This window comes from Nicotiana tabacum, chromosome 8, assembly GCF_000715075.1.
Source record: "Nicotiana tabacum cultivar K326 chromosome 8, ASM71507v2, whole genome shotgun sequence".
NCBI lineage: Eukaryota > Viridiplantae > Streptophyta > Magnoliopsida > Solanales > Solanaceae > Nicotiana > Nicotiana tabacum.
The window spans coordinates 205,702,317-205,846,495 of NC_134087.1; the positions used below are offsets into that span (position 1 = coordinate 205,702,317).

At 37.7% G+C, this 144,179-nt stretch overlaps 4 protein-coding genes and 2 pseudogenes across 5 annotated transcripts; 4 read left to right on the plus strand and 2 right to left on the minus strand.

Moving 5' to 3' along the window:
* Nucleotides 1-1,491: 1,491 nt before the first annotated feature.
* On the minus strand, nt 1,492-40,646 carry LOC107831312 (putative late blight resistance protein homolog R1B-16; annotated as a pseudogene).
* A 1,267-nt stretch (nt 40,647-41,913) lies between these two features.
* LOC142163511 (uncharacterized) lies at nt 41,914-44,062 on the plus strand. Its single transcript, XM_075220806.1, has 4 exons — nt 41,914-42,079; nt 42,442-42,646; nt 42,826-43,376; nt 43,584-44,062. The coding sequence occupies exons 1-4, from the start codon at nt 41,914-41,916 to the stop codon at nt 44,060-44,062; spliced, it is 1,401 nt and encodes a 466-aa protein (XP_075076907.1).
* Nucleotides 44,063-44,067: 5 nt separating this feature from the next.
* LOC142163512 (uncharacterized) lies at nt 44,068-45,582 on the plus strand. The gene is made up of 3 exons (XM_075220807.1): nt 44,068-44,193; nt 44,396-44,671; nt 45,550-45,582. Exons 1-3 carry the CDS (start codon nt 44,068-44,070, stop codon nt 45,580-45,582), a joined length of 435 nt encoding a protein of 144 aa, XP_075076908.1.
* A 7,767-nt stretch (nt 45,583-53,349) lies between these two features.
* On the plus strand, nt 53,350-58,867 carry LOC107822458 (putative late blight resistance protein homolog R1B-12; annotated as a pseudogene).
* A 1,056-nt stretch (nt 58,868-59,923) lies between these two features.
* Nucleotides 59,924-63,832, plus strand: LOC107822460 (putative late blight resistance protein homolog R1A-3). Its single transcript, XM_016649009.2, has 2 exons — nt 59,924-62,804; nt 63,216-63,832. Exons 1-2 carry the CDS (start codon nt 60,058-60,060, stop codon nt 63,241-63,243), a joined length of 2,775 nt encoding a protein of 924 aa, XP_016504495.2. The 5' UTR covers nt 59,924-60,057; the 3' UTR covers nt 63,244-63,832.
* A 2,260-nt stretch (nt 63,833-66,092) lies between these two features.
* On the minus strand, nt 66,093-116,809 carry LOC107822457 (nuclear pore complex protein NUP205). Of its 2 annotated transcripts, none has more exons than XM_075220077.1 (45): nt 116,451-116,809; nt 115,388-115,483; nt 114,151-114,225; nt 111,037-111,141; nt 110,844-110,954; nt 110,283-110,442; nt 108,999-109,084; nt 108,268-108,390; nt 107,961-108,191; nt 104,522-104,611; nt 104,116-104,277; nt 85,676-85,792; nt 85,367-85,573; nt 84,266-84,367; nt 84,024-84,155; nt 83,507-83,637; nt 83,289-83,408; nt 83,020-83,143; nt 82,624-82,821; nt 80,609-80,727; nt 80,110-80,260; nt 78,083-78,195; nt 77,918-77,999; nt 77,650-77,736; nt 77,474-77,551; nt 77,145-77,348; nt 75,581-75,673; nt 75,389-75,502; nt 75,074-75,244; nt 74,912-74,967; nt 74,760-74,832; nt 74,470-74,660; nt 74,250-74,376; nt 74,049-74,126; nt 72,646-72,807; nt 71,033-71,173; nt 70,822-70,959; nt 68,971-69,114; nt 68,683-68,805; nt 68,463-68,558; nt 68,173-68,310; nt 67,955-68,055; nt 67,040-67,159; nt 66,862-66,961; nt 66,093-66,398 (listed from the first exon to the last, which is right to left on the minus strand). In XM_075220077.1, the coding sequence occupies exons 1-45, from the start codon at nt 116,589-116,591 to the stop codon at nt 66,315-66,317; spliced, it is 5,595 nt and encodes a 1,864-aa protein (XP_075076178.1). In that variant the 5' UTR covers nt 116,592-116,809; the 3' UTR covers nt 66,093-66,314. The 2 variants fall into 2 exon arrangements, with proteins under 2 accessions (XP_075076178.1, XP_075076177.1); XM_075220076.1 differs by having other exon boundaries at nt 71,033-71,203.
* Between the last annotated feature and the right edge of the window lie 27,370 nt (nt 116,810-144,179).

Genomic DNA, 144,179 nt, shown 5'->3' on the forward strand with positions numbered 1-144,179 from the left:
TATGCCTTTGATATTATATAAACCTTCATATTTATGTAATACCTTCTATATTATATACTATATAATATATTTTTACCTATGTATTTTATTTATAAATAAAATAACTTAATATTATTTTATTTATTATTTTTATAATATATTCATATATTTAACGTAAATGTTCAAGATATATTAGTAGTGTTATTAAATATGTTAGTAACTTTAATATATATTAGTAGAGAAATAAATCAGCAAGTATATTTTCGTGAAAAAATTCGTAGCTAAACAAACAAAGAAAATGAGGAAAAAATCATAAGTTAATCTGAAGAAAAATCCCTAGGTAACTCCACATGCGAATTTAGCTGGGGATTTACCTGGGCAATTGATTATTTGGAAAATTACACTACTAGAAATTCGGGAAAAACTATCCAAAAAAAAACGAACAAAGTTGGTCGGTAATGGACAATAACCGTCCAAAATGTGACCATTAACGTGTGGTCGGTATTTTGAAGGTCGGAAGGGCATACCGATCAAAGTTGGTCGGAAATTACCGACCAACTTTGGTCGGTCAATTAAATTCAAAAAAAAAGAATTGCTGAAAAAAAGTTGTTTTATAACGCTACTAATATATCTTGAAAATTAAAGTTAAGAAAAATTAAATAAATAATAAATAAAGTAATATTAAGTTATTTTATTTATAAATAAAATACATAGGTAAAAATATATTATATATTATACAATATAAAAGGTATTACATAAATATGAAGGTTTATATAATATCAAGGTCATAATAGACTTTTCAAGCAAAAAAAAGACTTTTGTAATATCTAGAGCAAAGTAAAATGATTTTTGTTTAATAAAAGAAAGAAAAGTGACTTTTGTGTAATGAACACAAAGCTAAATGATTTTTACGTAACAAAAAAAGAAAAGTGACTTTTGAGTAACAAATCCAAAAGTTCAATGATCACATATAAAATTAACTCTATCTTCACGAGTAGTTCTTAATCTTTAAAGCACAAAAGAGATATTATTGATGGCCAAATTTAGGAAGTATAATCGTGATTAATTTAAAATTTATTAATCTTGAGAAAGATCAAAGCAACTGTACCAATGACATTTTCATTTGATATTTCAATTCCTCAAGCTGATCAATATGTTTCTTTCTTCTTTTTCATCGTCTTCCTCTTCCTCTGTAGGCTTGAGCTTGAACTCGAGCGATTGCTATATAAGGAACTTTTTAATCCAAAATTTCAATATCTCGAGCTGACTTGAGTAACAAAAATAATGAAGGATGTTACCCTCACTTCATTACCACATACTTGCAACTTCTTTAGATCGCAAAGCAGTCTAAAAGATATAAGAATTACATATTTGTCTTGATTTTCTTATCATATTTAATTTTCCTATCTCTTGAAAGACATGACAACATATTTACCATAATTGGGTTTTTCGTCTTTTAGAAGGAATTAAACCACGTTAAATATTTGTGTTTCTTTTGATATATTTCTCTTTTATTGTCTCATTTATGATCTTTAGGATTTGTTGAAGCTTCCGCTTGACACCTAATTATTTCGAATCCTAATTGAAAAAATTTCATAACCGAACTTTTCACTATCAAAAAGAGTGATAATAATAAATGGATCACTCGTGACCTAAAAAACCATGGATATTCAATTTGTGCATTTCAAGATTGGGAAAATTTATCAAGCACGTCACGTGACATGTAAGCTAACTAGTGATTGGTTAATGAGGTTTCTATCTTAATTTGGACAGAAAACAAAATTGATCTCTACAACGATTTCTATATATGGTAATTTAAATGGAGTAATGGTTAAAAGTAAATGAATGATATAAGAATTAACTTTAAGGAAGAAGATGTCTTACTACATAGATCTCAAGGGAGGAACTACCATAGTTGTCTAGCATGTCCTGTTGAATTTGCTTGGCAGAATTCCCAACAGATTCTACACACAGGAATACATCAATTGTTGCGGAAGGCAAATATATATAGTGTGAATAAGTCACAACTACTATACCAAAAATTATGACAGTCACCAAATAATAAATAAGACAATAAAACAACAATAAAGGGAACACCAGAATTTACGAGGTTCGGCTAATTTTGCCTACTCCTCGGACACAACCAATATTTTATTTCACTTCAAAAATACAAGTGAAATAATACTAAAGAGAGAAGATACAAATGCCTTAAACAGATGAGAAGGCAAATGAGAGGTGTGTTTAAATCCTAAACATTAAGCCTTCTTTTATAGGGGAAAAATCCCCCCAACCCTTCTTTTCCCACCGATGTGGGACAAAAGGTTTTGCCAAATTCAACAAATCTCCACATCTTCAATTTTCTCTCAATAACAAATTTTGATTGTGTCTTCATCTTCAATCTTCAGTTTTCAACAATGTTTATCAAATCCAAACAATGTTGAAACTTGACCGCAGTCACCACCTTTGTCAGCATATCAGCAAGATTCTCCGTAGTATGAATTTTCTTCACTGTGACTCCACCTTCTTCTATGATTTCTCGTACCAAATGATACCCAACATCAATGTGTTTCGTCCTTGCATGATAAACTTGGTTCTTCGCTAATTGAATAGCACTTTGACTATCACAAAAAATTGTGATACCTTTTTGTTCAACACCAAGCTCCTTTAGCAATCCTTGAAGCCAAATTGCCTCTTTCACGGCCTCTGTAATAGCCATGTACTCTGCCTCTGTTGTAGACAAAGCAACTGTTGACTGCAAAGTAGACTTCCAACTAACTGGTGCCTTTGCAAAAGTAAACACATAACCAGTAGTTGATCTTCGTTTGTCCAGATCACCCGCAAAATCTGAGTCACAATATCCAACTATAGACTGATTGTCTTCCTGCTCAAAAACTAACCCAACATCTACAGTATTATGAATATACCGTAGAATCCACTTCACAGCTTGCCAATGCTCCTTCCCTGGATTGTGCATATATCTGCTAATAACTCCAACAACTTGTGAAATGTCAGGCCTTGTGCAAACCATTGCATACATCAAGCTACCAACAACATTTGCGTATGGTACCTTTGACATATACTCTCGTTCAGCTTCATCCATTGGCGACATAATAGTACTTAGCTTAAAATGGGAAGCAAGTGGAGTACTAATTGGCTTAGTCTTGTCATCTATGCCAAAACGTTGAAGTACTCTCTTCAAATATTCCTTTTGAGATAAACAGAGTTTCTTTGAACGTCTATCTCTAATTATCTCCATGCCAAAAAATTTCTTTGCCTCACCCAAATCCTTCATCTCGAACTCCTTCTTCAGTTGAATCTTCAATTTATCAATTTCTTCCGAATTCTTGGAAGCTATCAACATATCATCAACATGTAGGAGAAGATATACAAAGGAACCATCTTTAAGCTTGTGCAAATACACACAATGATCGTATTTGCTTCTCTTGTACCCTTGCCGCAACATAAACTCGTCAAATCGCTTGTACCATTGTCTAGAAGATTGTTTCAATCCGTACAACGATTTTTCAAGTTTGCACACCATATTTTCTTTTCCAGCAACTTTGAATCCTTCTGGCTGAGTCATGTAGATTTCCTCCTCCAAGTTTCCATGTAAAAACGCAGTTTTTACATCCATCTGAACTAGTTCCAAATCCAATTGTGCTACCAAAGCCAACATAATTCTAATGGAGGAATGTTTTACAACTGGAGAAAATACTTCATTGTAATCAATTCCCTCCTTTTGAGAATATCCTTTGGCCACCAATCTTGCTTTGTAGCGAACATCTAATTGGTTAGGAAATCTTTCTTTTTTTGCAAATACCCATTTGCACCCAATTGCTTTCTTTCCCTTCGGGAGATTGGCCAATCTCCATGTATGATTCTGATGAAGGGACTGTATTTCATCATCCATGGCAATCCTCCACTTATCTTCTTCTGAACTTTGGACAGCGTCTTTATAAGTGGTAGGAACTTCATCAGCTACAATTGAGGTTGCACAAGCAACCGTCTCTATGAGACGAACAGGTTTCGTTGTTGTTCTTTTTGGCCTGCTGGTTGCTATTGATTCAAGTTGTTGTTGAGGTTCCTGAGTTGGAATCTCCTCTACTGGCTCTCCTTCCAGAGGGTAATCTTCATTTGTTTCCTCCTCTGCTTCTTGTGTAGGAAAAATAAATTTTCCCTCAAACTCCACCTGCTTAGAAGCACCTTTATTTTGTTTGGTATCTTCTGTTACCTTATTTACCATAGCAGATTCATCAAAGGTAACATCCCTGCTGAATATTACTTTCTTTGTCATAGGACACCATAAGCGATATCCTTTGACTCCAGAAGTAATTCCCATAAAAATAGCCTTCTTTGCCCTTGGATCCAATTTTGACTCTGTCATATGATAATATGCAGTTGAGCCAAACACGTGCAAAGAGTCATAATCTACAGCAGGCTTTCCATACCATTTTTCAAATGGTGTCTTGCCATCAATAGCAGCAGATGGTAAGCGATTAATGAGGTGACATGCATATGTAACTGCCTCAGCCCAAAATTCTTTGCCCAAGCCAGCATTGGACAACATACACCGTACCTTCTCCAGCAAGGTTTGGTTCATACGTTCTGCCACTCCATTCTGTTATGGTGTATGTCTAACAGTGAAGTGTCGGACGATGCCATCATTTTCACAGACCTTATTGAAATGATCATTTTTGTATTCACCTCCATTGTCTGTGCGAATACACTTGATCCTCTTGCCTGTTTGATTCTCCACCATCGTCTTTCATTTGAGAAAAATTCCCAACACTTCATCTTTGCTCTTCATTGTATACACCCATACTCTTCGGGAAAAATCATCAACAAAGGTTACAAAATAGTGCTTCCCACTCAATGAAGGTGTTTTGGAAGGACCCCAAACATCAGAGTGTACATAATCCAAAATGCCTTTAGTATTATGGATCGTTGTACCAAATTTAACCCTTGTTTGTTTCCCTTTAACACAATGCTCACAAAACTCCAAGTTGCAAGCCTTGACTCCTTTTAACAATCCTTGATCTGATAGAGTTTTCAAGGATTTTCCTCCAGCATGTCCCAAGCGCATGTGCCATAGCTTGGTTGTTTCTGCCTCTTTGTCGTCACTGGATGTCACTGTCACTGTCCCAATAACTGTACTGCCACGATAGCGGTACATATTATTATTCTTCCGATTAGCCTTCATTACCACTAGTGCACCGGAGCATACTCTCATCACTCCATTTTCTGCAATGATTTTGAACCCTTTTGATTCAAGGGCTCCCACAGAGATGAGATTCTTCTTCAAATCTGGTACATATCGAACATCTGTTAATGTTCTGATCATTCCATCGTGGTTCCTTAATCGTATTGAACCAATCTCATATGAGGTAAGAGGGATGTTATCCGCTGTGTGAATAATTTCATATTCTCCTTCTTGAAAATCCACGAACCAGTCCCTGTTGGGACACATATGATAGCTACAAGTCGAGTCCATCAACCATATGTCTGATGATGTTGATGACTCTGTTGTAACTAATGAGAAGTCTGAATCATCACAATCAGCTACATTTGAATCCATAATGGCCTTTCCATTATTATATTTGGCCTTATTCTTCAACTTCGGACAGTCTTTCTTCCAGTGCCCTTTTTCTCGACAAAAGGCATATTCATCTTTGCTGGGTCTGGATCTTGACTTGGATCTTCCCTTCTTTGTCCTCGTTTGATTTTGAGGACGACCCCTCACAAATAGTACTTCTCCTTCTCCGCCCTTCTGTTTTTCTCGCTTTCTTTGTTCATAGCTGTACAAAGTCGAACAAACTTCTCTGAGAGAAACTTCGTCATTTCCATGGAGTAGAGTAGTTTCAAGGTGCTCGTACTCATCAGGAAGTGATGCCAACAACATCAAGGACAAGTCACCATCATCATAAGTTGTATCCATATTTTGCAAATCTGTGACCAACTTATTGAAATTGGTGATATGTTCATTCATCGTGGTACCAGGAACATAGGTGAAGTGAAACAGTCTCTTCTTCATGTACAATCTATTTTGACTGTTTTTCTTCAAAAATTTATCCTCCAGTGCTTTCCATAATTTACTTGCAGAAGTTTCCTTTGTGTATGGATATTTCTGATCTCTAGCAAGGTAGGATCGAATGGTACCGCAAGCAACACGGTTGATAATTCTCCAATCTTCTTCTCCAATAACATCTGGTTTCTTTTCTTCAATGGCCAGATCTAGCCCTTGTTGAAAAAGGACATCTAGAACCTCGCCTTGCCACATCCCAAAATGTCCGGACCCGTCAATATTTCTACCGCAAATTTTGCATTTGACACAATTCTTGTCATAAGCGAAGATGTCAATGATGACGTGTTGTTGACACTTGATGTAGATTCTTCTTGTTTATTGTCTCCCATATTTGACACAAATATTATTTAATATCTGACGACACAAATCAAGATTATTTCCTTTCTGATGTAGAAGATCAGACCAAGCTGCAACCACAGAGCATACTCAGACAGAACCTTGAATCAGTTACCAAGATAAATCTTTTCTGATGTGGAAGATCAGACTATGCTGCAACCACAAAGCATACTTAGACAGTACCTTGGCTCTGATACCAATTGTTGCGGAAGCCAAATGTATATAGTGTGAATAAGTCACAACTACTATACCAAAAATTATGACAGCCACCAAATAATAAATAAGACAATAAAACAACAATAAAGGGAACACCAGAATTTACGAGGTTCGGCTAATTTTGCCTACTCCTCGGACACAACCAATATTTTATTTCACTTCAAAAATACAAGTGAAATAATACTAAAGAGAGAAGATACAAATGCCTTAAACATATGAGAAGGCAAATGAGAGGTGTGTTTAAATCCTAAACATTAAGCCTTCTTTTATAGGGGGAAAATCCCCCCAACCCTTCTTTTCCCACCGATGCGGGACAAAAGGTTTTGCCAAATTCAACAACCAATATGAGCAAGTGTGGTTATATCTGCAAAATCTTGAGGGATTGAATCCAAATAACGACAACTTTCAATAACTAGTCGTTCAAGGCAGGGAAAGTGATGACAACTAGCTCTCCAGTACTGAAAACCACTGCTACTAGGTACAAGAACTTCAAGCGAGGAAAACCGTGGTCCGCTACTTCCCATTCTTTGTCTTTACACGCATGATTTATTAGTTTAAGAACCTCGATTTTGGGCAATTTACCAACAATGCTCAAATCCTTCCACCACAAATAAGTCCTATAAAGAGTTAACGTCTTCAGATTTTGTGGAAAAGCATCTGGAGGAGGTAGGAGCAAAGGTGGAACAACATTTGGAGTAGGTGGAACAACATGTGTAGGAGTTGGACCTCGCATTTTCAGAAACCTCAGAGGATCTTGTGGAGCAGCACCTGAAGGTGTAATGCTTTCTAGAAAGCAAGCTTGATAATTTAGTGGAGACATATAAAATTCCAATTCCTCGAGTTGATCTAACAAGCAAAAATCATAGAGGTCCTTGCGACTACGAAAGTCTTCTTCAACACCCCATATTTCCAACTTCTTTAAATTGGGAAATAGTTTGAAGAAAGATACAGTACAATACCAAGGATTCCAACGTAAGAGACGTTTCAAAATTTTCAGAACCAAACTGTTCTCTGTAAGCTCATGATAATGCAAGTAATTCCAGACCAAAGAGAGGTGCCTCGGTTGTGGCATAGTCAAAATTTTCGATCGTAATATCAGAGGATGTTGTGGGCCCTCGATATATGCCTCATCAAGAATAAAAGTTTCCAAATAACATAGTCTAGATATGGAAGGAGGAATGTCTATTGATGAGGGAGTCACTTTTGCTAGATAATCTTGCACGGTAGGAGAAAGACTCAAATCTAGGTATCTCAAGTGAATTAAATCAAGTATCCCACTGGGAAAAACAGTAAAGTTCATAAAAGCAAGATGTAGTACTCTTACTAGCTTGAAAGGCAACAACTCTTACATGAACCCTGACTTCCTCTTGAAAAAGAAATAGAACGAGCCTCATTATTAGGACACGATCTAGCCAATTTTTCCCCAATAATACGGTAGCTCAATTGGGTACTGGTCCGACCTCGACTATTTGGGGAAAAATGAATGGATAGTGCACATGAATTTTGATCATTCTTTTCTCCAATAAAATTCATAATATTCATATTTCGAGCTTCCTTCAAGCAGAGTTCACGGATAACATCATGTTTTCTACAATAATTTGTCTCTCCAAAAAATGTCCCATAGTGGATGGAAATTAAACTTCTATCTATTAAATCTTGTAGACATTTTTCTGCCACTTCTTCGATGCTTTTTGTCTCTTCTACCTTCAAAAATCCCTCCGCTGCCCAAAATTCCAAGAGTTGATCGACACGAATATCTGCATCCTCCGAGAAAATTCCAAAATATAGAAAACATGATTTTAGGTGATGTGGCAAGTGATGGTAACTCAAAGCAAGCACTCTCGCATTGGACGTCAACATCAGTGCTTACCATTGAACTTACTTTCTTGGAAACACTTTGCCACTCATCCAATGCTTTACCAATTTTGGAAAGAAGTCCCGCAATCACAGTAATTGCTAGAGCTAATCCTCCGCATTTTAATGCAATTTCTTTTCCAATTTTTTCAAATTTAGGAGAGAGACAATCTTTCTCAAAGACCTTGTTGTGCAGTAAATCCCAACTTTCATTAAAATCTAAAAGGCACATTTGACAAGGAGGATTACCTGAGCTAGCATATTTATCTACTTCCACATTCCGAGTGGTCAAGAGTATTCGGCTTCCATTAGTGTAGTTCGGGAAACATAACTTTATATCATCCCAAGCTTTTGTAGTCCATATGTCATCAATGAGGATCAAGTATCTCCTGCATTTTAGAAGCTTTTACAGTTGGTCTGCTAGTTGGCCATCATCTTGCTCGAAATATTCATTAGTCCTTCCACTTATACAAGAAAGAAGTCCTAGTGGTACATTTCTCGTGCAATACTCTTGTGAAATACTCCCTTCGGTTCAAAATAAGTGATTTTTTGGCCTTCTTATTGTGGTCCAAAATAAGTAATTTTTCCAGATTTCAAAAATGAATTAATTATTTTTTTTCCTACATTATCCTTGGAGTAAATAGCGTTGGAATATGTGTTAGGAGTGTTTATGGGAGATAGTAAAGGTTAATATAGTCAATTTCATTGTTAATTAATGTTAAAAGGTGAATTTCTTAATCTGCGTGAAAACATCCAAAAAATCACTTATTTTGGACCGGAGGGAGTAGTAACTTTTGCACGAATATCAAAGCGAGACATAATGAATGGATCAGTGTAAAGCTTGTTAGCTAAACTTGTCTTGCCGATGCCACCCATCCCTACAATCGAGACAACTTCTAGTTCACTTGATCCTCTTGCAACTCGATCTTGCATCATCTCGAACTCAATTTCATGGCCGATCATAATATTCTCGGGCTCTACAGCAGTGGCTGGCGGAGGTAGAGTGTTGGGACCGGGTTCGGCTGAACCCAGTAACTTTGATTCGAATCATGTATTTTGTCTTAAAAATCATTAAATATATATAAATGATTAATTTAGAACCCAGTAACTTTTAACGATTAGAATCCTGACCCCATAAGCTCGAAATCCTGACTTCACCTCTGCTCTACAGCACGTTCAGGTATACTGGCTAAAGAAAACTTTTGTGCTTTCAAACCTTTGATGTTAGTGTACCAGTCCCGTATTGCCATCCACTGCTTCTTGATGGAATCAATGCGTTCTACCGCTTGTTCCAAGCAACAACAGAGTTTCCAGAAAGCGTTGCTCCGTAAAGTTTATGTTTTTAAACAAAGAACTGCTATTGATCTCGAGTCAACCTTGTATTGGGAAAAAACTGAACTTATATTAAAAATGATGTGGCATGACACGTGGATTAGTTGAATGGTCAAAGAACAGCAATTGACTAAGAGGCACGGTGAAAATAGCCACGGGAAGAAGAATTTAAATAAGCACGAGACGACGTATAGATACGAGTCTCGTACCAATTTAAATTATTTGCAGCCAATGGATTAGAAGGCATTGAAAGCAAGGATCAGATGACAGAAAGGAGCCCAAATTCATTATTAAATGTCTGATACATTATAAAGTTGGTATTTAATAGGAATGATTGTGTAACGGCCTATTTAATGTCATTTATTGCTCATGATTATATCATTAAAGCTGAGGCTTTATTCCTTTACCTAGAATGATCTATAAAAGGAAGAAGGATCATCATTTGTAAGGATACGGAATACTATTGAGAATTCATTGAAATACTTATCTATTTACCTTCTGCCATTGTTCTCAAAAGTATTTTATTTTTGTCTTCTGATTATCAGTAACCCGAATTTCTCTTTTAGCTTTGACCAAGGACTCATATTTTTGGTTAAACAAATTGGTTCCGTTACCGGGAATCTGATAATCTTTCCTTTTAAACTATATCTTATCTATTATCGTCACCATGTCAAACAATAACGCCGACAACAATAGTAACAACACATTGGGAAGCCATGAAAATCAAATACATCAAAATCAAGATACCGTGGTTCCCTCTCCTTTAAATTCACCACGTCAATCTCGTGAAGGCACTTCTGTTACTGAATCATGTGCTGATCAACAAGAGCAATCTGAACATTTTGAAGGAGTTACAACTGAAGCTTTGCAAAAGCTAATCGATGCACAAGTCGGCAAAGCTCTTCAGGCACTTGTTAGTCGATTGCCTGCTGCGCCACCTACGCCGACTCCTAATAATAATACATTGGAGAACCCCCGTTCTGGTCTTGATAATTCTGGAAACGGAGCAACCCCCAGTGAACCACAAGAAGGGGGACCAGGTAATTTAAATAATTCATATTTGCAAAATTTAGTACTAACCTTGCAGAAACAGCTGAAGGAACAAAATGAGCGAATAGAGCAAATCCCTGGAGTTCCACCTATAATAAAAGGAGTACGTGACTGCATTTACAACTGGCGTGAAAGGCAACGACTTGACCAAACAAGAAATTGAATCAGTATTGGTCAAGAAATTTGGAGAAACACTCACCAAGGGTGCATTAACCTGGTATTCTCTTTTATCTGAAAATTCTATTAATTCTTTTGCTGAGCTTGCAGATTCTTTTATTAAAGCACATTCGGGAGCACAAAAAGTTGAGAAAAGGATGGAAGATATTTTCAAAATCAAACAAGGGGATTCGGAGTTGCTTAGAAACTTCGTTGATAGGTTCCAACGTGAAAGAATGACTCTACCTCGTGTGCCTGACAATTGGGCTGCTATAGCTTTTGCAAGTAATTTAAATGACAAAAGTTCTGAAGCCACGAGATGACTCAAAGAAAGTCTTCGAGAATTTCCTGCAACTGCATGGAATGATGTTTACAACAGGTATAGCACGAAGCTGCGAATCGAAGAAGATACCGTACCTAAGCTCCATCGTGAAGAAAGGGGCGGTACCCGAAGGTCAGATTCCGAAAAAAGACCAACAAGTGCCTGAAGAGCTTTGCCGACTTGTGCATCGATTAGCTTTTGCAAAGCTTCAGTTGTAACTCCTTCAAAATGTTCAGATTGCTCTTAATAATAATACATTGGAGAACCCCCGTTCTGGTCTTGATAATTCTGGAAACGGAGCAACCCCCAGTGAACCACAAGAAGGGGGACCAGGTAATTTAAATAATTCATATTTGCAAAATTTAGTACTAACCTTGCAGAAACAGCTGAAGGAACAAAATGAGCGAATAGAGCAAATCCCTGGAGTTCCACCTATAATAAAAGGAGTACGTGACTGCATTTACAACTGGCGTGAAAAGGCAACGACTTGACCAAACAAGAAATTGAATCAGTATTGGTCAAGAAATTTGGAGAAACACTCACCAAGGGTGCATTAACCTGGTATTCTCTTTTATCTGAAAATTCTATTAATTCTTTTGCTGAGCTTGCAGATTCTTTTATTAAAGCACATTCGGGAGCACAAAAAGTTGAGAAAAGGATGGAAGATATTTTCAAAATCAAACAAGGGGATTCAGAGTTGCTTAGAAACTTCGTTGATAGGTTCCAACGTGAAAGAATGACTCTACCTCGTGTGCCTGACAATTGGGCTGCTATAGCTTTTGCAAGTAATTTAAATGACAAAAGTTCTGAAGCCACGAGATGACTCAAAGAAAGTCTTCGAGAATTTCCTGCAACCGCATGGAATGATGTTTACAACAGGTATAGCACGAAGCTGCGAATCGAAGAAGATATCGTACCTAAGCCCCATCATGAAGAAAGGGGCGGTACCCGAAGGTCAGATTCCGAAAAAAGATCAGGTAAAAATAGGTACGATCCATATATGGGACCCGCAGGAAAGGACCCACGGTCGAAGCAAGATAACCAGCAATACAATCAAAAGTCAAGGAACCGGGATTCTGGCTCTTCTTCAAAGTTCAGGAATGATCGGAATAGACAAGATTCACGTGATGATGACAAGAGTTTAAAGGCACGATTCGGTGGATATAATTTTAACGTCTCTACCTCCGAGCTCGTAGCTGTTTTAAGAAGCATGGGAGATAAGGTACGGTGGCCGAAAGAAATGCGGTCAAATCCAAGTAGACGCAATCCGGATCATTGGTGCGAATTTCACAATGATCACGGGCACAAAACTTCAGAATGCAGATTCCTGCAAAGTGAAGTAGATCATTTATTGAAACAAGGATACCTCACTGAATTATTTAGTGAGAAAGGAAAACAAGCTTATATGAAAAACAGACAAGAACCACCACAACCTCCTTCACCCAAGAGGACAGTGAATGTCATAAGCGGGGGAGAAGATATTCATGGCATAACTTACACAGCTTCCAACAAGGTTTCTAAGGTAACGATTACACACGGGAAACGGGTGCGGCAGGTCCTTGACAATGAAAGCATTTCGTTCGATGACGCAGATAACGAAGGAGTGACAACTCCACATAATGATGCACTGGTAATATCTTTACTTGTATATGATACTAATGTAAAGCGAGTTTTGATTGATCCAGGAAGTTCTGTAAATATTATATTACTAAGGGTACTGCGGGAAATGCAAGCTGAAGACAAAATGTTACCTAAGGCGCACACCTTGTCAGGTTTCGACAACTCAAGTGTAGTAACAAAAGGTGAGGTAATACTAACAACTTTTGCTATGGGTGTTGTGAAGGAAACTAAATTTCAGGTAGTTGATATGGAAATGGCCTACAATATGATCATGGGAAGGCCATGGATACACGATATGGATGTTGTCCCATCAACCCTACATCAAGTTATCAAATTCCCATCACCATGGGGAATTTGTCAAATTCGTGGGGATCAGCAGATAGCCAGAAATGTCAACGCTGTAACAAGTACGAGCGCCGTAAATAAAGCAAAATAGCAATTACAGGAAACAGTTGAAAGTAAAAAAGATCAAACTTCAACTGAACAAGAGAAAACAGATTTGGACTCAAGGCCTAACACAATTCAAGAACCTGAAGAGAACGAAAGCATCAAAACGATGATTGAAGAGCTTGATGCAGTGACGCTATTTGATCAACAGCCTGAACGGAAGGTTTATATCGGGGCTAATTTAGACACGAACATGCGAGGTATGATAATCGAATTTTTAAAAGCTAACTTAGATTGCTTTGCTTGGTCCCACGCTGATATGACAGGGATACCTCCAAATGTGATGACTCACAAACTCAACGAGGACCCTTCTTTCACACCAGTAAAGCAAAAGAAACGGAAACAAGGTGCTTTCAAGAACCAGGTGATTCAGGATGAAGTCCAAAAATTATTAAAAATCGGATCAATCCGTGAGGTAAAATATCCAACTTGGTTAGCTAATACGGTGGTTGTACCCAAGAAAAATGGTAAGTGGCGTGTTTGTGTAGATTACACTGATTTAAATAAAGCATGTCCAAAAGATTCCTTTCCCTTACCACATATAGATCAACTAATTGATGCGACCGCAGGTCATGAACTTTTAAGTTTTTTAGATGCATACTCAGGATATAATCAAATCAAAATGGATCCTGGTGATGAAGAAAAAACTTCTTTCATCACAGACAGGGGGACTTATTGTTATAAAGTAATGCCCTTTGGTCTCAAAAATGTTGGGGCAACCTATCAAAGGTTGGTCACCAAAATGTTCCAAGAACATTTAGGGAAAACAATGGAGGTATATATAGACGATATGCTCGTCAAAACCCAGCAATCTCATGATCATATTTCTCATCTATCTATTACTTTTGAAATTTTGCGAAAATTTAATATGAAACTCAACCCAGAAAAATGTGCATTTGGAGTTGCATCAGGTAAGTTTTTGGGTTTCCTTGTTTCTAACCGTGGTATTGAAGTGAATCCTTCTCAGATCAAAGCAATAGAAGAAATCTTGGATATCCTTACTAATAAAAAGGAAGTACAACGATTAACGGGAAGAATTGCTGCTTTGGGGAGATTTATTTCCAAATCCTTGTAAGCACGTGATTTTTGACCCTCCTCGAGAGTTTTCACATTTTTAGCGTGAATATGTGAAATTGGGTCTAATATAGCCATTTTAACTATTTTACTTTATTTCGTTGCAAAAAGAAAAATCACAAAAATATATATATAAATTTTAGTTTATGTATTTCTCATAAACTTGAAAAATACAAAATTGTACTTTATTTTGGTACTTTATATAAATTCGAAAATTACAAAAAAATAATTCTATTAATGTTTTGTAGTCGTTTTAATTTTGGAAAAATACAAAAAATATTACTTTATATTTTGTCTTTATTAAAAAACGAAAATTACAAAAAAAATAGTTTTATTAATATTTTATAGTCATTTTAACTTTGAAAAATACAAAAATATTACTTCATATTTTATCTTAATATTTTTAAAAAAAAACGAAAATTACAAAAAATAGTTTTATTAATATTTTGTAGCTATTTTAAATCTTGAAAAATATTTAAAAAAAGATATAGTGTTGTTTAAATATTAGTCTTATTTTTGTAGTTATTTTTGCTTACATAGGATTAGTCGAACAACGTTGTGATCTTAATCGGGTCCGGGCAAAAGAATAATATTCGGGTTCGAGCTACCCGATTTTAGGCCTAATTTCGGACCTAACCCATAATAAACCGAGTCCAGGACACATGGGGAACCCCACCACGCGTGGGGGACACAAACCTTGAACCCCACCACGCGTGGGGCTCATTTTTCTGGGCATTGTGTATCAAATACACGGACAAGGCCAAAGCATGGGGGGACTTTTGGAAAAAGGAAGAAAAAGGAGATTTTTTGAAAAAAAACGGGATACTACTGTGGATCATCTTCTTCAAGAGAAGAAGAACAGGAAAGACCCGGGCTCACGTCAAAAAACCCACGATCCTCTCACCAGCAAACACCACCACCAAACCATCCCGTCTCCTCTCAAACTCCGTCGCAACCATTCCTTACGTCCCGTCCAGCTAACCCCTCTCCGTCTCACCACCTCCTTCAACAACCAAACAGGCCCGTCGACACTGTCCAAGGACGACGACCAACAGTCCTACCCCCCGGACTGCCCCATCAGCACCGTCCGAACACCACCACAAATGACGCCCATCTCCTCCGAATGTTCACCATCATCGTTACCATCTCCGAACATCCCCACCTCCGTGAAACCACCATAGTTGCTCCTTCCTCAAGCCAAACGACCCCCCACACCTCAGCTGCTATCTAGCAGCATCTATTGCTGCATCCAGCAAACGAAAACCACCCCCAACCCTAACCCAAAACCACCACGAAAACCACCAGTCTGTCACCTTCCCCATCACCCTCCTATCGTGAAATCCCCATCCCCCCACGTCGGACCCCAGCTCCTCGACCTCACGTCCAATGACCATCCGAACTACTAGCCCACGACGACTTCTTCTCCTTCGTCGTAACAAAGGAAAAAACAGTCCGGCGATCCTCCAGTAAATCCGACCATCGCTGCTTTCCGTTCAGCCCCCTCACGTCCAAATGACCACCTAGAAAAACCAGTCGCAGTCATGACTCATTTTGGTCCGTTCGTGTTCGAGTTTCTGGCGCGAGCTATTCAGTCCGAGCTCTGACGACCTTCTCTATGGTTTCCCGTTCGAGGTTATCCGTCGAAGTCGATGTTGAGGTTTGGTCCATGGCTCTATGCGTTTCTGTTTATTCAGGTTAGTAAACCTCGATGTATTAGATAAAGAAACTTTACATTAAATGTTCGAAGATGCAATATAGAAATTGGTATGATAATTTTCTGCTTATGTTTCACCGTATGCATTTTAGTTCATTTTTGTGTTATGTTATTATTGTTTACTTGATGTCATTTGATTTAGTTGTATTAGTAGTCCTAAGACACAGTTTGACGTTGATTCGTTCGTCCCTTCATTGTCTCAGTTTATTTGGACAAAATTAGTATTAGTACCTGTTGTTACTACGCCCGAAACACTCATTTGCTTAACTTCTTTTATTAAATCTTGACAAGTTATGAGATTGTAGTTGTAAAGAAGCCGTAAGGTTTAGTATTGTTAAAGGCGTAAAAATGGCATCCTTTTAAAATATAAAATAAAAATAAATAATAAAATAAAAAAAACGGGACAAGCTTCACAAAAAATAAAAAATGTACAGATTGCGGAACCCTCACAAAAATATATGCATTAAATACTTAGATTCCGGGACGGGCCGTTTAGCAAATTTCACGGCCCTACCCAAAATAATAATGCGCTAGTTGCTTTAGGCGCGCCTTCAATAATGTTATCTCCCTAAACTCAGGTGCACATTTATGTGACCCAAATCCAAATCTCAACAGGATCGAAATACGCCTCTAATCACGGGCACATTGATTGTGGCGTGGCCAGAGATGCATTTCCATGACGTTGCAAATTCCTTTTAAAAAATAAGAATGAGATGAGCCTCGCCGAATAAAAATACAAATTGCGGGGCCCTCAGTAAATACTTGTTTTAAATTACTTAGAATTTAGGAGGGCCGCTTAGCGAATTTTGTGGCTTTCCCAAAATAATAGCGCGATAGTCTCTTTAGGCGCGTGTTTAATAATTTACTTTCTTAAACATGGGTGTGCATTTCATGCGACCCAAATCCCAATCCCAAAACATCAAATAAAATGTGTTCCGGATTATGGGTGCATTTCATGTGACGCAGTCCAAAGACGTGTTTTAAATAATGTTCATATTCTTTTAAAATAATAATTATAAAAGCGGTAAAAAGTTAAATTTTGCACATAAGTTCACACGTGTATAAAATCAGATAATCAAGCCGAATATAACAGTTGAGCGACCGTGCTAGAACCACGGAACTCGGGAATGCCTAACACCTTCTCCCGGGTTAACAGAATTCCTTATCCGGATTTCTGGTACGCAGACTGTAACATGGAGTCATTCTTTTCCTCGATTCGGGATTAAAATTGGTGACTTGGGACACCCTAAATCTCCCAAGTGGCGACTCTGAAATAAATAAATAAATCCCATTTCGATTGTCCTTTAATTGGAAAAAACTCCCTTGCACCCCCTCGGGTGCGGAAAAAGGAGGTGTGACAGCTCTGGCATGGTTTAGGGTGTAGGACTGGTTGGTTTGGACAGTGGTCGACGAGCAATGGTCGACGGAGTGATGGACAGTGGTTCAGGTGTTGTGGGGGTAGGGTGCGACTGGAGAAGGATGAAAAAAAAAAGATATAGTGTTGTTTAAATATTAGTCTTATTTTTGTAGTTATTTTTGCTTACATAGGATTAGTCGAACAACGTTGTGATCTTAATCGGGTCCGGGCAAAAGAATAATATTCGGGTTCGAGCTACCCGGTTTTAGGCCTAATTTCGGACCTAGCCAATAATAAACCGAGTCCAGGACACATGGGGAACTCCACCATGCGTGGGGGACACAAACCTTGAACCTCACCACGCGTGGGGCTCATTTTTCTGGGCATTGTGTATCAAATACACAGACAAGGCCAAAGCATGGGGGGACTTTTGGAAAAAGGAAGAAAAAGGAGATTTTTTGAAAAAAAAAACGGGATATTACTGTGGATCATCTTCTTCAAGAGAAGAAGAACAGGAAAGACCCGGGCTCACGTCAAAAAACCCACGATCCTCTCACCAGCAAACACCACCACCAAACCATCCCGTCTCCTCTCAAACTCCGTCGCAACCATTCCTTACGTCCCGTCCAGCTAACCCCTCTCCGTCTCACCACCTCCTTCAACAACCAAACAGGCCCGTCGACACTGTCCAAAGATGACGACCAACAGTCCTACCCCCCGGACTGCCCCATCAGCACCATCCGAACACCACCACAAACGACGCCCATCTCCTCCGAATGTTCACCATCATCGTTACCATCTCCGAACATCCCCACCTCCATGAAACCACCATAGTTGCTCCTTCCTCAAGCCAAACGACCCCCCACACCTCAGCTGCTATCTAGCAGCATCTATTGCTGCATCCAGCAAACGAAAACCACCCCCAACCCTAACCCAAAACCACCACGAAAACCACCAGTTCGTCACCTTCCCCATCACCCTCCTATCGTGAAATCCCCATCCCCCCACGTCGGACCCCAGCTCCTCGACCTCACGTCCAGTGACCATCCGAACTACCAGCCCACGACGACTTCTTCTCCTTCGTCGTAACAAAGGAAAAAACAGTCCGGCGATCCTCCAGTAAATCCGACCATCGCTGCTTTCCGTTCAGCCCCCTCACGTCCAAATGACCACCTGGAAAAACCAGTCGCAGTCATGACTTATTTTGGTCCGTTCGTGTTCGAGTTTCTGGCGTGAGCTATTCAGTCCGAGCTCTGACGACCTTCTCTATTGTTTCCTGTTCGAGGTTATCCGTCGAAGTCGATGTTGAGGTTTGGTCCATGGCTCTATACGTTTCTGTTTATTCAGGTTAGTAAACCTCGATGTATTAGATAAAGAAACTTTACATTAAATGTTCGAAGATGCAATATAGAAATTGGTATGATAATTTTCTGCTTATGTTTCACCGTATGCATTTTAGTTCATTTTTGTGTTATGTTATTATTGTTTACTTGATGTCATTTGATTTAGTTGTATTAGTAGTCCTAAGACACAGTTTGACGTTGATTCGTTCGTCCCTTCATTGTCTCAGTTTATTTGGACAAAATTAGTATTAGTACCTGTTGTTACTACGCCCGAAACACTCATTCGCTTAACTTCTTTTATTAAATCTTGACAAGTTATGAGATTGTAGTTGTAAAGAAGCCGTAAGGTTTAGTATTGTTAAAGGCGTAAAAATGGCATCCTTTTAAAATATAAAATAAAAATAAATAATAAAATAAAAAAAACGGGACAAGCTTCACCAAAAATAAAAAATGTACAGATTGCGGAACTCTCACAAAAATATATGCATTAAATACTTAGATTCCGGGACGGGCCGTTTAGCAAATTTCACGGCCCTACCCAAAATAATAATGCGCTAGTTGCTTTAGGCGCGCCTTCAATAATGTTATCTCCCTAAACTCGGGTGCACATTTATGTGACCCAAATCCAAATCTCAACGGGATCGAAATACGCCTCTAATCACGCTCACATTGATTGTGGCGTGGCCCGAGATGCATTTCCATGACGTTGGAAATTCCTTTTAAAAAATAAGAATGAGATGAGCCTCGCCGAATAAAAATACAAATTGCGGGTCCCTCAGTAAATACTTGTTTTAAATTACTTAGAATTCATGAGGGCCGCTTAGCGAATTTTGTGGCTTTCCCAAAATAATAGCGCGATAGTCTCTTTAGGCGCGTGTTTGATAATTTACTTTTTAAACATGGGTGTGCATTTCATGCGACCCAAATCCCAATCCCAAAACATCAAATAAAATGTGTTCCGGATTATGGGTGCATTTCATGTGATGCAGTCCAAAGACGTGTTTTAAATGATGTTCACATTCTTTTAAAATAATAATTATAAAAGCGGTAAAAAGTTAAATTTTTCACATAAGTTCACACGTGTATAAAATCAGATAATCAAGCCGAATATAACAGTTGAGCGACCGTGCTAGAACCACGGAACTCGGGAATGCCTAACACCTTCTCCCGGGTTAACAGAATTCCTTATCCGGATTTCTGGTACGCAGACTGTAACATGGAGTCATTCTTTTCCTCGATTCGGGATTAAAATTGGTGACTTGGGACACCCTAAATCTCCCAAGTGGCGACTCTGAAATAAATAAATAAATCCCCTTTCGATTGTCCTTTAATTGGAAAAAACTCCCTTGCACCCCCTCGGGTGCGGAAAAATGAGGTGTGACAGCTCTGGCGACTCTGCTGGGGATTAGACCCAGAACCACTGGTTCAGGGTTAAGAATTCGAGCTTAAAATAATTGTTATTATTTGGCTTTATCTATTATCTGATTTTTACATGTTTGAGCCTAATGTGTTAAATGCTGCTTTTACCGTTTTGATATTATTTGAACTGTATATAAACTGTGCCGAAACCCATATCCTTTCTGAGTCTTCTAAATCATGAAGAAGGGTGTACTTTGTACGACTTCTTTTCTGTATAGTGTCAAATCCCAATTTAGAACGAGGTTCGGATAAGTTGCTAAGCCGGTGAAGCTTCTGTATTCCCGGTACGCTGCCCCCCTCGGCTCGAGCTGTCCGCTCGGGTAAGCCAGGTCTAGAACAAACACCCAGGTTCTGAACCTAGTATAACAAAGCCACATGTCGGATCCCTAGTAGGAACGTTTATTTGCATCATGTGCATTTGACTTAGGGGACTCAACACAGGGGTTGGGTCCGTCTAGGACAAGCAACCTGAAAATAATAGACCAGCTTTTGGCATCCTATGTGCTACATGTTGTATTTAGTCAAGGGCGAATGGGTCATTTGGTCATTTTCAGCATGGTGTTATTTTAATCAAAGCATGGGGAACATTTGTGGAATCCAAGGAGCCGTGGAATTCCCTATGTCCCCCACGCTTCATTTTTGGGAAAAGCACCTAGGGAACATTTGTGGAATCCAAGAAGTCTTGGAATTCCCTATGTCCCCCACGCTTCATTTTTGGGAAAAGCACCTAGGGAACATTTGTGGAATCCAAGAAGTCTTGGAATTCCCTATGTCCCCCACGCTTCATTTTTGGGAAAAGTACATGGGGAACATTTGCGGAATCCAAGAAGTCTTGAAATTCCCTATGTCCCCCATGCCACATTTTTGAAAACATAAAAAAATATAAAAATAAAATATATATGTATATATATAAAAAAAAACATTGAAAATTCGAAAAAAAAGATTGTGTATGTTTTCATCATCATCCACAAATTAGAAAATAGTGGAAAAGAGGAGAAAATAACAGTGTAGAGATATAACTACTTATTGTTAGAAAAAAACAAATGTCCAAGTAGTGTCGAAACTCTGCCGAAATTTGGAGGATATAAAATAAAAATAAAAATATGTCTTATTTGTTTGTTTTATTAAAGCAAAGGAAAAGTAGAAAAAATAATCATTGTTTTGCCATAAAAGTTTGTCTTGCCATAAAAATGAAAAAAAGAGTCTTGTTTTTAAAATATGTGTTATTTATTTGTTTATGAAAATGACAAAATTAAAATAATCCAAAAATATTTTCTCCATTATTGACTTCTAAGTCTTTCTAATTGTTTTTTTAAAAAATAATAATATAATATATATAAAAAAAACAAATCCGAAAATATTTTGATTCTTTTTTCAAAATTGAAAAGAAAATTCAAAATTCAAAAAAAAAAATTTTGAGAAGCATTTCTTTTATTAAAAGTAAAATTCCGAAAAAATATTTTCTTCTTCTTCTTTAGAATAAAAAAAAAAAAGCAAATTCAAATTCAAAAATATATCTTAGAAGTGTTTCTTTTAAAAAGAAAATCAATCAAAAAAAATGCTTCCTTTCTTCTTTTAAAGTAGTTCTTTTACCCGAACTACGCGGGTTTGATTCTCACCGGATGTGAGATACGTAGGCAACCCTCATCGGGTCCAACCCCCATTTTGCTAAAAAAGCCAAAAATAAATAAATAACAAAAAATATATGTCAAATTTTAATTTTGGTGATGCTGTTTTGTCATAAATAGCCGAATATTCCCGAGAGGGACGCCGGAAGGCTGACTTTGCATAAACAACCACCTTTGGGTCATTTTTTAAGACTTGGTCCAGTTGACCCCCACAGCCTAAAAATCTTCGTCCCCGAGACGTTGAAAGGCCATGTTTTCAATATTGACTTTTCTAATTTGAAAAACGATAAAAAAGAGTTATAAATAAGTCAGGTGATGTTGTTTGTCATAAATAGCCGAATGTTCCCGAAAGGAACGCCGGAAGGCTGACTTTGCATAAACAGCCACCTTTTGGGTCATGTTTAGGAGTTTGGTCCAGTTGATCCGCATAGCCTTAAAAAATCTTCGTCCCCGAGGCACTGAAGGGCCGTGTTTGCAACACCGGGTTTTTATTATAATTTGAAAAAAAAACAAAGAGTCGGCGGTCAGGTGAATACCGTTTGAATTTTGTCATAATAAGCCGAGCCAGCTTCGGCCGCGTCTTAAACCGTTCTTGCCGAAATAGCCTCAGAGTATCTTTCAGTTGTCGAAAGGTTGTTTTCGTAAAAGAACGGACAAGTTTGTAAAGTGTCATAAAATAACCCTCCCCAGCCTCAAAATTCATGTGAAATTTGGAAGGGGCCACATTAGCAAAAATAACCATTTGGTTGCATTTGTCGAACAGAGAAAGGGAGCTAGCCTTTTGTTTTTGAGTTTATAAATCTTTAATTAGAATATGTGGTTTGTTTGATTTTTTCAGTTTATTTGAATATGTAAATTGAAAAAATGATTAGTATTGTTTATCTTTTATTGGTCCGAACTACGCAAGGTCTGATTCATGCGGGGTCATGATACGTAGGCAATCTCCATAAGATTCGACCACACACAAAAAATGATGAAAAAGAGAAAAAAAAGAAAAAGAAAAATAAAGGTAAAATAAATAAATAAATAAATGAATAAATAAATAAATATATATTGATAATAAAAAAATAATTAAATATATATATATATTGATAATAATAAGGACCGACTGAGTCCATTCTAACATATTTGGTTTTGAATTGTGAAGAAAGTTGAGGTGGTTGGTTTGTGCCTCAAAGAAAAATGACAACTAACGTCGAAGCTGTTACAAGTGCTCCAGAGACTCAGAGTGGGAAGGTTCCTCGTCATGAGTCACAATTTGCGACACAACAAGAGCAGTACCACTCTCCTGAGTATCACTCGTACTCGTTTGATCTTGCTGCAAAAACTGAGAAGCCTGCCCGAAAGATGGTACAGGAAGAGATGACCCAAAGAGTGAAAAGCTTAGAACAATGGTTGGAAAACATACAAGGGTTAGCAGGCCAAAAGAGTGTTGCCTTCAAAGATCTATGTATGTTCCCCGATGTCCACTTGCCGCCTGGTTTCAAGACCCCCAAATTTGAAAAGTACGATGGACATGGAGATCCCATAGCCCACCTGAAAAGGTATTGCAATCAACTGAGAGGGGCAGGAAGAAATGAAAAATTGTTGATGGCTTATTTTGTGGAAAGCCTTACGGGAGTAGCCTCCGAATGGTTTATGGATCAAGACACGTCTCGCTGGTATGTCTGGGATGACATGGCACAGGCCTTTGTCAGACAGTTCCAATACAACATCGACATTCCCCCAGACCGCATGTCCCTTTCAAACCTGAAGAAGAAACCAAGTGAAAGTTTCAGGGAATATGCCATAAAATGGAGAGAGCAAGCAGCTCGAGTTAAGCCACCCATGGATGACCACGAGCTAATTACTGTCTTCCTTCAAGCGCAAGAGCCAGATTACTTTCAAAACATGGTGTCCGCAGTTGGCAAAACCTTCTCGGAAGCAATCAAAATTGGAGAAATGGTAGAGAATGGTCTTAAGACAGGCAAAATTATAAGTCAAGCTGTTCTTAAAGCCGCAACTCAGGCTATCCGGGTTGAGTCAGATAATCTTAGCGACACAAATGAGGAGATTGAAGAAATCATGATGACATCAGGGTCTAGAAGAGGTCCCAGGAGAACATCTCGAAGGTATGAGCAGCCTCCTCAGGTTTTCTATGCTCCCCTGAGCAGTATTATCCACCTCAGGACGCTCAATACTCTGTCGCTCCACCTCAGTATGTTGTCCAGCCACCAAAACACCCCAGGAGGCGAGCACGAGCATCACAAAATCTCCAGAAGTCTCCACAAAATTTTCAGATGCCCTATAACCCACATCCAAGCCAGTGGTATAAAGGGGAGCAAAGGTTGAAAGATAATTTTACACCAATAGGAGAGTCCTATGAAAGCTTATTTGAGAAGTTAAAGAATCATGACATGATTGCACCTATTCCTCCAAATCGTGTGGACCCACGTGCAAGAAGCTTTGACCCTTCTAAAAGGTGTGAATACCATTCCAATGCCCAGGGGCACAATGTTGAAAGCTGTCGGGATTTGAAAAGAGAAATAGAAAGAATGATCCAAGAAGGGCGGATTGTGATCAATAACAGTGACATGGAGCACTCGAACCCTATCGAGAACTTGTTGACGGAGGGTGATGATGTTGAAGCGGGTAATGGTCTTGGCAGTATTGATGCAAAGCTCAGTGGCTAAGATGCCAGGTTTTGATAAAGTGGGAGGACGCTTCGTTCCTTGGTCAGCAAGAGAGAAGCTTGTAGTGGCTTATTTTGTGGTCATTTCTGTTGTTCGGATTGTTAGGGTTATAATTCGGATTTTGTCCTGTGTCAAACTTTCTTATCTTTCCATTTTTTTATAGTGGTTGTTTAAATTTTGTCCAGTTTGTTTCAGGATTTTGTTCTGGTTTATTTTGTTTGTTTTGTTATTCAAACCATTTCACCGGTCTAACGCAAAATCCGGTCTTATATTATATCCAGTCATCTTTTGTTTAGTCCTTTTATCATTTTGTTCAGTGCCGATTCTAGTGACATGACATGCGCACACACTTTGGGCCTAGTCTTTAAAGTTAATCATAAAACCCTGGAAAGGCGATCAGACCATTTAAAGAAAATAAGGACGGTTTGAGATTATTCAGAGCTCGAGTCATGTGGAACTGGGGCAAGTTAAGCACAAAGAAAACCGTTAAAAGCAAGATTCGCCAAATTGGCATGAGGGTCGGTCATGATAATGAGAGTGTCGCCCAACGGTGTTTAGAAATGACAAAGGAAAAATAAAATGTTTAACATAATTGTCAAGTCCAGCACCATCAGAAGAGACTACAAATTTAAAGTGTGTTGTTTGCACTTGGCATGTTTTGAAGACTGGAATGACGAAGGCATTTTGTTCTGCTACCTAAACACTTTATCCTTCGTTAACCCCTTTTGAGCCTTATTGTTTTTCTTTCGTATCCCTCGTTCGGAATAAGTAAAAACGACTAGAAAACACAAGCGTGGCAGGTAAACAAAAGAAAAAAAAAGTAAAAAACAACAAAACGAAAAAAAAGGGAAAAGAGAAAAGAAAAGAGAAATGATAACAGAAAATGAAAAAAAAACAAAAGAAAGTCAAATGAAAAGAGGAATTGGGAACTACGTTTGACCTGATTCCTCAAAGAGGATACGTAGGCGCTTCACGGCTCGGTCATAGTTTTGAAAAATGAAAAAAAAAACAATTAAGATATCCCCAAGCAAGAAACTGGGGCAGAGGTTGCGGTCGTTGTAAATAAATCTAATTCCGAAGGTTGTAACTAATAACCCAAAACTAATGCATTTTTTTGAGCGTTTAATACCCTTTTTTTCTAGCCCTATCCAAAAACCCACATTACGGTCCTAAGAAAGACCTTCTGATCAGTTTTCAAAAAATGCCAAGTCAGACAAATGAAGAGTCTTACCGGCGAACATAACATTCTGTTCCACAGCAGAAAGGACTCTAATCTCCAACATAAAGAGTCATATCAGCAACACTCCAAATCCCCAGCTGGAGAGAGATATAAAACGAGAGAGTCTTATTGGTGAAAACCTTCACAGGCACCATAAGGCGATGAAAGCTGAGAGAAAACCCCAAAAATGAGAGAGACTTGATAGTGAAAACCCTTCGGGCACTACAAGTCGAATAAGATTGAGAATCAGAGGGGGAATCGCCAATTAAAGATCTTAAAAGATGATTGACGGCAGAGGATAGGCCACATACGCATGTCATGGCCATTAGAGTCGGTATCTGCGTTTGATAGATTTTTATTTATAGTTTCTTTTGCAAAAGAGTCATTCGTTTCCTTTGTCTTTTATTTTGTTTCTTTTATCTTTCTCCTTTCATAGAAAAATTCCCAAATAGAGTCTGTCGGGCCAGAACAAGTATGAAATGACTTCAAATATGCCATCAGCTTTTCAAGATGAGATCTGACTAGTACATCCAAATGGTATAGTAAGCAAGGAACAAGCGCGAGGCCAGTGTCAATAAAGATATCCCCAACAAAAGGGAATTGACAAAAGGATTGACGAGCGTCAAGAGGGATATCCTTGCCAAAACCAAGGTTATAAACCTCAAAGACAAGGCCCGTGAACAAAGCAAGGAGAGCAGTGAGCATGATTCGGCGAAATCCATACTAGACTAAAAGGTCGGGGAAATGCCAGTTTCCAAGCTATGCCACAAAAGAAGAGGGATATCCCCAGCAGGAAGGGATTATCCCCAGCACATAATATCATCCCCAACAAGTCGTGGAGCACAGCGCAATGAAGGAGAAAGGGAAAGCAATCCCAATAGGAGTATCACAGCCAACCACCATGTTTTAAACTAACAAATTTTGTTTGATTTGAAACAGGTAAAGGAAATGGCATTGATGCAGAAACGCACACCACAAGGGATATTATCAAACTGGGGCAGAAAATTTTCCTTCCATTTAGAAAATTTTCTGGAAGTCAGGTACCCCCAGCTGATAACATTTTACCCCCCAACAGGTAAGTAAATCAAGGGAGGTAGTCTTTGAAGGAAGAAGCTATGCAAAAACAAAACAAAAAAGGAATAAAAAAAAGAATAATAAAAAGAAAAACAAAAAGAATAAAAAGATAAAAAAAAACAAAAGAAAAAGAAAAAGAAAGTCATCCCCGTCTAAATAATCCCCAACAGTTTCGAGGGAAGACAACACAGGTAAGTAAATAATTCAAAAAAAAAAGAGAAAGCGAAGGTTTCATTAATGGGAGACGCACTTCCTAGTTTGAAATCGTTAGAGTTCTACCCATAGGAGATGCATTTCCTCTTAAGTTCGTTTTAGTTGCACCCATAGGAAATGCATTTCCTTCTAAGTTTTAGTTTTACCCATAGGAGATGCATTTCCTCCTAAGATTGTTTTAGTTTCGCCTCATAGGAGATGCATTTCCTCCTAAGTTTACTTTCACCCATAGGAGATGCATTTCCTCCTAAGTTTAGTTTTTACCCATAGGAGATGCATTTCCTCCTTAGTTTACTTTCACCCATAGGAGATGCCTTTCCTCCTAAGTTTATTTTACCCATAGGAGACGCATTTCCTCCTAAGTTTAAGTTTTAGTTTCACCCGTAGGAGATGCATTTCCTCCTAAGTGGTTGTTAAAGATAAAAAAAAACAAGACCTAGTCTGATGAACCTTCTCCTAGGATCAAAATCTTAGTCTGACGAATTTTTCTCCTAAGATAGAGACCTAGTCTGATGAACCTTCTCCTAGGATCAAAATCTTAGTCTGACGAATTTTTCTCCTAAGATAGAGACCTAGTCTGACGAACCTTCTCCTAGGATCAAAATCTTAGTCTGATGAATCTTTCTCCTAAGATAACCAAAAAACAAAAATGACCTAGTCTGATGAACCTTCTCCTAGGATCAAAATCTTAGTCTGACGAATTTTTCTCCTAAGATAGAGACCTAGTCTGACGAACCTTCTCCTAGGATCAAAATCTTAGTCTGATGAATCTTTCTCCTAAGATAACCAAAAAACAAAAAATGACCTAGTCTGATGAACCTTCTCCTAGGATCAAAATCTTAGTCTGACGAATTTTTCTCCTAAGATAGAGACCTAGTCTGACGAACCTTCTCCTAGGATCAAAATCTTAGTCTGATGAATCTTTCTCCTAAGATAACCAAAAAACAAAAATGACCTAGTCTGATGAACCTTCTCCTAGGATCAAAATCTTAGTCCGATGAATTTTTCTCCTAAGATAGAGACCTAGTCTGACGAACCTTCTCCTAGGATCAAAATCTTAGTCTGATGAATCTTTCTCCTAAGATACCAAAAAAAAAGGAAAAGAACAAAAGAAAAAAAGAAAAACGTTTGAAAAAAAAGGAGTCATTTTCCTAAACCCAGGCGCCCACCTGAATAACGAGAGGAATACATTTCAGTATTTGCATTTCATGCTCCAGGCGCCCACCTATATAACGACAGGAATACATTTCAGTCTTTTTCATTTCAAGTATTGAAATTGGGAGCCCGCCCATAGAACAGAGGAATACATTTCAGCCTTTACATTTCAAGCATTTCAGTTTTAGGTCGCCCACCAGTATAATGCGGGAATACATTTAAGTTCTAGGTCGCCCACCAATAAAATGCGGGAATACATTTAAGTTCTAGGTCGCCCACCAATAAAATGCGGGAATACATTTAAGTTCTAGGTCGCCCACCAGTAAAATGCGGGAATACATTTAAGTTCTAGGTCGCCCACCAGTAAAATGCGGGAATACATTTAAGTTCTAGGTCGCCCACCAGTAAAATGCGGGAATACTTTTAAGTTCTAGGTCACCCACCAGTATAATGCGGGAATACATTTGAGTTCTAGGTCGCCCACCAGTATAATGCGGGAATACTTTTAAGTTCTAGGTCGCCCACCAGTATAATGCGGGAATACTTTTAAGTTCTAGGTCGCCCACCAGTATAATGCGGGAATACTTTTAAGTTCTAGGTCGCCCACCAGTATAATGCGGGAATACTTTTAAGTTCTAGGTCGCCCACCAGTAAAATGCGGGAATACATTTAAGTTCTAGGTCGCCCACCAGTATAATGCGGGAATACTTTTAAGTTCTAGGTCGCCCACCAGCATAATGAGGGAATACATTTTGTCTGTTCATTCCATATTCTAGGTCGCCCACCAGTATAAATGCAGGCATGTCATTACCAATAGGAGATGCACTTCCTAGTTTAGGTCATTCCGATTCGACCATAGGAGACACACTTCCTAGTTTGAGTCATTGAGGTTTTATTTTAGCAGACGCATTTGCTAGCATCATTGCATCAGTAGTGTAAATTTTGCTAACGACTCACAAATCTTTCCAGCACAAACTGGGTTAGGAGATTTTGTTTGTTTTATTTGTTTTGTTTGTTTTGGTTGTCAGGGACCCGCCTGTGAATGGAGGTTGTCGTATGTCGAAAGAAAGAAATCAGGCGTCCACCTGGAGAACAAGGACAAAGAAAGAAAGAAATCAGGCGTCCACCTGGAGAACAAGGACAAAGAAAAGAAGTAATCAGGCGTCCACCTGGAGAACAAGGACATAGAAAGAAAAATAGAAATCAGGCGTCCACCTGGAGAACAAGGACAAAGAAAAGAAGTAATCAGGCGTCCACCTGGAGAATAAGGACAAAGGAAGGAAGAAGTCAGGCGTCCACCTGGAGAACAAGGATAAAAGAAATAGAAATCAGGCACCCACCTGGAGAATAAGGGAATACAATTGAAGTATTGAAGTCAAAAGCCCGCTCATATGAGAAAGGAGCACACTTAGAATCAATAAAGCAGAGGAATACAACAGGGATCCCCAGCAAGAAGCAATAAAAATCCCCAGCACCGGGAAGCAGAAGGCTACAGCAAAAATCCCCAGCATTCACTAAAGGCTGGTCACAAAAAAAAAAACTAGAAAAAAAAGAGAGAAAAAAAATGAATCCAAAGTATGGAAGTGGAGAACAAATGTGGTCTGCTCAAGAACTAGCGCCTACAACTAGCAAGTATCAAGGTTCAAATCCAAAGTCTGTATGAAGCACCATTCAAGACTCAAGACCAAGTTTCAGAAGACTTAAAGATAGGAATCCTTGTAACTAGTAGCTGATAGGCTTAGTTAGTCTTTTTCAGTTTTCATTTTTTGTTGTAATGACAGAACCGCGGACCGGAACCTCAACGGAACGGCACCTCGATCGGCTCTACACCTCGGTACACTCTACCATCTCTCTCATTTCCGAACTACACGTGGCCTGATTCCGGTATAACCAAGGATATGTAGGCAGCTCAGATACCAGGGCTCGGTCACATTCCCTTCCTTTCCCTAGTGTGGTCCCTCCAAATAATGATCGGGTCAAAAACACGTCTAGTCGTTCTTTGTCGGAAAACTCTTCGTGTTTCCAGTCAAAGAGGGGCAGCTGTAAGCACGTGACTTTTGACCCTCCCCGAGGATTTTCACATTTTGTTAGCATAAATATGTAATTGGGTCTAATATAGCCATTTTAACTATTTTACTTTATTTCGTTGCAAAAAGAAAAAATCACAAAAATACATATATAAATTTTAGTTTATGTATTTCTCATAAACTTGAAAAAATACAAAAATTGTACTTTATTTTGGTACTTTATATAAATTCGAAAATCACAAAAAATATAGTTCTATTAATGTTTGCAGTCATTATAATTTTGAAAAAATACAAAAAATATTACTTCATATTTTATCTTTACATATAAAAACGAAAATTACAAAAATAGTTTTAGTAATATTTTGTAGCTATTTTAAATCTTGAAAAAATATTTAAAAAAAAAAGATATAGTGTTGTTTAAATATTAGTCTTATTTTTGTAGTTATTTTTGCTTACATAGGATTAGTCGAACAACGTTGTGATCTTAATCGGGTCCGGGCAAAAGAATAATATTCGGGTTCGAGCTACCCGGTTTTAGGCCTAATTTCGGACCTAGCCCATAATAAACCGAGTCCAGGACACATGGGGAACCCCACCATGCGTGGGGGACACAAACCTTGAACCCCACCACGCGTGGGGCTCATTTTTCTGGGCATTGTGTATCAAATACACGGACAAGGCCAAAGCATGGGGGGACTTTTGGAAAAAGGAAGAAAAAGGAGATTTTTTGAAAAAAAAATGGGATACTACTGTGGATCATCTTCTTCAAGAGAAGAAGAACAGGAAAGACCCGGGCTCACGTCAAAAAACCCACGATCCTCTCACCAACAAACACCACCACCAAACCATCCCGTCTCCTCTCAAACTCCGTCGCAACCATTCCTTACGTCCCGTCCAGCTAACCCCTCTCCGTCTCACCACCTCCTTCAAAAACCAAACAGGCCCGTCGACACTGTCCAAAGACGACGACCAACAGTCCCATCGTCGTCACTGTCCCGCATGCCTCACGTCCGAACACCACCACAAACGACGCCCATCTCCTCCGAATGTTCACCATCATCGTTACCATCTCCGAACATCCCCACCTCCGTGAAACCACCATAGTTGCTCCTTCCTCAAGCCAAACGACCCCCCACACCTCAGCTGCTATCTAGCAGCATCTATTGCTGCATCCAGCAAACGAAAACCACCCCCAACCCTAACCCAAAACCACCACGAAAACCACCAGTCCGTCACCTTCCCCATCACCCTCCTATCGTGAAACCCCCATCCCCCCACGTCGGACCCCAGCTCCTCGACCTCACGTCTAGTGACCATCCGAACTACCAGCCCACGACGACTTCTTCTCCTTCGTCGTAACAAAGGAAAAAACAGTCCGGCGATCCTCCAGTAAATCCGACCATCGCTGCTTTCCGTTCAGCCCCCTCACGTCCAAATGACCACCTGGAAAAACCAGTCGCAGTCATGACTCATTTTGGTCCGTTCGTGTTCGAGTTTCTGGCGCGAGCTATTCAGTCCGAGCTCTGACGACCTTCTCTATGGTTTCCCGTTCGAGGTTATCCGTCGAAGTCGATGTTGAGGTTTGGTCCATGGCTCTATGCGTTTCTGTTTATTCAGGTTAGTAAACCTCGATGTATTAGATAAAGAAACTTTACATTAAATGTTCGAAGATGCAATATAGAAATTGGTATGATAATTTTCTGCTTATGTTTCACCGTATGCATTTTAGTTCATTTTTGTGTGATGTTATTATTGTTTACTTGATGTCATTTGATTTAGTTGTATTAGTAGTCCTAAGACACAGTTTGACGTTGATTCGTTCGTCCCTTCATTGTCTCAGTTTATTTGGACAAAATTAGTATTAGTACATGTTGTTACTACGCCCGAAACACTCATTCGCTTAACTTCTTTTATTAAATCTTGACAAGTTATGAGATTGTAGTTGTAAATAAGCCGTAAGGTTTAGTATTGTTAAAGGCGTAAAAATGGCATCCTTTTAAAATATAAAATAAAAATAAATAATAAAATAAAAAAAACGGGACAAGCTTCACCAAAAATAAAAAATGTACAGATTGCGGAACCCTCACAAAAATATATGCATTAAATACTTAGATTCCGGGACGGGCCGTTTAGCAAATTTCACGGCCCTACCCAAAATAATAATGCGCTAGTTGCTTTAGGCGCGCCTTCAATAATGTTATCTCCCTAAACTCGGGTGCACATTTATGTGACCCAAATCCAAATCTCAACGGGATCGAAATACGCCTCTAATCACGGGCACATTGATTGTGGCGTGGCCCGAGATGCATTTCCATGACGTTGCAAATTCCTTTTAAAAAATAAGAATGAGATGAGCCTCGCCGAATAAAAATACAAATTGCAGGGCCCTCAGTAAATACTTGTTTTAAATTACTTAGAATTCAGGAGGGCCGCTTAGCGAATTTCGTGGCTTTCCCAAAATAATAGCGCGATAGTCTCTTTAGGCGCGTGTTTAATAATTTACTTTCTTAAACATGGGTGTGCATTTCATGCGACCCAAATCCCAATCCCAAAACATCAAATAAAATGTGTTCCGGATTATAGGTGCATTTCATGTGACGCAGTCCAAAGACGTGTTTTAAATGATGTTCACATTCTTTTAAAATAATAATTATAAAAGCGGTAAAAAGTTAAATTTTGCACATAAGTTCACACGTGTATAAAATCAGATAATCAAGCCGAATATAACAGTTGAGCGACCGTGCTAGAACCACGGAACTCGGGAATGCCTAACACCTTCTCCCGGGTTAACAGAATTCCTTATCCGGATTTCTGGTACGCAGACTATAACATGGAGTCATTCTTTTCCTCGATTCGGGATTAAAATTGGTGGCTTGGGACACCCTAAATCTCCCAAGTGGCGACTCTGAAATAAATAAATAAATCCCCTTTAGATTGTCCTTTAATTGGAAAAAACTCCCTTGCACCCCCTCGGGTGCGGAAAAAGGAGGTGTGACAATCCTCAGAAAGGTGTTTTAAGTTTTTCTCTGCACTTAAAAAGCAGGATCATTTTGAGTGGAATGAAGATTGTCAGCAAGCCCTTAGAAATTTGAAAACTTACTTGTCAAAACCACCGTTGTTGGCAAAACCAAAGGTAGGAGAAAAACTTCTCATTTATCTGGTCGTATCTGAAGTCGCGGTAAGTGCTGTTTTAGTCCGCGAGGACCAAGGTAAACAATCTCCTATTTATTACGTAAGTAAGTCTTTATTGGAAGCTGAGACACGATACCCACAGTTAGAAAAATTAGCATTAGCTTTGGTCATGGCATCTAGAAAGTTAAGACCTTATTTTCAATGTCATCCCATTGTTGTAGTTACTGCTTTTCCGCTTCGAAATATTTTGCATAAACATGAGCTTTCAGGAAGATTAGCGAAATGGGCTATAGAACTAAGTGAATATGAAGTTATTTATCAACCCAGGACCGCTATAAAGTCTCAAGTACTAGCTGATTTCGTGACTGATTTTAGCCAGGGGATGCATTTAGAAGCAGAGAAAGAATTATTAGTTTTTAATGGTGCGAACCCGGGGACTTGGGTTTTATACACTGACGGTTCATCTAATGTAAAAGAGGCAGGCTTAGGAATAGTCCTCGTACCACCTGCGGGGGAGACCATTAGACAGGCTATAAAATGTCATTCTATAACTAACAATGAAGCAGAATATGAAGCTATAATTGCAGGTTTAGAATTGGCACGAGAACTCGGCATAACACAGATTATAATCAAGAGTGATTCTCAACTCGTGGTTAATCAGATGCTGGGGACTTACACAGCCAGAGAGTCACGAATGCAAGAATACCTCGCAAAGGTACGGGATTTAGTAAAGCAATTCCAAACTTGGAAAGTAGTGCAAGTCCCAAGAGATGAGAATGCAGAGGCAGATGCTTTAGCAAACCTTGCATCCGCAGCAGACGTGGCAAACAATACAGATGCTTCAGTCATACATCTATTTCATTCTGTTCTCGAACCTGACAAAAACGAGGTAAATTTTAATCATCTAACATGGGATTGGAGAAATGAAATTGTTGCCTTTTTACAGCACGGAACCGTGCCTAATGACAAAAAAAAGGCTTACGCGCTTCGCAAAAGAGCTGCACGATATTGTTTATATCAAGGTAATCTTTATCGAAAGATGTTCGGCGGACCACTAGCAAGGTGTCTCGGCCCTTCTCAAACCGAATATGTCATGAGAGAAGTACATGAAGGACATTGTGGGAATCACGCAGGAGGACGGTCACTGGTAAGAACGTTAATTCGCACAGGATATTATTGGCCTAAGATGGAAGAAGAGGCAACCATTTTCGTGTCCAAATGTGATAAATGTCAAAGGTACGACAATAATATGCACAGACCAGCTGAGTTACTACATACTGTTTTAGCCCCTTGGCCCTTTATGAAATGGGGAATGGATATCGTAGGTCCACTTCCACAAGCAAAAGGTCAGGTAAAATTTCTACTCGTACTTACAGATTATTTCACTAAATGGGTAGAAGCAGGGGCATTTAAACAGGTACGAGAAAAGAAGTTAAAGACTTCATATGGCGCAATATAATATGCCGCTTTGGAGTACCAAAGGAGATTGTATGTGACAATGGACCACAATTCATTGGAGCACAAGTTACAGAATTTTTTCAAAGTTGGCAGATCAAAAGAATAACATCTACGCCATACCATCCAGTGGGGAATGGACAAGCGGAATCAACTAACAAAGTTATTATCAATAACTTGAAAAAGAGGTTACAAGGTTCAAAAGGTAATTGGCCTGAGGTGTTACCCGGAGTACTATGGGCTTATCGTACAACGACCAAAACAGGCACTGGAGAAACACCATTTTCGATGGTTTATGGTACGGAAGCCTTAATACCAGTTGAAATAGGTGAGCCAAGCACACGGTACGATCAGGCAACGGAGGAATCCAATAATGAAGAGATGCGGGTTACCCTAGATTTACTTGAAGGAAGAAGAGAAGCTGCTTTGATAAGGATGGCAGCACAAAAGCAAGTAATAGAACGATATTACAACAGGAAAGCACGCCTCAGATTTTTCAAAATTGGGGACTTCGTGCTTAAAAAGGTTTTCCAATCTACAAAAGCTGTTAACTCAGGAAAGCTAAGTCCAACATGGGAAGGACCATACAAAGTTCGTGGCATTGCGGGAAAAGGAGCATACCAGTTGGAAACAATGGATGGTAAAGTTTTACCCTCACATTGGAATGTTGTCCACTTAAAAAGATATTACTTTTAAGAAAGTACCTACGGTCAGGTATCATCATGTAAAAATTCTTCTCTTGATTTTTTAATATTTTACTAACGATTTTAGATGCTAGGCTAAATATCCTAACTCGTGCCAAATGATGAGTCACAACCTGCAAGGCAAAATGGAGTATGCTTAAATTCCTAGCCCAGGGTTACAATTAATCTGATGGAAATACACACGAGTTAGGCAGTCTTCATCTATAATCACATAGTCGAGTCCCGTATATCTTTCTGTTTCAGGAAAAGGGCCAAAGTAAAAAGAAATAAACAAGTGTTCGAGGCTTCATACTTCACCGCTCAAACACTTGGGGGACTACATATTATACACAGATAGGTGCAAAGAAACAGATACGAGTATCGAATAAAAGTCGGCCAAACTGAAGCAAGTGTTGAGAAGAAGTTACGAAGTCTTCAGCATTCATGAGAACAACAGAGTCATCTCTCAAACTCATAAACAAAGTCACCTCTCAAACCCTTCTTAACGTGTAAAGATAGGGTCATGACTATGTACTGAAACAGGTTATAAAAAAATGAATCAGATACGAGTATCGAATAAAAGTCGGCCAAACTGAAGCAAGTGTTGAGAAGAAGTTACGAAGTCTTCAGCATTCATGAGAACAACAGAGTCATCTCTCAAACTCATAAACAAAGTCACCTCTCAAACCCTTCTTAACATGTAAAGATAGGGTCATGACTATGTACTGAAACAGGTTATAAAAAAACCTTGTTTAGTTTATGTTATTTACAAATCTGTTACAAGAAAAACAGTTACGAGAAAAGTTGTAGATGTATTGTAATACATGTAACAGTCAAACACTTGTTAAAAGTTTATGAATGAAAACTTGCCAAAGTTGTTTCATACAAAACGTGTGTTTTCCTATTACTTTCATCGTATTTTAACACCATTATGAAGTTGAGACGTCTTCTTCATTAAGTGTCGATAAAATAAAAGGGCCCTCTTTTATAAGCCTCATGTCAATAAGTCATGGGAGAATCATAAAGCATTTTCAAAGGATAAAAATGCTAAACTATTCTATAAGTCCTAAATAAGTAAAGAAAAGGCAAGAGTAGAACACATTGAAGTATTAACAAACTTCTTGATCTAATTAAAAAGACTAAGTAGAAACTTACTTAATAAAAGTTTATACAATTGCCCCATTATGATAACTGGGGACTTTCACCAAAAAATCCTTTAAAAAAAACTAAGGGATCAAACCATCATTCAGTTGAGGGGATTGTCACGGAAGCTTCAACTTCCATAGACTGGGTGGTAGAAGTTTCACCCTCTGAAGCTGGAATAGCAACATTTTCAGGAACTTCAAGGGTAGGAGAAGGAGTATCAGTAGACTGTTGGCTTTTCTCGATGGTATCTATGACTTTAGCCAGTTCAGACTGCAAGTCAAAACCCTCTTGAGCAGCTTCTGTCAAAGCATCACGACGAGATTTCAGAAAAGCCCAACTCACTTCTATGTTAAAATTTTCCTCTAGAAGTCCATATTCCTTTTCCCACATAGCAAAATCGTTTTTTAAAATTTGATTTTCAGCTAAATGGGAATCAAGGGAAGCTTCAAGAGAAGCATGAGAACTCTTCAAGGCTTGAATCTCGACAGAAGAAGTCTGTAAGTCAGCCTGAGCTTGAGTCAAGCTTTGCACTAACTCTCCTGCATATTCTTCCTTTTTAGCCAAAAGTGCCTTCAGCTCTCTAACTTCTTCACTAGCTCTGGATAATTGTTATGACAAAGAGCATTCCAAAAGCTCTTTGTCTCTTTTCAATTGGCTTGAAGAAGCTTTGACTGTTGCCAGCTCAGAAGTTAAACCACGGTTTTGCTGCTCTAGGAAGTTTTTATCTTCTTGCAACTCTTCTATAGTTCCTTGAGCATTTTCGAACTGCTCCTTCCAGTTGGTTGCTTCAAGTTGGGCTCCCCTAGCTATTTCCTCAGCCTCGTGGATAGACTTTTCAGACTCACGAGCTTTTCTTTCCAGTAAGGAAATTCTTCTCATTAGTTCCGTGCTAATAAGGTTAGCCTACAGAGGTAAGTCATGGAAATGAGAAATTGAAGATAATTTTAAAAAAAAAACTTGTTGGTAGAAATACCTTCAAAGTAGAATGAACTACGTCGTTCATCAAAGTTAAGCAGCTATGGCTCTCCATCTTCTTCTTCTCGATATCTCCAATGAGAGGTTCGAGCCAAACATTGGCTCTGCCAGTCTTCCTCAGGAGGCTATGATTGGCAGGAACTTCCAAAGTAACACTTCTCATTGACATATTTCCGCTGCTAGAACCTGTCTCTGTATGATGAACAGAGGGAAAGAGGAGCAGCGGAGGGAATAGAAGGAATGGAAGGAAAAGATGTCGAAACCAACACCGGAACAGAAGCAGGTGCGGTTGAAGTAGCCAAGGGAACAGATATAGGAGTAGTAGAAATTGGCAAACAAATGGAAGGTGTTAAAACTGGTAAAGAAACACTTACGGTAGGCAGAGGAATGGAGGAAAGAGGAACAAGTGAGGAAAGAGGAGCTTCGTCAAAAACAGGTCCGAGCTCGTCACTCTCGAAACCACTGTCAAAAAGGTGCTGAATTGATTCATTATTATCTCTTGGTTCGGCATCCTCATCAGATTGAATCAAAATAGGCTCGGTGGTGGAGGTACGAGCAGGAGAGTTTTCAATTTCATTATCAATTATTATTCGTCTCCTGACCCTTGGCCTGGTAATTAGGGAGGTACCCTCCTCTTCTTCTTCAGAACTTTCCTTTGTAGCTTTTCTTTTAGGCAGCAAGGCTCGAGCCTTATCTAAATCCAGAGCAGCATTCGCAGACATGCGAATGGCCATAGCTACCTCAGCTGTCATTCTTCTAATGCCAAATCCTGATTAAAGAATGGATATACATGATTAAAGTTGAGGAAAAAGTGCTTAACATGTAAAACAAAATTTTGTAAAAGAGGGGATACCATGTGTTTTGACTTTCCAGCCATGTAAGGAAGAAATTGATTTCCAAGTTCTTTGCTCCCTAGTAGCAATTTTCAAAAGTGAGTCTACCCAACCACGAAAGTTGGGAATAGGTTCCACATCTCCCATGGTTTCTACAAAAAACCAAGAAGGGACGAGGTTAAAAAACAACATTCTTTTGAAATTCTCAAAAGCAGGTACGGTAAATAAGAGAAAACTTACGTTCAAAATTCCACTTCTCAGGAAAGGGAATATTTGTTTCACCAATCAAATCCACTGTACGGACAGCAACGTAACGGATATACCATCCACGATCTTTGTCATCCTCACGGTTTACCAAAACTTTTTTGCTCCTTGCAGTTAAGGTGAAAACCCCATGGCGTATTAAGTTGGGATGGTATAGATGAATGAGATGAGAAAAGGTGAAATTGACATTGGCCTTGGATGATAAATATCTCAAACAAGCCACTGTTCTCCACACCAATGGACCAATTTGGGCCAAACAAATGGTAAAGAAACGACAAAAATCGAGAATAACTGGGTCAATCGGAGGATTAAAACCCAAAGTGAAGGGGTAAGTGTAAACAGAAGAATACCCATTTCTAAAAGAAGAAATTCTTTGATTTGGGGAAGGAATTGACATTCGAAGACTATCCTTCCAATTACAATCTCTTCTTATAGTGGGGATTGTAAGCTCGGTTACTAATGTTGGGTAAGTATCGGCTCTTTCTAAATTTTTAATTTGTTTTTGAAGAGACGTTTTGTCACTTTCAAAAGACAAATCACTGGGAACTATATCATCAACTGAGGGTTCTTGAGAAGTATCAAGAATTTCCCTACTCTTAGAAGAAGGGGCTTTTGGAACAAAACTCCTTGAAGAAGAACCAGAGGAACCGCCTCGCGTAGATTCTAACCCTGTTCGAGGCCTACTTCCTCCGCCTCTTCTGTGTCTAATAGGGGCGTTGGGGAACTGATCTAGAATTGGAACTTTTTTACGGTTAGGGTTTGAAGAAGACATTGTCAAGAAGAAGGTATGTGTCGAAGATTAGTGAAGAAGACAAAGGAAGACAAAGTTATGTGTAAAATGGGAACCGTCAACTTTTTAAGTATAATGATGAAAAGCCTATAATAAAGGCAGCTATCACTTCGTAAATAGTGAGAATGAAGAAGTCTCGAAGAAAGGAATGAATAGCAGAATCAATTATAAAATGATACATGGACAGAGCATTAAATGGAAAAGACTGCTGAGACGTTAGTACTGTCATGAGCATTAATTGTGGCAAAAGTTCTTTTTACATGAAGATCCACTTCCCAATTATTTAATTGATAAAAAAAAATGGAAAGTGGGGGGACTATCTGTATTGGGAAAAAAACTGAATTTATATTAAAAATGATGTGGCATGATACGTGGATTAGTTGAATGGTCAAAGAACAGCAATTGACTAAGAGGCACGGTGAAAACAGTCACGGGAAGAAGAATTTAAATAAGCACGAGACGACGTATAGATACGAGTCTCGTACCAATTTAAATTATTTGCAGCCAACGGATTAGAAGGCATTGAAAGCAAGGATCAGATGACAGAAAGGAGCCCAAATTCATTATTAAATGTCTGATACGTTATAAAGTTGGTATTTAATAGGAATGATTGTGTAACGGCCTATTTAATGTCATTTATTGCTCATGATTATATCATTAAAGCTGAGGCTTTATTCCTTTACCTAGAATGATCTATAAAGGGAAGAAGGATCATCATTTGTAAGGACACGGAATACTATTGAGAATTCATTGAAATACTTATCTATTTACCTTCTGCCATTGTTCTCAAAAGTATTTTATTTTTGTCTCCTGATTATCAGTAACCCGAATTTCTCTTTTAGCTTTGACCAAGGACTCATATTTTTGGTTAAACAAACCTTATCTTCAGCATTGAATGCTACCTCTACGATTTCAGATTCCAAACTTGTCAGTGCTTCAATATCCTCTGTTATATTACAAGGTTTCTCCATAGATCTCAAGGAGTCAAGCTTTTCATTGAACGATTGCAGAGTAAGTCCAGTCAATTCCATTGATTGGTCTATGGTGTTCATAAGAGAAGTAATAGCAGCATAAGCCATAATTATGTGTGATAAAAATAGGAATGTTTCTGCACAGAGAAAAAGGCAGAACCTCTTTTTTCTAATGCCACAATTAAGTTGGTAATTTCTCAATAATTTTAAAAGCAAAAAGTGGAAAGGTCTTTCTGTTGTTCCATCACATTTCCAGCTGGAAGTAATATGAATAGTCCCAAAAATATATTTAAACTGTTAATAGTTTTTTTTGTTCCAAATTAAAATGTTTGTCACTTTTTGCTTCTCAATAGTCATACTAAGGAAACTTCAATTAATATTTTAAATCACATCATCGTTTTAACGTAAATAAAATTCTCTTTTTCAGTATTCCTTTTGTAATTGCTAGATGAATAAAATTCTCTTTTTCCCTAACTTCATTACCCTAACTTCATTAAGAAAAGAAAGTTTCTATGAGAGCATTAAGTAGGGAAGTTTGATTTATATTCTCTTGAAATACCTTTATTCAAAAACAACAACTTTACGTCATAATAATTTTAGCAAAGGAAATCCTTTATTCACATTACAAGTGGTCTTGACTTTAGAGACTGTAAGACATTTTGGTAAGTGGTAAATTTTCTATAACACATAAATTAAATAGGGATTTTTTCCTTCATATACCATATATGAAATTTTATTACCAAATATGTGCATAGTATCTACATTACCCGCCTAGTTCACATTTTTCCTACAATTCACGTACCATTTGTCTATTATGAATAATTAGGGCAGAATATTCCATAAAAACGTGCTAAAAATCAGGAAAGAATCTTGGGATAGATTGATTCTACATTAACTTCAAGTTTTGAAAAGGAAAGGAGATTTCGCATCTGCATAATTTACTCTTAGAATACAATTTGAAATTTTTTTAAAAAAAAATACGACCAGCTTCAACAAACTACGAACAGCATCAACAAACTGAATTCAAATTGTAGAATTCAAATCTTCGAGATTCAACAACTCAACATTGGTATATACTGTTCTTCGTTCGTTTTCAGAAAACAAATTGGCGATCATAAATCTGTTCTTCATCTTTTTTTCTCTCAATCTACAAATACAAAAAAACGAAAAAATTTAGAATAATACATCAGCAATCATGTCCAAAATCGCAATCATGCTATAATTGAATGGGAATTGGGATAACTATGGCAGATTTAGAGATTTTGAAGTTGATGTCATTGTGGTAGATGAGAATGCAAGCTACAGTATTCTGATTTCTACAATTACAGAACAACTATCGATTGATACTTTAGAAAAAATTGTAGAAATCAAATACATGGTGAACGACAATTGTCCCCCAATGGAGATTAGGAATGATATGGGGGTTCGTGTGTATATGGAGACCAAAAAGGAGAATAAAAACTTAGGTTCATATCTGTTATGTATAAGTGTACGAGATTTCAATATGGAATTGGCAATCACCAACGATAACACAAGTGCAGGTTTGTATAGTTGTAAATTGCATGGATTTATGTTTTTACGGTATTATCTTCAAAATTACTACAGCTATCTACAATTAAACTACAAATCTGTTTAATGATATAATAAAGCAATGTTGTTTTCAAAATTACCTACAAAGTTAGTACATTTATAAAACAACATAAACTACAATTATGATTAGAAATTGTTGATTTCAAAATGTTGTCTTCAAATAAAACTACAATTGCAACAGTTATAGTAGAAATTAACTATAATGGCTGACATCCTAAAAATGGATGACTACAAAATTTTCACTATATCTACAAATTCTCTACAAATATTCTACAAAATTATAAGTACACTGTTTATCTTTATTTTGATGCAGGTTCATCTGGATCCATAAAGTTACTTGATATATCATCATCTCCAGCTATAAAGGAATATCAAAGTGAAATAATAACAGAATCTACGCAAACTGCTATTGAAGAAGGACAAGTGTATCATGACAAACAAACTGTAGCTGCTGCAATGAAGCACTTTTCTGTGATGCACAAGTTCCAGTTCAGAGTTAAAAGATCTAGTCTTAGAAGGTATGGAGATATTTGTGGAGAAAAGACCAATAAAAGCAGTGTTATACTCAAGATATGTGTAATGTAACATTGTAGATAAATTGTAGTTACATTGTAGTTTATGTTACTTTATGTTAAAACAGTCCGTTTGTTGCATCTACATTTATAATCTGTATTAAATATTGTATTTCTTTTTGTAGCTACTGGCTTGTATGCATTGGTGAAAACTGTAAATGGCACTTCAAGGCAATGTCAATTAATGATTCTGCAATGTTCAAGATAAGGAGTTTCAACCGACAACACACATGCTCCCTAATGGACGAAACATTCATACAGCGCAAACGTACAGCAGATGTAGTTGGTAGCATGGTAATTCCAAAGTATTGTGATCCTAAGACTGTTTACACACCAAAAGACATACATACTGACATGTTATCCAAACACGGAGTGAACCTAAGCTACATGCAAGCATGGAGAGCAAAGGAAAAGGCTCTACAGTTTTTGAGAGGGAATCCGGCTGACTCCTACAGCAAATTACCCAAATATTTTTATATTCTTGAGGAGACTTATCCTGGTTCGGTTGTTAAATTGAAAAAGACAACAGATGAATGCTTCTTATACGCATTTGTTGCTCTTTGTACATCAATAAGTGGTTGGCAACATTGTAGGCCAGTAGTAGTGGTTGATGGGACATTCTTAAAGTCAGCCTACAGGGGGATTACGCAGACAACAAGCACCATGGATGCAGCAGGTAAAAAGTGTAAAAATTTTGTAGTCATTTTGTAGGCAGTCTATAAAATGTAGATATATTGTAGTAATTTGTAGTTATTTTGTAGTTATTACATGTAATGTAGATAAAATAAATATATTATGAATATATATTGTAGTTGTTATGTATTTATATTTTTATATGAATTTTCAAAGCTGCCAATTAATATTTTATGAATTAATAATGTAGGAACAATATTGCCCTTGGCATATGCTATGGTTGATTCTGAAAACGACGCATCTTGGAAGTGGTTCTTTGAGCAATTCAAGCAGGCATATGGTGAAAGACCTTCAAAGTGTGTTGTTTCAGATAGGAATGAGAGTATACTGAAGGCAACATCAATTGTCTATCCGGGCATCCCACACTACTCTTGCATGTGGCATATTTGGACAAATATAAGGTTAAAATTCAAGAAGGGTCATCTACAATTGCATGAATTGTACTTTGCTACAGCACGGTCATACACTCTGGATGAATTTAATGAAAGGATATCGAAGATTGAAGAGGTAGACCCGCGTGTGAAATCTTACCTATATGATATTGGTTATCATAGATGGTCAAGAGTACATGCAACAGTGAATAGAACGTGGACAATGACATCAAATATTGCAGAGTCGTTGAATGCAGTAACAAAGATGCAAGAGAGCTGCCGATATTTGACCTTTTAGAGTATATGCGGACACTGCTAGAACGTTGGACCAATGAGAAGTTATTGAAGGCGAAGGGTACTTTCACATTTCTTGGGGCCAAATTCAACAAAGAATTAGATGACAACAGAACATTATCTCAGAAGCTTAGGGTAATATATGTTTATTTGGTGCAGAAAAATGAATTACTTAATATGCAGTGTTTCCAGATTGTATATAAATTGTAGTCAAATTGTAGATAATTGTAGATTGTGTATAAGGTGTAGAATATTTGTAGATGATTTGTATATAAGTTGTAGATAATAAATATTTTTGATTGAGATAATATTTTTTCTGTTTGTTCTGCAATTGTAGGTGAGGGCTTCAACAGATCATATACATACTGTGTTAGATGGTGTGAAGCGGTACATTGTGTGTCTAGAAAACAAGAAATGTAGTTGTGGCCAATTCCAACTTGAAGAACTTCCATGTGCGCATACTTTGGCAGCATTAAGGCACAGGAATGAAACATATGAAAACTATTACTCTTCGTATTACACAAGGGAGAGCCTTCTGCGTACGTATGAAATGCCAGTAAATCTTCTTCCTGATGAAAGCAAATGGAATGTGCCACAACATATTTTGGATGAGGTAGTAAAACCACCGACGAGAGATAAAAGACAGCCAGGGAGACCTCAAAAGGAAAGAAAACCTATGATGAAATAAAGTCAAAGAAGTACAAGGTGTCATGTGGAAATTATGGAGGTGAAGGGCATAACAAAAGATCTTGCAAGAATGCGCCCACGAAGAAATGAATATCATGTAGTTAGAATAGTTATTCAAAATAACTGTTAGTGAGTTAAAGTTAGCAGATTTTTTGTGTAATAGTTTAAGTTTTTAAATATCATTATGAAGTAGACTAAAATTTGTTTATGTTTGTTTAATATGCTACATTTGTTTTTAAAGATCAGGCATCTAAATTTGTCTTTGATAGAGTGTAATTAAATTTAAATATTTATTATCTACAATACAATTGATATTAAAAAAAATAACTTTAATGTAAAGTGTTTCCAGATTGTAGGTAAAATATAAGTTAACTATATTTAAATTGTAGTCTTAGTAATAATTTGTAGATGATTTGTAGATAAATTGTGGGTAATATATTTCTATGATTGGAGTAATTATTTATTCTGTTTGTTGTGTAATTTAACTTCATCTGACAGTTATATACAGATATTACCTAGAACTTGAAGGTATTTCATAAAAATTATGAACATATACAACTACAAAATTATATACAATTACTACATTGAGTGTTGCCAAAATGTAGATATTGTGGAGATTATTTGTAGGCAAATTGTATTCTAAGATGAAAGATAAAATTACAAAACAAAAAGGCATGCTGCAATAAAAAAAATTGTTCATAAAGTAGTGTATTCTCCTTCAACTACAAATTGGCATCAACTAAACTAGGAAAACAGGACAATATTTCTTCTTTCTCTGGACTCTAGTCTTCTCATTCAATGCAGGAGCACCCTTCCTCCTTGCTAGCCTGCCTGTAACCTCACTTTCACTGATTGACCCATCTTCTTGCTTCTTTGTAGCATAGTCCCATATGAGAGCTCAATAGCGTCTACGGTGTTGGTCGATATCCGAAAGGTCTTCTGAAGGGATTGACAAATCTCCAATGCAAACATACTCCACAAAAGCAGCCACAAATACACCACAATCACTGCATAAGACAAAAAAATTTAATTATTTAACAAATGATTATAAAAAAATAATTAAACATCCAGAAAGAGAGAAAGGTTTTTTTATAGTGATCCTTCCTTTTGCTGTGGAATCTCTGCAATCATCCACTGTATGTTGAGAGGGTCTGTAACTGGTTTCTCAATGTATGCCTTTGTGGTCTTGAAGTCAATGTCTTTACGCTTCCCGTAGAAATCAGTGCAAGACAAATACAGAGGGATAATGATTGAAAACTTATCAACACATGATTCAACAGCATTATGATGGTGTGAAGACACCATGGAATCATACACATAAAGTTGTTTGTCCACTTATCAACACATGATTCAACAACCAATGGAAATTCTCTACAATGTTCACGGGCATGATGACATAGTCAACTTCATCCCAGGCAACATTAGCAAGGAGTCTATACCCAAGAATATATTCTGCAACATCATCATCAGGTTTAATAACTGAATACTTTTTTTCTGGCAGAGAACTTATGAACTTGTCATAGATTTGTACAATCTTTGACTTGAACAAGCAATCGGTTGTTGTAAACCTAGTGTTGTTGGGGTTGGGGCCATATTTGCCTCTTTTTCTCAGGTAATACATAAGAACATCAATGTGCTGCAAAATAAAATGAAATCTACTGTTAGCTACAATGTAACTACAATTATCAACAAAGCAGCTACACCTTAAAATACAAAGTCAGAATTCAAATAATCTAACAAATAACTACACTTTAACTGCTACACACAGCAACACATGGAACAGCAACTACCACAAAAGGCCTCAATAATATCTACATGCAAACTAAAGTTAATATTATAAGTCTTCAACTGGCTCTACAATTTTACTACAAATTAACTACAACCATGAAATATAGATATACCAATTCTGTCCAAATTAATAAATATACAATTTTTACATACAATTCATCATCAAATATGATACATAAGGTTCAACCTAAATACAATCACACTATAATTAATAAGAGCAACATTTATAAGAAATGTCTACATTATATCTACAATTTATAATAAAGGACATGGTCACATATATTTCATATCTACAATATAACTACAAAACAAAAGTGAAAATATATCTTGTGAATTTATTCTTTGATACTTACCGAGTCATTGAGGACTCCCCCGGGGTGAGCAAAGGAATAAAACCTGTCCTTCTTATCCACCTTTTCAACTCCAAGGTCTAACCAAGGATTGATTTGGTTATCCTTTATGGAAAAGGGAGCCTTCTTCCTGTAACAACAAATAAATGCCCAATCAAAAATATTCACATAATGAATTACATTTTTTAACTATAAAATGTTGAAATGAAAGTGTCAAATTAAGCATTGATACCTCTTAGATACTTTGTTAGTACGGTGGTATAACCACTTGTTGAACTTATCTAACATATCAGAATCTACATTTTCACCTATAAGAGTTGTGAATGGGTGCTTGAGGTAGAAAAATTTAGGTCCAATAGAGCTGCTGCCTCCAGAACTATATAGCGGTATGAAAGGTGATCATGCATGTTTCCCCGGTTGCCTGGTTCTCCCCGGATGATTAGGGGTTGCTTCATCTGGTATGGGCTCGTCATACTTAACCAATTGTGTTAAGTTGTCTGGCAACTCAAAGTCATCCAATGTCACACGCTTCTTATCAATGCCTGAACCTTCAGAAACAACTTCATCCACATATGTACATCTTCACATTCATTTAGTTATTTCTCAATGACTTGTTCTGTCTGAGCTGCTACAGTCACTCCGTGAATTGGGGACTGTGCATTGATATCTTCAATATCTGTTACAAAAAACAATACTTATTAATAGGGAATGTAAAATTGTATAAACAACAATTATTTATTCTGAATGACAGTATGATATTATACATGCTTGTTCTACCTCAGCTGCTTCTTGAAATTCTCCATATAAGTCAACATGTACTGGAACATGTTCTGGACAAACTGCAGCTTCAATTTATAAAAACAAATAGGTAAAAAATACTAGATAATGTTGCCTTGAAAGTTGCAGATACATGTAGGAAGTTGTAGATAAATTGTGAATAATAAAACTCAGTTCTATAAAGTTTTATAATAAGTGTATATATTTGTATGTATTTTGTAGATACATGTGTTGCTTGTGCTTGCATGCACTTGATCACCAAGATTGAACGGAAATTGCTGGTGGTTCACTCCTTGTTTTTGGTCATTATTTTTGATTTAACTACCAGCAAACTAAAGATTTTATGTAAGTTTGATTATATTTTTTAAAATGTCATAATTTGTTTTGGCATATAAATATATATCAACTCTTACCTTTGCCTCATCCACATCATATCTCCTATTTATCAAATTCAAAACCCTCTTCATAGAATCATCTATAAACACTCGAAGGTCATGGAGTTCCTTAAATACATCCTTCCTAAAATCCTCTAACTTTCCATCAACCTAAAAGTTAAAAATATAGTTAGTTGGTAATTTTATTCAAATAAATTACAATTTAGTTTAATTATGTACGATGCAGTATTGTTTATACAATTGTCTCCAAATTGATACAGTTATACTACAATTTAACAACAATGTTATGCAATATAGATTTGTAGTTAATAATTTTACCTGCTTAATTCCCTTTTCTAGCTTCCTGAGCTTCATAGCCACAGATTCCTTGTCCTCTTGACAGTCTGTATGTTTGGGTTCCAATGTTGGAGAATCAGCATTTGGAACCTCTGATGATTGTGCACCTTGTTCATCTTCATACTCAATCTTGTTTGGCAGAGTAAGCACTCCAATCTCTTCTCCAGATTCAGTCATGCTTGTGAACTGAATCATGAAAAAAAACAGTTAGTTCCACTAAGACAAAAAAATATAGTCTAAATGTAGATATTATGAAGGTAAATGTAGGAACATAAAAAAATGAAAAAAATACCTTAATCCACTCAGGCTTGATCATCTTCTCTTCAAAGGCAGTTAACCAAATCTGCCCCTTAGTAGCTGACCATCTTAATATACGAGGTATTGAGTCAGAACACCTCGTAGCAAGCTCCGTGCTGACGGTCGAGCAACACTCATAAAGCCATACTTGCAAGGCTAATGAGCATCCCCGTATGAGATAAGAATGTACACGGGGATTGATGCCTAACAAATTCCATAACCTGATTGAACGATTTAATACCCCATGGGTATGACTCAAAATTACCAGACACTACCAAATAGAACCTAAAATGGTCTATAAAAGACACATGATCTTTGACAGAAAGGCAAACAAAAAATTCCAAAAGATAAAGAATGGACAACTTGACTGCATCTTCATCGTTTACCCAAGATCTATTTGTTACTATGTTTTTCAAATACCACTTGTCTACTCTTTTTTTGTTAGGAAAATAGCTATTCATTAACTTGCTAACATAACTAGAAGTATATCCATAATCTGTAAACTTATTCACACAATTTAAACCAGTAATTAAACCAAACTCTCTCAAGGCAAAATTCAATTTTTTCCCCTTCAAGTGGACTGAAAAAAATGATTCATTAGACTTAGACAGTTCATACTTCATCAGAAGATGAATAGCTTGATTTTGCATGCAAATGGAGGGGAGAGACAGTAAGTAACCAAAACAAGTATTTTTAAAAAGCTTTAAAGCATTTGGAGACAATAACTCTTTTCTGGCTAGGAATGCTAGGATCACACTAAGTGTGGAATCTAAGCACACCATAATCCACATTATGTGGGGCAAAATAATGTCCATTCTGCACAAAATGATAAATTATTTCACATTAGTAAACTGCATAGAAATTAAGCATTAATATAAATAATATCTACATATAACTACATAATCACTACACTTATTGCTAAAAAAAATCAGGGAGAAAAAATACATACAAATCTGCTTCAAAAAAATACAGCCAACCCACACATATAACTACAAAAACATACAAGACATCTACACATATAACCATTATCTACAAAAATGCAGGAAGCAAAAAGTAGCTACAGCTCTGTTTCAAAATTTAAAAGCTAAGGACAATATAACTACAACATGACTACAAAATAACTACAATTATATCCGTGTTTTAAACCACAACTACAAAAAATCTAGAAAATTAAGACAACTAATCTACAATTTACCAAAACACTTAAAACAGAGATTTTTACATCCAAAACAAAACTAAAAAAATGGAAACGAAAATACTAAATGTTTGCCTTCACCAAAAAAAATTTCTGAACCAATTTTGGGAGCTCTTTGGATTGTTTCTTCGTTTTTTGTTTTGTGGAAGCAGGAGGCAACTTGGGTTTTTTAACTGTTGGAATTTTAGGGACATCTTCAACAAAGTCGTCATCTACACATATCTCTTTCCCCTTTCTTTTGAGTTGTTTGCCGCCTGGTGTAGCACTTCCTCCAGCATCTACATCGTGCATTTTCTTTGTTCGCATTTCAGCACAGATTTGTCTAGGAGATGAACTCTGAGTAGTAGGTTCCATTGCATGTATAGATTTTACTTGTTTTTGTGGTGATTTTGGTGTTAAAACACTCAAATCGAAAGAGGGGATATCACCTACTGTTAGATTTTTATGTATTTTTTTGGGAGATTTGATGTTCTTCATGGTTTAACTTCAATATTTGGTGAAATTAAATTGAGAAAAATGAAGAACGTGGGTAGCTTTTGTTCTGTATAGAAGAAAACTGAAGAAAACGTGGAGGAGTGAAGGGTAAAGGTAAAACGTGGGGGGGTGGGGGAGTTACGGTAAAGGTAAAAGGTGGGGAGATGGGTTGAGCTGAAAGGAAAGAGAAACGTGGGAATATACGGTCCTATAATTATGCCTAAAATAAATGCCCCATTAATTATATCCCTGTTTCAAATTATGGTATATAAATGGTAATTTAGTATACTAAATGTAATTATCTCTAACCTTAAACATGGAGGGTAATAAGGTTTGATAAGTGGCATAGAAAGGTAAAAATTCCAATTAAATATATAATACTATACGTCATAATAATTAATAAATTAAAATATTTAAAAGATATGTAAAAATATTACTGTCAAAAAACAACTCATCTAACTCTCGAAATCCGAACATTTTCACATAAATTGAGAAGAAAAGAGTATTTTCTTTTGACATATAAATCAAATAAATGCAAAGTACCAGCATTCAATTTCTAAAATATTCAATTTTTTCACATTTATGAGATAAAATACTTAGTAATTAAATAGATCAGTATTAAGTAGTAATTATTTACAAATAATTAGTTATCATGGATATGGTGAATTATGTGTCACTTTATTAACTTGTTGAAACTTAAAACTAAATGATGCTAGAGAATTATATTTAAATTGTGAATATCCAACGTTCAAGATTCATTACTCCTTAAGAGATACATATAAGATTTCATATCGAATACATTACTTTTTGAGTTGTAATGTTGTTATAGCTAATTTGCATATCATGATATATGTCATACTTTTCGTATTATTCATAGTTGAATTATAATTTATACATATTTTAAATAAATTATTTGTTCTAATTTTATGATTTTAATGTAATTTTTATTATTATTTTTATCTATATTATCTTAAAATTTTTGAAATTAGTAAAATTCAAAGATCCATGACTTACGTCCCATGTCTCAGAACTTACGCCTTGCCTCGTCAGAGGTAAAACGCCTCGACTCACGCCCCCGCCTTTTAAAATATTAGTCCATACCAACTGCATGAATTTGGGCGAAAAATTGTGTATGATCTAGTATTCCTGTTTTAGGGCCCTAAAATGTCAAAAAAATAAGAAACGGTCATGGCGAAGTAATGACTATTGTTCATTATGTCGTTTCTAATGAGCCCAATAAATTTTATGCGATTAGGAGCCCGTCGCCCGAATTCATGAAGATGGTATGGACATTAGCACACAAAAAATAAAAATCGTCATGAATTCCTATTTTATGTCCCTAAAATGCCAAAAATTAAGAAACAGTCATGTCGAAGTAATGACTATTGTTTATTAGATCTTTTTTTATGGTCCAAGAAAATTTTAGGCGATTCGAAGCCTGTTGCACGAATTCATGAAGATGACGTGGATATTACCACACGAAAAAATTGAAATCATACTAAATACCTGTTTTATAGCTCAAAAATGCCAAAACAAAATAAGGAACAGTCATGGCGAAACAATGACTATTGTTCATTATGTCATTTTTGATGAGTCCACAAAATTTTATGCGATTTGAAGTCCGTCACCCGAATTCATGAAGATGGTGTGGAGATTAGCATAAGAAAAATTGAAATTTGTCTTGAATTCTTGTTTTATGGTCCTAAAATGCTAAAAAGCGAGGAATAGTCATGGCGAAGCAATAACAATTATTTATTAGGTCATCTCTGATGTGCCACAAAATTTTAGGCAATTCGGAGCCCGTCGAACGAATTCATGAAGATCACATGGATATTAGCGCATGAAAAATTAAAACTCATCTTGTATTCCTATTTATGGCCCTAAAACACAGAAAAACGAGGAACGACTATGGAAAAGTAATACTATTATTCATTAGGTCGTTTATCATGGGCCCAAAAAGTATTAGGCGATTCGAAACCTTTTGCCCGAATTCATGAAGATGACGTGGATATTAGCACAAAAAATTTAGAAATCGACTTGAATTCCTATTTTATGGCCCTAAAACACCAAAAACGGGGAATGTTCATGGTGAAGCATCACTATATTCATTAGGTAGTTTCTAATGGTTCCACAAAATTTCAGGCGATTCGGAGCGTGTCGCTCGAATTCTTGTTTTTCCCAAGAAAAAAGGCATGTATAAGAAGAATTACATATACTAGTAGTACTCCCTCCATTTTAATTTATTTGTCATAGTTTGACTTGACATAAATTATAATAAAGAAATAAAGACTTTTGTGATATGTCGTATTAAATAAATCATAGTTTTGTCTGGCTATAAATGTTTTCCAATAAAAAAAATATAGAAATTTTTTTTTTAAACAGACTAATAACAAAATAGTATCAAATAAATTGAGAAAAAGGAGTAATATCTAACGTGGCCTGGAAAACTAGATCTAACCCTAGTGGGGTATGCAACATTATAGCTACTGATTCAATTGAACCCCTAACTTTCAAGATGGATCATAAATTTATATGTAAAAGTTTATTAAAATTATTAAAAATAGTAGATAGAACTCATAACTTTAAAATATAACGGATCTAATGGTAAAAACCAAAAATGTTGAATCTATAAAATTTAAATTTCGAATTCGCTTCTCCACTAAACCTACAACTAACCGCAACAGTTTTTTTGTTTTTCCTTTCTTTCTAAACGCAACAGTTAACACTCTGAAATATAGTATTTCTTGATCCTCCCATTTTATATTGGCAGGCTTTCTTTATTTAATCTTTTTCAAGAAAAAACAATTTCTTTATTAGAATTTTTTTAATTTAAATTTCCTTTTTTTCTAGTACTCAGATTAGTGAGTGTAAAACTAAAACTAGAGCTGGATTGACTTCCAGCTGGGTGATTGAGAAATTACAAAACAAAGAGATATTCTGCCTTCTTCTCTGTGCAGAAACTCCCCTATTGCATCACACAGGGGCGAAGTTACACTCTGGTGAGGTGGTCAATTGGTCACGTCGAAAAATTACACTGCGTATATAGGTAAAATATTAGATTTTCGAGATATATAACATATATTGAACAGTCTTTGTTAGGATTTTTTTTTTTTACTTCTTTTAAATTTGAACACCCTCGAAAATTCCTGGCTTAGCCACTGGCATCACATACATACTAACGGACATGGCTTATGCTGCTATTAATTCTCTTATGAGCACCATATTGAGATCAGTAAAATCTACTGGACTTAACTTGCAAAAGTACTATAAAAAGCTTGAATCCGTCAGAGCTATTCTGGAGAAACCGTTGAAAGTAATAGGCGATGATCTTGAGGTATTGACAAGTTTGAAAGCTAAAATCGAAGGGCTAGCATACATGACAGGAGATATAGTTGGCTCGGAATCAAGAAAGGTTCTCGTTGTAGAAAGTCCAATTTCACGAAGAATAGCAATTTGGAAACTTCGTTTCAAGATGAAACGAGCAGTAGGACGCATTGATTCCACCGTAAAGCAGTGGATAGGAATGTTGAACAGTGAACATCTGAAAGCACAAAATTTGACTCTTGCCTCTACATCTGATAGTGCTTTAGAGCCTGAGAATAAGATGGTTGGACTTGAAAATGAATTCGAGATGATACAGGATCAACTTGCATCACACATTTCCGAGAGTGAGATAAAGAGGGGCATGGCTTATGCTGCAATTACTTGCCTTATGAGCACCGTACACGAATCAATGCAAGTTACTGGATGTAATTTGCAATCGTTCTATGAGAAAATAAATAAGTGTGACAACACTTGACATCAAGCCTATCTTGGCCAGTTGGTGTAGCGCCTGATTTCCTTAACGAAAGTCGCGGGATCGAACATGGTTTTATGTGGTTTTATTCTTCAGTTCTTTGTGGAGGATTTGGACTGGTAAAAAAAAAAAAAAAAAGGCAAGAGAATGTATCTCTTGTTACTTTATGGTAAAACTATTTTAAGAAATTCTAAAAAAATTTATAATTCAGCTTAAATTCATTAGATTATCCTAAAGCATCTTTCAAACTTTCAAATCAAGTTCAGAATCTCAAAATTCATCTAATTTGGAAGAAAGGATCAATAGTCAGAGCAACATCGACAAATTGAAAGAGTTAATTTAAATTCCTTAAAGGTTGACCCCGAAAAAAATTATCGGCACCTCAAAATATTATTCAAATAACCATGATAAAATAAGAAGAGCATATCTTCAAAAATGTCTTTTCCAACCTCGAAATCACATTTTTTCTTAAAGAAATTTATGATAAATTTGTCGCTTTGATCTTCAAAGGTTTGTTAAGTATAACATGATGGAGTATAGTGTAACCAATTATGTGACTTTTGCTTCTATTGTTACTTGATTCAAAATGAATGCATTAATCAAGGAGAGGAGATGTATTTTAAGCATCTTCCAAACTTTCAAATCACGTTCAGAATCTCAAAATTCATCTAATTTGGAAGAAAGGGTCAATAGTCAGAGCAACATCGACAAATTAAAAGAGTTAATTTAAATTCTTTAAAGGTTGACCCCGAAAAAAATTATTAGCACCTCAAAATATTATTCAAATAACCATGATAAAATGAGAAAAACATATCTTCATAAATGTCTTTTCCAACCTCGAAATCACAATTTTTCTTAAAGAAATTTATGATAAATTTGTCGCTTTGATCTTCAAAGGTTTGTTAAGTATAACAGGATGGGGTATAGTGTAACGAATTATGAGACTTTTGCTTCTATTGTTACTTGATTCAAAATGAATGCATTAATCAAGGAGAGGAGATGTATTTTAAGTATAAGGTTTACACCCGGGCGGATGCACCTGTTAGGTGTCTGCCATAATTTTCTTACCATATTTGGTTTTTCTTTTTTGTAAAAGGAAATTATAATTCTCTTATACTTGACTAGTCCTTTTTCTTATAGGAAAAGGTTTGTACTTCTATAAATTGAGGATCATTCCTTCTCATTCAGCAACATCCACAATGTAGCCATATGGGGTTTGAGAGTAGTGTTTATGGGGAGAACTTTACGGGACATGTGTTAATGTGTCACTTGTATTTGCCTCTTCGTGAGGTTGTTCTCTGGATATTTTGTACTCTTTTTTATATAGTGGATTGCTCATCTCCGCGATGGATGTAGGTCAGTTGACCGAACCACGTTAAATGTTTGTGTCTCTTTTGGTAGATTTCTCCTTTGTTGTCTGATTTATTGTTGTTCAAGGTTTGCTTTGCTAGCTTCCGCTTGACACCTGATTTTTTTCTGTCCTACCAAGTGGTATCAGAGCGAGGTTCAAGATAGGTTCATCTTGGCGGGTTCAGTTCTAGCCGCAACACATTTGACGATAATCGTGATTTCTTTCTGAGAAATTTGACCGGTGTGCTACGCATGTTGAGACAAACTTCGTGGCGGAGATTTGGAGATGCGACTTGTTGAAGGCTATGTGAAGAAGGTGGATCAAGTTTATTTTGTCAGAAAATTTAGGCCAAGGGGGAGAATTGTTAGGTGTTTGCCATAATTTTCTTACCATATTTGGTTTTCCTTTTTGTAGAAGGAAATTATAATTCTCCTATACTTGGCTAGTCCTTTTTCTTGTAGGAAAAGGTTTGGACTTCTATAAATTGAGGATCCGTCCTTCTCATTCAGCAGCATCCACAATGTAGCCATAGGGGCTTGAGAGTAGTGTTTAGGGGGAGAACTTTACGGGACAAGTGTTAGTGTGTCACTTGTGTTTGCCTCTTCGTGAGGTTGTTCTCTCGATATTTTGTACTCTCTTTTTATATAGTGGATTGCTCATCTCCGCGGTGGACGTAGGTCAGTTGACCGAACCACGTTAAATGTTTGTGTCTCTTTTGGTAGATTTCTCGTTTGTTGTCTGATTTATCGTTGTTCAAGGTTTGCTTTGAAGCTTCCGCATGACACCTGATTTTTTTCGGTCCTAACAGCACCAAGGTTGAAGCAGTGTCAAAAATATCATTTCTTACTTCTTTAAATGTGACACCACTTATGGAAAATCTTGCGTACGCCACTGAGGAGGGGCATGGCTTATGCTGCAATTACTTGCCTTATGAGCAACGTACATGAATCAATGCAAGTTACTAGATGTAATTTGCAATCGTTCTATGAGAAGCTTGAATCTTCGAGAACTATTATGGAGAAATTAACAGCAGAGCCCCTTGAGGAATTGATAAGCTTGGAAGCTGAAATCATAGAGGTAGCATGCAACACAGAAGATATGGTTGACTTGGAGTCAAGAAAGATTCTTTTCGCAGATTTCATCAATGCTTTGTAGGAACTCTTTTTTCTATTGGAACAAGCAACGGAATGCATTGATTCAACCATGAAACAGTGGATGGCAATAGGGGATAGGTACAAACAACACCAGAGATCGGGAAATACAAAATTTCTCTCTTGTCGATATATCTCAACATGCTTTGGAGATGGAGAATATGATGGTTGGCCATGAAAATGAATTCGAGATGATACATGATCAAATCGCTAGAGGAGCAAGGGAATTAGAAGTTGTCTCCATTGTAGGGATGGAGGGCATCGGCAAGACAACTTTGCTAACAGAATTTACTGTGATCCGTTTATTGTGTCTCATTTTGACATTCGTGCAAAAGCTACTCTTTCACAAGAGCATTGTGTGAGAAATGTACTCTTACGCCTTCTTTCGTCAACAAGGGGAAAGACTGATGAATGTTATGAGGAGCAAGATAATGGGCAACTAGCAGACCGATTACAAAAGCTTCTAAAAGGCAAAAGGTACTTGGTAGTGATTGATGGCATATGGACTACAGAAGCTTGGGATGATATAAAACTATGTTTCCCAGATTGTAACAATGGGGGTCGAATACTCCTAACCACTCGGAATGTGGAGGTGGCTGAATATGCTAGCTCAGGTAAGCCTCCTTATCATATGCGCCTCATGAATTTTGATGAAAGTTGGAATTTACTGCACAAAAAGGTGTTTGAGAAAGAATATTTTTCTCCTGAATTTGAAAAAAATCGGGAAATAAATTGCATCAAAATGTGGAGGATTACCTCTAGCAATTACTGTGATTGCTGGACTTCTCTCCAAAATCGGTAAAGCATTGGATGAGTGGCAAAGTGTTGCCGAGAATGTAAGTTCAGCGGTAAGCACAAATATTGATGTCCAATGCATGACGGTGCTAGCATTGAGTTACCATCACTTTCCCCATCACCTAAAACCGTGTTTTTTGTATTTTGCAATTTTCCCAGAGGACGAACTGATTTTTGTAGATAAACTTATGGAATTATGGGCAAGTGAGGGATTCCTAAAGGTAGGAGAGATGAAAAGTATAGAAGAAGTGGCAAAAAAATATCTAAAAGAACTTATAGATAGAAGTTTAATTTGCATACACAATTTGAGTTTTGATGGAGAAGTCGAGAGTTGTTGGATGCATGATGTGATCCGTGAACTCTGCTTGAGAGAAGCTCGAAATATGAATTTTGTGAATGTTCTCAGAGCTAAGAGTGGTCAAACTCCATGTCTGCAATCCACGCATTTTTCCTCTATTAGTCGAGTTCGGATCAGTGTCCACTTGGCTAGGTATCCTGATATTGAGGTCCGTTCTATTATCTGTTTTAGAGGGAATTGGTTCTCAGAGTTGTCGCATTTCAATTGAGGCTCCTCCGTTTGGATTGGAATTACTTGGTGTATTTCGAGCCAACAGAAAAAAGTTTGGTTTTGAAAAATTTGCAGGATCTGTATGGATGGAATCCTTGGTATTGTAATGGATCTCTCTTCTTTCCTAATTTAAAGAAGTTGCAAATACGTGGCATCGGAGAAGACTTCAGTAGTTGTAAAGACCTCTATGATTTTCACTGCTTAGATCAGCTCGAGGAATTGGAATTTTGTCTTGCTTATCGAAATGTAGATGCTGCTTGCTTTCTGGAAACACTTAAACCTTCAGGCGCTACTTCACAAGACCTTCTGAGGAGGCTGAAATTTTCGATGGAGAGTCCATCTCTGCCCCTTCTTCCTACAGATGATGCTTTGCCACATTTGCTTTTACCTCCTCCAGATGCTTTTCCGCAAAGACTTAAGAAGTTAGCTTTCAGTGGGACTTCTTTGCGATGGATGGATTTGGGCATTGTTGGTAAACTACCCAAACTCGAGGTTCTTAAACTAGAAAATGATGCATGTATAGGCGACGAGTGGGAAGTAGTTGATGAAGGGTTTCCTTACATGAAGTTGTTGCTACTTGAACGTCTGAAGATTCGTTATTGGAGAGCCAGTTGCGATCACTTTCCATGCCTTGAACGACTGTTTCTGGAACGTTGTCTTGGTTTGGATTCAATCCCTCAAGATTTTGCAGATATAACCACACTTGCTCTGATTAATATTAGCAGTTGTGCAGAATCTGTTGGGAATTCCGCTAAGCAGATTCAACAGGACATTCAAGATAACTATGGAACATCTGTTGAGGTTACTATATTTAGGCCTGTGAAAGCCAATAATATTTACTTTAGTTAATCTATTTTCAGTTTGATTATAGGACTGTTATACAGAATATCAATTTTTAGAGCTCAGTAAAGTCAGTTGTAAATCTTTTTCCGTATAAATAGAAATAGTTTTGTAAAGTCAGTTGTAATATAATCTTTTAGTTGGTTTTCTAATGCATCTTCTGTTTCTTAATTTTTTACTGATCTGCCTTCAGTTACAATGTGATCTAAAGTTAGATTCTTTTGTGTTTTCCTTATTTTTTTCTGATATCAATGTTAGTTTCCTTCTTCCAGCAAAACCAAAAAAGAAGGGCCAATGATTTACATTTTGCTTTTGATCCTGTTATAGTATTCGAGCTTTTACAACTCGTATGTTCTGTAATTCGAATCGTGGCATCTTAGGCATTGGAAGAAAATGCAGATTTCATGTTGTTTTAGTTTTTTGACAAAACAACACCCTAGGCCCTAGGATCTTTCTACTTTTTCTTTTTCTTTTAAAAATAGACCAGCTAGCATTAAAAAAAAATTTTACCTGCTGAAAGTATCACTTTTGCCCAAATGCTGGAACCCATAAGGTTCAAATCCTGACCCTTTGGATACCATATGTAATCCATGGATGTCTAATCAGAAAACCGTATACGAGCTCCGTGGCTAATATGTGCTCTTTGGATTTTTCTCTCGTTAAGGGTGCAGAGATCACATTCATTTCATCACTTCCCTCGGTAATTTTCTCCCTGATAAAAGGAAGGTTTGACTTATGAACACAAGCTGTATGTGTAGGCGTAATTTAATGTTTATGTCATAAATAACTTATTCTATGAACTTAAATAACTGATTATTCAAAAAGAAGCCAAGACGTGCAGTGTGAGATTTATAGTCAGCTAAGCTTTTCTCATTTTAATTAACAAATAAAATTGCTTTTATACAAATTTTCCAGTTGGAATGGCTCTACAGCTTAGTCAAGTATTCATTTAGTATAAATTATTCATGTACTTGTCCTTTACTCTATTAATGTTTAACAGGTCATCTTTTAACTACTGATATTTTCAGTCAACCAATGAAAGCTTACAGCTAATTTTTTTTTTGTTCTTAAACTAGAATCTCTAAGCAAACTTAATTCTTATCAAAAACCACCATTTTCAACAGAGTAGGCTACAAAAACTCTGTTGAGAGATTCTGTGTATTGCATCACATACACACGAGAGAGAGAGAAAGAGGGACATGGCTTATGCTGCTATTACTTCTCTTATGAACACCATACAACAATCAATGGAATCGACTGGACTTGTGATGCAATTGTTCTATGAAAAGCTTGAATCATTGAGAGCTATTATGGAGAAATCCTGCAATGTAACAGGCAATGTATTGACAAGCTTGGAAGCGCAAATCGCAGAGCTAGCAGATGAAGCAGAATATAAGGTTGACTTGGAATCAAGAAATATTTTTTTGCCCGAAAATGAAAAAAAGCAAAGAAGAGCTTTTGTGAATCTTTATTCCCTTGTAAAAGAAGTAGTAGGACGCATTGATTCAACAATGAAGAAGTGGATGGCAATTCAAAACAAGCTCAAGAACATCCAAGATCTTAAAGCACAAGATTTGTCTCTTGTCAGTACGTCACGACATGGCCTAGAGCCTGAGGATAAGATGGTTGGCCTTGAAAATGAATTCGAGATGGTGCAGGATCAACTTGCTAGAGGAGCAAGGGAACTAGAAGTTGTCTCAATTGTCGGGATGGGGGGCATCGGCAAGACAACTTTGGCTAACAAAATCTATAGTGATCCATTCATGATGTCTCACTTTGGCATTCGTGCAAAAGCAACAGTTTCACAAGAGTACTGTGCGAGATATGTGCTTCTAGGCCTTCTTTCTTCTATAAGTGGAAAGTTCGATGAATTTCATGAGCATCAAGATGATGATCAACTAGCAGACCAACTACAAAAGCTTCTAAAATGCGGGAGGTACTTGGTAGTCATTGATGATATATGGACTAGAGAAGCATGGGATGGTATAAAACGATGTTTCCCAGACTGTAACAATGGGAGTCGAATACTCATGACCACGAGGAATGTGGAGGTGGCTGAATGTGCTAGCTCAGGTAAGACTCCTTATCACATGCGCCTCATGAATTTTGATGAAAGTTGGAGTTTGTTGTACGAAAAGGTCTTTGTAAAAGACTATTTTTCCCCTGAATTTGAACAACTTGGCAAAAAGATTGCACTAAACTGTGGAGGATTACCTCTAGCACTTGTTTTGATTGCCGGACTTCTCTCCAAAATTGGTAATTCATTGGATGAGTGGGAAAGTGTTGTCAAGAATGTAAGTTCAATGGTAAACACAGAGGTTAATGTCCAATGCATGAGGGTGGTTGCATTAAGTTACCATTACTTGCCTCATCACCTAAAATCGTGCTTTCTATATTTTGCAATCTTCCAAGAGGATGAACGGATTTTAGTCAATAAACTTGTGGAATTATGGGCAGCAGAGGGGTTTTTGAAGGTAGAAGAGAGGAAAAGCATAGAAGAAGTGGCAGAAAAATGTCTAAAAGAACTTATAGATAGAAGTTTAATTTCCATCCACAATTTGAGTTTTGATGGAAAAATTGAGATTTGTGGAATGCATGATGTGACCCGTGAAATCTGCTTGAGAGAAGCTCGAAACATGAACATTGTGAATGTTACGAGGGAAGAGAAGTATCAAAATTCATGTGTGCAATCTATGCATTTTTCCTCTAAGAGTCGAGGTCGGATCAGTATCCAATTGATCACGTCTGAGCAGAATACTGAGAAAATATTGGCAAGGTATCCTAAAAATGAGGTTCGTTCTATTATCTGTTTTAGAGTGAAAATGTTCGTGCCAAAGTTGTTGCACTTCAAGCTAGTAAGAGTACTAGATCTTGCTTTAATGAGATTTTCTGCTTTTCCCAGTTTGATTCTTGATTTAATTCACTTGAGATACCTAGCTTTGAGTCTTTCTCCTAGCTTGCAGCATTATCTAGGAGAAGAGATTTCCTCATCTTTTTCAGTAGACATTCCTCCATCGATATCTAGCCTATGTTATCTGCAAACTTTTATACTAAAACTTTTACAGCCTAATGCCCGGGAATATCCTCTGGTATTACCATACAAAATTTTGACGATGCCACAATTGAGGCACCTCCATTTGGACTGGAATTACTTGCAGTATCATGAGCCTATGGAGAAAAGTTTGGTTCTGAAAAATTTGCAATGTCTGTCTGGATTGAATCCTTGGCATTGTACTAGGTCCGTCTTTAGACAATTTCCCAATTTAAAGAAGTTGCAAATATGTGGCATCTGGGAAGACTTTCGTAGTCGCAAGGACCTCTATGATTTTCACTATTTAGATCAGCTCGAGGAATTAGATTTTGTTCTTACTTATTCATGTTATGCTTGCTTTCTGGAAAGCATTACATCTTCAGGCCTTTTGAGGTTCACGAGGCAAAAACGACGAGCAATTTTGCTGGAGAGACCATCTCTGGCCCTTCCTCCTACAGAAACTTTTCCATATTCAATCCTTCCTCCTCCAGATGCTTTTCCGCAGAACCTCAAGAAACTGGCTTTTTACGGGACTTGTTTGCAGTGGAAGGATTTGAGCATTGTTGGTAAATTGCCCAAACTCGAGGCCCTTAAACTAGGAAATAGTGCCTGCATAGGCGTGGAGTGGAAGGTAGTTAAGGATGGTTTTCCTAGCTTGAAGTTTTTGCTACTGGAACGTTTGAAGGTTCGTTACTGGAGAGCCAGTTGTGATCACTTTCCGTGCCTTGAACGGCTATTTCTTGAACGTTGCTGGGATTTGGATTCAATCCCTCAAGATTTTGCAGATATAACTACCCTTTCTCTGATTGATATTAGCAGTTGTGCAGAATCTGTTGGAAATTCCGCCAAGCAGATTCAACAGGACATTCAAGAAAACTATGGCAGTTTTGTTGAAGTCAATATCCGGAAGCCTTTGTAAGACATCTTCTTCCTCGATTTACAAGTTTTGTTGCTTGTAGTTGTTTTTCTGTGTCAAATGCTACGGCTTGTTTGGTCAAGAGTATAGTAAATAGATAGTCTTATTTTAGTTATGTGCACTGCTGTATATTTTCTTATATCATTGCGTAATATTGATCTACAATAACATATAACTCTTCATAGTAAGCCCGATATAGTAACCTAGATAATAGAGTAATAACCTGCTCTAATAAGTTAAATCGCACTGATAGAGTGAAAATCATCTTCTACAAGTTAAATCCATCGAATAATAACATGTAACATGTTATACCTGCATGCTCATTCCTGCTATAACTTTCTCTTGTTCCTTAATTTTGAAAAATCTACCATTTCATTTTTCATCCTTTGTGATGTTTCTTTTTTCCACAGAAACATGCGACAAGGACCGAGTGGTTGAGCAGCAAGAACTTCAGCTGTGGAAGCCCTTTCTCAGCTACTTCCCACTCCGTATTAGTACTTGAGGAACCATACTTGCTCTAATTGATATAAGCGACTGCGAAAAAATTGTTGGGAATTCCGCCAAGCAGATTCAACAGGACATTCAAGATAACTATGCAAGTTCTGCTGAGGTCCATATCAGTTAAGCTGGAATTGGATTTTTCAAATTTCCATGGATTTTTCATTTAGGGTAGAATTGGATTTTGTTCAGTCTTTTCTGAATGTTGGTAGGTCATAAGAGAAACTAGACCTGTATAAACAAGTTAGGAAAATCTTTCGCTATTATACATAAACTTTGAAAGAGAAGGAGAACCTTGGAGTAAAGTTGCATCCATGTGACCATGAGGTCACGGGTTCGAGCCGTGGAAGCAGCCTCTTGCATAAATGCAGGGTAAGTCAATGTGGTTATTTCTGCAAAATCTTGAGGTATCAAATCCAAGTACCAGCAAGCTTTGACGATCAAATTCAACACTAGATTATCTCTTCACATAGATTGATATGGACAATTGCTTAAATTTCTCTATTTTAGACACGGTGAGTCAGGTGAATGCCTCATCTCTTGTCTCTTCTTTTTTAAATAAAAACTGTTACAAGAAATAGTTTAGAGAAATTTTCGTCGTAGCAAAAACCACTTGCAAGTCGCATTTTCATCCAACATCAACTATGGTACAACTTAGGAAATTAGCAATGCATAACTTAAAGCATAAAATCAAGGCTAAACAAAAATTTCAATGTACAATGATTACTGTGCTACAAGTAGGTGTTGAGAGAGTAAAATCTCAGTATTTTGATAGACAAGGACCGGGTTCAATACTATATTCTTGGCCATAAGTATTCCTACAATGAGCAGTAACTTCCCTTCCTGGTGTTGCTTATGTTAGTTGTATTAGTTGCATTGTTATATCAGTGCATGGTACTGATATACTGCAGTTCAGATTTATGGCGATATTTGTGCTTGATGTTCCAAATATGTTCTGGTAAATAACATTGCTAATTTGCATTCGAGTTACCTCTCATGAAAATGGTATTGAATATCTATTCCTCGGTGTTATACACCAAATCAAGAAATTTAACATTAGCGGAAAAAAATGTGTGAAAAACATATATCATGCATTCATTGGTTTGGTGTGAACATCAGGTATGGACAAGTTTTTATTAAGTTTGAATATGTATTTAAAGCAATGTTAACTTATATTACCATGTCCTTGCAAGCACTGCCAAACTATTCACAAGAAGTTAATAGTAAGCATCGGATGGATTTTATATACTATGGAATCAACTGAAACCATTATTTTCGACATGGAATATAGATATATATTGAAAAACTACTGAAAATTTCAATAATAACTAAATTATGAACCCGTAATCTCAAAAATACATATGAGTTTGAAGCTAAAAAAGAACATTGAGTTTAATCTTCAATCTGCTTTTTGTTTTGATCAACGCATTTAGGGAGAGTAAATTCATGTTTGAAGTCTCAATAGTATTGTTCTGCTCAGAAACCGGCTTATATGTAGGCTTATTTCACATGACGATGGTTAATTTATGCATATTCTACCACATTTAATCATTTAACAATAGTAAATTGACAGGGAGAGTAAATTCATGTTTGAAATCTCAATAGTTCGGAGAAAACAAATGCTGCAGATAATTTTTTGCACAGATCCCTTCTCTTTGACTCTTTCATTTACTCAAAACTCTCTCTCAACTATTTTCTCCAAACAAACACCGCATCCACCCATCAAATTTTGCCTTTTTGTTATGACGGCGTTGTCTGGATCAACTAGTACCCACCTTGAATATTTTATTGGGTATCGATTATTTTCCACTAGCATAAGTACCTCACAAGTTAAGACCACAGCTCACCTCTCATTTCTATTGAACTTTCATCTTTTACAATTTAAACAGAAAAATAATCCTGCAAACACTTGTATTTTATTCTATGATCTCTTATATGTAAGAATAAAAATCTCTTGAAAGATTTTACATAAAACTTAAAAAAATGTAACGGACTACAAAATCAATTGTCTCGAGCCATATATTAACAAAGGAGTACCCGTTTTTTTCTCTAAGATTCATCAAATACTCACCAGGCAACTACATCCAGTGACAGGAGCTATGCATGGTGAACGGGTTCAATCGAGCCTTCACTGGAAAATTATATTGCATCTTCAGAGAAAAATATTTTAAATATATATAAAACTTATAAAATTCTCGTTATATTAAGAAACTTTTTAGTGTAACGTTTCTCTAATTTCCTTGTTCGAATTTCTGATTTCGCCACTACCTACAAGGCTACAACGCAGGAATCATTCACCGCGATCACTAGAAAAACTCGCATCACCACCGCCCATTCAGAGAAAAATATTTTAAATATATATAAAACTTATAAAATTCTCGTTATATTAAGAAACTTTTTAGTGTAACGTTTCTCTAATTTCCTTGTTCGAATTTCTGATTTCGCCACTACCTACAAGGCTACAACGCAGGAATCATTCACCGCGATCACTAGAAAAACTCACATCACCACTGCCCATTCAGAGAAAAATATTTTAAATATATATAAAACTTATAAAATTCTCGTTATATTAAATAACATTTTAGTGTAACGTTTCTCTAATTTCCTTGTTCAAATTTCTGATTGCGCCACTACTTACAAGGCTACAACGCAGGAATCATTCACCGCGATCACTAGAAAAACTCGCATCACCACCTCCCAGCTCCCATAAAAATACTATGTCGTCAATAATAAATTTCTTACTGCATTTGGAAAAGACATCATAAAAACCCCATTCTAACGCACAAACATTTAGAACAAACAAAACAAAACTCCATTGAAATGGGAAATACTAAATTGCACATTACAGCAAGTTGTATGACATACAATATGTACAACTGATTGGAGGATTAATAAAAATTACAAGACCGACACTGGATAAAAGACGATATACAATTACATTTAAACGACTTCCAAACTCATCCTACCTATGCCAAAATTTAGAAAAGAAAAAGAATGAACAAGATTTCTACTCAAACAGGTGACTTCTGAATCGATATTTCTTTCAGAGAACTAGCTAATCTTCGGAACACCTTAAGGTCATGACCCGTTTTATCCTGCAGACAAATGAAGGATAAAAAATGAAATGCTAGATTCCCATAATTAAGAAGAGACAATTATAACAAGCATTAGCATGCAGGTTACAAAGTTAAAATATTGCTAAACATGGCTGAACAAGAGAATTATCACAAGCATGTTATTCTTTTTTGATAACCAAGAAATCCTCAAGGGCCAATGGCGCATGGTTCGAAACTCAATGAATAATGGGTTCACCCTTCTAACCCTTACATATCATGTTTTGCAGGAGGTTTAAAACCCGTGAAGCGCACATAAGCCACATTATGAAATGCGCTCTTACCATTAAACCAAAGCCTTGCGGGTGAGAATTATTACAAGCATTGGCATGCAAGTATAGGAAGTTGAAATAGGTTCATGCCGAGTCAAATAGGTTCACATAAATTGAAACAGAGGGAGTATTGTTTAGGGTACAGGGAAGGAGAGGAGTTTTAGTTAGCATACCTCGCTTAGAAGTTCAAGCCTCTCCAAAGCTGAGATTAACTTTCCACAAAGCAAATTCAAGTCGTCTTTTGCGTATGGTTTGGTGCCACATTCAAAAGAACTGCAACGCCCAAGTGAAGTTAAGCAAGCAGAATTTGCATAACCATGAAAGAAAGAAAAAATGTATTAGCAACAATACCTGTCCTGAAAATGGACAAGGATAATATTCATCACGTTTTCCGCCAGTAAAAGTAATAGTGTCATCAGTTTATTCCTATCTCCAATAATCTGGCACATCTCCACCATTGCAATATATCTCCTGGAATACAAAATGATGTGAGCAGAGGGACCAATCAAGAAATTAGTCTGATTAGTATACTAAAGAGATTTTAGGCACAATAATTATTCACCTCTGAGCAATGCAGACCATACAGTCAACACAATAATTGCAAGTAAGACTAAGCATACGACTGTATATCCAATATTTGACGGCAAAGAGAATTTATTTTCTGTATCAGCGTTTAATGAAATAAAAATTAACTGCAATTCCTAAGATTTGACCACCCACAGAATCTATTTTATGTCTTGGAATTAAAGAAATTTCCAAGGAGATATTATGTACTATCATCAGTGCATCAGGGCTGGTGCGAAAAATCTGTCTTTTCTATCAGCAATCAAAAGCGAGAGACCAAAACACATGAGTTGGACTGATGGAGTTGCACTAATAGGAAGTTCATTGACACTCAATGAGAAACTTAAACATGAATTAGAAGGAGCCTATAGACATTGAATGATATATATAGGAATTACAAGATAAATAGTATATTTTGCCTAAGTACAGACAGCGTTAGATCATCTAGTCCTCCAATAGAACTATAGATGACATTCCGAAATATGCATACGTTGCATCAACAAATCACTAATACCAAGTAAGCCTCTGAATCTCTCACACGTTACAGCAGAAGGATGAGAAAACAAAATATTATCCATGCTCTCCCAGTAAGTACCGACCACCCTCCAGCTAGTATTGAAAGTTCAATAATCTAGATCAGACATCATATTACAACTGGACATGTATATCTCCTGAAATCGTATTACATGAAGCTGCATGTACCTTTTCTGAATGTTTTCAGATGACGAAAAACAGCCCTTGGGAATACACATGTTAATGATTTCATCCACTTCCTGTCTTGATAATTCATTTATATCTTGAATCTGGGAAAATAAAGAGATTTGAAGTTAAAATTAATATTTTTATAAGATAATTCTACTCAGATTATAAGAAGTACAATTTTTATTCTTTATTCAGTAGCCAAAACACAGATCTTTCACCTTGCTAAGCAGTAAATATCTGTCCTCCGTAGCCCTTTCCAGTGCTGTAGCCAGAGAGTTCAAAAGAAAACCAAGTAAATTCAAGGTTGGCTGTTGCTGAGCAGCGGAAGCACGATAGTCCATTGGACCATCTGAGACCTGATCCAAATATAATGAACAAAATTGTATGACACATGCCATTCTTTATTCTCAAGGCAGCAGCAATAGAAAGAGACATAAGCATTTCATGCCTAACCGTTAAGTTAAAAGTTAATAAGAAGAAAATAGTTAAAGAAGCAAAATTGATGTACCGGCAATCTTAAAGACTTCTTCGTTACAAGAAAACAGAGATAAGAGCTCAGGCTAAAGCAAAGACGAGAAACATTCACTGCTGCCTTCCGCCTTTCCTGAAAATAGAAAAGGAAACACAGCTGAGAAGAACTATGACTATACAGACTTCAACGTTATAAATATATCTTATATCTTGCCTCCGGAATACACAATCAAGCTACACCTGGGAGTTCTTATTACCTCCAGAAAACGTATGGATTGGTTTGTAATAAAACAATCTGGATCACGAGAGAAAAGAAAACGCATCATCACAAAAAGCCCTTGAACAAAACCATATTCATCACTCTCTTCATATGGCCAGATCTGCACAGATTTACAGTTAAAAGTAGGTCAAGAAGAAGTGTTAGATAAGAGGTGGACTAGCAAATGGTAATTTAAATGGCTAAAACATCAGCAATTTACCCTTCAATGGAATTGAAATCAATCTAAAAGACAGCAATGCCAAACAAACTTTATGCATATCTGTACCTTTGTAAGTATGCCAACCACCAGATTTATTTGTTCCATTGTCAAGTCATCAGCATCAGAAAGATCTTCTCGAAGAATTTGATCAAAAAGTAATTGATGACCTCCTACAAATTCAATGACTTCACGGACAACTTTATTTTTAACCTGCTAGTCACCCACGTAATTAAGATGACAGATTTTAAGATATGAAGTAAAACAATTCAAAAATTCAACAGGAATGAGAAGGTCGAGTGCAATCAGGAGAAGCAGAAAACAACAGGGAAATGTTGTGACAAAGTTCAAGGGTTTTAAACTAGAAAATAAAGAATCATTTATTCTACATACATGTATATTCACATATACGAGTGTATGACACCATTGCGCTTCTAAAATTCCCTCCCTCCCTCGGTCCCTCCCTCCCTCTGCTATATATAAGTAAAAGGGTTTCATTTCACCAAAAGCAGCATTGTCAAAAGCAAAATGTGTAGAAATGTACCAAAGCCCTACAACTCAAGAAACGAGCGCACGAAGAAATATGCACGAACAATATATGTACAAAGACACCCACATAGACATGTACAAGCAAGAAAACATAACTATACACATAGATAATTATATAAGTAGCAGGAAAAAGAAAACTTCAACTTCATTTTAGTGATATACATGAAAGAGACAAAGTGAATCAATTTAAAATACCATCTTAACTTTATGATTGAAATACAACAACGCAAACATAAATTTTAATCCAAATTAAATGACTATTTTATTCTTATTTAGTTTCTAATTTCCTATTACTAATCACAGTCAGAGACTCACATTTATCCATTATATACATTAGTATCATTTTAGCTACTATATTTAGTATTTCTCACAGTCCTCTTCAAGAGAGGAAACAGGATCCTTGTAAGTTAACCTAACTTGATTTTGATACTCAACCTAATTTTTTCAACAATAAGTGAGTGCTTGGCTGCTTGGTTTTGCTGAGGTACGCCCTAAGTGCTAGAGGGTTTAAGTGCACCTCATACATAATGTCTATGACAACAGTGACCAAAGTGGAACCTCTTGAACATAGATGAAATACAAGAAGCGAATGAATCTATCATAGCAAATTGAAAGTATGGAGTATTCAATTAGAAAGTTTTTGACAATAGGAAAGATATATGTGGTCATTTACAGTTATACCTGTAAAAGAAAAAACAAAAACGCATTCATCTATGCATGAGATAGATGTTACATTGTAATGTACAAAACTTAAGAAAGATAGCATTTCCCAGTGGAAAAGACCAACTACACTACAGAAAAGTGAGGTTAAATGAAGAAAAACCCGCGAAAGAAATAAGCTTTAAGGAGATTGTTAATGTTAAGCCATTTAATTAATATCAAGACTTAGTAGCTTCTTCATGACATTTAAGTTCAGTCGTGTTGCATCAATTACTTTATATCTTATGCATATTCAACTTATATGACAAAAGTCATTTGTTTCTTTCTTAAACTCTGCATTCAACCAAATACCTCAAAACAAATCTGGGAGGAGGGAGTATATGAGTTTATGACTACAATGGGATTGTGGATGAACCTAGCGCTACAGGATTTCAGTCAAAAGGCCTCTCCACTTCTATTTTCCCCTTCCTCATTTTCATGAGCCCACCCCATCCAAAAACAAAGTCTCTTTTAGAAAAAATGATTACATCATGTGCATAAGTGCCAAATTATCAGAAGTGCATTCTTCTTTTCTTTCTACAAAAGGTTACTCGTTAGTGTACAAGAATTCTATGCACTATTCGCCATCAACAACTTTTTGACTTCAATATGAAATATCTTTTACATGTCTTTACGACTTTATACTGCATTATATTGAAGTTCAAAGCTAACCTCAAAAAATTCAGATGCATCAATCAATGAAGTAAGTGAAAACACCACTCTCAAGATTGGAGCAATGATCATTCGTTGTTTATCAACGTCAACTGACAATTCTCTGCCAAACTTTCCATCCATGCGCTGGTAGCTTCCCTGATAATAGGTCGTAACAATTTAATGAAAAATGTCATTGCGAACTAAAGCACATGAAGAGAGGAACAAAGACCTTCAATTGTATACTCAGTGCCCTACAGGCAGAAATGTGCTCGAATGCACCCATTGAAAAAAGCACTTGGGCCCCTGATTTCCCATACTTGTGGCTAATTCTCAGAAGAAGAGCAAGTTCAGCTTCAAGAGTGCAGACACGCTGCATTGACTCCAAAGATAGCCCACCATCCTAATGAGGGACTCCAATCAAACTTTTAAAACCCACGAAAAATATATAAACAAAAACAAAAACAAAACAAAAAAAAAATTTGAGAATGAAATAAAGAACATACCTTATACATGCAAGTTAATACATAGAATCTGAACTTGTGTCATAAAAGACACAAAAGACTGAAAGGGTTTCCATCAGGTTGGAAACTTAATACACATTTCAAGGGGAGGGGTAAATACACCCCTAATTAGGCTGCATGGACTTTGACATAATCATGACTTTCCCTTGCTTTCATTTCTTACTCTTCACCACACTTTGCATACAAAGACTCACACAAGAAAAAAAGGGCAGCCCGGTGTACGAAGCATCCCAAGTTCACGCAAGGTCTGAGGAAGGGCCGCACCCAGACAAGTGTAATGTAGGCGGTCTACTCTAACAACCTTCAGTGGTTTCAGCTCGAACCCATGACCTATAGGTCACAAGGAGACAACTTTACCGTTGCTCCGAGCTCACTCACTTATACAAGAAAAAGATAAAAAAGTTTTTTCCAATAAAGGTCCAAAATAACTCTAAAACATCACTATCAACAACAACAAAACCAATAAAACGCAACCTTCTGATTTGTGTGGTTGACACTGGATCTACTGAAGTTGATACAAAAAATCATTGCTTCATTGATCAACATTTTTTGTTACTCATTTCTTTTGCCATTTCTGGTACTCCTAGAAGTCATGGCTTGAATTAATACCAAAACAGAAGAATATTAAAACAGAAGTAAGCTGGCTTACTAAGATTTTTCAATTAGCAAAGGGACAAATGTCATAATAAAGAGACTTTTGCATGTGCTTGGATTACACTTCAGTTAAATAACAGTATGCTGCACAGCTAAGGAAACAAATACAGGGTAGACAGAATAATGACACTCTAGTGAACATACTATAAATTTGGTTATTACTAATTAATAAATAATGGCATAACAAAGTTGTTGACGACTCCTAGTTCAGGATCTACACTGTACAGGAAATGTGAAGCAGCGACTGAAGGGAAGCTTACTAGAATTGAATTACTATCCTAATGTCCATTGAATTGTATAGAAAGTGTAGGAGGGATAGAGTTACAGAAGAAATAGCTTAGTCTGGGACTCATGTCTAGAACAAGCTATAGAAAGAAGATGTGTGTAAAATATTACTTGGTAATAAAAATGTTTAGTTACCAAAAAAAAAAAATTGTTGACGACTTAAAAGGTGAAACTTGAAGGAAATAATGGAAACCTGTAAACGAAATTTAGTGGAACATATTTTACACCCAAAAATATGAACTTAGTGGAAAAGAGATCAGATGCTCCAACAGGAAAACAGAGATTGTTATTGCTCTCTATCATGTATAACAGTAATGCTTGACATAAAGGAAAGACTGCCCAGATATCAACAGAGATCTTATGGAGGAGATGGATCAAATACCTGAGAAAAGTTATTGATGCTCACAAGACAAGACCTCAAAAAGCCTCTGCTTTGCAGTTGGCTCAAGAAAAACTTTTCATGATCAATGCAAATTAAAGCATCCAAAACATAGAGCGAGATAGTCTTTCCAGATTCACTGCCATGGGTTGCATCTTTTATGATCTATTTTTCGAACAAAGCAAAGAACACAGTAAGCTAATGCAGCAGAACAGCAATTTTAATACATATACACCTCAAAATGCAAAAGGAAAATATAGAGTAATAGAGTGTCTGATATGGTGGAAAATGCTTTTACCGCAGGAAATCATTTTTAAGTTTTTGATCGAGTATAGAAGTAGATGACATATGATAATCATAGAAAGTGGAGAATATGATATGAGAATAGCGTTCTGAGCTTCTTTTTTTGGTTCTGAGGATATTTATGTACTGAACATTGACAACAATGTCAAAGTGATAGCAGAAGAAAGTGATATTGAGTAACATTTGAGCTAGTTTAAAGCAAAGAATTTGCACCAATGAGTGAGAGAAGTTACTTTCTCATTTGGTGGAAAATCTACAAATAAAATATATTCAACAATTCCATGCAACCAAACAACCACCACAATAACACCTATGCTTCAATACGAGCTAGTTGGGGAATTCAATGTAACTAATTACAACAACATAATTTTTATCAAGGAGAAGATTTTTTGATAATACATTTTCCCTCATATCGAACTAAATCTTATTATCTCCCGGGCTATGCTACAGAAGAAGTGATGACTAAGGATCTGAGAAGCTTCAAATATTGAGGCTAGCGCTGTGACCAATTAATCAAAATATATTGCAGATGTTGTTATGTCATCATTATTTAATGCTCTATGACAACCTTTCACACCACGTACTCCCTATTGCAATGACCATCCCCTCAATTTACTTAAATTTTTCACCAATGAAACTTCGCCATTCATACCAAACTTAAAAAATCCACTTCATTAGCAACGTGATGCTCTGTACCTCCTCAATCATGTCCTGTAAAAGTTCTTTTGCATTATCCTGATTATACTGTATGATCTATGATTCTAGCTAATGAAATGGATCTTATTAAGTTGGTTCCATATTCAAATCCAGCTGTTCTATAATTCTAGTTAGCAACACCGTTTAAATAAATTGACAAGTACTTAATTATCATTAATCCATCACAGCATACAAATGAGAATATTCAAGTTACTGATGACATTGTCTCGTTGGGTTAAGGGACAAGCTTAAAGATCCTAATTAGCTTCAACAGGCTTGTGGGCATGCAGAGAGGAGCGAGAATTGAAATGCAAATATTTATATACCATAGGATGAAGACACTAAGACCAGCATCAGAAGATACAACAAATAAAATTAAGAATTTAGTTTGGTCTGTGTATACCCACCAGATCTAGAAGTGATTGAGCTTCCTTCCTTATTATTGAAAAATTTGCACGTGCCATTTCAGTCTGATCTTTGACAATCTGTTCATGTTTAAGGCGGAACAGAATTAAAAAATGAAGAAAGAACTTTCTACATCATTGTGTTAAATTGAACATAACAAGAGGGAGGTGTAAAGGTCGGTTTCCCCACTAAGATTGTATAACCTTTTCCAGATCCAGATCTCCATTTTCCTGTTCATCCATTGTCAATAATTGCAGAACTGTGGTTGGAAGATCAGGATCAAGCATATGCTGACAGTACTGGATATAGCTAAGGAGCAAAGCGTATTGGCTGTAGTCAGGAAACATACACAAAAAGTCGGAACTTTCTCTATTTCTATAGAAAAGATAAAGGAATGGAGAAATCAAATATGAAGCATTATACCGCCTCCTCAATGCTTCTGATGATTCGTTTCTAAGAATTGCCAGTATAAGCTTGAATAGAATAGAGTGGCATGCTCCATTAGATAATTGTTTTGTCATCATGATGTCAAGACAAGTGACAGTATCATTGTTTAAACCACTAGGGCATAAGAACCTTTCATCACGTAGCTTGGCCATGCATGTGAGACCAACCTAGAAAAATATCTTAAACAAAATAAGGCCAATGATCGAGGTAACTTAGATACAAGGTGCCGCAACTTCAACAAACCAAGAAGATGAGATAAGTGCAACCTGTGTCAATATCAGTGCCATCTTCAATGAACAGTCAGGAGAACCAGAAGCACTGAGAGAGGCATCTAGCAACCTATGTATGGAAGTAAAGGTGAGACGGGATCATAGGTTAGCAAAAAAATGAAAAAAAAAATGATGAAATGGTCACCCACTGAAATAATATTTCAGAACGGTTGGGAAGAGAGGATATTTTTCTGGAGGCCGAGACCTAGCAAGAAAAATTGCATAAACAGGATATGTCAGCCCAACGCACTCACGTATATCAGAGCATATCGATGAGTTGAAAACCAAGTGACAAAGAGAAGCAATGTGACCTCAACAATTTGAGACCAGCCAGTTAACATATGAAGCTGAGCTGCTTGTTCTTCAAGATTTTTGTTGTATCTCCAACCCCATCGTAACAGCTGTTGAATTGCATCTCGAATTTCATTAAGCTCAACTTCACTATTAAAGGAGCTATTCTGGGGATCAAACAAGCTATACTTCTGAAAGAGGGATCAAAATTTAAAAGAAACGTCATGTAGCACCTCCAGTGGGTAGAAGCAATCTCACTTGGCTAAAGGGATCTTACAAAAATAAAGGCGGCAAAACAAAGGAAAAGTGTGGTGTGGCGATAAAAAATACTGCACCTGCCATAATTTGTCACGAAATGCAGCTAGATCAATTAAACGGTCTCCACGCTCTGAGTAATAGTAAACACCACCTTTTTCACAAGTTGCAGGATTGGTGAGTATATCTTCAGCCTGCAGAATGCCAGAGAATGAAAATCCTACACCCAGAAAAATCAAGAAAAACGGATTCAAACACAATATGGTTCTTACCAGAAACCCATATTTCGCGCTCGAAACAGCTTGTGAAGATTTCAACAAAGTATCAGGAGATTTAAACTGGACAACTTCAAGCAACTCCAATACCTATACATGAATGCAAAAGGAAGTTGTTCCAACTTGCTTTAATAAAGAAAATAGAAGATACTTATTCAAAAAATATTAAGAAAACACAAGTGACAAGGAAGCAATACCACAATAACGACTCATTTAGTTACCAGGGTTACAAAAATCCCAGTACTAAATTTGGCATTACTTTATACTTTAGTTGCATTTATATTTTCAATGTTGAAGACATAAATAAATAAAAGTGTGTTCTCTCTCTTTCTATGACAATTTAAGCTTTTAGATGAGTTGGTCATGGTCAGAGACTTTTAACATTGTATACAGGCTAGATCCTAGGTTCCATTCTCACTGCCACCTGTTATAAAAAAAAAGTGTATGTGCCTGACCCGTGAAAAATGAATCAAACTTGCATGTGAAGAAGCGTGTTGAATACATAACTAAGTATATAAAGGTGTGTTTTCTCTAACTGTGAGACGGCTACATTTTTCCACATTAGTTAAAAGTAAGGATTAGCTAGACGTAGATAAAACAAATAACATGGAAAATGGCCCTTCTGCCAAAGCCATTTCCAAAAGTTACTTCATCCCAATTTATGTGATGGTATTGACTGGTACCGAGTACAAGAACAAGAGATAGATTTTCTTAAATTTATGGTCTAAAACATGCCAACAACATTTCTGTTCCGATAAATTATTTCATTAAGGGTAATATGGTGAAATTTAAAGTTAAATTTTCTCTAAATATAGAAAGTTGTCGTCCTTTTTGGGACAAATATAGACCTAGATGATAACAAGGCCTTTCATCCTCATGAAGAAGAAGTAGAGACCTGGCTTTCATTTTGTCTGTTAAAATGTTAGGTTTACCTTTTGTTATTGAGAATTGGCTGGGTATAGCGGGAAGGAGTTTGACAATCTAGTTGCATATCAGCTAAAAAGGAAAGCTTCACATAAAATGGGACAACGGGAAGGTACGCAGGTCAAGTTTAATACTAGAAACAAAAATCTATCCAAGTTTCTCCAGTTTAAAATCAAACTTAGATTATACACCATATTTCTCATTTTTAATGCAATGCATGAAGCAAATCGTAAAGTATTAATCTCAGCATTACAATCCAACGATTATTAATTCCAGTATCACAATCCTGCATTATAATCCGATCATAATTTTGTCCGCAAAGAAACGACCACCAAAGGGTTTGAAATTGCAGTCACGGAATCATTATAAATACTTTGATAGTAGTAAAAGCTATAATTTGGTGCACAGGTTTAGGAGCGACTTATACATGACACATGTGCATACTATCAAAGGGAGTCAACATCAGAGGGTGGAAATTCATCATGGCATCAGAGCAGGCAGGGTTTCTAGGTTCAACTCTCACTGCCACTCATTATCAAAAAAATGCCAAAAGAATTCCATGTTTTGATGAGATGGTCACACACTTCAATAATACTCCTGAATAAACTCATGACACAATGAGCAGTGAAAACTTCACCTTAGCCTTACTAATCATTCTGGCTCCATTCATTGCAGGACTGCTTTGATGATTGGGAGAAGATACACCAAGATCAGCATCATATTCAAAAATTCCGTCCCCAAATAATTGAGATAAGATACTTTGACAAGCTTCTCGATGGGTGGAACTAGACATATCAGCCGCATGTAATTCTACTGTTAGCAGCTTTAACAGCCATGCCCTCTGAAGAAACAATGGAGATGTGAGAAATGAATTAGATCAGGTAAGCAAACTTGGATAAAAATTTGAAGCATATTCACCTGGTTAAATAGAGGAAAGAAGGAAGAACTACTAGCTCAAAAACAGACCTGATGAAGGGAACTGACGCGAAGTGCCTGACTACTATTCCTTTTGGGTAGTGGAGCAATACCAATTATATCCAGATGCTGTAAAGATAAAATTTAAACAAACAACTGAGACAACATTGATCAAGAAGAAAGTTTTCTAAAATGTGATTTCAATCCATGCATTAGTTGATATGCACCTTCACAAAGAACCAATACTTTTTGGTGCTTAACAAATCCATCATAGGACCACAAGTCAGGGGATCTGTACATAACTCATAAAGAAGCTGCATATAATAACCAATTATAAGCTCACCAAAGTTAAAGGAGTTATAGCAGTTTTCAAGAATATAGACTGACAAAGCCTCTGCGGCTTAAAGTCATTAGACAATCTCCCTTTTCACATGAAAAGACATTAAACAAGAACATACGAATTAGAATGCAATACGATGGTCAAACCATTCAAACCTGAAACGCAAATTCATGGAGAAAAGCATTGACATCAGGCTTCAAAAGATTTTCCAACACATCAAGAATGACCTTCAAACAACTGCAGTACAAAGAAAGGAATTTCAAGCCCTTGAGCAAACAAAGGGGCACGGGAGTAGAAAAAACATGTCAATTGAACAGAACCTATAGTGAAATTTTGGCTGAAGCATGGTCCTCTCCACAGGGCTATTGACATCAAATTTGAGTAATAGATGTGCGATATTCGGGGCAGGCCGACTAATATTATCAATAAGTAGCTGCAGTTGAAACCGGAGAATCAGTCAATGATCCTAACCAAAATTTAGAAGAAAATAGAAGGAAAAGAGCACTAGCTTTGACCGATTTCATTCTTTAAAATCAAAAGCGAAGATAATTAAAAGTATTAATTAATTTTTTGAAAGAAGATTTTATGGATATCCAACATCAAGTGAATGCTGGTTAGTAGTATGTACAATATAGCAGCATTACATGTCAGGTAATGTGCTCAAACAATCATAGCTTCTACATCATTAAATGAAGCCATATTACACCAGAAAGAAAGCGAAGAAACACATCTGTTATTAAGTTTTTTGAGAAATGGTAAGTTTTATAAAATCAGCAGCACTAAGAAAGTGCTGAATTACATACAAGTGAACAAATAACAAAACAAATTCTTGTTCTAATCTTATAGGGAGTCTAAGAAGCTAAGTATTGATTCTGCTTCTTCTATGAATTCCTTTTTGCACCAAAATGAAAACAAAAGCGTACGCTTAAATTTGATTTGCTGGATTGAGCATCATTTGGCTTCGAAACATCTGGCATTTCTTTCCTTCCATACGGTACACAAAATACATGCCGGTATTCCAGCATGTATTTGACTGTAGTTACAAATACTTTTCAGGATGCTACATCTATGCCTAAGTAAGAACATCTCTTTTTATTCAAACAGATAAGGCAAAGTCGTTCAAGGAATCAGAAGCTTTGAAAAAAGATACTCCCTCCATCCAAATTTATGTGATGGTGTTTGACTAGGCACGGAGTTTAAGAAAGAAAGGAAGATTTTGAAACTTGTGGTCTAAAACAAGCCTTAGAAATTTATGTGGCTATAAACCATCTCATCAAGGGTAAAATGAGAAGTTTTAAGGTAAACTATTCCTGATTATAAAAAGGTGTCATTCTTTTTGGGACATGCTAAAAAGGAAATAGTGTCACATAAATTTGGATAGAGGGAGTATAACACCACAACTTAATTTCTTCTTAATGTTCCAAGTTCAGGAACCCACTGATTATGATTGCCTAAAGAAAGAAAAAAGAGAACTTCAAACCTTTATTAAAAAAGGAGAGAACTTCAAACTAATAAACAAGACACGGAGGGAAAAACTCACGAAGGAGGGAAAGGGCATGCTACATTTAGTAAGGAAAAATAAATGTATAGGTTACAAATATAAAATGCAGAAATATGTGAAATTGAAAGCACATAACAGTTATAAAAACTAACTGCAGAACTACAACATAGCACAGTGGGCAGACACTTATCTTGACATCCCAAGGGAACTCATAATATTTCCATTTCTAAATATATATTGTTAATGAGGAACTAAGATATTCGATCAACATATGCAATTACTATAGCAAGTTCTTAGAAATTGATGCTATTGATTGTGTTTAATCATAGTTTCTCAAAAATAACTCATTTTATTTGCATATTCTGCATATAGCAATGCAGTCCCTTCTTAAAATGTTATTGGAAGTCCTTTTCTTCGAAGTTAAACTAGAAGGTTCAAGTTCCTCTAATAGTACATTAAGTAAGTAGATTAGGGTCTATCTTGCTTGGACTCTCCAAAATACTGCCGCACCCGTGTCGGATCGTCCGAAAATGCACTACTTTTGGAGGATCTAACACGCACCCGACAATATTTGTGAAGAGTCCGAGTAACATAGATTAGGGTTACAATTATACAGTATCATACCAAGTAATAAAGAATACAGATTCCACCTCATTCAATGTTTCAGTTACACATTCCAGTCATTTTATGGCAAATTTTGCCCTTCTACCAACTATTCTATATTGCATCCTTCTCCGTCATTCCCATCAGTCCAGTGAAACTTGGCTAAAGAATACAGGATCCCTATTTGCTAGATTAAAATCTTCTCACCTTCCAATTCTGAAGGTCTTAGATCCAGGAACTTACTTGCAGTATGAGAACGCCTGAATCTTCACGGGAGTCCTCAATAATTTGACATTCTTCAGATCGCAGCTCTAAGCAGGCAGCATAATCCTCAATCAAGCTCCCTGCAGCATTGGATTTTATGAGCAACTGAACAAGCCCAACCATGCGAGAACTGCCATAAAGCACCATCAACGTCAGAAATTGGCACTGTAACATGAGACAATGCAATCCTTTCTTAATTCCAAATATGATGCTACATTTCTTCTTTCGGTTGCCCTAAAATAGTTTGTGCTTTCGGTAAAAACTAATTACAAGGGAAAGAAAAAAGGTGGGAAACTGTAAAAGGTAAATGCGGGGTAAATGCCCGCATTTGAGTTGGTAACAGAAATATCATTGGCGTGAAGGAACAGAACTTCAATCATTGCATTTAATCATGTTGTTTGAACAACTGGGACTAAGAGAATGACAAACATTTGGGGATGAGGAAGTAGAAATGAAAAGGCGAGGATGAAAGTATTACCTAAGGATGTTCATTATTTTGATAGAGGACTGTTGAACATGGGGCTGCAAATCATATCTGACATACTCCAATAAAGCCACAACTTGGTTCTGATCTTGTGAGAGAATGACATCCAGAGGCTGCATAAACAAGAAGCACCAGTTAGACAATGAGATGACAGCAAAAGAAGGCAACAATATGCAGCCAAACAACTCGATCAAATCATATATAAGTTTTTAGTGCATACATATAATCACGTGCAGCATGTTTCATTTTAAGAATATTCATTGTAGTAACATTGATTCGTTTAATATCATTTTTTTGAAACTGGTAACTTTTCTATATTTCATATGTAGCAAAACAGTACTTAGGTAGTAACATTGATTCGTTTAATATCATTTACTCTCCATCTACGAAAATATTACCCTAATGTTCTTCCACGGAAATACCTGTAACTACTCGAGAATTGAACATTAAAAAGTGCTGCTAGTGGCAAAGACAACATGTTACCCTGTAAAGTGGCATTGATAGTAAGTAAAACCAAAAGCATGGCCAAAACTATTCCTGTATGTTCTGACCGCTATGGAACCAGTGTCCACTTGAAAAAAGGTTGAAAAATTAACATGTTTGCATAAAATCTTATTGGCAAATTACGTTACAAGGTCTCTATGGAAAAAAGAAATTGTATTAGCAGAAAATACAGCAAAAAAGGAGGTGGCAGCTACCCATCCATAAGAAGTGTAAGAGACCTAGAATATATACCAAAAAAACTAGTCAAGACATTCAAGAAACCAGATTCTAAATCATTTAATATAACAGAACCAAGAAAGTGTGTCAAGAGTTACAGATTGTGAAATTTCTTCTTTTATGATATTTTAAAATCACCCGTCCTAGATTCAGTATCTTATGATTGGTCTTGCATTAATATCTACAGCCCTATGTTGGCCGCTCTTCACTAACCACCTGTAGTGAATGATTTGCTCAATCATCTCCCAGCCCAATGTTTTTAAAAGCGAAAAGTACAACAAAGTGACAAGATACATAGTGCTCGAAGCGAAAAGAAAAGAAGAAAAGCGCACGCTTCTTCAAAGACCAATGCACAATTATGAGAAACTAAAGTATATCAAACATTCCCAAAGACAACAAAAACTATTTTTTTTTTTTTGAGAAACTAAATTAAAGTCTAATTGATTTCAGTATCCAATATACAGTAATGCCGAGGTTAATCCAACTCCTCAAAGTTCAGATTCAAAAGAGCGACCAATTGTGATTAGAATCATACTTTTTGCACCATTGTTTGAAGCCCAAACTTCTCTAAAGCACATGGCTTTATAAAGAAGCAATAACCCCTCGTTCCACATTTCTTCAACGCTTTAAACGACGAAGCGATGGCTCTTAATTGGATTCGCCATCTCTGTTCGGATGATGTAATGTTCTCACGAAAAATAGTTTCCAAACCTTGAAATTATTCATCATGTTCAATTGGAATGAATAAAATTGGTGAACAACTATGTCGCTCACTATTTAATCCCAGTAGCTTGAGGGAATAATCGAGCAGATTTCTCACAGAAAATAACAGCTGCCCTCAGGGGGGACACAATTATTCTCCATTTTAATGTATGAGAAAAATATTGTCAACATTATACACAACCATTGACCCAAAAAAAATATTTCATTAAATTTCCCATCATGCGAAACAGAGACTAAACTTTTGGTATTGACATGTTTTATTATGAACAAGCATAGAATAAATAAAACAAACTGAATAAAAATAAAAACGGGTAGTGTCAATTAACATGAACAGTCCCTACATATATCAGACCAAAGTGACAGCATCTATGCTCCCGTTTCAACTAGTTGCAAAGAAAACAACCACTATGACACATTACAATTGGTATAGGCAGTAATATGTGAATAGTGGTTACAACAAAATTAGCAGAACATTATATTCATTCAAGTTAGAAGCTTCATCCAGTGGAGGTGAGGCAACAGAAAAGAAAAAGCAGGAAACTCGAGATGAAGATTAGGATCCTTACTTGATACAAAGGACGCCAAAAATCAGACACAGCTAAATCTTTCTCCAATACGAGATTTATAATTTCCAAAGAAAGCAGGACAGCTTTTTCAAGAAGTTGCCCGTAAATTTGACTTGTTCGTTCACCGATTAGATAATTGACTCCTGGTGAAAGAATACTCATGATATTCCGAAACACAGTTTTACCACTCATAAAATCCTGCGTAACAGCAAAAAGAATTTACATAACTCATGTTGCCAACGATAAGTATGGCAATAGTAACTTATAGCATACAAATAATAGCAAATACTTGCTAGATATGAATAGGACAAAGAGACACTAAAACAAAATCAGATTGCATCAACAGGACAAAGAGACACTAAAGTAAAGTAACAGAGTAGTTTGAGGAAGTAATACTTTCATCAATTCTATTAAAGGCAGCTGCATCTGCAGCGGAGTAGATTGCCCTGCTTCTGATAGCTGATATTGGTCCACGACGCTGTCAATATCCTCATCTCTGATACTATACATGCTCAGCATCCTGCATATAACATTATTGGACATGAAAGTCAGCAACTTCTTTCATAAATCTATAAGTAAATCTTATACCCCTCATAGACAAGGCCCAAGAGAAAAAAAGAAAAAAATGTACAAAGGGCCATAGAGGAAATTGAGATAAGACTTACATGTGGAAATGTTTGAGGCAAGCTATGACAAGTTGCCACTTCTCACACGGATCAGCATAAGCTCTCTGTGGGAATGGCCCAAAGACATGATCATAAATGAATTTAAAGATGCCAATGAATCTGGAGAGGTGTAGCTCGGAATGAGAAATAATACAATTCCCGAAAAATATTAACTAGAAACCATGATATGGTACATGTAATCGCCAAAAGCCCAATACCTATGCCCTCTATCACTAACATCCTTTTCAGCAGCAATAAGTGTATTCAACAAATTAATGAATGATATAGTTGAAGGGTATTGCTCCCTCCTAGCTTCAATTTCATTCAGCTCAAATCGCATATCATAAACCTGCAAGAACAAAGTGTTGGATGAGATAGTTCCCCTTTAAAAATAGACAAAGCAGAGGGAAGATGGGAGAGAATAAGGAATTGCCTTGGGAAGGCAAATGACAATGCATTAGACCATGAAAAATAGTCGCCTTATCAGAAAAAGCAAAATTGCATCTTCATACAAGCAGAGTGATGGTCTAATCTTTTCATTTATTCCAGCAGCCACCCACCCATTCCAACCCCTCCCAGCAATACAGATCCAACAGAATCGAGCTCTACTTAATAAAATAGTTTGACCTCTTGTACACGGGATTTTCCCAACTATATAATAAAATGATTACTTTATTATATATAAAAAATAAGACACAGAGACTGCCAAGCAGATAAAATAACAGACACACCAACCTGTGTTGTCAAGGGTTGTGTTGTATTCCCAACAACTACAGGTAGATCATATTGCTCTAAATACCTCCAAGTTGTATCTTTCATAACTGGTGATACTTGAACAAAAGTAGCTATCGCATTTCTTAGCGCACCCTATTAATCACAGGTACAAAAATAATTAGTAGCAGAACTTAGTGGCAACAAATAAGCATGAAACTGAAAGAGCGACTAAACCAAAAGGGACAAGAAAATAGACGACTTACCTTAAGATAGGGAGGGACATTTTCATAACCAAGCAGCTTGAACAACGGCTCAATATCAGGGAACCAATTCTTCCTTTCTACGGGATTCGCATTTTCAACAACCTGCACCACACAAAAAATCATCTCAAGTCTGTTATATCCACGCACCTGAGCAGAAAAACATACATAGACTGAATTTCCATTACAATCTCCTAAAAATAAATCAAAATCAGATGTTAAGAGATCTCTTGATTAATCACTTGAGAGAGAAAAATCCATGACCTTCCATACAAAATGTTATTTCATTTCTATCTCAGTGCATTATAGGGTTAAGTTGAGGTACAAAAGCTGTTCCTCCGCCGGCCTTTTTAGCTAAACAGAGGTACCTCTATTATCTCTAACCTGCTATCAAAACAATTAGCATCTTACAAAATTTCTTAGACCACACTAACTATAAGTAGGTTATGTTGAGAAAATTAACTTCCCCCAGTTCCCAGGGTTTTAGTCCAGTGGTACATGTGTAGAGGCACATCACGGGTTCGAATCCTAAAGTAGACAAAAGCATAATATTTAAGTGGAGAAGGGTAGAGGCAGGGCCCATTATCCACCGAGGTTCAAACCTAGCACCGCTGGCCCTCCGGGATTCTCCTTATCAAAAAAAAAAAGTTGAGAAAATTAACTGTGAATTAAAAATTAACTGATTAAAGAAATATCAGAAGCCTATTATGTTATCCAATTCTCTAAGATATTATAAAATTAACTTAAGCACCAGCTTTGCAGTTTATAGTTCCCAACATTCATTAGAAACAACCAGGGCTTCCCACCAAAAACTGATTATCGATTATTTTTCACAGAAAGAGTGCAGCGCGATGTTTTTACATAAAGCCAAAGTAGTACACATATAAAATGTGGGTAGTTTCAGACTTCGTGGCGGCTAAATACCTAGGTAATTTTAAATATATAACTGAAGATATGTTCCCATGCAAAGCTCCCCAAAAACAAGACATGAAATTAGTTGAGACACAAAGGAGATAACGTTTCCACCACATTGCATTCTAGTCTATAAAGTGAAAACTGTAAAGAACATAGACAAAAATGAGATAGGCCAGTGATATCACTCACCTTTTGCAGAACATTCAAGTAAGCAACAAGTGCTTTGGCATCTCCTTCCTGTATCTCTGGCAAAACTGTGCCAGGACTTTGCACAGCTTGTTTGAACTTTTCCTCATAAATTGATAAACAATCAAATAAAGTGCTCCATCCGATAGAACGGAATGTTTTTCCCTGAAGTAACTCAAAAACTTTGGAAGCACCCTCAGCACTAGAAGCCTGGGTTAGATGCATGAAAATCACAAGACTTAGTTGATGCATGCTTATCATTAGAAGGTATGAAACTTTTACCAACTTGACAATATAGCCAAACTTACTTACCAAGGTACTCAGCATTCTCAAAAATGCTACAAGTGTTTGAAAGTTAGTGTGATCCTCCCCGGCAAAGTTGACAAATGTCCACAGAACATCATTACCAGACAGCAACTCGGGTTCTCTCTAATGAAAGATCACAGACAAGGAAGTCAAAGTAAGACGATAACAATCATATAGGGAAAAAGAACAGAAGAAAGATGGAACAAGAAAAAACAATTTGTAACTTCTGTCTCCACAATTTCATGTTTTTTAACTTCTTTTGAAATAATAGTTGTGAGTTGTGAGAGGGCCATCTTGCATGCATCTTGACAGTTTCACTGGATACTTGTATCCTCCTATCAGTACAGCATAACCAATGCCCCACCAAAGATTAGGCAGATGGGAACAAATGACCCAGCAATTCTGTTTCTGCTGGGATCTGAATCTTGGTCTTCCATTGCTTTCCTTTTTTTTTTAACGGCGGTACACGATCCAGCATCTGCGCACCTCGATTATTCCACCGAGTATTTACTACCTCCCACCAGCGCAGGTACAGAGTAACTCTACCCACTAAAGCTTAGCTAGGCGGGAAGAAATCAGTTAGTGTTTTTTATCTTTAATGGATTAAACCCTGCTTTTCAAAGGTTGCACCCATTTCATCGACCACTAAGTCACACCATAAGGTCTTGATCTTCCAAGGCTTTAATTCCAACTTCATTGATTGTGATGCCACAACTTTAGTTTCGACACAACCTCATTGTTAATGGATACTCACTAAAATAACCTCAAGACAATGCAGACCATGTACCACGACGTCAGTAAAACAATCCTTAACGGCCTTCAAAAACCACATAAAACATCTACTGGAACGGGTCAATCTCACTTCGTAACAGGTTTAAGCAGATAGATTACCTTGTAATAAGGAGTCATGCAACAGTGCAGATCAACTTCCCTTTAACAGCCTAAAATATGATGTTTAAAAGGTATCAATTGATACAGTACACAAGCTATGGTTACACAAGCACGCTTTTCATGGTCTATTCTAGGAATCACTTGGGCATAGATTTGAGGATCTTTAGGGGCTCAAAAAGTAGATCCTAACTTTTACTTAGAGAATTAGATAGTACATAGTTATAAGAAAGATGGCCCTCACTCTCAGTACACACTTCAGCACTCTCTTAGTGAGGCTAACTACCTAACTTATCAAAAAAGAATACTAGTCTTTATTTTTGTTGCCTATTCCCATGATAGTCTTAAATCATTCCTTAATATAGCAGAGCAATTTTGAATAAAAGACTCTTTGAAGTAACCCAAACAACTATGGAAAAAATAGAAAAGACCAAACATACTTAAATTAAGTACTATAATAATCAAAGTGCAATTAAAATAACTAAATTTAGCATCCAGCATACAATAATAGCAACAATATAAATCCAACAACTCAAAATTGAGATTCAAAAAACAATGCTTTATTTTTTGGATCGTTTTATGCGTCATTATTTGAAGTACACACTTCTTTGAAGCGCGTGGCATTGCCATGAAGGAAAAACTCCTTGTTTGACGTCGCTTTAAACAACGAAGCAATGGCTTTTAATACCACTGCTGCTAACAGCATAGCGCTAAATCTGTTGAAGTGCTTAAATAAAGAAACCAGGCAAGCTCAATATCTCAGAGATCATAGGTACAGTGAACAGCAATGTTTGACATCTACAACAAAAGGTCCACTAATGGAAAAAAAAGAATGGGACTAATGAAAAAAAAAAAAGAAATTTATATATGTAATGCAAGAAAAAGAACTACAAACACAAACATTTATTGTTTGGATAAAATAATTTGAAAAAATAAAATTATAATAAGCACAATATACGAAGTAAAAATCATGCCCATCAAGTTTAAAACCCATTTTGAACTTCTGATTCAGGTGGACAAACGTAGTTTAATTTTTAATTGGGCTAGTTTTCTTATACTAAATTTTTACTCTCTTATTATTGCTTATTAAAATTTCATCCATAACGTTTTTTAACAATTAATATATTAGTTTACCATCAATATTTTGTAATATATTAGTTTACCATCACTATTTTGTCTATTGATGATCACTTAAAGAGGAGTCCCTGGGTGATGAGGTCATCCTTATCACCTTACCACCAACATTAAAGTGCCACCTAAGCAAGGCGAAGCGCATACCTCGGCTTTAACTGAGCTTCAGGGTTTAATTGCAACTCAACCGAGCCTCTGATAACATTGTATGTAACAAAAGACTCCCATACAAGGAAAACTTCAGGTCAATGTCAGCCAAATTGAGCAACGGCGGCCATTTTGTGTTATTGTGCCTCGTCAAAAAGAAGCCGGGTCTTTATTTATGTTGCCTATGCTTGATTATACCCCAAGATAGTCTTAAATCATTTACTGATTGCGGTAACAGCATAGTTAAGTCTTTCCGGTGCTTAAACTAAGAAACCAGGCAAAACTCAATAGCTCAGAGACTACAGCGAACATTGATAATGTCTTCCCCAAACAACCCACTTTGTAACAGAAGATTCGAACACAAAGAGATCATCAGCATCAGACAAAAAACAATAAGTTAACACGGCCTACCCAAGATGAAAACTCCCCACCCTGTGTTAGCATGTGCTAGCACATGAACACAACACACAACTCACACTTGAAGACATCTTCTTCATGGTCTTCAATATTCTCCACTATAAAACCTTAACCAAAACCACCTGCCTCACACGGGAGACCCCCCCTTCTCCTTCTCCTCTCTTCATCTTGTTCAACCCACCCTACCACTGCCCAGCTCAATCGCCAGAGAACACCCCTCCCAAAAACGCGGACAGAGTATACATTCGATATATCATTTTCGACATGTGATTCGACATATTCAAAATTCGAATTTTCATATCGACATGACTCGAAAAAAGCTGTTGACATGTGATTTGTCCCTCCCCAAATTTTTCACATTGTAGCACGTAAATATTTAATTTAGCCTTAATGTAGCTATTTCAGCTTATTTTGACTCTTTTACTTTATTTTCGTCAAAAAAATAAAAATTACAAAAAAAAAGATATATAAATTTTAGTTTATTTATTTCTCATAAACTTTAAAAAATACAAAAATAGTACTTTATATTTTTATCTTTATATATAAAAAACGAAAATTGTAAAAATAGTTTAATTAATGTGTTGTAGCTTTTCTTTTTTTTTTAAAAAAAAACTTGAAAAAATATAAAAAATAGTTTTGTTTTAATTGTCAGTCTTATTTTTATAGTTATTTTGCTTATGTAGGATTAATTAAATAAATTCATGTTTTCATTCTCGGTTCCGGGCAAAGAATAATATTCGGGTTCAAAGGACCCATTTTTAAGCCTAATTTTCGAACCTAGCCCGTAACAATCCGAGCCCACCACACGTAGAGGACACAGACAAAACACAAGAACATGGGCACATGGACAAAGTAACATGGGAAGGCTTTTAAAATTTGGACCACTTAGATTTAAAAGAAAAAAGAGAAAAAGCACATGAAAACACCCTACATTTACATATACACGGATGAGCACATGAAGGAAGGGAGACATTTTTTTTGGAAAAAAAAAAGGAAGACCACTACTGTTGGTCTTCTTCTCCATTTTTGGAGAAGAAGAAAAAAACCATACACACGCCATCGGAGACCCCCCCTTCTCCTCTCTTCATCTTGTTCAAACCACCCTACCACTGCCCAGCTCCATCGCCAGAGAACACCCCTCCCAAAAATGCGGACAGAGTATACATTCGATATACACTCGATATACCGCGGATATACACGGGAAGAACACGTATCTCCTTCTTTTTTCTTCTCAAACCAGAAAACAACGACCCATCCAGCAGCCATGAACGACCAGTGAAACGACCATCGCTGCGGCTGCTGCCCAGCTCCCGAGTCGACCAGTCACGAACCTCGTCGTCCACCCAAACCACCCGTCGACCACACCACCAACAGCCCGTCGAGGTCGTTGGCAATCTTGGTTCGAGTTTTCCGTTTCTGTTGAGGTTGTCGTTGTTCGTCAAGGTCCGGTACGTCGAGGTTGCTGTCCGAGTTTCTGTTCCGTTGCGGTCATTTCCGGTTAGTATTCTAAGTTGTAATTTTGAATCGATGAAAGGTCTAATTCTTTTCCTTTCTTCTTGCGATTTTGTCACCTAAATTTGTCGTCTAATGAACGACTTTATGAAAATGTTCTCGTGATTGACATTATCGTTTATGTGTTGATGTATTCTTGGTAAATGAATTGCTATGTTTGAATTGTTGTCTTTATATGGAATATAAAAAATATGAACTGGTTTAATTTTGAGTTATTGGAATATAAGATTATGATTAAATCTCATGTTAAACCTTTGGATATATGCCTATCATTTTTCATTCTGAACTAGCATGTTAAGTGGTTATTTTAAATCATAATTGTGTTTCCTTGATTCACCGTGAGCATTTTATCCATAGTACAGTGAATGTATTTTGTCTTTTGTCATCTCGTTATTAATTTAGTACATTGGAATAGTGAGAGTGTTTAATGAATTAATGAAAGGTAGATTTGGTTGAATTGGTAGAAGTTATTAATCAAGTTTCGGTGATTAGGTGCAATTAATAAATTATTGTGATTACGGGTACGGTTCCCGTGACGTAGTTGCGATACTTAATTTCTAAATTCGGGGGCGCATTTCATGTGACCCGACTTCAATTTCGAACAAGGTTAAATAAAGTGTGTTGTGAACCACGGGTGTCATGGTTTGAGATGTTTTAAATAACCTTGAATTTTTCCGAAATGGTAAAAGTTATTAAAATAATAACACCCTTTTGCTTTAACTTTTGCTTTAATTTTAAATTTAGCTTTAACTTTGCTTTTGCTTTAACTTTTGTTTTTGCTTTAACTTTTGCTTTTGCTTTACCTTTAAGCTTTAACTTTGCTTTTGGCTTTAGCTTTAGTTTAAACATATGTACAGCATTTATTTGAAGTATTTTTTTTAAGTTGGTTGTCAGACGAGCCTCGCAAAAAAAAAATGCACAAACTGCGAGGCTCTCATAAATGTATATATTAAAATACTTAGAATACGGAATGAGCCGTATAGCGAACTTCACGGTTTTCCTCAAAGATAATAACGCGTTAGACTCTTTAGACGCGATTTTAATTAAATTACATGCTTAAATTCGGGTGCGCATTTATGTGACCCAAATCCAAATCTCAACGGAGTCGGAACGTATTAACAACCACGGGTGCATTGATTGTAACGTGGTTCGAGATGCATTTTCACGACGTTGCAATTCTATTAAAAAATAATAATAAAAGCGGTTTTAAACTTAATAAAAACACACAGGTTATAACATGTATTAAAATCAGATATTTAGCCATTATAACAATTTAAGCGACCGTGCTAGAACCACGGGATCCGTGGGTGCCTAACACCTTCCCTCGGGTCAACAGAATTCCTTACTTAGAATTTCTGGTTCGCAGACTTCATTTGGAAAGTCGAATATTTTCTTCGAATTGAGATTCAAGATAAACCGGTGACTTGGGACACCAAAAGTCAAACCTTTCCCAAGTGGCGACTCTGAATTAAATAAATAATCTCATTTCGAATATTGTCACTTAAATTGGAAAAACTCCCCCACGCATTTATCTTTCGGGGTAGGCGCGCAAAAAGGAGGTGTGACAGCTCTGGCGACTCTGCTGGGGATTTTTACTGGGGCAGATCTCATTGGGGATTTTTTTTTTTAATGCCTTTATATTTTGGAGGTAATCAACATCATGATCAGTCGGGATTGGACTGACGCACCACTGAGGCTGGGTATTTTCTTCACTTCTTGCTAGACGGAGCTCTGTGAAACCGGCCCTGCCACCTTTTCTTTCTAACACATTTTGGAATTTAGAGTTAAAACGAAAGGGATTCAAGGAAAGGTAAACAAAGAGCGCAGAAACGAATTTAAAAGAGAAGCGTCCCTTTCGGGGAAAAGAAGGACTTATCTGAGGTGCATGCTGGCTTTAAACTGACATGACATGCCTTTTGGACTGGATGCCCGAACCTCACGAACTTGCATTTCCTCATGAACCAAAACGGATCTATGTTTCCATGCCAGGGAACCTTGCCAGAACTTTCTGTGGTGAAATCATCTTTTCGGCCGACAGCGCCCTTTGCGGGTTTTCGCTAGTCGACCTCTCTCATTTCTCTTCTCACCGTCGCCTGATAGCACTCTTTACGAGTTTTCACTAAACAAGCTCTCTCATTTCCAGTTTCTCTACTCACCCTCGCCTTATGGTGCCCGTGTGGGTTTTCACCAATAAGACTCTCATTTTATTTCTCTCATAAATAAAAAAAATGATTTGGATTGACTTACAACTTTGGAACCATTCAAAAACGGGATTACCGCGGGACCATAATAACATCTGCCCCAGTTTCATTTCGGAGGGAATTTGGATTTTTATTTTGGTGTGACTGAACCCCAGAGAGAGGCTGCCTACGTATCCTTTCGGAATCAAGTCAGACGTAGTTCAGGCAAATCATTTTTTTTTTCAACGGTGCTTTTGGATTTCAGAGAGGGTAGCCAAAGAAATGTAACCGGCTCAAAGGGTTTGTAGAAAGAGTTGATAGTGTTTGGGTAGCGGGAATAAAAGCCTTCATCATCTCAAATGTGCCAACACATCACCGAAGTAAACTCAGACATAGTACCTCTTGACTGCATCCGCGTTCACAGCTGTTTCAGGATCATTTCCTTCAACATCACCCAGATACAACGCTCATCTTGGCAATATCTTCCTGATGATGTACGGGCCTTTCCAATTAGGAGCAAATTTTCCTTTCGCTTCCTGGTGATGTGGCAGAATGCGCCTTAATACCAGTTGACCTGCTTCAAAATTCCTGGGCCGCACTTTCTTGTTGTAAGCACGGGCCATTCTTTGTTGGTACAACTGTCCGTGACAGACCGCAGTCATTCGTTTTTCGTCAATCAAAGTCAACTGCTCCAATCGAGTCTAAACCCACTCGCTATCTTCAATTTCTGCTTCAACAATGGTTCGGAGCGAAGGAATTTCTACCTCTGCCGGTATCACGGCCTCGGTCCCATAAACCAACAAATATGGGGTTGCCCCTACTGATGTGCGTAATGTAGTGCGATATCCCAGCAAGGCAAAAGGTAACTGTTCATGCCATTGTCTAAAACTCTGGATCGTCTTCCTCAAAATCTTCTTGATGTTTTTGTTTGCTGCTTCAACAGCGCCATTGGCCTTGGGCCGATAAGGAGTGGAGTTCCTATGCGTTATTTTGAACTGTTCGCATACATCCTCCATCAAGTGACTATTCAGGTTTGCCGCGTTATCTGTGATGATAGTTGCAGGAATACCGAAACGATAGATAAGATTTGAATGTACAAAATCCACCACGGCTTTCTTAGTGACTGATTTGAGAGTGACAGCTTCGACCCATTTTGTGAAGTTATCAATAGCGACCAATATGAATTTGTGCCCATTTGAGGCTTTCGGCTCAATCGGACCAATGACGTCCATACCCCAGGCGACAAAAGGCCACGGTGCCGACATAGGATGTAGCTATGTTGGAGGTGCATGAATCAGATCTCCATGTACCTGGCACTGATGACATTTCCGGACGAAACTGAAACAGTCTTTCTCCATGGTTATCCAATAATACCCAGCTCGAAGGATTTTCTTCGCCAGGACATACCCGTTCATATGAGGTCCACACACTCCTGCGTGTACTTCATGCATGATTTTTCCTGCTTCTTCGACGTCAACACATCTTAACAAGTTGAGATCCGGGTTCTTTTATACAATACCTCGCCGCTCAAAAAGAATCCACTCGCATGCCGCCTAATAGTTCTCTTTTGATCTCCAGTAGCATGTTCGGGGTATTCTTGTGTCTTCAAGAACCTCTTAACATCATGCTACCATGGCTGGGTACTTGGTCCCGCCTCGATTACATTACAGTAACCGTGTCTTTCCCTGATTTGGATTTCTAAGGGATCGATGTGGGCATTGCCTGGATAAGGTAACATTGAAGCTAAGGTGGCAAGTGCATCGGCTAGTTCATTGTGACACCGCGGGATATACTTGAACTCTATTGATTTGAATCGCTTGCCGAGATCCTCCACGTGTTGCCGGTAAGGAATAAGCTTGACATCTCGAGTTTCTCATTCACCCTGGGCTTGTCGGATAATCAGATCAGAATCCCCCATAATCAACAAGTCTTCAACATCTTGATTGATCGCCATATTCATGCCCATGATGCAGGCTTCATATTCAGTTGTATTGTTCGTGCAAAAGAAACGAAGCCTAGCTGTAGCCGGATAGTGTTGACCAGTGGGTGAGATCAAGATTGCCCCAATTCCTACACCTTTGGCGTTTACAGCCCCATCAAAGAACATCTTCCAAGCATGAGCGTCTTCCGAGACTACTCCTATGGTGTTTATCTCTTCATCTGGAAAATAAGTACTCAATGGTTGGTACTCATCATCAATCGGGTTCTCAGCCAAATGATCTGCTAACGCCTGGGCTTTCATTGCCGTGCGAGTGACATAGACTGTCGAATTCAGTAAGCAAGATTTGCCACTTTGCTAATCTCCCAGTAGGCATCGGTTTCTGGAATATGTACTTCAAAGGATCCAACCTGGTTATGAGGTAAGTAGTATGAGCTTGGAGATAATGTCTCAATTTTTGAGCGACCCACGTCAAAGCACAACACGTTCTTTCTAACAAAGTGTACTTGGCTTCATAACCGGTGAACTTCTTGCTTAAGTAATAGATCGTCTGCTCTTTCTTTCCAGTTATGTCACGTTGTCCGAGGACACAACCGAAAGAATTTTCCAAGACCGTCAAATACAAGAACAGGGGTCTCTCTGGCTCTGGCGGGACCAGGACTGGAGGATTTGAAAGATATTCTTTGATCTTGTCAAAAGCCTCTTGACACTCAACCGTCCATTTGATTGCTGCATCCTTCCTTAATAACTTGAATATGGGCTCACATGTGCTAGTCAGTTGGGCAATGAATCGATTGATATAGTTTAACCTGCCCAATAGACTCATCACGTCTTTCTTCGTTCTTGGAGGAGGTAGATCTCGGATAGACTTTATCTTTGTTGGACCTAACTCGATACCTCTCCTGCTTACTATGAAACCCAGAAGCTTGCCCGATGGGACTCCGAAGGCGCACTTAGCCGGATTCAGCTTCATGTCGTACTTTCTCAGCCTCTCAAAGAATTTCCTCAAGTCTCGAACATGATCGTCCTGAGTCCTGGACTTGACTATCACGTCGTCTACATACACCTCTATCTCTTGATGCATCATATCATGAAAATGGCAGTCATGGCTCTCATGTAAGTTGCCCCGACATTCTTTAAACCGAATGGCATAACCCGATAACAGTAAGTACCCCAAGGTGTAGTGAGGGCGATTTTCTCGGCATCTTCTTCATCCATCAACACCTGATGATATCCAGCGTAACAATCTACGAAAGACTGTATCTCATATTTGGCACAGTTATCAACAAGGATGTGGATGTTGGGCAACGGGAAATTGTCTTTGGGACTTGCCTTATTCAAATCTCGATAATCCACACACACCCGAGTCTTCCCATCTTTCTTCGGTACCGGAACTACATTAGCCAACCACGTAGTATACTGGACTACCCGAATTACTCCTGTTTTCAACTGCTTTGTGATTTCTTCGTTGATCTTATCACTGATATCAGTTTTGAACTTCCTCTGCTTCTGTTGAACTGGAGGACAATCAAGGAAAACTGGCAATTTATGCACCACTAGATCAACACCTAATCCTGGCATGTCATCGTATGACCAAGCAAACACATCTTTAAATTCAAAGAGGAGTTGAATTATTGCATCTCGTGTTTTCTCATCTGTGTGAATGCTTATTTTGGTTTCTCGGATTTCTTCAGGAGTTCGCAAATTAACCGGTTCAGTGTCATTCAAACTCGGCTTAGGTTTATTCTCAAAGTGTTCCAATTCTCGATTTATTTCCCTAAAAGCCTCTTCTTCGTCATATTTCGGTTCTTGGTTCATTATTTCACAATTAAACAGCTCGTTTGGATCTGGGCGTGAAGTCCGCAAGCATGTCATATTATTTAAAGCCGCATTATTATAACTGAAAGGAAAAGACAAAAGAAAAATAGATACTGATTTTATTCCTTGGAATTGGGAAGATAACAAGGTTTATAATTCAGGAAGTTAAAACAGGAAACTAAAGAAAAACATCCGAGTTACACCCTGGGATAACTCGTGATGCGGGAAAGGTGGCAGGACAAATCTACCCGGACTCCTGCCTAACTGGCAACGGTGTGGCCTCCCAATTTTGAAGCTTAGCATTTGGCCCCATGTATAGCACCTCAGCGGTGCTTGTGCCTTCTCCCAGCTGAACCATGTGAGTTTCGTAAAGCATTTCTCTCATTGCCCCACATATTTCTTCAATCTCTTCGGCCGTAAAGGCCTCGTCATCTTCTTCTTCAATGTACTTTGGTCGGACGAAAGTTTCGTACAAATGTGGCAATGGTCGAGGCAACTTCCACCCCTCATTTTTTCTCTTCTTTGCCCAATCTTCATCTTTTGGAGTAGGTTGGAAGCCTATCCCAAAGAGTTTCTTAGTAGAAGGCAAGGTGATAGGTTCAGTTATTCCTTGCAGCGTTCTTCCAAGCCCTTTTCCTGGTTTGAATCCCTGTCAGATCATTTCTTTAGCAACCATGACTGAAGCGTTGGACAAGGGATTCAAACCATAATTGTCCTGCCACCTTTCCCGCATCACGAGTTATCCCAGGGTGTAACTCGGATGTTTTTCTTTAGTTTCCTGTTTTAACTTTCTGAATTATAAACCTTGTTATCTTCTCAATTCCAAGGAATAAAATCAGTATTTCATCATTTTTCCATTATTCTTTCTGATTTTTGCTATTTTTCTTTTGTCTTTTCCTTTCAGTTATAATAATGCGGCTTTAAATAATATGACATGCTTGCGGACTTCACGCCCAGATCCAAACGAGCTGTCTAATTGTGAAATAATGAACCAAGAACCGGAATATGACGAAGAAGAGGCTTTTAGGGAAATAAATCGAGAATTGGAACACTTTGAGAATATACCTAAGCCGAATTTGAATGACACCGAACCGGTTAATTTGGGAACTCCTGAAGAAATCCGAGAAACCAAAATAAGCATTCACACAGATGAGAAAACACGAGATGCAATAATTCAACTCCTCTTTGAATTTAAAGATGTGTTTGCTTGGTCATACGATGACATGTCAGGATTAGGTGTTGATCTAGTGGTGCATAAATTGCCAGTTTTCCTTGATTGTCCTCCAGTTCAACAGAAGCAGAGGAAGTTCAAAACTGATATCAGTGATAAGATCAACGAAGAAATCACAAAGCAGTTGAAAACAGGAGTAATTCGGGTAGTCCAGTATACTACGTGGTTGGCTAATGTAGTTCCGGTACCGAAGAAAGATGGGAAGACTCGGGTGTGTGTGGATTATCGAGATTTGAATAAGGCAAGTCCCAAAGACAATTTCCCGTTGCCCAACATCCACATCCTTGTTGATAACTGTGCCAAATATGAGATACAGTCTTTCGTAGATTGTTACGCTGGATATCATCAGGTGTTGATGGATGAAGAAGATGCCGAGAAAATCGCCCTCACTACACCTTGGGGTACTTACTGTTATCGGGTTATGCCATTCGGTTTAAAGAATGTCGGGGCAACTTACATGAGAGTCATGACTGCCATTTTCATGATATGATGCATCAAGAGATAGAGGTGTATGTAGACGACGTGATAGTCAAGTCCAGGACTCAGGACGATCATGTTCGAGACTTGAGGAAATTCTTTGAGAGGCTGAGAAAGTACGACATGAAGCTGAATCCGGCTAAGTGCGCCTTCGGAGTCCCATCGGGCAAGCTTCTGGGTTTCATAGTAAGCAGGAGAGGTATCGAGTTAGGTCCAACAAAGATAAAGTCTATCCGAGATCTACCTCCTCCAAGAACGAAGAAAGACGTGATGAGTCTATTGGGCAGGTTAAACTATATCAATCGATTCATTGCCCAACTGACTAGCACATGTGAGCCCATATTCAAGTTATTAAGGAAGGATGCAGCAATCAAATGGACGGTTGAGTGTCAAGAGGCTTTTGACAAGATCAAAGGATATCTTTCGAATCCTCCAGTTTTGGTCCCGCCAGAGCCAAAGAGACCCTTGTTCTTGTATCTGACGGTCTTGGAAAATTCTTTCGGTTGTGTCCTCGGACAACATGACATAACTGGAAAGAAAGAGCAGGTGATCTATTACTTAAGCAAGAAGTTCACCAGCTATGAGGCCAAGTACACTTTGTTGGAAAGAACGTGTTGTGCTTTGACGTGGGTCGCTCAAAAATTGAGACATTATCTCCAAGCTCATAATACTTACCTCATAACCAGGTTGGATCCTTTGAAGTACATATTCCAGAAACCGATGCCTACTAGGAGATTGGCAAAGTGGCAAATCTTGCTTACTGAATTCGACATAGTCTATGTCACTCGCACGGCAATGAAAGCTCAGGCGCTAGCAGATCATTTGGCTGAGAACCCGATTGATGATGAGTACCAACCATTGAGTACTTATTTTCCAGATGAAGAGATAAACACCATAGGAGTAGTCTCGGAAGACGCTCATGCTTGGAAGATGTTCTTTGATGGGGCTGTAAACGCCAAAGGTGTAGGAATTGGGGCAATTTTGATCTCACCCACTGGTCAACACTATCCGGCTACAGCTAGGCTTCGTTTCTTTTGCACAAACAATACAGCTGAATATGAAGCCTGCATCATGGGCATGAATATGGCGATCGATCAAGATGTTGAAGATTTGTTGATTATGGGGGATTCTGATCTGATTATCCGACAAGCCCAGGGTGAATGGGAAACTCGAGATGTCAAGCTTATTCCTTACCGGCAGCACGTGGAGGATCTCAACAAGCGATTCAAATCAATAGAGTTCAGGTATATCCCGCGGTGTCACAATGAACTAGCCGATGCACTTGCCACCTTAGCTTCAATGTTACCTTATCCAGGCAATGCCCACATCGATCCCTTGGAAATCCAAATCAGGGAAAGACACGGTTACTGTAATGTAATCGAGGCGGGACCAAATACCCAGCCATGGTACCATGATGTTAAGAGGTTCTTGAAAACACAAGAATATCCCGAACATGCTACTGGAGATCAAAAGAGAACCATTAGGCGACATGCGAGTGGATTCTTTTTGAGCGGCGAGGTATTGTATAAAAGAACCCCGGATCTCAACTTATTAAGATGTGTTGACACCGAAGAAGCAGGAAGAATCATGCATGAAGTACACGCAGGAGTGTGTGGACCCCACATGAATGGTTACGTTTTAGCAAAGAAAATCCTTCTAGCTGGTTATTACTGATGACCATGGAAAAGGACTGTTTTAGTTTCGTTCGAAAGTGTCATCAGTGTCAGGTGCACGGTGATTTGATTCATGCACCTCCCACAGAACTGCATCCCATGTCTGTACCTTGGCCATTTGTTGCTTGGGGCATCGATGTCATTGGGCCAATCGAGCCAAAAGCCTCAAATGGACACAGATTCATATTGGTCGCTATTGATTACTTCACAAAATGGGTTGAAGCTATCACTCTCAAATCGGTCACTAAGAAGGCCGTGGTGGATTTTGTACATTCAAATCTTATCTGTCGTTTCGGTATTCCTGCAACTATCATCACAAATAACGCGGCAAACCTGAATAGTCACTTGATGGAGGATGTATGCGAACAATTCAAAATAACGCATAGGAACTCCACTCCTTATAGGCCCAAGGCCAATGGCGCTGTTGAAGCAGCAAACAAAAACATCAAGAAGATTTTGAGGAAGACAATCCAGAGTTCCAGACAATGGCATGAACAGTTACCTTTTGCCTTGTTGGGATATCGCACTACAGTACGCACATCAGTAGGGGCAACCCCATACTTGTTGGTTTATGGGACCGAGGCTGTGATACCGGCAGAGGTAGAAATTCCTTCGCTCTGAACCATTGTTGAAGCAGAAATTGAAGATAACGAATGGGTTAAGACTCGATTGGAGCAGTTGACCTTAATTGATGAAAAGCGAATGGTTGCGGTCTGTCACGGGCAGTTGTACCAACAAAGAATGGCCCGTGCTTACAACAAGAAAGTGCGACCCAGGAATTTTGAAGTAGGTCAACTAGTGTTAAGGCGCATTCTTCCACATCACCAGGAAGCGAAAGGAAAATTTGCTCCTAATTGGAAAGGTCCGTACATCATCAGGAAGATATTATCAAGAGGAGCGTTATATCTGGGTGATATCGAAGGAAATGATCCTGAAACAGCTATGAACGCGGATGCAGTCAAAAGGTACTATGTCTGAGTTTACTTCGGTGATATGTTGGCACATTTGAGATGATGAAGGCTTTTATTCCCGCTACCCAAACACTATCAACTCTTTCTACAAACCTTTTGAGCCGGTTACATTTCTTTGGCTACCCTCTCTGGAATCCAAAAGCACCGTTGAAAAAAAAAATTAAAAAAAAAAACAAATGATTTGCCTGAACTACGTCTGACTTGATTCCGAAAGGATACGTAGGCAGCCTCTCTATGGGGTTCAGTCACACCAAAATAAAAATCCAAATTCCCTCAAAAATGAAAATAGGGCAGATGTGGTAATGGTCCCGCGGTAACCCCGTTTTGAATGGTTCCAAAGTCGTAAGTCAATCCTAAGTCATTTTTTTTATGAGAGAAATAAAATGAGAGAGTCTTATTGGTGAAAACCCACACGGGCACCATAAGGCAAGGGTGAGTAGAGAAACTGGAAATGAGAGAGCTTGTTTAGTGAAAACTCGTAAAGAGTGCTATCAGGCGACGGTGAGAAGAGAAATGAGAGAGGTCGACTAGCGAAAACCCGCAAAGGGCGTTGTCGGCCGAAAAGATGATTTCACCACAGAAAGTTCTGGCAAGGTTCCCTGGTGGGGAAACATAGATCCGTTTTTGGTTCGTGAGGAAATGCAACTTCGTGAGGTTCGGGCATCGAGTCCAAAAGGCATATCATGTCAGTTTAAAGCCAGCATGCACCTCAGATAAGTCCTTCTTTTCCCCGAAAGGGACGCTTCTCTTTTAAATTCGTTTCTCCGCTCTTTGTTTACCTTTCCTTGAATCCCTTTCGTTTTAACCCTAAATTCCAAAATGTGTTAGAAAGAAAAGGTGGCAGGACCGGTTTCACAGAGCTCCGTCTAGCAAGAAGTGAAGAAGATACCCAGCCTCAGTGGTGCGTCAGTCCAATCCCGACTGATCATGATGTTGATTACCTCCAAAGTAAAGGCATTAAAAAAAAAAACAATGAGATCTGCCCCAGTAAAAATCCCCAGCAGAGTCGTCAGAACTGTCACACCTCCTTTTTGCGCACCTACGTCACGGGAGTCGCCAAAACCCCCAGCAGAGATTTGGATTTGGGTCACATAAATGCGCACCCGAATTTAAGAAATAAAGTATCACAACTACGTCACGGGAACCGTACCCGTAATCACAATGATTTATTAATTGCACCTAATCAACGAAACTTGATTAATAACATCTACCAATTCAACCAAATCTAACTTTTCATTAATTCATTAATCACTCTCACTATTCCAATGTACTAAATTAATAACGAGATGACAAAAGACAAAATACATTCACTGTACTATGGATAAAATGCTCACAGTGAATCAAGGAAACACAATTATGATTTAAAATAACCACTTAGCATGCTAGTTCAGAATGAAAAATGATAGGCATATATCCAAAGGTTTAACATGAGATTTAATCATAATCTTATATTCCAATAACTCAAAATTAAACCAGTTCATATTTTTTATATTCCAAATAAAGACAGCAATTCAAACATAGCAATTCATTTACTAAGAATAAATTAACACAAACAATAATGTCAATCACGAGAACATTTCATAAAGTCGTTCATTAGACGACAAATTTAGGAGATAAAATCGCAAGAAGAAAGGAAAAGAATTAGACCTTTCATCGATTCAAAATTACAACTTAGAATACTAACCGGAAATGACCGCAACGGAACAGAAACTCGGACAACAACCTCGACGTCCCGGACCTCGACGAACAACGGCGACCTCAATGGAAACGGAAAACTCGAACCAAGATTGCCAACGACCTCGACGGGCTGTTGGTGGTGTGGTCGACGGGTGATTTGGGTGGACGACGAGGTTCGTGACTGGTCGACTGGGGAGCTGGGCAGCAGCCGCAGCGATGGTCGTTTCACTGGTCGTTCATGGCTGCTGGACGGGTCGTTGTTTTCTGGTTTGAGAAGAAAGAAGAAGGAGATACGTTGGGGAGGGGGTGTTCTGCCCGTGTATATCCGCGGTATATCGAGTGAATATCGAATGTATACTCTATCCACGTTTTTGGGAGGGGTGTTCTCTGGCGATGGATCTGGGCAGTGGTAGGGTGGTTTGAACAAGATGAAGAGAGGAGAAGGGGGGGTCTCCCGTGTGAGGCAGGTGGTTTTGGTTAAGGTTTTATAGTGGAGGATATTGAAGACCATGAAGAAGATGTCTTCAAGTGTGAGTTGTGTGTTGTGTTCATGTGCTAGCATGTGTTAGCATGTGCTAGCATGTGTTAGCATGTGTGTATCGGCTGAAAATGTTTTGGGCTAGGTCTGAAAATTAGGCCTAAAATGAGTCGTTTGAACCCAAATATTATTCTTTCCTCGCAACCAAGAATAAAAATACGACCTTATTTAATTAATCCTACGTAAGCAGAATAATTATTAAAACAGACTGATAATTAAAACAAAAATATATATATATTTTTTGTATTTTTAAAATTATACTAGTTTTAGTGTACGCGCGTTGCGCGTGTTCCCTATCTTAGTAAGCAATTTTTGGTAAGAAAATTAAATATATATTTTTAAATTATAAAATAAAGTGTAAGCTTCCGTAGTTAATTAAATACTAATCCTATATAACTAACTTAATAAAGAAAAAATTTTGTTCATAGAAGTTCTCAATCATTATCAATATATTCACTTTAAATTATGTTCTATTTTTTTAGTTTTATCAGTTCAATTTTACCAGTTATTATACTTCCTTTTTAGTTTCAGTAAAAACACATAGCCTTGAAGATGTAAAACTTTTTCTAAAAATATTATTCAAAAGCTATTCTTAAGTTAATGCGAGAAGATACAAACATGTTTAATTAGCACTTTTATTACGATTCTTTAAAAAAAACCCATATAACATAAATTTAAAAATTAAATCTTATGTCTCAATTTATCTCCTTTCAAAGGTTTCAATATTACCTAAGTAGTAAGGTTTTAGTTGCTGAGATGAAAAAAATATCATAATTTACATAACTTTGTCGAAACGTGCGTAGCAAAGAAAGCATTACTGAAACATAAAAATCTAATAGGATGCACAAATACTATAAAACATTATTGAAATTTAATGCGTGTGCATGTACATATTAATTTAAACATTTTATTTTTAATATATAATCTATTTTAAAGTTCTAAATATTTATACTTCCTATATAGTTTAAATAAAAAAAGATTCAATAAGTAAAAATCTAATTGATTTTAAAGTCCGAAATATTAGAAAAATATTTAAATTATATTAGTATTCAATGTGAAATTTATTTTTAAAGAATAAAAAGTCAAACATCATTTTCTGTAGAGGTTTCGTGCTTTTATAATATAGATTAGCTTTTACGGTTTAGTATGATTAAAATATGCATCAAATAATTATTTTGGTTGCTTAATTGAATATGGATTAATTATATTATATGACTAAAATAAGAATATTTAAAGTGCACATTTAATTGTTCCATGTTAAAACAATTTTAATGTGGATGCTATTGTATTAAAAAACATTAACTTAATATGCGATTTCATGTCCTCATATTTCAATTAAATTAGAATTCAATTCAAAGCACCGTATAAATGTTCTCATCTATTTTCAATTAGTATAATATATATAAGGTAAAATATATATGTATTTTCTTCTTACCTAATTTAATAAGGAAAGATAAGTTTTAATTGATTTTAATATCCTAAATATTAGGAAAGCACTTGAGTTACAATTTTATCCATTATGAAAGGTATTTTAGAAGGGTAAAAAAGGCGAACGACGTTTCGCTAAGGGTCTTCGTGCTTTTAATATAGTATAGATAAAAATAAAAATAAAGTACTATTTTTGTATTTTTCGAAATTTATGAGAAATAAATAAACTAAAATTTATATATCTTTTTTTTTGTAATTTTCATTTTTGTGACGAAAATAAAGTAAAAGAGTCAAAATAAGCTGAAATAGCTACATTAAGGCTAAATTAAATATTTACGTGCTAAAATGTGAAAATTTTGGGGAGGGACAAAAATCACATGTCAACACCCAGGACAAAAGAAACAGCAAATGGCACTAACCTGATAAATTTCACTCACAAACTCCAAGAGAGAGACAAAAGTTTGTGGCGCTGATTCAGTGGCATTTTGAAAATGTCCAATTCCATCCACAGTATAATCATGTGAAGTAGACAAGCGGTACGGACTAAGTGCCGACATAGCCTTCTCTTTTGCTTCTTTAACCTGTAATAAAAGAGAGTACAAATTGAAAGGAAATGAGGAAGACACCAATTTCTAACTTCGCACTTGGTAAATGGACAGCAAGCAAAGTATGATTCAGACTCCTTTAACTGCACATCACGCCTTAAAAAGAAAAAAAGTACATAATTGGGAGGAAATAACAAACATAACTTCTTTTTTAGAGGCAATTTCAACCATCTATCCTCAAAAGAAATTAGAATCACTGCAGAAAAGAAATTAAACAAACCTTGTCCTTGGCCAGTGGATGAGACAAAAGGCAAGTTATCATCTTGTGCAAATAAGCATTGTACATGTAGATCATATCCTCATCGTCATTCTGCCGATGAAAATAGAAAATAAAACTTGAGATAATTACAAAATGGAAGGACTACACAGATAAAAATTTGGTCAACCAACTAGCATAATCTGCTACCAGTAACATCTATTTGTTATACAACTCAAAATTATATGCTGCCATCTATACATGACAAGCTACAGGAATAAAATATCTTACGGCTAGGTGAATGATCACAAGGCATTGAGACAGTGAACAAAAAAGAAATAACAACATAAATTACCTAAGAAGTGGCAATAGGCTAGCAACTAATAATCAGTACATTATGCGGAAACCGCGAAGCATTAAAGTGATGAGGTTTTTTGCCAGTTTATTTTTCTTTTGATAAACTAATAAATTTTATTAATGAAGGGGGAAAAAGCTTGTATAAAAGTAGCATACCAAAAAGTAGAAAACCTAAGAAAAATATGTGGTTTTCTATGAACGAGAGCCAATCTTCTATACTATAAGAACCCCGTGAGTGCACCAAAAGAAATAAGGAATAAGAGGCAACTTGAAGGGTACAAAATCATTCAAAAGAAATAAGGAATAAGAGGCTATACTTGAAGGGTACAAAATCATTCTCTACTCCTTCTAAACTCTTCTATTGCACTCATACGGCCCATATAAGTGCTAGTGAAGCAACATCCACACCATGGGTCTTCTCTTACGTCTTCTAAAAGTCCAGCTAAACATCACTCTTTAACAGTTAGCATCACCCACTAAATTCCAAACCATCCTAGTGTTTTGTAGCTATGTTGCCCGGATCCTCAAAAAAACCGCCACATTTGTGTCACATCCTCCAAAAAATGCAAAGCCTTTGAATGACCGGACACACACCCGGTGAAATCTTTGAAGGATCTGAGCACAAAGTTTCCGACCACAAGTGAGATGCTACCCAACAATGTAAAAGAAGATGGTCCACTTCTTCACCCGAGCTATTACACATAAAAACCATCGGACATATGTAAAACACATTTTGCTATTGTAGACACACATTCCAAAATACCATTTCCCAAGTCTGACACATTCCTATTAAATCCCAAAGTTGTTTCCTAAAAGCATTAAATTCCTATATTGGGTATATGCTGGTTGGCCTTTAGTGGGCGTTTGGACATAAGAATTATAGAATTTCGAAAAAAAGTTGAAAAAAAAGCCAAGTGAAAATGGCATTTGAAAATTAGAATCGTGTTTGGACATGAATATAATTTTGGGCTGTTCATGGCCAAATACTGATTTCGAAAAAAAAAGTGAAAAAGAATTCAAAAAAATGAATCTTTTTTTATGGCCAAACGGGCCCTTAGTTTCAGGAGAACTAGTGGACAATTATATAACATTTCTAAGCACAAACCCCATACTCATTTAAAGAAGATTAATAGTTTCGAACTTCTCGAAAAAAGGAAAACTGAAAAAAGAAGGAAATTAAATTTAAGAATTAAAAGACACCAGTTAGACATACCACACCCCACAAGGCCATGGAAGCCATTTTCCTTGGGGCACTCAAGGTGTAAGTCTCCAAAAGTGACAACTTTCCATAGCAATGACCGCAAATTTAATGCCCAAATGAGAAACATATTATCAAAAAGAGCCCTAAGAACTTGCGGTCTTAAACATACCATGACATTTCTATGGCTATAAAAGCATGTCATTAAGGAAAAATGAGAAGTTTAAAGTTAAAATATTTCAAAATATAGGAATGTATCATTCTTTTTTTTAACAAATTAAAAAGGAAAGAGGTCATATATAAAGGAACAATGGAGTAATATTTTCCCGACAATACCTAAAATATTTTGTATCTAGCAGTAGAATAAATTACTTAAACCACTTGAAGAGTGAATTACTAGTTACAATAATATACATAGTTCAAGACTCCCATATACGGAGCACTTCTTATACATTGTTATTCAACCAATTCAATGAGCACTCTCTTCCTCCCTATATCTTCACATGACCAATTACAAAGTCATTCTTAACCTATTAAAATATCTTGAGGCTTTGAGCCAATAGGAAGTTACTCATTATGCGCCCAAATAAAATTTTAGGACATAAGTAAATCTAATGCCCTACTCCATTTCAAACTATTCACAGCTCTTTCGTTAATACTGGGATTCTTCAATTATTAGCCCTATGTTTCCTCCACATTCCATCTATGTTTTTCCTTTTGCCGTTTTCCCTACTTTTGAAAATATATGGTTACTTAAAAACAAGACAATTATAACCCAAAGGGAGCGCGAAAGAAGACTTTCATGTTGCCTTAAATCATAAAAATGTTGTGCTGGTTCATACATCTCCAAAAGTGTCTGTGTATCATTCTTGAAAAACAAAGAAATAAATAAATAAATACTTGGGAACGAATTGGCAGCACTAGAAATTAAGGAAAAATCAGCTGATCATGTTTTTATCTTGCTTTTTCTCCCCTTATTGCTCTGAATGCCAGTTCATAATGCAACAGCAACAACAATTAAGCCTAAACCGCAAACATTCTTTTGAGGCTGGTAACAGAGCCTAGATCGCAAACTAAGTTGGGATCGGCTATAGAATCTTCAATATCCATTCTGCACCGTTTGAACATACCATTCCAATGTGTCTTACACTCACAAGCACTACAGCTAATTCCGAAGCAGTACCTCATACAGGAGAAATGATCAAAACATTATTCCATTTGTCCAAGCATTCAGTTTGGATCTCTTCCTTTCCCATCGAAATCATTCTCCTGGACCAGAAACAGCCAGGAGTGATCACCAGAACTTTATCCCATCCTCATCGTTCAATTTCCCCAGCACCTCTAAATCCTTGGCCAGCAAATTCACTATCTTTGCTTGGTCAGAAACACTCAGGACAACAACGCTAACTGTTGCTACCGAGAGACTCCCAAAGCCACAAGAAATAAACTACATTACGTACACTTTAATATAATCAAATTTTCTTGTGCGCTGCAAACCATCAACTACTCTTACCATTACTAAGTTGCTATAGCTTAAACGTTTTCCTTCACTCCTCAACCATAACCTAATCCCAAAGTAGCAGATTCAGATTTGTCCTACATTTATTATAGCAAAATTGCATATTTGTCTTAGAACAAAATAAACAACAGGGGAATGCCATTACCCATGCCAATGAGAATAATGATAATTCTTAATAAAGAATCAGACTGACTCTAATTACAAACTACATACTATGGTTGATCAATGAGAAAAACTTAGTCATCAATGGCGGGCAAGAACTCGTCAACAAGATAATATGACAAGTAAATCAAATGTCATGATCAGAGCCAAAACAATGGGTGGTAAGGAGAATGGCTAAGAAAAACAATCAGCAGTTCCTTAATCAGATCCAAGAAGACAATTTTCACCTGATAGGCAGGAGTTAGGAGGATCTTATTCAGCCAGGACTGGAAGACATTGTTGGAGAATATAACTTCCAAGCATGAATAGATGTTCCTTATATCATTATTTGATGAAGCATTTGCTGCTGTGTCTTTTGCATCAAGCCCGTCATGTATTAACATTAGATGTACAACCCACGAACTCCTTAAGCAATCAACATAGCCCTCAACAACAGGATCATTCCCGGCGACCATTACCTAGAAGAAAAGTGATAGAGGGTTTTGAAAATGACACAATGTTGGTGTCAAACATTTAAAGTGTTTGTCTGCTTACAGATTCCTGGAATTCATGCCTAAAGGAAGCATCACGAGACAAGACAGGTGTTTTATCAGGTACTGCACTCAACGCATCAGATATGAGGGCCACCACAAGAGAGAAGAGAAGACTATATGTTATCTGCAGTTTTTTCAAAGCAGGATCAGATACAAGTATAGAGCAAAATACTGAAGAATAAGAAAAAGGATAGCTGGAGATTACATGCATGCAGACAAGATAGAAATACTTCCTTTCTGTCCTCTATACAGCATTTGAAAAAGAAACAGAGAATGAAAAGAAAATCTAAAGCTGGATAATCATAGAGCCAAAAACCACAGAATCAGAAGATTCGGAACCTCTAAACGGCACAAAAGATGAGATGGCATATAGAAACAGGCTGAACTTTAAAATCCAATTCTGGCGAAAATGAAATATGATCTTCACGTAGTTTGATATCTATCAAGAGGGTTCCTTTAAAATATATGTATATATATATATTGTACATACATATATCAAGAGGGTTAACAAATAAAGTTAATAATAAATGACAAGTCAGCATAAAGTGGCACTTGGAGAAGCTACATGGTTCTTATGTGAAAAGATACAGCTAAAAAAGGACCATCAATTAAATGCATAAGATCTAATGCTTAATTTCCCAGCTCAACCATCTACAATATTACTCTTTTCAATTTCATAACCAATTATTCATCATTAAGCTTGAGAGAACCATGGCCAGAAGCTGCGAAAACCTGATGCCTTAAAGTGTCAGTGCCACCACTAAGCCCTGCTGCACTGTCCTTTAGAGCAGAAAAGACATCCTTCACATCTTTAGGGCCTACAAAAAGAAATAGATAGTTACTTTTCAGTGGTAAAAGAGAAAATTACAGAATAACTATATTGCTGTTAAAGGAGATAAACAAGGTGTGGAGCTGTCCACGCATATACCCTTTTTCCTGACTACATTGAAAACAGAAACACTGGCTAAGGAACATTGCTTCATTTTCTGCTGTTCAAAGCAACATTGGAAGCTTCAGTATAAGTACATCCATTCAGGGGGACAAAGTCATACAACAAAGCATAATGGGGAGAACCACTACATTTCTTTTTTTATAACGGCAGAGTTCAGACCAGTACCTTCTACCTCCTACCAGCACTGGTACCAGGTAATTCTGCCCACCGAGGCTTGGGCAGTTGGTAAGGCGAAAACCACGACATTAATTTAAAAATAGAATGAATCCAGTCTCTTCTATTCCAATGCAAAAGCATATTGAGGATGTTCTCACTTCAATTTTGGAGTCATATGCAGAAAAATAAGGCCAGACAAGAAGCACATATAGCAGATAAGGAATGGTTGAACTCCAACATAAATAACTTCAAAAATATTTAACTAACATTTATTAGCATACAGCGTATTACTTCAGAAACATATGGCTGATATTATGACCATGGGGTCTTCTATAACGATGTGACTAAACTAGGTTAGCTAAGTGTTCATAGTATAAAACATCAGGCCTCTCGAACATGAAAACTCATTTTGGTTATGCACAAACAAGTTGTAATCAGCCATGAAGAATTAAAAGAAAAATATATGAATGATTAACCCTCCAAATGGTCCAATATAGGATTTACCCTGAAATCATCTAAGGCACAAACATCATTACCCGAAACCATGCAAAAGCCCAAATAGAATGAAGAAAGGATAAGCCCTCATTATAATGCAGCTCCATTTTGCCATTTGATGATGCACGAAAACGATAGAAGCCTAGAAACAGAAAGGCATAGCAAAACAGTCTTAAGCACAAACAGGGAGCTAAAAGAGCAACTCCTAATCAAAAAAATACCCTTGCTTAACTATATCCTTTCTGGAGTGCACATAAACTGCAAATCAAAATGTAGCCACTCATTTACTAACCCGTGCAATCAAAAATAAAAATAACAAGCTACTATATGCATGTCCTAATAAAAAATATCTTCTATGATTTTTGGAGTGAACAAAGAAAGAGAAGATCAAAACATAACCATTCATAACGTACTTGCACGGACAACCAAAACAGAAAGGACAAGGCAATGAGCCAGAATGAGCCTTTCCCTGGAAACAACAGCCCTCCTTTCCACCAATGCTCCTCTTGAATCTAGAATATAGCGTTCACAGTTAGGCCCCCCTAAACCGGCTGGTTCCTCGCGATTGAGTTCCTACAAGTATACTCAAGATATAATATCAAGAAACCATCAGCATATATTCATTCACCTCACTTCTGTCAAAATGAACAGCGAATTATCATCTCATGTTTCACATGATCACTTGCACTTAAGGAACATTCTCAGTTTTTTTTTTAATTGATAAAGTAAAGTATTGAGTCAGTTTAATAGGGAACAGGACACTGGAAAATACTTTCCAGCAAAAACATGACTTTTTCACACTTTAAACCAATAGTGGAAAACTCAAACAATGATTGAGTTGAAGGAAAACATACACAAATAAGACACTCATCGGGAAAGAAAAATCTCTATCTAAGCTCTGAAGATTCTCAAAAAATGAAAAGATGTAACTCAAAGGGATAGACATGAAAGACAAATTAAGTTAATATAACAACCTTTATGAGAGAAATCAACCGCTTTCTAACTCCAGCATTAATGAGATCGTCCAAAAATCTCTGAACATCAGCCACAAGATCAGGTTCAAGTCCTTGGTCAAGGACAACAGCCTGCAAAATCACTTTAGTCATATCTAACAAGCAGATAACAAGAGATAAATCTCCATTCCTTGAAACTGAGAATGAGGTTTACCCTCAACAGTGTGTAAAGTGCTGTTATAAGATCTCTTCTCTCTGTATACCACAGTCCAGCTGCAAGGCGGAATATCTCTAATGGCTCACGTCCCAATAATCCCCACTGCATGCATCAACAATTGGAAAGTGATGGCGAAAATTGGTCAAAAAAAAGTAACATAAGAAAAAATTTGTGCCGAAAGGAACTTAGGAGGTGGTCGTTGAAAACCCAATTCAACTCCTAAAACCAGATGTATTTAAGTCAGAGAGATGTCTAGAGAGAGAGAAACCTCATTCATTGACATGTTCAGATTATTGAGCGGTCCACATTATGGTTTAAAACGTCATACATAGACATACATGGCTCAGTGAACAGAATCTCTAAACAGTTCAAACTATTGATGGGGTTGTGATACATCAAAGCAAGCATTGAAGAAGGGTAAATCTAGCGGAACCAGAACAGAACACCTGATCTTTATGAATATCATGTGACACGGAACTTCAACTCTTTTGGCAGATTCTTAAGGGTGGAAGCTCCGTAATGGTAGGAAAGAGCGTCTAGATCATTCCAAATCTAAGATGCAACACTGGGTGGACTAATTTGAGAGTACGATTGAGAAATGTGTAGAAAGAGGGAGTTGCTTGTAATGCATTGTTTCTAAAAATAATGTCCAACCTCGATGATGTTCCAATAGCTAGAAGATCAAAGTTCATACATGCAAGGGAGAGGAAGAATTTGACTTTTTTTTTTATAATGGTAACATGTATATTAATAACTAAAACAGCACTAGGGCAGTGCCAAGCCATATTTACAAGGAAAACAAAAACCAGATATGTCAACCTAAGATTACAGTGCACCTATCAGGTCTACTAAAGATTCTGCCTCCTCTACACAGCTTTTTTTACACCAGAAATAAAACAAAAGTAAATACTTCATCTAGATGTTCTGCAAAGAATTGCTTCTATCTTCAAAAGTTCTTAAATTTCTCTCCTTTCAGACTGTCCACCATATGCAAGCAGGAACCAATCGCCACCATTTCTTCTGTCTCACTATACGCCCATTGTAATTCCAACACTTCAACAGATCACAAGTGTTTGCTGGCACTTGACGAAATCTCAAGGAAGTCAACAGTGATCTCCTAAAAAATCTCTTGTTTAGTCGTTATGGTGAAATCTCATTGGAGGTAGCCAGCAAGGACGAAATAGAAAGATGAGTTAAAGCTAAGTGGGGACTCTCGGCCAGCATCAAGCTGAGAGACATGAATGAGATATATCTCAATTTTTCGTTCCCATCCAGATCAAAGGAAAAGGGAGAATGATGGAAATTCTCTGTTATAGACTGGTGGTCTCGAATTGCCAGTTGCATCAAGTCAATCAACAACCTAGAGCTGTGAAAAAGAGACTAATAAGACTTCAGCTACACCTTTGGTCAAACCAACTGTTTAAAAGGTGAGAGAACTTGAGGCTTCCTCAAAACAAAGATACAAGGAGGTATAAAAATCAATCCCAGGTGCAACTGCTGGTGGTAACTAGAAAGAAACTATCGAGTCGATGATCACAATGCACGAGGGTCAGTGATACTACATTATTCCAATAAAGATAGACACTAGAGGCGGCAAAAACAATTGTTCAGAAAGGATAGCAAGGCCAATTTTCCAATACCGGAGAGGAATAAACGAGGAGAACACTGAAAATTTCCACTAAGGAGGCATAAACAGAGTCCAACATCAAAATTACAATACAAAAGAGTTATTGAAGCATAAACGGACCTCAAATTTCAGATTTAGACAATTGAGTTGGTGCGGAGGTACCGACTTAGGCAACAAGTAAGAGGCTAAGAAGTGAGAAAAGGATCGGCCAAAGTTAAAGAGGCCCAATGCTGATCGTCAAACCGGGAAGGACAATCAAGTTAAGACCTCAAACGAACAGCTCCACTGCTTCAGCCCAACGGATTCTAACAACGTAAAGAAGACTTAACACAATGAGGACACAAGCACCAATCACGTTCAGCCTTGATTCATTTTGGGTTCATTAAACACATTAGCGATGGGATATGAAGCAATGGAGAGTACCTTTCAAATTGAATGGTGGAGAGATAAAGTAAAAAAGAACACTCTTCAGATCAAAAACCTTGCTAGAGGATGGATTTGTTGCAAGGACGAGGGATTATGGTTTACCAATCAAATAACAAAGAATACACAACAGGTTATGCGAAAAGAAAAAAGGGGAAACTCTCATTGAAATTGTCCACGAGCATACAAGAAAGCTATTCTTTTTAACTTTAAAAAAATTCAAAGTTTTGAAATCTGGTTATTATAACATAACCTTTAAAAATATTTACACAATATTGTCAATGCTCTTCTAGACTGTCATTATGGCCCCTCAAACTAGACTGTCAATAGGCTCTCTACATTTTGGATATCACTTGTATACACGGCTCTAATCTTATAACATCAATATATACCTTATCAAAGATGCCTAAATTGTACAATTGCTGAGGAATAATCAACGAGAAGAAAATCAAAGTTGCAGTTTTCCCGTTGGATAGTCGCTGATAATCGCGCAAGAAAAGAAAGTGCTTCTTTTTTTATAAGGAAGAAAAGAAAGTGCTTCTTAAAGTAAAAACAGAAACGAATCTCTCAATTACCAAAAATTCAACAGTATGCGGATGCAAAACTTCATGAAATCATTAAGTTTGAATTCGTGCTAAAGTAGCTTCATAAGTATTTAAAGGAATGCCAGAAAAAGTTGATGAATAGGTCGCTGGAATAGTGGTCATTGCTGCTAAAACGGCTACCACAAAGAGGTGCACCGCCGCCGAGAAACGGTCACATGGGCGCAGTGTTGCCGGAACGGTCACAGAAAAGTACAATAGCATCACATTGAAAAGAAAAAAATTTGCCCATGATATATTGGACGGATGAAGCATACAACTTAAATACTAAATTCGATGCTGCAGGTTTAGCTTATAGACTTCTGTTAAGTTCTTTTATCATCAAACTTCTTACAATGAATTCCATCACTTAGCAAACTTGAACCCTATCAATTGTACATTACTTGTCGCAATGAGCAAAATAATTACCAAAAAAATTTCAAAATACACCAAGACAAACAAGTAAAGAGAATGACATACCTCTTGGTTGGCAGAAACAAGCAACCGAACAGAGTCTATTTCATTAAGATGTAGATCATCACTCAACTTCAGGGCCTAAAAGTAACATAGGATGAGACTATGCAAATGGTTTGCTAAACCAGAACAAATGTCAAAAGAGAAAATTTTCAAAATATGCACACAGAGATATAGAATGAACCCTCTTCAGCAACAAAGCAGTTATAATATGTTTAAAACTCCACCACTATCGATAAATATACACACAGTTTAATCCAGACAAAAATAGAAATAGTGATTGGTAAGACAAATACACTTCTTACATTTTTCTCTAACCATAAAGCAAGAAGTGACCACAATAATTTATTTAGTTCACTCTAAGTAATCTCTGTCTTCCTCTTCCTCTTCCTCCAACCTCTTACTCTCATATTTCTCCTATCCCTATCTCCAATAAGTGCATCAGTAGATCTTGCTTGAATTCATCTCATACCTAAATAGACTAGACTTGACATTAGGGATTGCAATAGGTCAGGACACGGTCCGGCAAGGCCAGTGAAGACTTCTTCTTTTTCTATGAAAAGGTAAGATTTCATTTTAAAAAGTACCAACAAGGTACTGAGAACTTACATCAGAAAAGAGGGCATCCTTCTATAGATTGAAGGAATGCAGAAGGTCTACCAAAGAGTCAAAATCAGATACAATACTCTCCTATCCCATAAACAGAGACTTCTTAAACATCAATATGACAAGTGAAATGCTATCCCTCCTGCCATTAAAGCACCTCTTATTTCTCTCCAGCCAGATATTCCAGATTATGCAAGCAGGAACAGCATCCTAGAACTATCTGCCTTTGGAGAAGGACTGTCTATACCATCTGCACAAACAAGTGTAAACTCCCTGGCATAGCCCATTGAACTCAAAAACGTGTCTATGCACATTGGTGGGCCTCTCTTCTGCAAATTGTCTCGAGTTAAACAAGCTTCGTGAATGGCAATCCAAGTGAAACAAGCAGTTCTTGGGGGTGGAATGGCCTTAAAGATTATCCTCCATGGCCAGTTACCTTGAGAACATCACTATGTTCTTCAGAAAATATTTATAGCAGGCATTAACAGTAAACTTAGCATAAAAAGTTTTGGCTGTCCTGTTCTATGTTCCAAATGATAATGATGATTTGAAAGTAATGATAGAAGAATCCTTTAAGAAAGATCATGAATTAAACTACACAGGACACAAGGAGAATACAACACGGGATGCAACTCACAATTTGAACATCCTGATCATCCAGTGAGATTGGCCCAGAATCCGGAAGCCTCACTTCTTTGGACTGGACTTGAACTCGGTCCGAGGTTTTGGGGGGCTACATATTAAGAAGAAGAAATGTGAACTTGGTCACTGAACTCTAGACAAAGCTATAAAACTTCAATAATTAAACACAAACAAACTCAGAAAACTGAATTACAATATCCCTGGCAATTATACAGATTACCAAGTACTTAGGAAAATGGAAATGAACTTCTTCACATGTTGAGAAACTACCAATTTTCGCAAACCATGTCATATCCATCCATAACAATCGTGATTTCAATAAATCTAGGCACACCAAAATCCACATGCTTAATACTTAACACAGTCATTCTTTCACAATAATTCTTCCATATTACTGTCAAGTGATAAAAAATATTCAAACAAACAGGTCACTTATCAGGTAATTACAGGTAAATCTGTTCATAAGCACTAATTGGGTAATCTGGTAAAACTGGAAACTAACTTGTTATCACAAATAAAAGCCATTGACAGTGTAAAAAGAATCTGTACATTTACAGTGTGAAGATTAAGTTCAATAGCTACATTAACATACCAAACAAGAGTTTAAGTTCTATGCACCAACAGTCTAGATAATATTGACACGGTCATGTCATTTTTTAGGTAATCACGAGTAAATTAATATGATAAGCATCAATTAACAGTAAATAAGGTAACTAACTCGCTATCACAGGTCAAGATTAACTGACAGTGTAGAAAATATTTGCACAATCAGGTCATTTTTAAGGGAATTACAAGTAAACTTATATTATGATTATCAATTGGAAACCTACTAAGTATGATAATTAACTTGCTATTACATGTTAAAATTCAATGATAGTAAATATTTAAACAATCATGTCATTTTTAAGGTAAATACTGACTAAATTCATATGATAAACATCAATTGATAACATGATAAATACGGTAACTAACTTGCTATCACAACTTAAAATTAACTGATAATGTTAAAAAAAATGTATATAAAACTAAAATCGACCAAATAAAGTATAGAAGTTTACCGGATAGGAAAGGAGGTTTTGGAGAGTGGGAAGCGAGTGCCGAATGGCGTGAAGCAGCTCAATCCGCTGCGATGGCGTAGGAGAGGTGGGTCCCAATAAGGTAGATTCGATTAATGATAGCAAATTCTTTGCAGACACCATTGTTTCTCCGTTAATCTCAACTTTTCAGCTTTGTTCGCCGGAACTACAAAAGATAAACCCTAGTTTTAGTGCTCCTCTCGCTGGTGCAGCGAAATGGGAGGAAGAAGAAGGCGGGAAAAACCCTAGTTTTAGGGTTTTTGTATGGAAGAAGTAAAGGCACCAGCTTTTTTTCTTTTGGGAAATTACAGTCTCCGGTTCAACGGTCTTATTTTTATACCTTGAGACTTTAGTCTTTTCTATATTTGTAGACTGTAGTTCTACTTCCATTTTTAAATGGTTTGTTTGATATTATAGAGTTAAAATGTTAATTTAACTTATATAATAGCATAGTATTAGTTTTGATCGGAAAATCATTGCTTAATTTTGATACAATTGAATAAATTATAATTTTTGATAAGTTATGAAAATTGTATGGACTTTCTTTCGTTGTGGCAAAGGAATTTTTTATGGACAACGACGCATAAGTTAAAACTCGACGGATATGCTTAATTCCACACATCACGAGTTGCATTTTTTACCCCTCGCGGTCTTATTTTTATACCTTGGGACTTTAGTCTTTTCTATATTTGTAGTTCTAGTTCTATTTTTAAACGGCCTGTTTGATATCATAGAAGTTAAAATGTTAATTTAACTTATATAATAGTATAGTATTAGTTTTGATAGGAAATTCATTGCTTAAAATTCAATTTAATTGAATAAAGTATATTTTTTGATTCATTGTGAAAATTGTATGGAGTTTCATTTGTCATGACAAAGAAATCTCTGAGGGACAGTGTTGCACGGTTTGAAACTCAACAAATATGTTTAATCCACATATTACGTGTTGCGTTCTTTACCACTAAATCAAACTCATATGAGCAAGGCGGTTGTAATATCATTATTAATGGATATGTGTGAAAATATTTTTAACATTCCAAAAATGAAAAGACTTGCATAACTTATACACATGATCTATTTAGGTTAAGTAATTGACTGCTCTGTGCTAAAATATTCAGACAAAAACATTAGCATCAACCACATAAACAATGATTTTAGTCTTTCTCAAAACTAGGAAATATTTTGAGGAGCATATGAACTTTTATTTTGAGACTAACTACACATGGCACACAACATGATAAAAATTGATAATAATATCTAAACTTTAGATTGGTCAAGAATCCAAATTTGAGCGGTAAGGATAAAAAAATTCCCTATGTTATATGTATAGATCAAAATCTGCCATAGAATATTTAGGGTAAGATAACACTGAGGAAAGAGTCAGTCGAGATCGACCAGGAAGCAACGGAATTCGTGGTCGAGATGTCAACAATGGTCGACCAGGAAGCAACGAGATTCGTGGTCGTGCTGTAACGGCTAGTTTTTGAAATAGGATATTAAAGAGAATATTCTAATGGATATTCTCTACACTTGTACTATTAGGGTTTCTTAGGGAAATGTCACGTATAAATAGAAAAGGAGACAACGATGTAGGGCATGTGACATTCATTTGACAATAACAGACTTTTGATAAAAGATTTTCTCTCTCTCTTACAAAGATACAAACACTACCTTTTTCACCTAGATTCTTATTCATATTATTTCACATCTTTCCATCATATCCAAGAATAATTTGAATATTCTAGGATTTTCCTGTCACTCATCATTGTTAGGAGGGATAATCAACTAGTTCATACTTTATAGGGTGAATCACCCCTCATATTTACTTAAATATCATTTATTGTTATTTATTGCTCATACTTTTTGGAATAGTTAATGTATATTATTATCAATCCTCCACCAGATTTGTCCAACATTGGAAACTTTTCCGGAAATAATATTTGGAGATATTAATATTAACTAATTTTTAACCTGTTATTATATAAACTCAATTGTTTTAGCCGAAAGTTATACTTTTTGGTCAAACAATTTGGCGTCGTCTGTAGGAATTTATTAGTTACGCTTTTAGTTTCTTCTAGATCTACAGTCAACACGAGCCAATAACGTAAAAAATACCTCATTTCCTTGTACGTACAAAATCCTAACATGGTAGGTAACCGAGAAGAAAGGGCGAGAATAATCAATGACCTCCCAACTAACCTCACGAACGTCATCAACGAAAATACGAAACAGCAGACGAAGGCGCAACAGCCAGTGCCTCCCCTAGGCGAGATGGATCATCGCCTCCTCATTGCAACATCACAAAATCTTTTGGTAATGGAGCATCCATATTTGTGGGGGAGGAGACGCTCCTAGTTGTAAAAAGCTCCTCGAAGTATGGTTAACCGACACGTTAACCAGCATCCTCAACAAGTCCGTCCGGGACACGGCTGCAGAAAACATAAGGATTTGCACTATACAGCTGGCGGACAAATAGTGCAACCAACTCTATCCACCTCCAACGACAGGTATTGCTCACTATGTCATTGATAATGCAAGTGACAACGCTTTTGCAACCATTTTGAAAAGGATGGATTAAATGGAAAATGAAAACAAGGTACTCTGCGATCAAATGAAAGAGAACAGGGAAATGGTCGATAAAATACCGGGTGCCCCCAAGCTGCTGCCAAAGAGAGACGCCGGCCGGTTCGTCGAACAACTGTACAGTGATGACGCAGCCCCACATGCTATACCAAATACCTTCAAAATGTCACCTTACCTCAGGATATATAATGGCACGACCGACCCTGAAGATCATGTGACTCACTACGTTACCATCGTAAAAGGCAATAACCTAGCCAAAGAACAAGTATTTTCTATTTTGTTGAAAAAAATCGGTGAAACCCTCACAGGAGGAGCATTAACATGGTATTCACCACTACATGCATTCCATCGAAACTTTCAAAGAGATGGTCGACAAGTTCGTAACGGCCCATACTGGGGCTAAGAAGGCCGAGGCGAGAGTGAACGACATATTTTCTATCAAACAGTCTCCGAGTGAAGGATTGAGGGACTTCCTCACCAGGTTCAACCGAGTAAGGATGACCTTGCCGAATGTATCGGAAGGAATGGCGGTCGTAGCCTTTCAGAGCATGTTGAGCATGGATGGTTCGAGGGCAACAAGAAAGTTATTAAGTCAGCTGGTGAAGTACCCTCCAACCACTTGGGACAAAATACACAACACATATTGTGCTGAGGTCCGAGCAGATGAGGGCGACCTCAATGGACCTACCCACCGACTCACCTCGGTACATGCCGAATCCAGAAAATATCGAATGAATGACACCAAAAGAGATCTCGCAACTCCACAATCCAACAGAGAACGACATCAACCGTATGTCAGAACAGTCGTGGCGCCCTCCTCCCGCCATGAGGAAGGCCCGCCTAGACCAAGGACACGGACTCACCAAAATGAAAGAGGTATGCCCCCTTTATTACCCGCTCACAACTTTTGTGTGTCACCCATAGAAATAGTTTATGCAATTATGCATGGAGAATCTCAGACCAAAGTTAAAATGGCCACGGAAGATAAGGTTAGATCAGAACACAAGAAAGTCAGACGCCCTCCGTAAGTTCCACCAAGAACGAGGGCACAAGACCGAAGATTGCATTGCCCTAAGGCAGGAGGTCGTAAACATGCCATGACAAGGACATCTCGAAGAGTTCTTGAGTGACCGGGAAGGACCAACTTTTCTAGAGGACGCGAGCAATACCAAGGACCGCCGAAGCCGCCCTCACCGGCCCGTACCATCTACATGATCATCGGCGGCGGCGACCATTCTTCCATTAATAGTGTGAAGTTCACCACTACCCACAAGCTTAAATGATCAATCACCTGCAAACGGTACGATGAACTCGAAAAGAGTATCTTCTTCGATAAGTCAGATACCGACGGTTTGGCTTTTCCTAACTATGATGCCCTCATCATCACTTTACGAATTTTAGACACTGATGTGAGACGCATTATGGTAGATGATGGAAGTTGTGCATGCATTATTGACAAGTACTTGCACAAATGAAACTAGAAGACAAGATAGTGTTACGTTACATCACGCTAACTAATTTTAACAATACAGTCGAGCGAACATCTGGTGAATTTACGCTCCCTGTTCTGGCTAGTGGCGTCACTCTGGAAACCACATTCCACATCATGGACCAAGACACGGCGTGCAATGCCATAGTAGGGCGATCATGGATACACACCATGAGAGTTGTCCCTTCCAGCTTATACCAGGTCATCAAGTTCCCCACTCCGTGGGGAATATTCAGTATACGAGGAGAACAACGCACATCCCGGGAATGCTACCGCATCACCCTGGACAGTACGGTCACTCAACAAAAGAAGGAAAAAAGAAAAAGAGGCATAACAATCAATAGGGTCGAGGTCTGCATGTGCTGACAATGAGGACGTCATCAGAGACCTCGATATGGTCGAAGCTGCATGTTCAACCATAGAAGACCTCGACCCCGTTCAACTGGACCTCAACGACCATGGCAAGAAAGCTTACATCGATTGCAAAATCCATGAGCCAGGTAAATTCCGTCAATTCTTAGCGACTAACACAAATTTGTTTCTTTAAGACATGTAGACATGCCAGGTATCCTAAAGGAAATTACCACATACAAACTGAACGTCGACCCATTCCACCCACCTGTAAGACAGGTTAGACGTTAGTTCAACATCGCAATTAATGATGCGGTACATGAAGAGGTAGAAAAACTACTGGAGAATGGCTCCGTTAGAGAGTCGAAGTACCCCCAATAGGTCAACAACATGGTCATGGTAAAGAAGAAGAATGGTAAATGGCGAATGTGCGTGGACTTCACATATTTGAACAAAGCATGGGCCAAGGATTCGTTCTAGTTGCCCCATATCGACCAACTCATCGATTCAACAGCCGGGAACGAACTACTGAGTTTTTTAGATGCCTATTCAGGTTATAATCAAATCCTTATGGAAGAAGAGGACCAAGAAAAAACCATATCCATCACCCATCAAGGGACGTACTGCTACAGGGTCATGCCCTTCGGGTTAAAAAATGCGAGGCGACTTATCAAAGGTCGGTGACAAGGATGTTCAAAGACCAACTTGGTAAATGTTAGAAGTTTATATAGATGACATACTGGTCAAGTCCAAAAGGAAAGAAGATCGCATTGACCATTTGAGAGAAACCTTCGACATACTCAGGCGGTACAGAATGAATCTGAACCCCAAAAAGTGCACGTTTGGCATGGCCTAGGGAAATTTTCTATGTTTCTTGGTATCACAAAGAGGGATTAAAGTCAATCCTGACCAAATCAAAGCCATCGAGGGGATAGTGAAACACTTGACCACTAAAAGCAAGTTCAAAGAATGACTGGCGGATCGCCGCCCTATCAAGGTTCATTTCATGATCATTGGATAGATGCCACAAATTCTTTGCCATACTCAAGAAAGATAGCAACCTCCAATGGACTTCGGAATGTGTCCAAGCCCCGAAGGAATTAAAAGCATACATATCATCGCCACCGCTACTTTCAAAGCTAGAGCCAGGAGAACGTCTCCTCGTTTATGTCGCCTTATCCAAAGTAGCTATGAAGGCAATCCTGGTTCGAGAAAAGAAAGGTACACAATCCCTCATCCATTATATTAACAAAACATTGGTCGACGTCAAGACGAGGTATCCTCACCTCGAAAAACTAGCCCTAGCCTTAGTCGTAGCTTCGCAAAAGCTTAGACCGTACTTCCAATGCCACCCTATCTCGGTCGTCACGACCTCCCCCCTGAGAAGCATTTTGCATAAACCCGAGCTATCGAGAAGGCTGGCCAAATGGTCCATCGAGCTGAGCGAGCACGATGTCGCGTACCAGCTACAAACATTGGTAAAGTCGCAAGTGTTTGCTAACTTTGTCGCGACTTTAGCGCAAAAGTAATGCCCGAAGTTGAAAGAGAAGCTGCTCAAACTCCCCCGCCCCCTAAACACAGGACCTCTAGGTTCTATACACTGATGGCGTATCCAACGTGTTAGGGTCCGGGCTGGGACTCGGACTCAAAGTCCCAACCGGTAAAGTAATTTGCCAGTCCAGAGGTTCACAAACATAACTAACGACGAGGCCTAGAATGAGGCCATAATTACAAGTTTGAGGCTAGCACTCAAGTATGGGGCGAAACAGTTAAAACCACGATGTGATTCCCAACTCGTAGTCAACCAAGTCACAGGAATATTCCAAATCAAAGAACAAAGATTGCAAAGTATCAGACTGAAATTTGCAAGCTATTGCCCAAGTTCGACAAATGCCAACTCGACCAAATTCCACAGGCATAGAATGCTGAGGCAGATGGCCTCACTAAACTAGTCACAGCCACCAAAAGCATCACAACTAGAGATAGAAGCGTGGTCCACCTCCTCAACTCGTCACTAGACCAAGTCGAGGTAAGAACCATAAACCTAACTTGGGAATGGCATAATCTTATTATTTCATATTTGCAAGACATCCCAGATGATAAAAAAAAGCCAAGAAACTAAGAATGCAAGTGGCCAAGTGTAGTATCATCCACAATCATCTATATAAAAGAACTTGTGGCGGTCCTCTGGCAGAATGCTTGGGCCCAAACCAAACACGATGTGTCCTTGAAGAGGGACATTGTGGAGCTCAATACGACAATCGGGCTCTAGTTAGATACCTCATACGGGCAGGATATTACTGCCCCACCATGAAAAAGGAGGTCGCATACTTTGTAAAAAAATGTGAGCAATGCCAAAAGTACACTCCGATGATTCACTAAGTTGACGAACACCTCCACTTAGTCACCTCACCATGACCGTTCATCAAATGGGGAATAGACATCGTGGGCCCCCTCCAGCAGGGCGAGGTAACGTACGATTCATTGTGGTTTTAACTGACTATTTCTCTAAGTGGGTGAAAGCAGGAGCCTTCACCCAAATACGTGAACATGAAGTGATCTCCTTTATATAGAAAAACATATATGTCGGTTTGGCCTCCCCAAAGAGACCAGTTGCGATAATGGACCCCAATTCACGGGAAAGAAGGTCATCGAGTTTTTTGAGAAGTGCCATTATTAAAAGAATACTTTCGACTCCATACTACCCCGCGGACAACGGGCAAGCAGAGTCCTCCAACAAGTCAATACTGAACATCATGAAAAAAAATCTTGAAGACGCCAAGGGACTGTGGCCAAAAATATTACTAGAAGTACAGTAGGCCTATCGAACAACGCCAAAGACGAGCATAGGAGAGACTCCCTACTCTTTGGTCTTTGGGACTGACGTAGTAATATCGGTCGAGGTCTGAGAGCCCAACCTGAGGTACTCCCATGAGAGCGGACCAAGGAACGACGAAAGCCGAAGGCAGGAGCTCGACGAAGTCGAAGAACAAAGAGACATGGCCTACATAAGGATGATCGCCCAAAAACAACAAGCAAAATGCTATTATAACAAAAAGGCAAATGTCAGACCGCTCAAAGTCAGGGACTACGTACTTAAAGCTAAAACACAGGCAAGCAGAGACCTACGAGAAGGCAAACTAGGAACAAATTGGGATGGCCCATACAAAATCACGGCAAAAGGAAACAAAGGGTCATTCTAACTAGAAACAATGGAAGGAAAGCTATTACCAAACAACTAGAATATTACCCATCTCAAGTACTTCAACTTTTAAGAGATAAAGCATCGATTTAGGCTAAGTCATTGAAAATTTCCCAAAGCCCAATCCCATTCCCTTTAACCTGTCCCAAACTAGCCTATTCCGACCCTGACCCGGTCCGATTTCCCCCATTTATCCAAACGACCCCGTTTTAATGACCCTGCGATCTGGGCCGTTGATTGCATTTGATCTAACAGTCCGGAAGTGGGTTCTGATTGGTATAAAATTGTCTGAATCTTCCCCCTCCCCATCTCACTTCCCAGACCTCATCGTTCCCAAATCGAAACCCTAGCAACGCCGCCCTAATTTCCACCATTTGTCGCCGGCGGCGTCACCTCCAACCGCCCCCATCCTTACACCACAACACCCCATTTTCCCCCTCATAACGAATTTGTCATTGGTTCCCTTCAAATCATCGGGAAACCTGTCGAATCTTTGATCAAAGCTTGGACCTTCAAACTTCAATCCACCCAAATCACCCCAAAATAACACCACGTAACCCCCATGACCCCCTCATACCAAATCCACAATGACTTTCCTTCAAATCTGTCGGGAGCTCAGCGAATCTGGAATCCGAGTTCAACCCCCAAAAAGTTCAAAGTCATTTTTCACATGCATGTTTGGGGAGCGCTATTCTTTCAGACTCTAAGGTTTGGACTCGGTGAAACTGATGTCGTTCAGTTACAAAGAACAAGGATCGACATAAGTTTGGATAAGTTCTTTGTCCCCGTCCAGTTTTGAGGTTCGATTTGGTGAGTCCTTTTCCCTCTACGGTTTCCTTTCCGTCATCCTCATCTTTCCCTTTCTTAAAACTAGTTTTCTTATAATAATTTGGTTGAAAATTCAATTCATCTTCTGAGTCCAAATTTGTTCTTTCGTTCGTTATTTTCTCTTTTCTCTCTTTTTCTTCGTGAATTCCATTTTTGTGACATTTTTGGTTTGTTAAACAGGTTAAGTTTCTGGTTCGTTAAATCACTTAATTAGGTCTTAATTTAGTCGATTTCCTGTTAATTAGCTCATTCATCTTTGTCTTTGCTTGATTACGTTTTAAAGAAGGGGTTCCAGATTTTCTTGTAGGAAAATTTTGGTCAGTCTTTCGAGTTGGGAATCCCTGACGGATTTGAATTGGACTCCGAAAATCAGAAAGCCTAAATGGGAATTTAATTTGGGTTTGCAGACCCGTACCAATCTGAGTCGGGTCAGTGTGACCTATACTTGGGTTTCAAGGGAAATAATAGGGTTTTAAAGGGGTAGCTTAGGAATTTGGCTTATGGGAATCTTTTTCTAACTATCTAGGAAGCTTCTAGGAAGCTGGGGAGGGGGACTATTTTGAAGTTCTGAGATTTAAAATAGGGATACCTAAGCTAAAATGAAAATTTAAAAGGTGCAAAGTGCAAAAATTGATCCCTTAAGGCTGCCCTACTTGCCTTACTTATAAAGACAGCTTTTCTTGTCTTTCAAGGCAGAGTTTGAGAGCTGAAAATCCAGAAAATACAAAAAAGCTGCAGAACTTTACTGTTTTATAGGCTTCAAGAGAGAAAAAGCAAAAAACAAAAAATAAAAAAAGGAGAGAATTCTACTGTTCCATTGGAAATTTTAGTGATTTATTCTATTTTTGAAGAACAAGATTCCTATCCTAATATTCAAAATGAGTTGATTGTTGAAAGTTTTGACACGAGCTAGTGGAAGGTTAACTTCTCATTGGTTTTGAGTTGATTTTCTGGGTGTTAATCTCTGAAATTGTTGTTGCTGGGTTGTTGCTATTTGAGCTTTCTTAACCTCAGATTTTCTTTGTTCATTTGTTGTACCAGGTACCTTTCTCCTAAACTCTACACAATGTAAGGCGAGTTTGAAGCATGAAATGGACTAAGTTGAAATGATAAGACTCTATGGTCTGTTTACATAGCTGATTGTTATAGTAATATGATTCACCATGTAGGCTTAGTTTGTCTCTATATTAAAAAACTGAAATCTCTGAAGGCTACTTAGTTTGGAACTTTTGAAATGTTTTGTAAAGGACTCAGTCACAATAGTATGCCATAGATGTGTTTTAGCTATTGGTTCGAATCAATATTTGTGTTTGATAATGCTTGCATGTTTGATTGTTATTAAAGAGGTTCGAAAAGGTGATGTTTAGTGTTTGTTATGCTTTTAGCAATTTCTATGAGGTACATGGCACCCAGTGATTTTGTCGACTCTGGAAATAAAAAATTGGTCTATAGGCATAGTGCTAAGAAAATTGAGATTTGGTTGATAGTCATACCCTGTATCTTCTATATCTATTTTGGACCAGTTGTGCGGTATCTGGGCTTTGTAGGGGCTGTGGTTGGTTTTTGAGATTCAATTGTTAATTGTCTAGGTATTGTGAATACTGAAAAGGGGCGAATTAGTTCTAATTTGTAGTTTGTTTACTTACTGCCTACAACAGATAATTCATAAGGATCGAGTGGTTGTTTGTTTAAAGAGCATATGTAAGCGTCCTTTGTTTTGTCTTCAAAAGTTATTAAAGTCAGAAGTTGGGAAAAATAAAATTTGTAGATGCAACACTTCAACATTTGAATTCCATTTGCGTGTTGGTAAACTTTGATTTTATGGAGTGTCGATTTAACTTGATGCCAGTTGTTGATGAATTTCGAGCTACCAGTACTGATTCTAACCCAATATGTTTGATCTTGAGGTATAATGGCCTATGTGGGAGCTGTTTAATTCTCATTTGGGCTCCTCCTTGGGCCCAACGTTGAATGGTATGCATCCGTGATTCTCAGGCCTCACGTTGGGCCAGAAGCTCAGCTCTAAACCGTTAAACCCTTTCTTTAAGTTGTTAGCCCGAGCCATGGTAGAATTCTTGCCCATTAATGTTTAATTGATTAATTTTCTCCAATTAGGGGAGGCGAGCCATAATGGATTACAAATAGTTTATGGCCCTCCAAATGTAATTAATTTTCTCTTTTAAATTAGAGTAGATTGAGGTGCGCCACGGCAAGCAAAAATTAACAATTGCATGACCCTCGCTTTATTTAATCTTGAATTGATCCTTAGATTTCGAGGTGCGTCGTTTAGCTAAATTCCACGGCCCTCGCAAATTGCAAATGCGAAAATGCTTTAGGCACGTTAATTTAATAATATTAATTTTTTAAACTTGGGTGCGCATTTATGTGACCTAAATCCAAATTACAACGGTGTTAAAATATGTCAAAACCGCGGGTGCATTTATGTGACATGGTTCGAGACGTATTTTAATAACGTTGCAATCTTCTTTAATTAATTAAATAAAAGCGGTTAAAGCTGAAATTTGCACATAGGTTCATAATTGATTAAAATCAAATAATTAAGCCGAATGTAACAATTGAGCAACCGTACTAGAACCACGGAACTCGGGACTGCCTAACACCTTCTCCCGGGTTAACAGAATTCCTTACCCGAATTTCTGGTTTGCGAACTGTAATACAGAGTCAAGCTTTTCCTTGATTCGGGATTCAACCGGTGACTTGGGACACCATAAATCTCCCAAGTGGTGACTCTGAATCTTTTAACAATAAATCCCGTTTCGGTTGTCCTTTAATTGGAAAAACTCCCCTTTACACTCCCTTCCGGGGGTGTAGGTAAAAAAGGAGGTGTGACATATATATACATATATATATATAACTGTGCAGCCTGATGAGGCCGCCATGAACATCTACTGATACACAAAATATACAGGACTTGTCTACAAGCCTCCAGCGATAGCTAAACTGTATCATGGTCGGGACGGGGCTTCGACCTACCCATCAAACCTGTATATATAAATGGACTCCAAGGTATAGACCTGGTAACCCCGAGGAAGTGGAGCTTACCAACCAAGTTGATGTTTGACTCTGCCTACTGGGAAGGTTTATCCAACTGTCTATCAGGACCTCCAGGCATGAAAGGGACATAAGTACGAAATAATGTACCGAGTATGTAAGGCAACTGAATAACTGAAATCTGAAACCGAACTGATAGTATATTAACTGAAAGTAACTAGAAGTCAAAGATAATTTGAAGATATGCTTACATGTTGATACTGACTCAACTCTCTACATATAGTATATAAAATAGTTGTCCGACCTTATAAGGCTCGGTATGTGTAACTGTTTTGCCGTAGTATGCTCGCTCGTAGGCGATCGGTCATACTAGGATCTATATCTTGGCCATTCTGGGCTCGTGCATAGGCTTTCGGCCACAGTAGGCTCCGTATATAACTTACCATCTGATCAAAGATTGCTCTATAGGGGCCTGCCCACCGATTAGAGCTCGGTGGTGGTGAAAATACCGTAATAATGTATATATATAGACTCTCTGCTCTCTTGATTGAAAGAAGATAATAATAAACTGAATATAAAGTCCCGATAAGGGATAATACTGTAACTTATAAGACTAGGATAATGTACATAAGTCAGGAATACGAACATCTATTTATGTCTCGTTATCAAACGTATGTAGTTACAGGATCATGCCAAAATAAAGGAAAGGTTTATCCTTAACATACCTTATCACAATCTGTCCAAAAACCACGCTAAACTTGTCTCATTTCACCTTAATTTACAACAATGATAACAACATTATCACCAAGTTATGGAAGGTACAACTATCGCACAACGAACAAAACTTATTTTGTATTAAAACGGGCAGTATATTCCCTATAATCCATACTTCCTCTAAATTCAAGATAACACCAACAACATAATAACACAACAATAACAACATATGTCACACCTCCCTTTTCACCTACACCCCCGAAAAGGTATACAAGGGAGTTTTTCCAACTTAAAGTGACAATCGAAATGGGATTATTGCAATTAAAGATTCAGAGTTGCCACTTGGGAGATTTATGGTGTCCCAAGTCACCGGTTGAATCCCGAATCGAGGAAAATATGACTCTGTTTAACAGTCCGCGAACCAAAAATTCGGGTAAAGAATTCTGTTAACCCGGGAGAAGGTGTTAGGCCTTCCCGAGTTCCGTGGTTCTAGCATGGTCGCTCAACTGTTATATTTGGTCTATTATCTGATTTTAAGACATTTTAAGCCTATGTGCAAATTTTAACTTTCCACCATTTTTATTCAATTTTAGAAAAGATTGAACGTCATTTAAAATATGTCTTTGGATCGCGCCACATGAAATGCACCCGCAATCCGGAACACATTTATCCAACGTTTTAGTATTTGGATTTGGGTCACATGAAATGCGCACCTGAGTTTAAGAAGGTAAAATTATTAAGTAACGTGTCTAAAAGCAACTAACGCGTTGTTAATTCTGCGAGGGCCATGGAAATTTGCTAAATGGCATGCCTCGAATTCTAGGGATTTCAAAATTAATTGAGTGAGGGCCGTACATTTAAGATTTTTGTTTGGCACGGTACACTTCCATGAAGGGTCATATACTACTTGTGTTATAAGAGATGATTCGCCTCAATTATTGATAAGGGCCTAATTAATCAAAATGCCAAGTCCAATTAAAGGTTTCTCTAAAGGCTTACAAGATAGGGTCGGTTATTTAAGCCAAGGGGTTTAACCCAACTCCAAATGAGCTGATAGCTTAGTGAACAAGGGGCCACACACTTTTGGCCCAAGCGTGAGCCCAAGACTTTGGGTAGACAGGGCATTAGCGGAAAGAGGGATTCCTGATCGAATCCCGGAGGCCCACCAGTAGCGTCTGAAAAACGTCACTGGATACAACATGAGTCCAATTGGCTAACAACGGAATACCAATAGATATTCAATCGACCTTAAAAATCAGCCTCTGACTACTCAATGCATGATTATGTGCAGTTTAACAATAATTTAGTTTGCAAGTAGTTGAGAGTCTGATTAAACTAACTAGCAGTAGACAGCTTACTGTCAGACCTCCAGATTAACTTAAAGGCCTGAAGATGTAAAAACAAATCAAACCAGTCTCGCTTAAGTAAAATCCAACTAACAATTGACCATTTCACAGCGGACTCAAACGTACATCAACATCAAAGAGCCTCAGTAACTCACAACCAAGAAACTAAATGAGATCCATACCTCACATCCAAAAAACATCAAAGAGTCAACTAGTGCTACAGGGCAGGTTTACAGCTAAACAATTAAAAGAACATGATAAAGGGAAGGTCAAACTACTCCACACATTCTGACAGTTCCCCAAAGACATGAGTGACATTTGTGAACAAGACATAAACGTGGCTAAATTTAGCACTGACTTACAGCATTGTAACAGTCCAATAATCTAACATTACTTATAACACATAGGTGCAAACCCAAAGTCTGAAAAGAAAACAGGCTACAAACTATATATAACTAACTACTCATAATGATTAACGAGAAAAATGTGCAGGAATCACAAGAAGACCAATAGCCTCTGTTCGAAGGAACAAAATAGCCATTTCAGCTTGATTTCTGAGGTACACTCTGGAATTTGTGGACCGCATATGAGTGGATACGTTATGGCAAAGAAAATTCTCCGAGCAGGTTATTACTGGCTCACTATGGAGCCAGATTGCATCGGTTTTGTGCGCAAGTGTCATCAATGCCAGGTGCACGGAGATTTGATTCATTCCCCACCATCTGAATTGCATACAATGTCGGCACCATGGCCCTTTGTTGCTTGGGGCAAGGATGTAATTGGGCCAATCGAGCCAGCAGCGTCAAATGGACACAAGTTTATTCTGGTAGCCATTGATTATTTTACCAAGTTGGTTGAAGCGAAAACTTTCAAATCTGTGACCAAAAAAGCAGTGGTCGATTTTGTGCATTCAAATATCATTTGTCAGTTTGGGATTCCGAAGGTAATCATCACGGACAATGGTGTTAATCTCAACAGTCATCTGATGACGGAGACCTGTCAGTAGTTTAAGATTATAAATCGCAATTCCACCCCATATCGCCCTAAAGCGAATGGAGCAGTCAAGGCAGTCAATAAGAACATAAAAAAGATATTGCGGAAAATGGTGGAAGGGTCCAGACAATGGTATGAGAAGTTACCTTTCGCATTGTTGGGTTATCACACTACTGTTCAAACTTCGGTAGGGGCCACGCCTTATTTGTTGGTGTATGGAACGGAGGCAGTAATACCCGCAGAAATTGAAATCCCATCCTTTCGGATTGTCGCTGAGGCAGAAATTGATGATGATGAATGGGTCAAAACCCACTTAGAGCAATTAAGTCTAATTGATGAAAAGAGATTGGCAGTAGTATGTCACGACCAATTGTACCAACAGAGAATGGCGAGAGCATATAACAAGAAGGTACGTCCACGAAAGTTCGAAGTGGGTCAGTTAGTGTTGAGACGTATCTTGCCTCATCAGGCTGAAGCAAAAGGAAAGTTCGCCCCAAACTGGCAGGGGCCATTTGTTGTAACTAGAGTGTTGTCCAATGGCGCGTTATATTTGACAGATGTAGAAGGGAAATGTGTAGAAATGGCTATCAATTTCGATGCAGTCAAAAGATACTATGTATGATTTCTTCCTTTGATTGTACTTGTTTGTATTTGGCATATTTTGAAGATTGAAATGACGAAGGCGTTTTGTTATGCTATCTAAACACTTTATCCTTGTTACCCCCTTTTTAGCCTTATTTATTTTCTTTCATACCACTCTTTCGGGATCAACGACACAATTCAGAAACGCAAGTGCGGAGGATAAGTAAGTGAAAAGAAAAAGAAAAATGAAAAGAGAGAAGAAAGAGAAAGAAAAGAGAAAAGCAAAAAGAAAAAAGGAGAAAAAGAAGAAAAAAAAAGAGAAGAACAACAGAAGAAAAAGAGAGTAAGAAAAGAAAGAGAGAAAATAAAATCACAACAACAAAGTGATTTCTACGACATGAACTACGTTCGACCTGATTCCTTTTAAGGATACGTAGGCAGCCTCACGATTCGGTCTTATCAAAACAAAAATCCAAAAATCCCCATGAAAGAAACTGGGGCAGAAGTTGTGGTTGTTGTGAGAAACCTGATTCCGAAAGTTGTAATTTTAACCCATTTGTATTGTTTTGAGCCTTTTATACCATTGCTTTCTAACCCTGTCCAGAAGCCTACATTACGGTCCAAAGAAAGACTTTCTGATCAGTCTTTGAGATATGCCAAGTCGAGCAGGTAAATGTAATTCATGTCAGGGGCAACACTCTGGTTCAAGCAGGAAAAATAAAAATGAGAGAGTCTTATTGGTGAAAACCTTCACAGGCACTGTAAGGCGACGGGAGTTGAGAGAAAAAAAATTAAAGAGTCTTATTGGTGAAAACCCTCACGGGTACCGTAAGGTGAAAGTGAGTTGAGAGATGAACGAATGAAAGAGGTCTGCTGGTGAAAACCTTTTAAGGCACCGCAGGATGAACAAGGTCAAGGTTTGGGTAAAGTAATCAGGTCATGGAAATTCTGGGGCAATGAAGTACGGCAACTGAAAGTTGATTGGTTGGACAAATTGGGCTGATTAATCCGAAATGCATGTCATGATCATTGGTACTAGTTGTTCCACTCAGATAAGTTTCCTTTTCTTTTTCCTTTTGTAGCAGTCATCTGGTTTTGGATTCTTCTTATCCTTAACCCGCAAAGTTATTGCATTTCATTTTCTTTTGGGTATTTATCTAAAGATGTTTCAATGTCAGTCTTGTTCAAAGCAAGTCTAAGCTCACTACCAACTTCCAAAATTGCAAAGCACATCATGGTCGGAGCATACTAAGGATAACATGATGTAAGAGGGGGATACAAAGAATCACCAGAAGTTTCATCGGTGGAATGGTTTGGTAATGTCACGGGAGATGCAAAAGTTCAGATAAAGGGGTCAGAGGTAAAACAACAGTGGGGGTATAGAACACTCGGCTCGTCAAAAGTCATGGGGTTTGAAAGTCAGTCAGAAAGTCAAAGCTGTTCAGGGCCAGTTCGGAGAAGCCAGTCAGAACAAAACATTGCAGCAGAAAGATCTTCAGCTAGAATGTCATCAACTAACCACCACTTTAAACTGATAAAATTTTCTTTGATTGAAACAGGGGCAGAAAATTCGTTTGATTCGGAGAAACTCTCTGTAGGGAAAAAGAGCAAGCACCAAAACAGGTTTGACCGTAAACTTTCAGGATCCTCCTAGAAAATGGGACCTAGTTTAAAGTTTAGAAATAATATAATCTAGCATAAATGTATCCCAAAAGAATATAAGTTAGCTTAGAAGTTTACATGTTCGAGATAGGATTCAATTAGGAGTTTCCAAAACCCCCCTGAATAATGGGACTTAGCTTTAAGATTTCAATTAGATAACAACATTTAGCGTAAACTCTACTGTAGGGTAGTATAATTCAGACATGAAAGTTGTAACCCTTAAGATAAAATTTGACCTTTGATTTTCAGGACCCTTCTGGATAATGGGGAGTAGTTTAAAGATTCTCTTAGATAGCAAGATTTAGCAGAAGTCACACCTGTAGAAGATATAACTTCGATTTAAAATTGTCGTTTAGTTAAGAGTTGTCAGGACCCCCCTGCATAATGGGACGTAGCTTTCAAATTCTTAGTAATATTTGGTAATATGATTCAGTTTAACACTCACATGCCCAGTTACCAAACTGGGGCAGAAAATTTTTTCTTTGTTTTTGTCTATTTTGTTTAAATTAGGTACCCGCTTGGAGAACAGGGAGAAGACATTCAAGTTGAAGATAGGAGCCTGCCTGGAGAGCAGGGAATACTTTCAAGCACAGCAGTTAGGAGCCCTCCTGGAGAACAAGGGAGTACAATTTAAAATTTTAGTTTTCAAATTCTTTGTTTTGTTTATTTTGAAGTCAGGAGACCGCTTGGAGAGCAAGGAATACATTTCAAGTTGAAGTGAGGAGCCCGTCTGAAGAGCAGGGAATACTTTCAAGCGCAGCAGTCAGGAGCCCACCTGGAGAACAAGGGAGTACAATTTAAGTTTTAGTTTTCAAATTCTTTTCTTTGTTTATTTTGAAGTCAGGAGCCCGCCTGGAGAGCAGGGAATACTTTCAAGCGCAACAGTCAGAAGCCCGCCTGGAGAACAAGGGAGTAAAATTTAAATTTAGCTTTCAAATTCTTTGTTTTATCTATTTTGAAGTCAGGAGCCCGCCTGGAGAGCAGGGAATACATTCAAGTTTAGCAGTCAAAAGCCCGTCTGGAGAGTAGGGAACACATTTCCAGTCAACAATCAGGAGCCCACCTGGAGAACAAGGGAGTACAATTCAAGTTTTAGCTTTCAAGTTCTTGTTGATATTCGGTAACATGATTCATTTTACACTTACACATGGGCCCACATACCTAAACTGGGGCAGGAAATTTTCTTTGTTTTTGTCTATTTTTGTTGAAGTCAGGAGCCAGCCTGGATAGCATGGGAATACAGTCAAATTTTGAAGTTAGGAGCCCGCCTGGATAGCATGGGAATACGTATCATGTTCAGCGGTTAGACACCCACCTGAAGAAGGGGAAGACATCTAGCTTAGAATTCAAGGAGACAACAAATGGATATCACCGAGAGAATAGAGGACAACAAGACAACAAGAAACACAAGAGCAAGTTTGAAGATCTAGATAGGATTTTGTAAAACATAGATCATAGTCTAGTCTACCTTCTTTTATTTTTGACATGGTGTAATAAGGGGTTCAGTAAGCAGTAGCAGCAGCAGCAACAACAGTGAAAGCCCAGCTTCATGGTAGTCCCAACTACCAAACATTCCGGAACTACACTAACCTGATTCCTTTTTAGCCAAGGATATGTAGGCAACCTCGGAAGCAGGGTACAGTCAAATCTTTCAAAGATGATTCCCACGGAGTATTCAGACGGGCAAAAATCGCTCGTATCCGCTCACCTTATCTTTGCACGAAAACTCTCCGCGTTTCCGGGCAAAGAGGGGCAGCTGTGAGCACGTGATTTTTGCCCTGTATGAATTACTCCCATAAATTCAAAACAAAATAATTTTTCCATTTGTTTGCAATTTCGTAGATTTTGTTTGTTATTGTTTGCATTTGTCTATGCATGTTTATTTTATTTAATTAATGAAAAATACAAAATATATTGCATTTGCATTTAGGATTTAATTTTATATTTTAGGATTAAGTGACAAATTAGTTATTTTATAAAAATGGAAAAAAATCACAAAAAATAGTTTATTTTGCACTTTTAATTTTGATTTTGAATTTTGGTAGTTCTTCCTTTAATTTGGGTTTTAATTATTTACAGTAACAATTATTAGGGTTAATTAATTTAATTTGGTAGGATAATTAGTTTTAGGATTTAATTTAGGTTTTAATTTTGAAAAAAAAAAGAAAAAGAATTTCGAAGGAAAATGAATTGAAAAAAAAAAGAAGAAAAAGAAAAGGAATTTTGGATAATTTGTCTTAAAATGAAAATGGGAAATAAGAATAGGATTGGGCTACTCTTTAAGTCCAAACACTCAGGACCAATGTTATTTCCTCCTATACCCGTTCCAAAAGCTAAGCCCAAACCCGCCTCTATCCAGTCCGTCCATATTGTGACAAAACGACCCCATTTTGGTTAATTCAAATTTGGACTGTTGATCTCAGTTGATCAAATGGTCCAGAACTGGTTTATTCTCTATATTTAAGTGTCTGAACCAGCCCCCCGCCCTCATTTCTCATCTCTCTCACACACACCCCATTCTAGAGACCCGGAAACCCTAGCTAGTCGCCCCAAACCCTCCACCGCCGGTGGCGGCGCCACCACAAACCGCCACCAGACTTACACCAAATGTTCCCCTCCACCACCTTATCCCAAATCTCCGTTCAATTTCTCTTAAATATACCTAGAACCTCTTGAATCTTAGTTTACAAGTGGAAACCCTAGCGCCGCCACAGTTTCTCCGGTGGCGCCCCCGCCCCCATTCAACCCTAAAATAACACCCTACAACCCCCTTTACCCCATCACTCCAAATCCTGACCCCGTTTCCTTCGAAACTTGCCCGAAATCTTCGAATCTTAAATTTAAGGTTAACCTAAGCCTATGCATGCAAGGTCGTTTCTCTGAGTCGTGATGAGTTCTCAACACTAATTTCACCACAAATAATGTTGTTCTCCTGTTCTTGATAAAGAACATGCGTTTGAAATTATTTGAGGTTTAAATCAATATCAGTTTCGATTTCAAGTTGATGGGTGAGTTTTTCTTTCTTTCTCTGTCCATTAATGTTCGTCCCTTCTCTTGTTCTTCTCCTTCTCTCCTATGTTGGTTTGAATGGCATGTCCTCCGTCTGAATTTGTTGAAAAGTTTCGAACCATGCCTTTCCCTTTAGCTTAATTTAGGGTTCATTTTGTTTGTTTTTCAGTTCCTCTTTTCAAGTTTTTAATTGCTGTTCTCCGTGTTCTTAATTTTATTTTAGGTTATGGCATGTTCTGTTAATTAACTTAAGTTGGATTTTGTTAATTTGTTAGTTTAGTTTAATTCTGGTTTGGTATTTAGCTTAAACGAAAATCAATTGTTAGTTTAGATTTTGGGCTTTTGTAGTTGTTCATTTGTTTTCCTTTCTGCTTCTCGTTCGAGTTAGTCAATGAGAGTTCTGATTTTTGGTTTGGGTTTTGGGTAATTTCTAACCCATTTTCAAGAGGAGCCCGCTCAGTTGGGTTTAATTCACTAGGTAGATTTGACCCATGAGGTAAGCTAGGGCAATTGACCGGGGTTTTAAGGGTAGTTTAGGGAGATTGGGTAGGGGAATCTCTTGTAACTGATTTAAGGAAGCTTCCTGGAAGCTGGCTTTGGGACTTCACTGAAAATACTGATTTTAAGCTAGGGATTGAATAGCAAAAATGAAAATATCAAAAGGTTTAAAGTGCAAATAAGAATCCCTTTTATGCTGCCCTAATAACTTGCCTATAAAGGCAGTTTTCTTACCTTTCAAGAGAGACCCAAGACCTAAGAGATAGAGAGAGACTTAAAAAAAAGAGTGGTGAGCTAAGAATCCAAAGAAGAAAAAATCTGCAATGACTGAAACCTCTAGGAAAAACACTGTTTCATTGAATTGTAGCTTGAGAATCTGAAATCCTTCTCCTTTTAAATCAATTTCCTGAAGGTTTGGACTTCAAAATGACTTGAAATTTAGTTATTAAGGCTAGGTTTTGGTGTTTGCTTGTTTGAAAGTGTGTTTGACACTGCAATCTGGATCTTTGTTTATCTCGCTGTTGTTTTCTTCACATTTTCAGGTATGTAAAGACATTTGATCCCTAAGTAAATGTAGACCGAAAGTTTTATGACATGATAACTGTGGCCTGTCTGGCATCTATGCATCTTAGCAATCCAAGATCTGGAGTTCTTTTGTATAACACCCCTCCACTAAAGAAAAATCTGCTTGCCAATCTTCGAATTGTTCTTTTCAGATCACCTGTGGCCTGTACCAGATATACCCTCATCCGGAGGTATTCTTTGATATCGTGGAACCATGGCTCCCTATCAAGTTCTTCTTCTACCATATTACAATAAGCATGCTGATCACGGACCTGAATCTGCAAAGGGTCCACATAAGCCTTATCTAGATGATATAACATTGACGCCAGAATAGCCAAAGCATCGGCGACTTCATTATGGATCCTTGGGATATGCCTGAATTCTATTGACTGAAATTGTTGACAAAGATCATGCAAACATTGTCTGTATGGTATGAGTTTCAAATCCCGTATTTCCCATTCTCCCTGAATTTGGTGCACCAGGAGGTCCGAGTCACCCGAGACCAAGACTTCCTGGACACCCATATCCACAGCTAACCTCAAACCCAGAATGCATGCCTCGTACTCAGCCATGTTGTTGGTACAGTAAAAACAAAGTTGAGCCATAACAGGGTAGTGCTGCCCTGTTTCAGAAATAAGTATTGCTCTTATCCCCACGCCCTTCATGTTTGCGGCTCCATCAAAGAAAAGTTTCCATACAGGGTTCTCGACTTGTTCCAACTCATCAATGTGCATCACCTCTTCATCAAGGAAATAAGTTTTCAAAGGTTCATAATCTTCATCAACCGGGTTCTCGGCCAAATGGTCCGCCAAGGCCTGTGCTTTCATTGCAGTTCGAGTCACGTAGACAGTGTCAAACTCTATGAGCAGGATCTGCCACTTTGCAAACCTCCATGTGGGCATAGGCTTCTGAAAAATATACTTCAATGGATCCAAGCGAGATATGAGATAGGTAGTGTAAGATGACAAATAATGTTTCAGCTTCTGCGCCACTCAGGTTAGGGCGCAACATGTCCTCTCAAGCTGAGTGTACTTGACCTCGTACGATGTGAATTTCTTGCTGAGATAATATATGGCCTGCTCCTTCCTGCCAGTGATGTCATATTGACCCAATACGCAGCCGAATGAATTGTCTAAAATCATCAAATATAGAATCAACGGTCGCCCTAGTTCTGGAGGGACCAACACGGGTGGATTTGACAAATACCCCTTTATCTTATCAAACGCCTCCTGACATTCATCTGTCCACTTGACCGCAACGTCTTTCTTTAACAGTTTGAAGATTGGCTCGCAAGTTGTCGTGAGTTGAGTGGCAGGCGAAGGCTTGGGCCAAATCATCCCATGTGTACCACCTGTTGTGATCTTGTCTAGTATACCATTCTAAAGATGATCCACTCAAACTTTGGCTGAAATATGCCATCAACAATTCATCACTTCCACCTGCTCCTCTCATCGTGCTACATAATCCTCTTAAGTGTGCTACCGGGTCACCATGCCCATCGTACAGATCAAACTTGGGCATTTTGAACCCTGCTGGCAACTGAACATCTGAGAACAGACATAAATCCTTATAGGCCACACTCACTTGACCCCACATCCCCCTCACATCTCGAAACGATTGCTCTAAGCTTTTGACGTTTCTGATCATCTCTTCATGCTCAGGATTTTTCGGCAGTTTCTTGGTCTCTGTCGGGATATCAAGATGAGGGGTGTAAGGATATGGTTCTGGAACTTTGAAGGTGGGTTCAGGGGGATAGTACTGGTTGTCGTGAGCTTGGAACAGGGGTTCACTGGAAGATCGGTGTAATGTAGCAGGTGGAGGTACCACAAAAACAGGTGCAATTGGTGGGGGAGGGTATGAGACTTGTTTGGGTGGTGGATCTTGAGAATTATGGGAAGTGGCGCCATAGCATTGTTGGTAGAGGGGAAAAGCTGGAGATGAGTTCACAGTGAGAGGCTCCGGAGGTTGGGCTGGTAGTGGGATATAGGTAGGGTTGGCGGGATAAACTGGTGGTGGATGCCCCTTCGCCCAGGCTTGGTACATTTCAACCATCTGCTGCTTCAGCTTATACATTTCTTCCCTCATCGCATTAACGTCCATTTCTTCCACCTCTTTCGATGGGTCGACAATACTTGTTTTCGGTTCCTGGTCGACCATATTCAGCCTGGCTTTCGATCGGGTGTTGTAGGAGTGAGTTGCTAGAATGCCAGTCAACTAACCACCTGCCTGAACTTAATATATCAAACAACAACCTTGTTAGTGATTAGGCTTAAACAGATTGGTAACCGCATATTGGGCTATGCACCTAAACAGTTAATCGTCTCTATTATGTATTTGATCGGTTGCATGTGTCATTCCGGCCTTTTCTTACTTTCAATTGCAAACCTCCCGCTTTTCTTTCTTTTTATTTTCCTTCCTTTCGTTCTCTCTTTGTTTTTATTCTTTCTTGATTTTATTTTCTCTCTTTCCTTTCTTGTTTTTTCACTCTTTCTTTCTCTCTTTTATTTGGTTACGGTCGAATCCTATGGAGATTGCCTACGTATCATGACCCCGCATGAATCAGACCAAGTATAGTTCTTGGAGATAAGTGTGAAATAAAACATTTTGGGATTTTAGTTTTCCTAAAATAAAATAAAAAACAACAAATGCTTCTATTACAAACTCAAAATTAATAAATTCTAAAAGACTAACAGATTTCGATGCAAAGATGAAATACAGACTCCGAAAATAGACCTCATACTCCAACAAAAGAAAATACATACTTGAAAACAACTCAACGGACTCTAGCAGAAAGAAAATACAAACTCAACATGACCGACATACACTAACCAAAGGGAAATGCATACTCGACCGGAAAAATCATGAATACATCAATGCTCCTGGTGCCCGCGGGACATCATTCGGTCTCGCCGCGGGCCTATATGCAAGCTCCTTTTGAAGTCGATCCAAGTCGCTCATTATCTGTTTAACAAATGTCATTACTGCTGCAAAGAAGGTAGTGCGGGTCATATCCTCACAAATCTGGCACTTCCTAACGATGTAGTCGGTAATGCTTCTAATTCTCTCTCTTATGGCACATTTTTCTTGTAACAAATGCCCAATCTGCTGGGCCCTAGCTTCCAAAGTTTGCTCAGCCGCATGATTTTGCTCCTGAAATTGTTGCAAATCTATTTCTAATTGCGCCAATGCTGTATAACAATGTTCCCTTTCAACTTTGAAGCCTTTTATCTGTTTGATCATTTTGTTTTCCATGGCGATGACCCTTTTCTTTAACCCTACGACCTTATCATCGTACCTTTCTCTCAATTGCTTAACCAGGCGTACTCGTTTATCTGTGTTTTTAGCCAATTGCTTTCGAGCCTTGGCTAATTCACTTTCTGCTTTATTCAAATCAAAATTGTAGTCATTTACTTTCTGCCTCGGGTTAGCTATGATCTTTTCATCTCTGTCACTTCGGACTGGATTTTCTGCCACTACTTTTAATTTCTGAAATTGAGCTCGAAGGGCCTCATTTTCTTTGGCTAGCTTTTTCTTTTCTCCTTCATCCGCCGCCACTTGCAAGCTATTCTCGAATAGAAGTTCTCTGGCTTGCTTTTCTAACTTGCTTATGGTAGCCCTGTACTTGTTTTCTTTGGTCAGCCAATCCCATTGCACCTGAGCTTCGTCGGTTAATTGCTGGACATAGGGTCTCTTTGCGGGCTTGTCAGTCTCATGTTGAACTCGGGATCTTTTACCATACCAAGCAATATAACTGGGCTCCACCTCGCCTCTGTATAGGTCTCATACTTGAGTGTTAGGCCCTAAGAATCTGCACTGATGCCAAACCCGACGCACTTTTTCTTCTGGGAAGGCCGCTTTTGGCATTAACTCAATGACTTGCTGACTCAAATCTTCATTATGCGAGATGATCTTGTATCGGCCTAACTGACGTAAAACTCTGTGCGGAGCATAAGGCTGGATACTCCGAAGACCCATCAACAGCAAAAAACACACCTCAACCGACATATAGATTACTTCGTCGACTGAAAGCTAACCAAATGTCCATTCGATCTTATTTGCGGTCAAATATCTCAGATGAGCATGCCATGCTTCCGTACCATCTGGAAACTCATAACCCTCTACTCGCTTTTCATGTTTTTCAATGCACTCGAGGCCAGTCATACCGCAATTCAAGTATCCGGGACGGTGGCAAAGGTGTTCCTCCATCCATATTTGTAACAACATATTGCACCCTTCAAAGAACTTTGCTCCTTCTCGACAACGAGTAAGAGCTCGATAAATTTCTGCCAAGATCAACGGCACTATAGTCCCATTTGCCTTTTTCATCATAGAGTCAGCTATCCCTACTAGCCCCATCTCTATGTTTCCGTCTTTTCTCGGGCAAACCAAAATACCTAGGAACGCCACTATGAAAGCTAATCCACTCCGAGCTTCCCACTTGTCTTGATTCCCAGCATGAGTAAGACCAGTATCTGGTGTCTCGAAGCCACGGGGATTCCCGTATCGTCGGTACAGAAAGTAGAAGGTACAAAATCCTTTGGCCAAATTTCCATCTCGGATGTCCCGACTGATGCTTAAGAAGTCCAAAAATTTGTGAGGGGTCACTGCTCTTGGTGCTACCGGGTACTGACTTATGAGATTCCCTTCGAACCCGGCATAGCCTGCTATCTCTTCCAGCGTAGGAGTTAACTCGAAATCCGCAAAGTGGAACACATTATGTGCTGGGTCCCAAAATGGTATCAAGGCCTCAATCACGTCTTTTCTGGGCTTAACCTTCAAGAACCCAATAAGACCGCCCAATGCTTTTGTCACAACTTTCCTGCTGTCATCCCCAAATCATGCCACCACATATGTAGCTCCAAAAAGATCTCCTCACGGACTGAGAAAGGTTCATTTTGATTTGTGCTCATCCTGCACATTTATTAAGGTGATTTTAATTAAAAGAAAACTATGACTCATTTTGACTTAAGAGAAAAGACAGTTTTCAAAATTTTCCACAAAACACCCGGCCTTGCCAACACGGCCTTTCAGCACTTCGAAAACGAAGATTTTAAGGCTGTGTCAGCTAACCAGTCAAAACCTTTAAAAGTGACCAAAAGTGGCTGTTCTTGAAAAAAACAACCTTCCGGCGCCCTTTTTAGGGACATTCGGCTGTTTTTGACAAGAATGGCATCGCCCTGATTATTTTCAAATTAAAGTAGAATTTTTTGGCTTTTGGGCTATTTTTGCAAAAAGGAAGTTGGACCCGATGGGGGTTGCTTACGTATTTCACACCCTGTGAGAATCAAACTGGCATAGTTCGGGCAAATAAGACGAACTATTTTGAAAACAAGAGGCTTTTTTATTATTTTATAAATAAAGCCATTTCTGAAAACAAAAACATTTTTTCTTTCATTAAAATAAAACATGCTATTTTGAAAACAAAAGCCTTCTCTTTTCTTTCTTTTTTTCCTTTTCTTTCCCTTTTCATTTTCTCGAAAATTCGGTAGAGTTTCGACACTACTTGGACATTGGGTTTTCAGAACAGGCGATTAACCTTTTTTACCCCTCATACTGTTATTTCTCTTTCCTCGACTTTTCCCGATATTCATAAGCCAGTCAGCATGCAAGTCCGAAGCAAATAGATGCACAAGTAACAAGTAGGATGCATCAGGATGGTCTTTTTGTTTCGGGTGTACCTGTCCTAGACAGACCCAACCCCTGTGTTGAGTCTCCAAAGTCAAAATGCACGTGATGCAAACAAACGTTCCTACTAGGGATCCGGCATGAGGTATTGTTATACTAGGTTTAAATCCTGGGGTTTATTGTTCTAGACCAGGCTTACCCGAGCGGAGAGCTCGAGCCGAGGGGGGGCAGCGTACCGGGAATATAGAAGCTTTACCGGCTTTGCAACTTGTCCGAACCTCGTTCTAAATTTGGAATATGACTCTAACAGAAAAGATGTCACACGAAGTGCACACTTCTTCATGATTTAGAAGACTCAGAGAGAAGAGAGATTTCGCAATAGTTTATATACAGTTCATGGAATATCAAAGTGGTAAAAGAAATCAATTAGCATATAAGGCCCAAATCATGTAACAAAATCAGATAATGGATAAAGCCAACTATAACAATTATTCTAAGCTCGAATTCTTGAACCCTGAACTAGAGATTCTGGGTTCGATCCCCAATAGAGTCGTCAGAGCTGTCACACCTCCCTTTTCACCTACACTCCCGAAAAGGGTATACAAGAGAGTTTTTTCCAACTTAAAGTGACAATCGAAACAGGATTATTGCAATTAAAGATTCAGAGTCGTCACTTGGGAGATTTATGGTGTCCCAAGTCACCGGTTGAATCCCGAATCGAGGAAAATATGACTCTGTTTAATAGTCCGCGAACCAGAAATTCGGATAAGGAATTTTGTTAACCCCGGAGAAGGTGTTAGGCATTCCCAAGTTCCGTGGTTCTAGCACGGTCACTCAACTGTTATATTTGGCCTAATTATCTCATTTTAAGACATTTTTAAACATATTTGCAAATTTTAACTTTCCACCGCTTTTATTCAATTTTAAAGAAGATTGAACGTCATTTAAAATATGTTTTTGGATCGCGCCACATGAAATGCACCCGCAATCCGGAACACATTTATCCAACGCTTTAGGATTTGGATTTGGGTCACATGAAATGCGCACTCGAGTTTAAGAAAGTAAAATTATTAAGTAATGTGCCTAAAGCAACTAACGTGTTGTTAATTCTGCGAGGGCCATGGAAATTTGCTAAATGGCATGCCTCGAATTCTAGGGATTTCAAAATTAATTGAGCGAGGGTCGTACATTTAAGATTTTTGTTTGGCACGGTACACTTCCATGAAGGGCCATATACTACTTGTGTTATAAGA

Excerpts from the sequence above, each read along its gene's own strand:
- LOC142163511 (XM_075220806.1), top strand. The coding sequence starts at position 41,914 with ATGGTGAACGACAATTGTCCCCCAATGGAGATTAGGAATGATATGGGG. Across the intron at positions 42,647-42,825 it reads AAAAGATCTAGTCTTAGAAG|CTACTGGCTTGTATGCATTG; the intron begins GTATGGAGATAT and ends TTCTTTTTGTAG. Across the intron at positions 43,377-43,583 it reads AAGCACCATGGATGCAGCAG|GAACAATATTGCCCTTGGCA; the intron begins GTAAAAAGTGTA and ends TTAATAATGTAG.
- LOC142163512 (XM_075220807.1), top strand. The coding sequence starts at position 44,068 with ATGCGGACACTGCTAGAACGTTGGACCAATGAGAAGTTATTGAAGGCG. Across the intron at positions 44,194-44,395 it reads CATTATCTCAGAAGCTTAGG|GTGAGGGCTTCAACAGATCA; the intron begins GTAATATATGTT and ends CTGCAATTGTAG. Across the intron at positions 44,672-45,549 it reads CACAACATATTTTGGATGAG|GAGCACCCTTCCTCCTTGCT; the intron begins GTAGTAAAACCA and ends CATTCAATGCAG.
- LOC107822460 (XM_016649009.2), top strand. The coding sequence starts at position 60,058 with ATGGCTTATGCTGCTATTACTTCTCTTATGAACACCATACAACAATCA. Across the intron at positions 62,805-63,215 it reads GTCAATATCCGGAAGCCTTT|AAACATGCGACAAGGACCGA; the intron begins GTAAGACATCTT and ends TTTTTTCCACAG.
- LOC107822457 (XM_075220076.1), bottom strand. The coding sequence starts at position 116,591 with ATGGTGTCTGCAAAGAATTTGCTATCATTAATCGAATCTACCTTATTG. Across the intron at positions 114,226-115,387 it reads ATGATCAGGATGTTCAAATT|GCCCTGAAGTTGAGTGATGA; the intron begins GTGAGTTGCATC and ends TGTTACTTTTAG. Across the intron at positions 74,377-74,469 it reads TCAGAAGCATTGAGGAGGCG|CCAATACGCTTTGCTCCTTA; the intron begins GTATAATGCTTC and ends TCCTGACTACAG.